Here is a 144,179-nt window from a genome sequence, read left to right as displayed (position 1 = left end):
AAATGAATAATGTATCAAGGAAAGATTGTTAAACATAATATGGAAAAGATCTCATGTATCTTAAAAATGTTCCCAGTTGAATAATGCAAAAGCAAAGAAAAAAAGGCAGATAAAGGTAACAAATATAAATAAGAAAAAAGATTGTTTAACTTTCAGATATTATAACACATATCATATGAAAATTGTTAATTTTACAAATTTGAGGCAAGGTTTTCTAACATCCAAGAGTAACTAAAACAAACAACTCAGAAAATGCAAAATATTCCTTGATTTAAGGTTTTTGAGAAATCTATTTTAAAATTCCTAACAAAAAAGAAAATTACTGTGCAGTTATAAAAATTTTTTTTTGCCTTAATGTTTAATAACATGTGGTATCTGAAGCATATAATTGACAACTGCACAGAAGCAGAAAGTATAAAGCCCTTGGCATTAACTATCTTTGAAGAATCACAAACTGGCTTACAAGTTAAGTTCTCAAAGAAATATGAATACAAATACAAGAAAATGGCTTTTAATTAGATTCCTCAAATTAATTCAAATAAGGAAATTCAACTATCCACAAGAGGTCAAACTCTCATTTTTTTAGAAAGGGGACAGATGACAAACAGTTTGAACATGATAGAGTCACTAAGAGTTAAATATTTGTTATCTGGATTCAGGGTACTTTTTAAAAACTGAGACCCTGCTGTTTTTCAATATCTCTCTGGGTAAAAAACATTTCACATGCACACACCACACACACACACACACACACACACACACCCGAGAGAGAGAGAGAGAGAGAGAGAGAGAGAGAGAGAGAGAGAGAGAGGAGAGAGAAAGAGAGAGAGAGAGAGAGAGAGAGAGAGAAAGAGAGCCCTTGAGTATTTTATAACTTTGTTCCTCTGAGAAGTAGGTTGTGTTAGCATTTGAGTCATATTAGAGTAGGCAAGAATTCAATATTTACATATCAATTGACCTGTGAAAGTCAACAGAGAACAGATAGCCCCTGTCCTTGTAAATTGCTCATCTGTGAATTCCAATGGAAACTGAGTACCCTTATTAAATATTCAAATATCTTCCTGATAGCTTCTGACAGATGGAAAGTTTCTAATTAATATGTATATAGGTTTATATGCCAAACAAGGAGTTTAACACCCCACTGTTTTAAATCGATTCCATTTAAATCTCTACAAACATTTTCCACATTTAATACCGCTCTTCTAAAGATGACTGAAGGGCAGAGCTTCTGAAAGTATCACAATAGTTTTAGGAAAGCAGGCAGGGCTTGCTGTATAAGGTAGCTGTGCTCTAAAGGTGTCACATTGTTCTGGCTTTTGTTGATTGTGTTCTTTTGAGGGCCTTTAGCCATCTGAATGGTTGGGTCCCTGGATGTTCTTGTAGTAGATATTGGTGGTGGTGGTGGTGGTGGGGGGGGGGGGTGATCCTCGATTGTCCTGGTGTGGAAGGCCTCTGATGACTATCCTTGGGCTGCCCGGACAGGTTCCAGGTCTGCAGGTCTGTATGCTTCAGGTGTTGCAGATCTGAGGAAGTTGGGCAGAGAGGTAACTGGAGAATGGAGGTCCCCCTGGGCTAGCAGGCTTCTCAGGATAGTTTGGCTTGGCCCAGAGGACTTAAGGAACATGGAGATGGGTGGGAAAGGGAAGCTAACGTGTATGTTTCAGAATCCACAGGTCTGATGAAGAATAGGTGGTAGAAGAGAGGAGGTCCCCTTGGGAGAGCAGGCTGCTTAGGGCAGCTTGGCTTGGCCTGACTTTCTTTTTTAAAGTCAATTCATGTCTGATGTTCTTTTTGGAACACCTAAAAGACAAAAGAGTGTGCGTTTCTCCAGTAAAGTTTTGCTTCTGTTTTTGTCCTTGAGGCACTAACAACAAGTAGCCATGTTTAAATAAATTACTAAATAAGGATTTTTTTTCAGGTTATGTAGGTGTTATATTAAGCCACAAAATCAAATGAAAACCAATGTAGTTGTGAATGCATTGGAAAGAGAAGGCATAATTTTATGATGCCTTCCTATTGGGTTTTGAGCATGCTTTGTCCTTTCTCTGAAGGTGGATCATTGATGTATCCCCTTCCCTTCTTTGACCAAACACATGTTATTGTCTCTGGTAATCTCCAGCCACAAAGTGAGAAGTATTCTATCACTTTAAATGTAAATCAAATTGTTAAACCATACAAATCGGAATGTCAAAGATTGTAATGTTAGTGTGAGGTAGAATTGGCAAATACCTATTCTCACTTCATATGTGATGGCAGAAATTTAACAATTGCAAGCAGGGTATGCTTTGAGTTATGTTATTGGTACTCTGCTGGAGGAACAAAATAACTGTTTGGCTTTAATTAAAATAGTGAGGAATGATGAAGGGATATTGTCCTATATTACCTATTGATCATTAACCATGGGAACTAACAACTATTTTCAACTTTGATTGTATTCTAGCTCTGAAATATGGTTTCTTTGATAGTTAAGATCTTTCTCCATTAGGTATCTATTTTGCATAATCTGATGCATTATGAGGCTCTAATAATAGTAACTGCTAAAAACCATTGACAACAATAACTTGAGTCACCTTTTTTCCCTTTAAAAATATAATTATACTCATTATATTGTGAGTTCAATGTAAACTGGGATTTGTGGGTTCATAACAAAACAAAACAAAACAGGGAATTCATTCACTCACTGCCTTCTCAGATTATTGTCTCTTAAAGAAGAAGTTAAAAATTTTAAAGTAGAAATAAATAAATATCCCAGATTATCTAGAACTCTAATAGACATGACCTCAGGAGTTGAGACCCTAGGTCTACATATGAGACTGTTGGAGCTGGCTGCATGGGTGGCTAAACTGTTAAAGGCTAGGCTCATCACGGGGTCCCCAATGAAGGAGCTAGAGAAAGGACCCAAGGAGCTGAAGGGGTTTGCAGTCCCCTAGGAAGAACAACAATATGAACTAACTAGTACCCCCAGAGCTCCAAGGGACTAAACCACCAAACAAAGAGTATACATGGTGGTACTCATGGCTCCAGCTGCATATGTAGGAGAGGATGGCCTAGTCAGTCATCAATGGGAGGAGAGGCCCGTGGTCCTGTGAAGGCTCTATGCCTCAGTGTAGGGGAAAAACAGGGCCAGGAAGCAGGAGTGGATGGATTGGTGAGCAGGGGGTGGGGGGTAATGGGGTAGGGAGTAGAGGGTTTTCAGAAGAGAAACCAGGAAAGGGGATAATATTTAAAATAAAAATTAAAAAAAAAATCTAAGCAAAAAAAAAAAAAAAAGGCTAGGCTCATAACCAACCAAACAATAGACAGCTAGAGCCAAAGGCCCCAGGTTTTCAGGTGACTCTGGACACACTGGAGTGAAATCCCTGCCTTGTAGTGACCCCTGGGGGCACTGTAGCCTGAGACCTGGTCATCTCTAGTCTTGGTGGAGCCTGAGTATGAGGCATGTGATGTTTTCTGATCTTACTGAGTCAGATCCATATTCATAGCCAGACCGCATATCCATGTCTAGAGTCAGTGCCAGAGTCCTCTTAAGTTGTCCCAGAAAAATAAAATGGTGAAAGGGATTGATGCTATTATCAAGGACAGCTCTCTACTAGCACTTTACTGGTACTGCTACCACATTGGCTGGGTCCCAGCCATTCCTTCTATTCCATTTTTGTTCCTCTGTGACTACCAACTGACCAGCAGAACTGTTCTGTACCAGGGATCCCACAATCACCAACCTTAGCTGGGACCAGGGACCAGCCACCATACTTTATAGAGACTAAAGAATATCAGAGCTGCCACACCTGACCTAGATGGGCAGATTTTTTGTTAGGTTTACTATTGCTATGGTGAAACAACATGAACAAGAGCAAGGTTGGTGAGGAAGTGGTTTATTTGTCTTATGCTTCCACATCACTATTCATCATCCACAGAAGCTAGGGCCAGAAGTTAAAAAAAAAAAAAGACAGAAATCTGGAGGCTAGAGCTGATCCCAAAGCCATGACAAAGTGTTATTTACTAGCTTGCTCGCACAAGGCTCCCTCAACCTACATTTTTGTAGCATTCAGGACTACCGTCCCAGGTTGGTATCATCCACACAGGGCAAGGCCCTCTCACATCAATCATTAATTATGGAAAATGCCCTACATGGTTTTCTATGACCCTATCTTATGAAGATATTTTCTCAGTTGAGGTTTCCTCCTCTCTGATGACTCAAGCTTGAGCCAAGTTGACATAAAACTAGCCAGTGTTGTCTAAAAAAGCAAACAAAAAAACACAACACCCTCTGAGCAAAGTTGAAATCAGATGTCTACACCAACTTCAAACATTAATTGTAGATTCCTAGATCCCAGTGCAAACACACAAACATGAAAAACCAAGATGATATGTCAGCAATCCTAACACGATAAGCACTGAAAGAAGCAATAGAGCTGAAACAAAAGAACCTTAATGAAGGCCATGAAAACACAAACAGTTGAACGTAATAATGAAAACAAGTCAAGATACAAAAGTAAGTGTTTTGTTTTGAGACAGAAACTAGGTTGCCTCAACAAACCTAAAAGAAGACAGCCACAAGAACAGAATGCCAACTTTAACAACAAAAATAACAGGAAGCAACAATTACCTTTCCTTAATATCTCTTAATATCAATGGACTCAATTCCCCAATAAAAAGACATAGACTAACAGACTGGCTACACAAACAGGACCCAACATTCTGCTGCTTACAGGAAACCCATCTCAGGGAAAAAGACAGACACTACCTCAGAGTGAAAGGCTGGAAAACAATTTTCCAAGCAAATGGTCTGAAGAAACAGGCTGGAATAGCCATTCTAATATCGGATAAAATCGACTTCCAACCCAAAGTTATCAGAAAAGACAAGGAGGGACATTTCATAATCATCAAAGGTAAAATCCTCCAAGAAGAACTCTCAATTCTGAATATCTACGCTCCAAATGCAAGGGCAGCCACATTCATTAAAGACACTTTAGTGAAGCTCAAAGCACACATTGCACCTCACACAATAATAGTGGGAGACTTAAACACACCACTTTCATGAATGGACAGATCGTGGAAACAGAAACTAAACAGGGACACAGTGAAACTAACAGAAGTTATGAAACAAATGGACCTGACAGATATCTACAGAATATTTTATCCTAAAACAAAAGGATATACCTTCTTCTCAGCACCTCACGGGACCTTCTCCAAAATTGACCATATAATTGGTCACAAAATAGGCCTCAAAAGATACAAAAATATTGAAATTGTCCCATGTATCCTATCAGACCACCATGGCCTAAGACTGATCTTCAATAACAACATAAATAATGGAAAGCCAACATTCACGTGGAAACTGAACAACACTCTTCTCAATGATACCTTGGTCAAGGAAGGAATAAAGAAAGAAATTAAAGACTTTTTAGAGTTTAATGAAAATGAAGCCACAACGTACCCAAAACTTTGGGACACAATGAAAGCATTTCTAAGAGGGAAACTCATAGCTCTGAGTACCTCCAAAGAGAAACGGGAGAGAGCACATACTAGCAGCTTGACAACACCTCTAAAAACTCTAGAAAAAAAGGAAGCAAATTCACCCAAGAGGAATAGACGGCAGGAAATAATCAAACTCAGGGGTGAAATTAACCAAGTGGAAACAAGAAGAACTATTCAAAGAATTAACCAAACGAGGAGTTGGTTCTTTGAGAAAATCAACAAGATAGATAAACCCTTAGCTAGACTCACTAAAGGGCAAAGGGACAAAATCCTAATCAACAAAATCAGAACTGAAAAGGGAGACATAACAACAGATCCTGAAGAAATCCAAAACACCATCAGATCCTTCTACAAAAGGCTATACTCAACAAAACTGGAAAACCTGGATGAAATGGACAAATTTCTGGACAGATACCAGGTACCAAAGTTGAATCAGGATCAAGTTGACCTTCTAAACAGTCCCATATCCCCTAAAGAAATAAAAGCAGTTATTAATAGTCTCCCAGGCAAAAAAAGCCCAGGACCAGACGGGTTTAGTGCAGAGTTCTATCAGACCTTCAAAGAAGATCTAATTCCAGTTCTGCACAAACTATTTCACAAGATAGAAGTAGAAGGTACTCTACCCAACTCATTTTATGAAGCCACTATTACTCTGATACCTAAACCACAGAAAGATCCAACAAAGATAGAGAACTTCAGACCATTTTCTCTTATGAATATCGATGCAAAAATCCTCAATAAAATTCTCGCTAACCGAATCCAAGAACACATTAAAGCAATCATCCATCCTGACCAAGTAGGTTTTATTCCAGGGATGCAGGGATGGTTTAATATATGAAAATCCATCAATGTAATCCATTATATAAACAAACTCAAAGACAAAAACCACATGATCATCTCGTTAGATGCAGAAAACACATTTGACAAGATCCAACACCCATTCATGATAAAAGTTTTGGAAAGATCAGGAATTCATGGCCCATACCTAAACATAATAAAATCAATCTACAGCAAACCAGTAGCCAACATCAAAGTAAATGGAGAGAAGCTGGAAGCAATCCCACTAAAATCAGGGACTAGACAAGGCTGCCCACTTTCACCCTACCTTTTCTTTTTTTTTTTTTCTTTTTGGTTCTTAAATAGTTTTTTTTTTTTCCATTTTTTATTAGGTATTTAGCTCATTTATGTTTCCAATGCTATACCAAAAGTCCCCCATATCCACCCACCCCCACTCCCCTGCCCACCCACTCCCCCTTTTTGGCCCTGGTGTTCCCCTGTACTGGGGCATATAAAGTTTGCAAGTCCAATGGGCCTCTCTTTCCAGTGATGGCCAACTAGGCCATCTTTTTGATATATATGCAGCTAGAGTCAAGAGCTCCGGGGTACTGGTTAGTTCATAATGTTGTTCCACCTATAGGGTTGCAGATCCCTTTAGCTCCTTGGCTACTTTCTCTAGCTCCTCCATTGGGAGCCCTATGATCCATCCATTAGCTGACTGTGAGCATCCACTTCTGTGTTTGCTAGGCCCCGGCATAGTCTCACAAGAGACAGCTACATCTGGGTCCTTTCAATAAAATCTTGCTAGTGTATGCAATGGTGTCAGCGTTTGGATGCTGATTATGGGGTGGATCCCTGGATATGGCAGTCTCTACATGGTCCATCCTTTCATCTCAGCTCAAAACTTTGTCTCTGTAACTCCTTCCATGGGTGTTTTGTTCCCAAATCTAAGGAGGGGCATAGTGTCCACACTTCAGTCTTCATTCTTCTTGAGTTTCATGTGTTTAGCAAATTGTATCTTATATCTTGGGTATCCTAGGTTTGGGGCTAATATCCACTTATCAGTTAGTACATATTGTGTGAGTTTCTTTGTGAATGTGTTACCTCACTCAGGATGATGCCCTCCAGGTCCATCCATTTGGCTAGGAATTTCATAAATTCATTCTTTTTAATAGCTGAGTAGTACTCCATTGTGTAGATGTACCACATTTTCTTTATCCATTCCTCTGTTGAGGGACATCTAGGTTCCTTTCAGCTTCTGGCTATTATAAATAAGGGTGCTATGAACATAGTGGAGCATGTGTCCTTCTTACCAGTTGGGGCATCTTCTGGATATATGCCCAGGAGAGGTATTGCTGGATCCTCCGGTAGTACTATGTCCAATTTTCTGAGGAACCGCCAGACTGATTTCCAGAGTGGTTTTACAAGCCTGCAATCCCACCAACAATGGAGGAGTGTTCCTCTTTCTTCACATCCACGCCAGCATCTGCTGTCACCTGAATTTTTGATCTTAGCCATTCTGACTGGTGTGAGGTAGAATCTCAGGGTTGTTTTGATTTGCATTTCCCTGATGATTAAGGATGTTGAACATTTTTTTCAGGTGCTTCTCTGCCTTTCGGTATTCCTCAGGTGAGAATTCTTTGTTCAGTTCTGAGCCCCATTTTTTAATGTCACCCTACCTTTGCAACATAGTACTTGAAGTATTAGCCAGAGCAATTCGACAACAAAAGGAGATCAAGGGGATACAAATTGGAAAAGAGGAACTCAAAATATCACTTTTTGCAGATGATATGATAGTATATATAAGTGACCCTAAAAATTCCACCAGAGAACTCCTAAACCTGATAAACAGCTTCGGTGAAGTAGCTGGATATAAAATTAACTCAAACAAGTCAATGGCCTTTCTCTACACAAAGAATAAACAGGCTGAGAAAGAAATTAGGAAAACAACACCCTTTTCAATAGTCACAAATAATATAAAATATCTCGGCGTGACTCTAACTAAGGAAGTGAAAGATCTGTATGATAAAAACCTCAAGTCTCTGAAGAAAGAAATTAAAGAAGATCTCAGAAGATGGAAAGATCTCCCATGCTCATGGATTGGCAGGATCGGCATTGTAAAAATGGCTATCTTGCCAAAAGCAATCTACAGATTCAATGCAATCCCCATCAAAATTCCAATACAATTCTTCAACGAATTAGAAGGAGCAATTTGCAAATTCATCTGGAATAACAAAAAACCTAGGATAGAAAAAACTCTTCTCAAGGATAAAAGAACCTCTGGTGGAATCACCATGCCTGACCTAAAGCTTTACTACAGAGCAATTGTGATAAAAACTGCATGGTACTGGTATAGAGACAGACAAGTAGACCAGTGGAATAGAATTGAAGACCCAGAAATGAACCCACACACCTATGGTCACTTGATCTTCGACAAGGGAGCTAAAACCATCCAGTGGAAGAAAGACAGCATTTTCAACAATTGGTGCTGGCACAACTGGTTGTTATCGTGTAGAAGAATGCGAATTGATCCATACTTATCTCCTTGTAATAAGGTCAAATCTAAGTGGATCAAGGAACTTCACATAAAACCAGAGACACTGAAACTTATAGAGGAGAAAGTGGGTAAAAGCCTTGAAGATATGGGCACAGTGGAAAAATTCCTGAACAGAACAGCAATGGCTTGTGCTGTAAGATCGAGAATTGACAAATGGGACCTAATGAAACTCCAAAGTTTCTCCAAGGCAAAAGACAGTGTCAATAAGACAAAAAGACCACCAACAGATTGGGAAAGGATCTTTACCTATCCTAAATCAGATAGGGGACTAATATCCAACATATATAAAGAACTCAAGAAGGTGGACTTCAATAAATCAAATAACCCCATTAAAAAATGGGGCTCAGAACTGAACAAAGAATTCTCACCTGAGGAATACCGAATGGCAGAGAAGCACCTGAAAAAATGTTCAACATCCTTAATCATCAGGGAAATGCAAATCAAAACAACCCTGAGATTCCACCTCACACCAGTCAGAATGGCTAAGATCAAAAATTCAGGTGACAGCAGATGCTGGCGAGGATGTGGAGAAAGAGGAACACTCCTCCATTGTTGGTGGGATTGCAGGCTTGTACAACCACTCTGCAAATCAGTCTGGCGGTTCCTCAGAAAACTGGATATAGTACTACCGGAGGATCCAGCAATACCTCTCCTGGGCATATATCCAGAAGATGCCCCAACTGGTAAGAAGGACACATGCTCCACTATATTCATAGCAGCCTTATTTATAATAGCCAGAAGCTGGAAGGAACCCAGATGCCCCTCAACAGAGGAATGGATACAGAAAATGTGGTACATCTACACAATGGAGTACTACTCAGCTATTAAAAAGAATGAATTTATGAAATTCCTAGCCAAATGGATGGACCTGGAGGGCATCATCCTGAGTGAGGTAACACATTCACAAAGGAACTCACACAATATGTACTAAATGATAAGTGGATATTAGCCCAAAACCTAGGATATCCAAGATATAAGATACAATTTCCTAAACACATGAAACTCAAGAAAAATGAAGACTGAAGTGTGGACACTATGCCCCTCCTTAGAAGTGGGAACAAAACACCCTTGGTAGGAGGTACAGAGACAAAGTTTGGAGTTGAGATAAAAAGATGGACCATGTATAGACTGCCATATCCGGGGATCCATCCCATAATCAGCTTCCAAATGCTGACACCATTGCATACACTAACAAGATTATGCTGAAAGGACCCTGATATAGCTGTCTCTTTTCAGAGTATGCCTGGGCCTAGCAAACATAGAAGTGGATGCTCACAGTCGGCTATTGGGTGGATCACATGGCCCCCAATGAAGGAGCTAGAGAAAGTACCCAAGAAGGTAAAGGGATCTGCAACGCTATAGGTGGAACAACAATATGAACTAACCAGTACCCCGGAGTTCTTGACTCTAGCTGCATATGTATCAAAAGATGGCCTAGGCGGCCATCACTGGAAAGAGAGGCCCATTGGACATGCAAACTTTATATGCCCCAGTACAGCGGAACGCCAGGGCCAAAAAAGGGGAGTGGGTGGGTAGGGGAGTGGGGGTGGGTGGCTATGGGGGACTTTTGGTATAGCATTGGAAACGTAAATGAGCTAAATACCTAATAAAAAATGGAAAAAAAAAAAAAAGAAACTAGGTTGCTGTCCTAGTACTTGCTATGTAGACTAAGCTGTCCTCCAATTTTCTGAAATCTGCCTACTTCTGCCTCCTGAGTGCTAGTATTAAAGGTATATACCATCATATCCAGTGAAATTAGAATTTAACAAAATATAATCAACAAAGAAAAGCTAAACCAAAATAAAGCTGGAAATGATAAACTTAGGAACTCAAAAAAAAAAAAAAGATAAGAGGTAAATCTTAATAACAGAATAAAAGACATGGAAGAGAGAATATGAAAGACAAGATAGAAGCTAATACCTCAATCTAAGAAAATGTTAAATTAAAAAAATACAAATACAAAATATTCAGGAAATCTGGGACACTATGACTAAATAGACAAAAATATTGGTATAGAAAATGGGAAATAAATTTAGGTTAAAGGCACAGAAAAAATTTTTTACATAAATGTAGAAGAAAATTTTCCCAAACTAGAGAATGAAATGTTAATCCAGCATTATGGCTACTTTGACTGTAATATAGGCATGCCCTTAGTACACATCTTTAGTCCCAAAGACATCTAAGGAGGACAGACAAAGTGATGAATCAGACAAAGATTTGACAGAATAGGATATGTCATGAGAACAGCACAGGAATGATAGGTTATTTAAGAGAACACAGAGAGAGAGAGTTGAGTTGAAATCAGTTCAGTCAGTTTGGTGCAGGTCAGTTGTGTTCAGGAAATGCAGATCAGTAGAGTTCAGTGGAATCTGATGCAGTTCAGAGTAAAGTGAATTGGAAGTCGATGGAGCTGAGTTTGTTCATGATTTCAACTCAGTTCATGCATAGAAGTCAGTTTTACTGGGACAGTTTTACAATGACAGGTAGCAGAGAGAATAAGCTAGACTCCGGTGAAGACAGAATGAGTCAGAGAATGAGAAGAAGCCAGACGATTAGAACAGATTTCTAGAGTTAGTTTGAAGCCAAGCAGAACTATTCAGTCAGAAGATGGAAGAAGCCAGATTGAATCAGCCAGTTTAGAGAAAAGTTTGAGCCAGAACAGCTGAGTTGAGCCTGCCAGGCAGAGTCAGAAAGACTTAGAAAGGGTGAACTTATTCAGGAGTAAGCCTCTGAGATGACAAATACATCAGGCAAATAAAAGTTACTTTCCTATTGAGGTAAAGAGGCAAAGAGAATACCAAATAACAGGAACATACAAAACAAAACAAAACAAAACCAACAACAACAAAAACAGAAAAAAAAAAACAAACACCTCCTCATGACATCTAGTAATCAAAAAACTAGATGTACATAACGAAGAAAAGATCTTAAAAGCAGACCTATTACAATACCACCTGATTTCAGTGAACACTCAGGAAGCTAAAAGGGTCTTGATGAATGTTCTACAAGCTCTGAGAGACCATAGATGCCAGCTCAGATTACTATACACAACAGTTACCAACAACAATTAATGGAGAAAGAAAATATTACATAATAAAAGTCAATTTAATCAATTTATATCCATCAATACAGCTCTACAAAAGGCACTATAAGGAAAACTGCAGGGTGAAAAGGTTACTAACAAACGAGACAGCATGAAGAAAGTCAATCAAAAGAGGAAGACAACCGGAAATGGGAGCTAAGTCCCTATTTCTGAAGACACCTTGCACTTTTGAAATAGACCCTAGAGGCTTGCAAACTGTATCTGATTTGAAAGCCACTAGCTTTGACAGAGGAAGCTTCCACAGGAGGGAGACAACAGACAGTCATACTCAGTTACGATCAGTATTGAGAGTACATCTTGGCTGCAACCAACAGCTCTCCAATTGGACCTAAGACATGGTCAACAAGAGGAAAATCTATTTCAAGAAACAGTGTTTTAATTAGGGTCCTTGTTGCTATGAAGAGACACTATGTTAGCTCTTAAAAAGAAAAACATTTAATTAGGGACTGGCTTACAGTACAGTGGTTTAGTTCAGTGTCATTTTAGTAGGCGGCATGGCTTCATGCTGGCAGACATCGTGCTTGAGAAGTAGCTGAGAGTTATAGAACACATAGGTATACATCAGAAGGCAGTAAAAGGAGTCACACTGGGCTTGGCTTGAGCACTTGAAACCCCAAGCACCATGCTTCCAGTGACACACTTCTTCCAAGACCACGCCTCCTAATAGTGCCACTTCCTTTGAGCCTATAGGGGTCATTTTCATTTAAAATCACCAAACCTGATGAACTTTCCATGGCTAGTGAAGTCATGGATCTTTGAAAAGAGCCTACAGCCTACTATTACACCAGGGCAGTTCCAAACTGCATGCTAAATATTTTTACCCACGCATAAGTGCAGTCTTTAGATGTCATTGAGTAAAATTCTCTTTATAGAATTTTCTGCTTTATAAAATTTATAGAAAATTCTCTCATTATAGAAAACTGCAACATATCAAACTGTGGAGAAATAATTGTCTAACTGACCTGGCTAACACTAATTGGCGTGTGTAGAAAAACCTGACAGATTTCTGGATTTGCTATAAGAACTCCCTCTTCCAACAAACCCATGTAGACTGTCTATACTTTTAAATGGAATTCTTCAAGTTTTAATTGGATTACCCCAAGGATACCAAAGATCAGACCTAGTAACCCCCTGACACCATTAGTCTAGAATACTAAGTGTTACCATGATTTCTTCAGTACTTTCCAGGAATACTGTAATTAGGGCATTTCACTGAATTCCAGTAAGACATATGCCTCAGAAAAATGCCCTACTTGAACCAATTATGAAATTCTTCATAATGGGCTTAAAGTAAGCTATGCTAGATATTTTTGCATTAATTTTTAATTAAAGGAAGTGATAACCACCATTTCTTGGCATTTTAAATAAACATGATTGCATTTATAATGATTATTCCATATTTGGGTGATAAAATCATCAGCAGAACTATCATAGAGTACAATTGTCTTGCATATAATGTTTTTTATTTACCAGTCCCTAATTATTTTACTTTATTAGGCAACTAAATCTGCACAGCAATCCCAAGGTAGGTATTGTTAGCATCAACCTCTTGATGTTGATAAAAAAAAGTATGACACAAGGCTGAGGTTTAGCTCTGTTAATTAGACCCTAAGTACACCCTCCACATCAACAATGCTTTTCAAAGTAAGTAAAGCAAACATTTAAGACTACTTGCGTAAGTATGAAAGACTCTTTTCTGGGAAGTTTTACTCAGACGTCTTACTGTTTCACACAGAAAAGTCTTTCTGTTCTCATTCTTCAAACTTTATTGAAAAATTAGTGGATATGACTCTAATTTATCTATTTGTTCCTGTTCCTTTCTAATCCATATGTAAATAACAATATAAAACTCCTATGATTATACCACAAACTTAGACATGCATTTTTGTGGACTGTTTTCAGGGCAAAAATGAATGGTGTTCTAAGTTTTCACTTTATAAAACAAAGTCAGTTGTGTAAAGACCACATTCAGAGAGATTGTGTAGACCAATACCATGTTTCTCTCAAGGTAGTCAGACATCACTGCAAGTTTTCATCATTTCTAGATTAGAAAACTATTCTCTGACTAAAATACACCATCTAGTTCTGTTCAAGACAGACCATGGTTCCAAGAGTTACATTAAAACAATGAGACAAGAGAATATGGTGTTTGTCATACATTTACTAACATGATATTTTTCTCTACACATTTCAAACTGTTAAAACATTACCTTGGGTGCAAGAAGAACTACAAGACAACTTACTTTGAATTCACATTTAAGAGCATGAAAATTTTAAGATATGGAAATAAAGCATAAATGAGAGACACTAAGGAGGCACAAATTTAGATAATCCTCTAAGAGTGTGGTGAGGAAGATGGCGTTGGCATGGGTAGCAGGAAACAGCTTGGATTTCAATGCCAGAATGTTAGTGAACATGTGGCACATTAACTCTTAAGGCTAGATTACTCTCATGCTTGTACATTAATTACTGTGAGCTTGGACTTTAGAACTAGGCCAAAATGGAAAAAAATGAAAGTCTCGCCAGGTGGTGGTGGCACATGCCTTTAATCCCAGCATTTGGGAGGCAGAGGCAGGTGGATTTCTGAGTTCGAGGCCATCCTGGTCTACAGAGTGAGTTCCAGGACAGTCAGGGCTATACAGAGAAACCCTGCATTGAAAAACAAAACAAACAAACAAACAAACAAAAAAAACAAAAATGAATCTGTAGAAGTGTTCTATTCTTGGAAAGTTTTTCTCCTAGACATACTCTGTTGCATACCAGTATTATCACTGTGATTCATAAAATTTAGGCAAGGTCTTTTATTATTTTTAGAATGTTTTGTCTATTTTTGAGATTGTGTCCTAATTACAAAATTTCTTTCTTCTCTTTCCTCCATCCAAACCCTTCCATATACCCCTTCACAATCCCCCTCAAATTCATGGCCTCATTTTTCATCAATTGCTATTGCATATACGGTTTTTTGTGTGTGTGTATGTGTTTCTATTCCTATGTATAAGCTGTTGAGTCCATATTACATTATTTGTGTGTATGTTTTCAGGGCTGATTGGCACTGGCACTCCAATTTGTGTGCTCTTCGTAGGAGTGGGCTACCTCTCTAATTCTTAGCATTACTCAGTTGACGGTAGTAGTTTGACCAGGGCTGAGGACACATGGGCTTGTCTCCATGAAGTTTGGCATGCTTTATTGTGTCCTCCTTGTTCATATTTTTGGGTAATCATGTGGGTGAGACTTTAAAGATATAGTTTCTGATATTATTCATAGACAATCTCACAACAACCACCTGATCCTTTGGCTTTTACAGTCTTTCTACCCCTCTTCTTCAATGTTTCCTGAGCTTTAGGAGTAGCAGTAATTTGTAGATATATTCATTGGGACTGGGCTCTACAATTCTGCATTTTAATTGTGGTTTTCTATAGTGGTATCCATCTATTGCAAAAAGAAATTTCCATAATGAGGAATGAAGACTCTACTTATATGTGAGTATACGAACAAATGCTTATAGATGATTATTAGGAACTAAGCTGGTTTAATAAATTAATGGTTATATATTCTTCTTCAGTAACCATTATCTCACTAGTTCTGCTTAGATTGCTAGGTTTACAGTACCAGGCAAAATATTATTCTTGTTTGGAAGGTTTTACGTACAATTATAGAGAAATTGGTTACCATCAAAGTACCATTGTCACTATTGCACACCCATAGAATTATTATGATATGTTGTTTATTGATGTGGTTCATAGGCAAGATATCTGTGTAGGACTGTTAGATGCTTCCCTCCTTTGGAATCTTGCACATCTCCTTCTGGAAGTGTCAAGGTTAGTTTTCAAGGAATGGGTATTTATTTGGATCAGTTCTATCTCAGGGGCCTCTAGGTACTGTTTATAAAGTGAATTATGTGAAGAAATGTTTGCTTCCCCCCCCCTTTCAATTGAAAATTGATTCTTCTTCTATACAGTAATGCTGACTATAGTTTCTTCTTCCTCTGTTCCTCCCAATTCCCCTCACATTTCCTCTCTCCCCAACATCCACTCTCCAGAAATCTCTCTTCAAATAAGAGCAGGCCTCCAAGGGACAAGAATAAAACAAAATCCATTAAGGTAAGGCAAACACCCTAAGAGTGAGGCTGGACAAAGCAACCCAACAGGAGGAAAGAAATCCCAAGAGCAAGCAAATGAGACAAAGATATACTGGCTTCCACAGTTAGAAGTCCCCCCAAACATCAAACTAACAGCTACAACATATTCACAGAGGACCATGTAGGCCCCATGGTTACCACTTCAATCATTGTGAGCCCATATGCACCCTGCTTAGCTGATTCAGTGGGGCCTATTCTCCTGGTGTTTTCCATCCCCTCTAATGCCTACAATCTTTCTGGTCTCTCTTCCATGGGATTTTCCAAGCTCTGAGGGGAGGGTCCTGATAGAGAAATCCAGTTTAGACTCTTTTTCTGAATAAAGCCTTTCTGTGGGTCTCTGCAAACCTTCACATCTACTACCAGAGGAAACCTCTCTAATGACTACTGGACAAGGCATGAATCCACGAATAAAGAAAATATTACTAGGAATCATTTCATTGATTATTACTAATTTCTTCTCTCCCTCCCTCCCCCCCTCCCTCCCTCCCTCCCTCCCTCCCTTCCTCCCTCCCTCCCTCCCTCCCCCTCTCTCATTCACTAGTCATGTTTGCTTCTACCCTAGGTCTCTGGTCTATGCAACCACTGGTTCCTGGCCATCCAAGCAGTGTTGGGCATCAGCTCCCTCTTGTGTAATGCACCTCAAATAAACTCAGACATTACTTGGCGACTCCAACAAGTTCTACCCCATGACTGTCCCAACACATCTTGCAGGCAAGACAATTATAGGTCAAAGGTTTTGGAGCTGAGTTGGTGTCCATGCTTCTCTTTCAGTATCATGCAGAGTAGAGACTTCTGCACCAAAGTGACTAGAACATAGGGGTGAAGGCTCCATGCAGGCACCAGCACAACCTTTCTACATTCAATGAGCAGTGTGGATGTTGTCCTTAGCAATGGATTCACACTGTCAGGTTTTGGAGTTGAGCCTCTGTACTAACCTCAGCCTAGGTTGTTTGGGGATTTCCATGGGACCCCTCAACCAACAGCTTAACTGAATGTACCCAAGTCCTTCCACTAGGAGCCATGCATGGCTACAATACATGGTCAGTTCACACTTCATATGCTCCATTACTAGGAGTCCTCACTAGAATTATCCTCACAGATTTCAGGATATTTCTATTGAACTAGGTTTCCACACTGCTCCCCAAATGCCCTCACTTCTAACCATTTCTCCTTATACTGTCTCCCTCCACCCTACTCTCATAACTGATCTTTCCTGTTCCTATCCTCAGTCCACTCACAAAATCTATTTTACTTACCCTTCCTTGGAGATCCATGTGTTGTACCTAGAACCCTCCAATTTACCTAACCTCTCTGGGTCTATGGACTGTGTCATGGTTATCATTTACTTAAGGGCTAATATCCACTTATAAATGAATGCATACCAATTTGTAAGAGTTTTATAGTTAGAGAAAGGGTGGGACCTTTCTGAATTCATGGCACGCCATCAACTGTAGTGAGAATTTTGATTTCTTTAAAAACCCAGTTATGTTACGTGAACATGTTTTTGTTTTAATCTCAGGTGTGGAACATGGGTTGCTTTAGATTGTAGGCATCAGAGTGGATGGTGGACACCAGGAGAGCAGAGCCCACTGAATAGGTTAAGCATGGGGCATATGGGCTCCCAATGACTGAAGTGGGAGGCATAGGGCTTACATGGCTCTAGACCCGGTCCTCTGTGAATATGTTGTAGCTGTTAGTTTGGTGTTTTGAGGGAACTCCTAACTGTGGGAGACAGTGTGTCTTTGACTCATTCACCTGCTCTTGTGACTACTTTCCTCTGTTCTGTTGCTTGTCCAGCCTCAGTCTTGGGACATTTGCCTTGCCTTATTAGATGTTGTTTTATTCTTGTCCCTTGGAGGCCTGCTCTTTTTTGAAGAGAGATGACTGGAGAGTAGATGTTGAGGAGTAAGGAGGTGTGGGGGGGGGAGCTGCAAGAAATATGGAGACACACAATTTCTCTCTCCTCTCTCTGTCTCTCTGTCTCTCTCTCTCTCTGTCTGTCTCTCTCTCTGCATAATGTCTGTCTGTGGGTCTCTGTATTTTTTTCTATTTGCTTCAGGAAGAAGTCTTCACTCATCTATGAGTAGAATACTTCATCTTTAAGAGTCACTATATTGTTCCATTTTTTGGTTTGTTTGTTTTAGAATATTAGTATTTGGTTTTAGCCTAGGTCCCTGGGCTACTAGTCTAAGTGTCAGGATACTGGTCACAAAACCTGTGTCAGGTATGAGTTCTATCTTGTAGACTGAGCCTCACATCACAACAGATATTGAATGGTTACTCCATCCGTACCACCATTGAATTAGCATATCTTGCAGGTAGGACACCATCGTAGATCCAAAGATTTGTGGCTGGGTCACTGCTTTTGTTCATCTTTTGGTAGTGTGTAGAGTAACTTCCTGTACCAAAGACACTAGAACCTAGGGGTGAAGGCTCTATTTAGCCACCAGGTTCACTCCTCCATGTTCAGAATTGTGTAGGTGTTGCCTTTAGTGATGGAACATGTCAGTTTGTAGAGAACAGGGTGTGGAGAAGACTTGGCAATTGCATGTGTTATTTGGGAATTTCTATGGGATCCCTTGGCAAACAACTAAAAAAGATGGTGTCAAGTGATGTCCAGTAGGGCTTTTGTCTCCTCCATTATTTGGTGATTTCATTTAGAGGACCTTCATATATCAAATATTTTAGGAAGCTTTTACTGTATTAGGTTTTCATATACCTTTCAGATGACCCTTAATTTAAGGTATCTCTCCATGTTTCCTCCCTCATTCCTCTCTCTCTTTCCCATCCCCATTTGATTCTCCTGTTCTAGGCCTATCTATCCTTAGCTATCTATTTTATTTCTTGATCTATCTGTTCTCTCTATTCCTTTACTCTATACTTCATACCTGTAGTTCTATAGATTGTAGGTTGGCTATCACTGACTTAACAGCTAATATCCACATTATAAGACAATATAAACCTCATTTATCTTTCTGGGCCTGAAATATGTCATTCAGAATGATTTTGTCTAATGACATCCATTTGCCCATAAATTTCTTGATTTTGTTTATTTTTAACGGCTGAGTAATATTCCATTGTGTAAATGTATCACATTTTATTTTTCAATTCTTCTGTTCAGGGACATTTAGTTTTGTCCCCCAATTTCTGGTATTATGAATATAGCAGCAACGGACACGGCTCATCAAGTGTCTCTATGGTAAGACAAAGTGTCTTTTGGCTATGTGTCCAAGTGTGGTATAGCTGGACCTTGAGATAAATTGATTATTATCTTGTTGCAAATATTTTCTGTGCCTTTGACCTGTGTTTCTTTTCTTTCCTCTAGTCCTATTATTATTAAATTTGACTTTTTCATAGTATCTCAGATTTCCTGAATGTCTTATGCCAGGATTTTTTCATATTTAACATTTTCTTTGTCCAAGGTATCCAGTTCTTTTATTGTGTCTTGAGTACCTGAGATTCTCTTTTTGATCTCTTCTATTTACTTGATGCGGCTATTCTCTGAGGTTCCTGTTTGATTTCCTAATTTTTTACTTCCATATTTCCCTCATTTTGTTTTTGCTTTATAGATTCTATTTCTACTTTTAGGTCTTGAGCTATTTTCTTCACTTTCTTCCATAGTTAGTGATTTAATAGATTTAAGGGATTTGTTTTCCCTTTAAAGACTGCTATCATATTCATAAAGACAATTTTCCAGTGGGTCTCTGCATCTGTTTCCATTGGCTGCTCTGATGCTTAAAGAGAGAAGATCTTAGTATAACTGTTATGTGAGAGGCTCCACCCATACCCTGCTTTCTTTTCTATCAGAACCAAGTATCAGGTCTTAAGTTGAAAGGGCAACAAAATCCCAGTATGAAGATGATCACAAAATGACCCATTAACTGAGGAGCTACTGGCAACTGCTCAGTGCTGAAAGGGGCAAGTTAATTTTCTTTAAGACTGTCTTATTGGGTAGGATAATCACACTTCAGTGGATGGTTCCAGACCCAGGAATATGGAGGATTATAAGAAAAAAGAAGGAGAAGGAGGAGGAGGAGGAGGGGGAGGAGGAGGAAGAGGAGGAGAAGGAGAAGGAGAAGGAGAAAGAGAAGGAGAAGGAGAAAGAAGGAGAAGGAGAAGGAAGAGGAAGAGGAGGAGAAAGAAGAGAAGGTGGAGGAGGCAAAGATGAAGACAACATGAAGCTGGAAGGGGTGGGAGAGGGATGGAGTTAAAATAGAATTAAGGGCCAACAACTGACAAATGAGACCTGATGAAAGTGAAAAGCCTCTGGACAGCAAAGGCAATAATTGATTGAATTAATCTTTGCAATGTGTCTTAGCTACTGTTCAGAGACAGTATAAAAGAGACATCCAGATAAAAATGCAGATACTTTACTCAAGTCCCGGGCTACCTTGCCAGCGGAGTTGCCTGACACCCGCAAGGGCCCACACAGGATTCCCCATGGAATCCTAAGACCTCTGGTGAGTGGAACACAGCGCCGGCCCCAATCCAATCACGAGGAACCTGAGACTGCAGTACATAGGGAAGCAGACTACCCGGGCCTGACCTGGGGCACAAGCCCCTTCCGCTCCACTCGAGCCCCGGGCTACCTTGCCAGCAGAGTCGCCTGAAACCCGCAAGGGCCCACACAGGATTCCACAAGGGATCCTAAGATCTCTAGTGAGTGGAACACAACTTCTGCCAGGAGTCCGGTTTGAACACCAGATATCTGGGTACCTTCCCTGCAAGAAGAGAGCTTTCCTGCAGAGAATACTCTACCCACTGAAAAAAAGGAGAGTGCTACCCTCCCAGGTCTGCTTATAGAGGCTAACAGAGTCACCTGAAGAACAAGCTCTTAACAGAGACAACTATAAGAGCTAGCTTCAGAGATTACCAGATGGCGAAAGGCAAACATAAGAATCCTACTAACAGAAATCAAGACCACTCACCATCATCAGAATGCAGCACTCCCACCCCACCTAGTCCTGGGCACCCCAACACAACCAAAAATCTAGACTCAGATTTAAAAACATTTCTCATGATGATGATAGAGGACATCAAGAGGGACTTTCATAACTCAATTAAAGAAATACAGGAGAGCACTGCTAAAGAGTTACAGGCCCTTAAAGAAAAGCAGGAAAACACAACCAAACAGTTAGAAGTCCTTAAAGAAAAACAGGAAAACACATCCAAACAGGTAATGGAAATGAACAAAACCATACTAGAACTAAAAAGGGAAGTAGACACAGTAAAGAAAACCCAAAGCGAGGCAACACTGGAGATAGAAACCCTAGGAAAGAGATCTGGAACCATAGATGCGAGCATCAGCAACAGAATACAAGAAATGGAAGAGAGAATCTCAGGTGCAGAAGATTCCATAGAGAACATCGACACAACAGTCAAAGAAAATACAAAATGCAAAAGGATCCTAACTCAAAACATCCAGGAAATCCAGGACACAATGAGAAGACCAAACCTACGGATAATAGGAATTGATGAGAATGAAGATTTTCAACTTAAAGGGCCAGCTAATATCTTCAACAAAATAATAGAAGAAAACTTCCCAAACATAAAGAAAGAGATGCCCATGAACATACAAGAAGCCTACAGAACTCCAAATAGACTGGACCAGAAAAGAAATTCCTCGCGACACATAATAATCAGAACAACAAATGCACTAAATAAAGATAGAATATTAAAAGCAGTAAGGGAGAAAGGTCAAGTAACATATAAAGGAAGGCCTATCAGAATTACACCAGACTTTTCACCAGAGACTATGAAAGCCAGAAGAGCCTGGACAGATGTTATACAGACACTAAGAGAACACAAATGCCAGCCCAGGCTAATATACCCGGTAAACTCTCAATTACCATAGATGGAGAAACCAAAGTATTCCACGACAAAACCAAATTCACACATTATCTTTCCACGAATCCAGCCCTTCAAAGGATAATAACAGAAAAGAAGCAATACAAGGACGGAAATCATGCCCTAGAACAAGCAAGAAAGTAATCCCTCAACAAACCAAAAGGAAGACAGCCACAAGAACAGAATGTCAACTCTAACAACAAAAATAAAAGGAAGCAACAATTACTTTTCCTTAATATCTCTTAATATCAATGGACTCAATTCCCCAATAAAAAGACATAGACTAACAGACTGGCTACACAAACAGGACCCAACATTCTGCTGCTTACAGGAAACCCATCTCAGGGAAAAAGACAGACACTACCTCAGAGTGAAATGCTGGAAAACAATTTTCCAAGCAAATGGTCTGAAGCAACAAGCTGGAGTAGCCATTCTAATATCGGATAAAATCGACTTCCAACCCAAAGTTATCAAAAAAGACAAGGAGGGACACTTCATACTCATCAAAGGTAAAATCCTCCAAGAGGAACACTCAATTCTGACTATCTACACTCCAAATGCAAGGGCAGCCACATTCATTAAAGACACTTTAGTAAAGCTGAAAGCACACATTGCACCTCACACAATAATAGTGGGAGACTTCAACACACCACTTTCATCAATGGACATATCGTGGAAACAGAAACTAAACAGGGACACAGTGAAACTAACAGAAGTTATGAAACAAATGGACCTGACAGATATCTACAGAACATTTTATCCTAAAACAAAAGGATATACCTTCTTTTCAGCACCTCACGGGACCTATTCCAAAATTGACCATATAATTGGTCACAAAACAGGCCTCAACAGATACAAAAATATTGAAATTGTCCCATGTATCCTATCAGACCACCATGGCCTAAGACTGATCTTCAATAACAACATAAATAATGGAAAGCCAACATTCACGTGGAAACTGAATAACACTCTTCTCAATGATACCTTGGTCAAGGAAGGAATAAAGAAAGAACTTAAAGACTTTTTAGAATTTAATGAAAATGACGCCACAACGTACCCAACCTATGGGACACAATGAAAACATTTCTAAGAGGGAAACTCATAGCTCTGAGTGCCTCCAAGAAGAAACGGGAGAGAGCACATACTAGCAGCTTGACAACACATCTAAAAGCTCTAGAGAAAAAGGAAGCAATTTCACCCAAGAGGAGTAGATGGCAGGAAATAATCAAACTCAGGGGTGAAATCAACCAAGTGTAAACAAGAAGAACTATTCAAAGAATTAACCAAACGAGGAGTTGGTTCTTTGAGAAAATCAACAAGATAGATAAACCCTTAGCTAGACTCACTAAAGGGCACAGGGACAAAATCCTAATTAACAAAATCAGAACTGAAAAGGGAGACATAACAACAGATCCTGAAGAAATCCAAAACACCATCAGATCCTTCTACAAAAGGTTATACTCAACAAAACTGGAAAACCTGGATGAAATGGACAAATTTCTGGACAGATACCAGGTACCAAAGTTGAGTCAGGATCAAGTTGACCATCTAAACAGTCCCATATCACCTAAAGAAATAGAAGCAGTTATTAATAGTCTCCCAGCCAAAAAAAGCCCAGGACCAGACAGGCTTTGTGCAGAGTTCTATCAGACCTTCAAAGAAGATCTAACTCCAGTTCTGCACAAACTATTTCACAAAATAGAAGTTGAAGGTACTCTACCCAACTCATTTTATGAAGCCACTATTACTCTGATACCTAAACCACAGAAAGATCCAACAAAGATAGAGAACTTCAGACCAATTTCTCTTATGAATATCGATGCAAAAATCCTCAATAAAATTTTTGCTAACCGAATCCAAGAACACATTAAAGCAATCATCCATCCTGACCAAGTAGGTTTTAATCCAGGAATGCAGGGATGGTTTAATATACGAAAATCCATCAATGTAATCCATTATATAAACAAACTCAAAGACAAAAACCACATGATCATCTCGTTAGATGCAGAAAAAGCATTTGACAAGATTCAACACCCATTCATGATAAAAGTTTTGGAAAGATCAGGAATTCAAGGCCCATATCTAAACATGATAAAAGCAAGCTACTGCAAACCAGTAGCCAACATCAAAGTAAATGGAGAGAAGCTGGAAGCAATCCCACTAAAATCAGGGACTAGACAAGGCTGCCCACTTTCTCCCTACCTTTTCAACATAGTACTTGAAGTATTAGCCAGAGCAATTCGACAACAAAAGGAGATCAAGGGGATACAAATTGGAAAAGAGGAAGTCAAAATATCACTTTTTGCAGATGATATGATAGTATATATAAGTGACCCTAAAAATTCTACCAGAGAACTCATAAACCTGATAAACAGCTTCGGTGAAGTCGTTGGATATAAAATAAACTAAAACAAGTCAATGGCCTTTCTCTATACAAAGAATAAACAGGCTGAGAAACTAATTAGGAAAACAACACCCTTCTCAATAGTCACAAATAATATAAAATATCTTGGCGTGACTCTAACTAAGGAGGTGAAAGATCTGTATGATAAAAACTTCAAATCTCTGAAGAAAGAAATTAAAGAGGATCTCAGAAGATGGAAAGATCTCCCATGCTCATGGATTGGCAGGATCAATATTGTAAAAATGGCTATCTTGCCAAAAGCAATCTACAGATTCAATGCAATCCCCATCAAAATTCCAACTCAAGTCTTCAACGAATTAGAAGGAGCAATTTGCAAATTCATCTGGAATAACAAAAAACCTAGGATTGCAAAAAGTCTTCTCAAGGATAAAATAACCTTTGGTGGAATCACCATGCCTGACCTAAACCTTTACTACAGATAAATTGTGATAAAAACTGCATGGTACTGGTATAGAGACAGACAAGTAGACCAATGGAATAGAATTGAAGACCCAGAAATTAACCCACACACCTATGGTCACTTGATCTTCGACAAGGGAGCTAAAACCATCCAGTGGAAGAAAGACAGCATTTTCAACAATTGGTGCTGGCACAACTGGTTGTTATCATGTAGAAGAATGCGAATCGATCCATACTTATCTCCTTGTACTAAGGTCAAATCTAAGTGGATCAAGGAACTTCACATAAAACCAGAGACACTGAACCTTATAGAGGAGAAAGTGGGGAAAAGCCTTGAAGATATGGGCACAGGGGAAAAATTCCTGAACAGAACAGCAATGGATTGTGCTGTAAGATCGAGAATTGACAAACGGGACCCAATGAAACTCCAAAGTTTCTGCAAGGCAAAAGACACCCTCAATAAGACAAAAAGACCACCAACAGATTGGGAAAGGATCTTTACCTATCCTAAATCAGATAGATGACTAATATCCAACATATATAAAGAACTCAAGAAGGTGGACTTCAGAAAATCAAATAACCCCATTAAAAAATGGGGCTCAGAACTGAACAAAGAATTCTCACCTGAGGAATACCGAATGGCAAAGAAGCACCTGAAAAAATGGTCAACATCCTTAATCATCAGGGAAATACAAATCAAAACAACCCTGAGATTCCACCTCACACCAGTCAGAATGGCTAAGATCAAAAATTCAGGTGACAGCAGATGCTGGCGTGGATGTGGAGAAAGAGGAACACTCCTCCATTGTTGCTGGGATTGCAGGCTTGTACAACCACTCTGCAAATCAGTCTGGCGGTTCCTCAGAAAATTGGACATAGTACTACCGGAGGATCCAGCAATACCTCTCCTGGGCATATATCCAGAAGATGCCCCAACTGGTAAGGACACATGCTCCACTATGTTCATAGTAGCCTTATTTATAATAGCCAGAAGCTGGAAAGAACCCAGATGCCCCTCAACAGAGGAATGGATACAGAAAATGTGGTACATCTACACAATGGAGTACTACTCAGCTATTAAAAAGACTGAATTTATGAAATCTCTAGCCAAATGGATGGACCTGGAGGGCATCATCCTGAGTGAGGTAACACATTCACAAAGAAACTCACACAATATGTACTCGCTGATAAGTGGATATTAGCCCCAAACCTAGGATTCCCAAGATATAAGATACAATTTGCTAAACACATGAAACTCAAGAAGAATGAAGACTGAAGTGTGGACACTATGCCCCTCCTTAGAATTGGGAACAAAACACCTATGGAAGGAGTTACAGAGACAAAGTTTGGAGCTGAGATGAAAGGATGGACCATGTAGAGACTGCCATATCCAGGGATCCACCCCATAATCAGCATCCAAACGCTGACACCATTGCATACACTAGCAAGATTTTATTGAAAGGACCCAGATGTAGCTGTCTCTTGTGAGACTATGCCGGGGCCTAGCAAACACAGAAGTGGATGCTCACAGTCAGCTAATGGATGGATCACAGGGCTCTCAATGGAGGAGCTAGAGAAAGAACCCAAGGAGCTAAAGGTATCTGCAACCCTATAGGTGGAACAACATTATGAACTAACCAGTACCCCGGAGCTCTTGACTCTAGCTGCATATGTATCAAAAGATGGCCTAGTCGGCCATCACTGGAAAGAGAGGCCCATTGGACAAGCAAACTTTATATGCCCCAGAACAGGGGAAAGCCAGGGCCAAAAAGGGGGAGTGGGTTGGTAGGGGAGTGGGGGTGGGTGGGTATGGGGGACTTTTGGTATAGCATTGGAAATGTAAATATGCTAAATACCTAATAAAAAATGGGAAAAAATTTAAAAAAATGCAGATACGTTAAAAATATTATATATGCATATATAATATTTTAATGAACAAAATGGGTCATCATGATCACAGATTAGCACAGTTAAATGTAAGAACATATCAACCCCTCAATCAATATCTAGAAAAATCAACAAAACCAAAATGTGTTTCAGATCAATCAGCAAAAATTTAACCACAAAACTTAAATTGAAATACCCAGGGCCTTCTGAGCCATATTCAAAACCATATTGTTCTCAGTGTGCACTCCATCATCTTCTTGTATCCATGTCCTCTTCCAAACACATTTAGTTTGCTGGTCTGCTGCAGTTGTAGGAGTGAAGTTACACTTGTAACTGTCAGTCTGAGTCCACTGTTACCACATGCCATTTGGGTCTGAGTTGTATGTCTTTCTTCTAACATAATACCTCCATTCTTCTAAGGCAGCAGGGTAATTGAGTTTTCCGTAATCTATGAAATCACAGAGGTGAAATGAGGTCCATGTACAGTGTATTAGTTTCTCTCTCTCTCTCTCTCTCTCTCTCTCTCTCTCTCTCTCTCTCTCTCTCTCTCTCTCTTTCTCGCTCTCTCTCTGTTTCATGATTCATAATGAAAGACAAACTTCTGACTCAGCTGAGAAGACCAATATGCCTTAGCTGAACCTTTTCTCACAGGGAAGCATGAGAAATGAACTCTGGAATACCATCACAAAATGGCATCAAAAGTTTGAACCTACCACTCCTCCTTCCCTTCTAATCATGAGTGCCGGGAGTGCTGTGGCTGAGATGTAAAGTGTTATTTAAACTCTTTGGAACATTGTAAAAATATGCATCATTAATTGTCTTTTATTTAACATATTATTATTTTATTGTGTTTTTGTGTTGTCCGAGATAGACAAGCCTATAGGCTATAGGACACACTCACGTGGGGTGTGTATGTGTGTGTGTGTGTGTGTGTGTGTGTGTGTGTGTGTGTGTGTGTCTGTTCAGAGGACAACTTTCAGGACCTAGTTCAGTTTTTTTCTTCCACTGTGCGATCTGAGGATCAAACATTGATAGTCAGGTTTGCAGCACAAGTGCTTTTACGTGCTTAGCCATCTTACCACCCCACACCCCACAGCCATGTTTTTATAAATACTAAGAGTTTTACTGAAGTTTGGTAATTGCTAACATACTCACAATGTTATATATTAATTACAGAAACAAAAGCCATAAAAGGAGAAGATATCTAATGCCTTATTTGAAAACTAGACCAGAAGCAAATGTCATACAATATTCACATTTGATAATTTTCAGTAAGAGGTATATTAGTGTCAAATTATGATCTCATGCTTTTAAATATATATTATATGTTTTTACATGTGTGTATTTCAAACATATTAAATATATAAAATATGTTATATATTTAAAATACATTATATTTAATATATAAAATTTTATTTAAAAATATAAATATACATTGTTCATATATACATATATTTCATAATGCATTCTTTTGTGTATATCTTCAACATTTTTCCTTTTATTTCTTGTGAAAGCCAATTCATGAGCCTATATTCTTGAGAAGTAATGCTCATGCAATAGAAATACATCTATTTCTAAGCATTACTGGACTTACTGGATTATCTCTCAGTGCTGTGGCATTTGTGGGATATTTAGTTCCATCTTAATTGGCCTATTGTGTCTTTCTAAACCAGTGCAAGTAAAGAATTAAGTCATTGTGGGAGGAAGGCTCTTGTGCCTCATGGAAACTCTATACTGTGATTACAATGCATTTCCATTAAATGCTTTTCCCATTTAGGTTGCCAGGTTGGTGTTCCTTACTGTTATGGGAAAGCAGGCTAATGTACAACAATGAATCATTTATTGTGAGTCCCTATTCTTACTAACCTGAAGCTTCACAAAATATATTTTTAAGAACATTTATTCTGTAGGAATTTATTTAAATTAATACCACATCAAACCTGAAACTCAAGGCTTTCGTAATTAAATACAGTTAGGAGATATTAATAGTTTTATCTCATCCCAGAAAGGATTCAGTAGAACTGTTTCCTAAATTTGTGTTTGCAGCATTTCAGATCGCACAGCTCTTCCTCCCCAAGGAAACCCTTAAGAATCTTGTTCCACGTTTATATCTGATTTCCAAACTTCTCAAACAGTCACGGAGCAGGCTGTCCCTAAAAACCATAGTGGTGGCTCTGGCTGTCAAAGGCTCCTGTGTTATCTCCAATTCCTGGCTCACTCTTTTCGTTTGTAATATAGTAAAAGAACAACTTCTGTGTCTTGCTTGGCTTTCCTCACAGAGCACTGCTAGTGATGTCCCAAAGGTTCCTGCAGCCTGTTACATGATATGAGAGAGGAGAATGATAAGCCTGGAACTTGTAAGTGACAGATTGCAATGAAACTGTGGGAACCAGATCCTATTTCACTGGCATTGATAAATAGTGTCATTAGATGAGAGAAAGAAAAATCCAGATTTATGCTTATATTTATCCTCCTAACAAAGAGCTATTTAATTACTTATATGATAAATGTGGCTAAAGGAAGAAAGATTTGCATTCATACAATAGTGCTAGGTTGCTGAGGACTTGGGACACCCATTAGAGTATTCCCTTGGTTCTCTCTAGTTAGAACACAATGGAATATGCTTTGAGTTAGGATGCCTTTTAAACCTTTGTACTCTTGATATCTTCACCAGATCCTTTTCTGATGTTTAATCTGAGCATTACAGAGTGTCCAGGTGCATAGCTAGCCCATCTATTAGATTCCAGTATCATTTTCCTTTTCTTGAACGAAGACAAAGGTCAAAAACTGTTTCCAGGTAGTGCCAAATTGACAGGAGGATCAACACTGCCACATGATTTGGAACCATGAGCTGGTGAATAACAGAATAACAAGTGCTTAAAAATGACCATTCAGCTGTGGCAGTGTAATGATCTGAAAGCCAGCTTGGCAAGATGGAGGGTATATATTAGTGCTTGTCACAGCGTCCTTGATGTGAGCTGTTGTCTGATAATAGTCTACAGATAAGCACCTACCTCAGCATCTATGATTTTGTAGGTGTTCTTACATGACTTGTTCTGATTTATGGAACAGCACCAACAATGACATAGGTTGACCTTTAAAACACACCTGTGCATGGGACTTATTATCTTGGAATGCTGTCAAATAGCATGTGAAATAGCCAGTGCCAGTCTTCCAAAAGCACACGCTGGCAATCATCCAGCACCCCTCTCCATGATACAGAAGCTTGGTAAGTGACTAGAGAAAGCAAGTACTAAAACCAACCAGCGGAACCCTGCCAAATGGGTGACAAAGATCTTATGTACAAAGAAATGGCGACTGTTTAAAATGACTGTGTATTGGCGATGTTACTAGGAAACAAACAAACAAACAAAAACTGAAACTCATCTAGCTTGTCTGGAGTAGGTTAACATTAGTGGAAATAAAATGTTTGTGCATTACGTTTTTAATATCTGTGTTTCTTGATGTCTAACGAAAAGGCTAGGGTATGAGAAGAGCAGGTCAAAAAAGGCTTAAGAAATACTGGGTGATAATTATGAATAAAGTTGCTTGAACAATCTTTAAGAATATACTTAAACCTAAGCAGTACAGAAATATTAACTCATCTGTCTTCGAAACAAACCCACTACTGTCTAAGTTCATGAGTCTGAGCACACAAAGATTCAGTTTAATCAATTTACGTGTAAACCTGTAAAGCTATGTCCAATCTAGTCATTATTTTTTCATTACATGGAAAAAATTAATCTTTAGAATCAATAAGAAAGTACATGAAATTACTGCTTATGAAAAAGTTTATTGCAATAATGGTAAAGCCCACTGGTGTATTAGGCTTCAAAGCACACATCACTACATTCAGTTAGGGGTCAGGTTGCTGAGATGGGGCTGTGTAGGTCTTAGACTCCAGAGAGTTGTGAGTATGGCCATGTCCAGTCTACCATTCAGGAAGCATCAAACCCTTTGAGTGTGACCACACTCAGTGCACCATTCAAGTAGGAAAACTATTTCTGAAATTCAGCATTGAGATTGATGCTTAATGGTATTTTCTCAATAGGAATGTACCAGGCAGACCCTTCTACAATTCCAATATTCAAAAAACCCCAGTGATTAACAATCCATCTTCAGAAAAAAATCTGAAATGCTGAGTATGATGTTAATATTCCCAACTTGATAAGATCTTAATTCTAGAAGGGACAAGACTCCAGCTATGTCTATGAGGTATTATGTAGATTAAATAAGGTGGGAGGATTCATTTTAAATGGGGATGCTACCATTCCACAGGCTGAACCCTCATTTCTGGAAAAAAGGGGGAAAAACGAGCATAAATATTCTTTTGTCTTTGCTTTATGACTGCAAATGCATTCTAAACAGCTGCCTAATGCTGTAATGCAGTAATTTCTTTACCTTGATAGCTTGTATCCTGTGGACTTGTAAACTATAATAAATCTCTCCTTCCTGAAATTGATTTTGCATTCCATTGTGGCAATGCTGTGCCGGTTTCCTCTGAAATACAAACATTGCAATGCTTAGGGAAGGGAAGATGCTTAAGACAGAGAGTGAACAACTCAAATTGACTTCAGGAAATACCAGAAACTAACCAGATTCCCTAGGAACGTTCTTCCTGAGAGTAAATATTAAAACACACACAAAAATCAAGCTGCAAAGTCAAGTAATACAGAAAATTGGTATTGTTGCTGTGATAAAGCTGACCAAGTTCTTTGGACTTTTGAAATAGCTTTTGAGTTGAATATGGGAGAATTTGGAACTGGAATAAAACGACCTTGAATACTGTACATAGAATTTCATGGCTATTGTAATGAAAGGTTAGAAGACTAGAATATCAAGAGACACACGGACAGTGGATTCCCATCTCCTGAGGTTCCCAAGAAAACAGATTCTATGAGGAGCTGTGCTAGGAGCTATCTATGTGATATTCTGGCCAAGGATCTGGCTGCCTTCTGCCTGTTCCTTGAGCACTTAACTGAAGAAGAATTTAAAGGTAAAAGACTAGTGGTTTGATAATGTCTTGGTAATTGCTTACCATTGTCATCCAAGTCTACAGTAAGAGAACAAATTTGAGCAGAAAGCTAAGAAATACGAGAAGTTTGGAGGAAAGTTTTATGACCACCAGTTTAAAAGAGAGTGCAGAAGACAAAGCATCTGTCTTATTGAAGATTAAAGTATCACTGAAAGCAAAAAGAGAAAGCCTGGGCTCTACACTGGGGGTGGGGGAGGGGGGAGAGAAAGATTCTTTCCCTGAGAGAAAGGCCTCACCTAAGAGCCTAAACTGAAACTAAAATCTGAAAGATTTCCTTGTTCAAAGCAGTCACCTAAGGAAGTATTTTTCAATGTTGGTACGCAGAAGCCAACACAAGGATGGCCCAAGAGATCCAGGCTTTATTAAGTGCTGGCCCTATAACTTTGTAGTGTCACCCACATTATAGATATTCGACTGGCATGAACGATGTAGGATTGAAGGGGTTCTGGAGTCTGAGACTAGGCAGTACATGGCAGAGTTAGCTTGACTGTAAGCAGGCTCTTGAAGGCCACTGTATGAAGCTGTGAAGGTAAATTTTGTAGATGTAAGAAATGCCAAAATTCATGGGATTTTCACTGCAGAAATCTGCATATATGGGTCACAGCCAAATCAATAGAGAGGCTTTGCATACTATAGGTAGCAAAAATAGAGGAATGAGGCCGCTCAGATGTCAGGATCATATATGATTCCACTATAATTCCAGGTACTAGACACAGCACTATAGGAGTAGAAGACTAAGAAAGCTTGTGACAAAGCTAGAAAACTTAGAAAGTAAGGAATTTACCTTACTGAGTTTCAGTTTTGCTTTGGCCCAGTCACCTTTTGAGATGACCCCAGTGAACGGACTCTGGCCACATCGCTCTGTCTGGTCTTGCTCTTCTCACCTATTCCCTCTGCCTTGCTAAAAATCATTAGATTACATTCCTAGCTACTAAGGTCTACTCCTTTTTTTGGCGACCTCTTTGTCCTGAAGCTGATTGATTACAAAGGTCTGACTACCAAAAGTTCGAAGTCCAGCAATCAAAAACCCCATTTAGCTCACCTAATTAACGTAGCCAATCAAATATATTCTATTACATCCCAGTCCATTCTAACACAACCCTACCGTTTTTCTCTTCTTAAAACTTACACCCGTAAGGACAGTTGCTGTTGTTTTTCTGCCTCAGTCAGAAAGTAGACAATGAAAAGAAATGGCAATACATAAAATAAAGCTCTAAACATTGGGGAGCTAGTGGCAGTGGGTGACTGCAAGGCAAAAGTGTCTTCCACACACAGCAGGAGTAGTGATATCCTTTATGAAGTAACAGGACTGTGGCAACATCTGTACATGTTCAAACCAGAAAAATAAAAATCATAAAGTGAAAACGGAAGTAGGTGCAAACTCCTTCCACTGATCAAGAAACTATATGCTGCTGCTGCTGGAAAATAAGTTTTTCTCCAATGGGATGTCACTGAGGATATCAACCATGCTCTGGGCCAGGACACAGGGCTTGAGTTGTTGTTTTGGTCTTTTTTCTTTTGTTTGGATATTTTGTTTTGTTTGTTTTGAGAGAGAGAGAGAGAGAGAGAGAGAGAGAGAGAGAGGATGAGAGAGAGAGAGAACATAAAGTTGGGTAGGGAGGGAGGTGAGGGGGGAGAATATGGGAGAAGTTGGGACAGGGGAAAACATGATTAAAAAATTTTTTTTTCCTGTACAAAAATGAAAAAGAATGCTTTCTCTAAGTGATTTTGGTATTTGTTTTTTCTAAGGTCAAGAAGTCATGGAGTGACTGTTTCTATTTAGGGATATGGGAGATCAACATGACAATGAACATAGCATTAGAGAATATGGACTTCTGGTACTTTTTTTTTTTTTTTAAACCAGAATCTTTTGAATAGGCAGACTTACCATGTGTCTGGAATTACGAGAGGATACATGGCCAATAACTTTAGCCAATTTGGAATCTTATCTCTACTCACTTTCCCCCTTTGGTCGGTGCGGGTGTGTTTGCACTCCATGTTCAGGCAGGCAGGGTCAGTATCTGGGGTGCAGAGGAGAACTTGAATAAGAGGCCATTATGATCTGTGTTTGTGCCTCCAGCAAGTCCCCAAAGCTTAACAGAGAGATGGTCCAGCTGTTGCAGAAGAAAGTCTGGGAGCCAGCCTGTGTCTTTACTCCAAGGTAGGGTGGAGCTTACTCACAGGAAGGTGACCAGTGGCGCTCTGTGGCTCAGGGCAGCAGTCGGGCGGCTGCAGCTGGAGGCGAGCGTCTGGCTCTCCTGCGCCCCGCCTCACCCGGACATCCCCGCCCGCGGCAGGTGGCGGAACCGGCCGGACCTGCTCCACTGGCCGAGCCCCGGAGCTCGGAGCCCCGCGGTGGCCAGCGGCGCCATGGAGGCGGACGCGGACCCTGAGGAGCTGACCCGGCTGCGCTCCGTCTTCGCCACCTACGACACGAACGGCTCCGGGCGCCTGGAGCGTGCGGAGTTCAGCGCGTTGTGCGCGGAGCTGCACGTGGCCGAGGCCGAAGCAGAGGCCGTGTTCAGGGGGCTCGACACGGACCGCGATGGCGCCATCACCTTCCCGGAGTTCGCGCGTGGCTTCCGCGGAGCGCTCGGTCGGGACAGTGCGGAGGCCCAGGGCGCCTGGGAAGTGGCAGAGCCGGAGAGCCCGAGCCCCGCGTGGCGGGACTTCCATGCGCGCCTCGGAGACGAGGCCCAACTCATTCCCAGGTGCGTGGTCAGGCGAACGCGGGAGGCGTGCGCTTCGCAAACGGAAAACCCAATCTGTGAGTCGCCTTTTCTGTTCGACAACTGGCGGTGATTTCTCCGCAAAGAAAAGGGAAGGAGATCTGGAGTTACGGTAGGGAAGGAGTTCAGGGTTTCCTGCAAGCTTGTGGTGGTTGACACCTGTAGCCTCCGGCAGCTGAAGCTGGCACACTCTGGGTGGCTCACAGTGACCTCACCTGTCACCTTTTTCTGCTGTTTCCCTGCCGTACTAAGAAGCTACCCTCAGCAGTTTGCTAGCTTGGCATCCTATAATATAATAGTAGTTGTGTTTGCTAAGGCCGGAAAGAAAGCTATAGCATTGCTGGATTCGCATACTTATTGATGTGCACGACGTCACTCTTTTTATTTTAAGGATAGTTTAGGAAGTACGTTTGTCTGTTTAGGACTGAATGAGAAAGAATACTAGAAATTTAAATTCACAAGCATCAAATGACTTGCTTAGTTGATTAAAAACAGAAATTTGATCTCAGGTCTTCTAAGCTGAAAAAAAATCGCTTTTATTCAGTAAATGAAAGGACACAATCACACCATGACCTTACAGATAAGGAAACATAACTTATTACCTAGTTACTAACAACGAAAGTAGTACAAGGGCGATTTTAGGGTGAGAACGTCACTCTCACCTTCGTTACATTTCCGCTTTTCACTGGAAGTTTTTTCTCCTTTGTGTTTGGAATTTAGCTGCGATTTTATTGAGCTATGGCTGTTCTTAATAGACCTGAGAGACTTCGTTTTAAGTGGGAGTTTGTGGACCTGAGACTTGGTCTCCAAGAAAGGAAAGGCCCTGGGAGGCGTCAGGTTCCTTTGGATTGCTCCACAGCACAAGCTACATCATCATAGCTTCTCCCTCCGGTAAGGGAATTTTGTGCAAGGAGGCTGAGTGACTCATTATGTTGAAAAACTGGGTGTGAGGACAAATCCCTTGCATACACGCGGGGAAAAACAAACAAACCCCTCAATGTCTCAGCCAGGGAAGTAGAAAAAAACTGAACACTGTTGCTGTAGGCTATGCTTTTTCTTCAAGCCATCTTCCCAGTACATGTAGTTATTATTCTTTTTTTTTCCTTTTCTTTATTGGATATTTTCTTTATTTACATTTCAAATGTTTTCCCCTTTCCTTGTCTTCCCTTCTAAAATCAGTATCCCACCCCACCCCCCACCCCCGCCCGCCTCTATGAGGGTGCTCCCCCTCCCCCACTCCTGTCCTCCCGCCCTGGCATTCCCCTACACTAGAGAATCTCACACCTTTAGGCCCAAAGGCCTCTCCTCCCACTGATGTCCAACAAGGCCATCCTCTGCTTCATATGCAGCCCGAGACATGAGTCCCTCTATGTGTACTTTTTGATTGATGGTCCAGTCCTGGGAGCTCTGGGGGTTCTGGCCTGTTGACACTGTTGCTCCCTCAATGGGGCTGCAAACCCCCCCCCCCCCCCAGCTCCTTCAGTCCCTTCTCCATAGTTGATTGCAAGCTTCCTCCTCTGTATTTGTCAGGCTCTGCCAGAGCCTCTTAGGAGATGGCCATATCAGGCTCCTGTCAGCAAGCAGTTCCCAGTATCTACTATAGTGTCTGGGTTTGGTGACTGTATATGGGATAGTTAATATCCACATATTAATGAGTGCATAACATGTGCGTTTTTTTTTTTTTTTTTTTTTTTTTTTTTTTTTGTGACTGAGTTACCTCACTCAGGATGATATTTTCAAGTTCCATCCATTTGTCTGCAAGTTATTACTTTTTAATTAGCGATTTAAAAAACGAAATAGGGAGAGATACTGTGTATGAGTATGACCATTCCCTTTTATCCTTATCAGATTTCAGCAGCAGATGTTTGATACTTAAGCTCTCCAGGTTATGTTGACTTTTCTAGAGTTGGTTGATGAACCAGGACTTAACATATCTAGTGGATAATTATCTTTCCAAATGCTGTCAGAGGTTATTAAACTATCAGTGTCACCTGATAGACCTGTCCTAAGCCCTTCCAATGGGAGGTTAATAAGGATGATGTTTGCCTTCCTGTGTTGGTCTAGTGAAAAAGAACCACACTGAGTTGAGCCTCCTGATTGTTGCCATGGCAGCAATAAACTGTTTTGGTAAGTTGGGTTGCTGCCACTCTACTTCCTCAAACAGTTGTTCTTTTTTCCTTTCTTCTGTGTAAACTTGGTTTTAAAAAAAACAAAAAACAAAAACCCACAACGAAATTTATTTTAGGCAAATTCATTCAGTGAACTTTTTTTTGAATGCCCCAGAAATGCCGAATACTATTGTAAGCATTTATTTTAGATCTCTGGGGAAAATGACAAGGAAGGATGAAGTTCACATCTTTAATAAGCTGATAGTGGGACTGGAGAGATGGCTCAGCGGTAGAGAGCGCTGACTGCTCTTCCAGAGGTCGTGAGTTCAATTCCCAGCAACCACATAGTGGTTCACAACCATCTATAATGGGATCAGATGCTCTCGTCTGGTGTGTCGGAAGACAGTGACAGTGTATGCACATTAAATAAATAAATAAATAAATAAATAAATAAATAAATAAATCTTTTTGTTTGTTTGTTTTGGTTTTTGTTTTTCGAGACAGGGTTTAACTGTATAGCCCTTTAGCCCTGGCTGTCCTGGAGCTCACTTTGTAGACCAGGCTGGCCTCGAACTCAGAAATCCCGAGTGCTGGGATTAAAGGCGTGCACCACCACGCCCGACATATAAATAAATCTTAAGAAAAAAATAGCTCATAGTGTGCCTATTATATTTCTCAGAAATTTCATTAAATACTATTTACAGACAAGTTGGTTAATTTCAGGAAACCACAAATTATGAATTGTAAATGAGAATTTTTTTTTAATGTTTTGAGGATCTTTAAAAAGAAATGTATTTTGTTTTAAATTGTTTGTATCTGTTTTTTGGGTGCAGCTGTCTTCAGAGACTGGTGGTATTGAATCTGCCAGGAGATGGAGTTACAAATAGTTGTAAGCTGCCTGATGTGGGTGCTGGGAACCAAACTCAGTTCTGCTTGAAGAGCAGCCAGTTCTCTTACCTGCTGAGCCATTACTCTAGCCTCACAGTCTTGAATTTTTATCTTTAAGAAAAATGGTACTTGTTTATTTTACTGTGTGAATATATCGGGGTTGTTTTGATATAAAATATTATGTTTTCTTCTGCAGTAATAATGAAACCTCCAGAAAGATGTAGCATTTTAGCTTGTTTCTAGACTGGTATTCTATCTTATTTGGGGCTGTACCATGCCTGTTTTAGGATATATACATACCCAGTTTAAAACAGAAATATACTAGATATAAGAATGTTTCCTTCCCATAGAGGCAAAGCAAGTTAGTGCTGACAGCTTCTGCATTTTAGATCATCCAGAAAAAAATATGAAGTGATTTTTATGTTTAAGCTCTATGGTCCACAATAGTTTTGCGATTTGAGAAGAAACTAAATTGCACCGTTGTTGAGGTAAATATTGTTGGGAGTTTCTACCCTACCTTAAATCTCAAATAAAAAACATAAACCTTTATAATAAACCCTAAAACACTCTATGCTATTTTGCCTGCTTCCCTGTCAATAGACCTGATATCACTTGTCCTGCTCTGCCTAGGGTGTTTTTACTCCAAGAGGTCAGCCCTCATGACCATGTGTTCATGATCCATGCCACCCCATGTCAACTTCTCTGTTCTTACTTCTCCTGGTCCCTGCTTTAGACCCCAAGCTAGGAACTGAAGCCATGCCTGCCTCTTGCCTCTCTTCTGCCTAGCAACATACCGTAGGCCTCTTTATTAACCAATCACGGGTAACTTTGGGGGCAACGTTTATACAACAAAAGCTGGTATAAGTGAGGATTTGCTTGAATTGGACCAATCAGATCTTGTGGTATAGAATCTAGCACTTGAATATAAGTAGCATCAGACCAACCCATACCACACTGTAAAAGAATGTAAATCTTTGTGCTGTAAGTCAATTCATGCTTAAGTTTGTTTTCTCTTAGGAGATTGAGGGACTATTTCCCTTACTCTCTGGAAGTTTGTGACTTGTAACTTTTCATCTGGTAGATATAAAGATAAAATGTGGTATTATAACAGTGGAAATAGAATAGGAGGCAAGGTGAAGCTTCAACACCAGAGGCAAACTGAGGAAGGCAGGGAGGTGTGGAGTTGGGGGGGGGGGGTGTGTGGGTGGGGCAAAAGCTGGTAGCTCCTGGCAATTCAGCTCTCTTTTGCTCTCTGGAGGCCAGAGCTGTTGGATCCTGGCAATTAACTCCCCTTTACTATTCTAGGAAGAGCAATGGCTAGATTGTGGTTTTCAGATATAGAGCAGACATTCAGTGCAGCCTAGAAAACTTCTGGAGCCTGGGTCATTATACTGGTTCAAAGAACTTTTGTTGTGTGAGTTCTTGGTTCTTGAATTTGCAAAGAGCAGTGGATACCAGTTGGTTTTCCTCACTCTTTGGGTAGATTCTACCACTGTTTTAAATGTTCTTGATGACTATTTCCCATACTTAGTAAAGTAGACACTTGAAGAAGATTCTTACTTCCTGTCTCCCAGAAAAAGAAATTGGCCAGAGATCGCTATATAGTAGCAGAGACAGATTCTTCCAGGGGAAAAAGTAAATCAGAGCAGGAAAAAAGACACTCAATAATGACTTATATAGAAAATTACAGCTTTTATTTTAGATACTCCGGGTTTTGAGAGTTGTTACTACATGTCAGCCTTTCCTGTTCAAGCTCTGTTACATGCCTTTTTCTTTCAGTTGATTGATTCTTTGGCAATTTCATACATGCATATAATTCAGTCTAGTTGCATTATTCCCTCTAACCAATCTTTTCCTCCCAATCCCATCAACTTCTCATTCTACCAAGTGCCTATCCCACTTGCAAGTCTCCTTTTTTCTTTTTTTCTTTTTTCTTTATGACCTTGAGTTTAACCACCTTCACTCATGTGAGCACAGGTGTGACGCTGTTTTTCTAGTTGCAGTTCCTACTGCCATGAAAACATTCTAAAGTGCCTTGGAGAGGAAAGACTTTATTTCATCTTAGGCATTTCAGGTCACTGTCCATCACTGAGGGAAGTAGAGGGAGGAGCTCCAGGCAGGAGCCTGAGGCAGGAACTGAAGCAGAAACCATGGAGAAGTGCTGCTGACAGGCTTACTTTACTAGCTTGTTAACTTACTTTTTTATACATCTCAATAACCCAGGGGTGGCACCCTCTACAGTAGCTGGGCCCTCCCACATAAATCACTAGTAAAGAAAATGCCCTATACACAGGCTTTCCTATAGGCCAGTCTATGGAAGCATTTTTAATATACGGTTACTTCTTCTATTTAGCTCTAGATTGTGTTCAGTTGACAAAACAACAACAATAACAACAACAAATAAACCACACCAACCAACCAAACAAGAACTACCAGTACAACTCTCCATTAGAACATGAGTAATTAGTGACTATATCACTGAAGACAATGATTTCTTGTCTCTCCTTGCTACCCAAACCTCTACCATAACCCTAAACTGACATTAGCTCACCTGGTTACTGTGCAGTCCGATGAGGCCCTATACATCTTTGATTGTATGTTAAGTGGCTCAGCACTGTGTAAAAACTATGCAGACTGTCACAAATGCTGTGACCATGAGCGTCACAACCATGTCATGCCCACAGAACAGCCCACCTTCTTATAGTAGAACTCTTACATGGATTTATCTTCTTTTAAGTGTTCTGTACTGAACTTTGGAAGAGGTAATGCTGAGTACTCAAACACTATTTTTCTCAGTACCTGACCAAGCATGAATCTACATTAACAACTGTTCACTTGATAAAGAAGCTTTCTAAATTAAGGCCTAGGATAGCATTAATCTATGAATATAAAGATAAATGTTTTAGGGAAGTTTGACAATCTGTCCACTCAGCAAAATGTATTTGTAACTATGGTGATTTGATTGAACTGTCCCCTGTAATCCTGCCATCTGAATACTTGGTCCTCAGTTGGTGGTGCTTCTGGGCAAGGCTGAGGAGTTGAGACCTTGTTGAGGAAGGTATGTCATTGGAGGCAAGCTTTGAGAATTTGAAGACTTTTGCATTTTGAGTTTGTTCTTGAGGCTAACAGCTTAGGGTTCAAACTGTGAGCTTTCAGCTGGCTTTTCAGTTGCCTTGGTTACCTCCTCTGCTCTGACATTATGTACTCTAGCCCTCTGAAATCACATGCACAAATAAACCCTTCTATCTCATAAAATGTCTTGCTCATGGTGTTCTATTACAGCAATAGAAAAGTAAGAGGAATGAGTCAGGACTTTATCTGGGGAAGGAGGAGGGCGATACTGAGGGAAAGGGAGGAAGATGTTTATATGAGTAACTTTTCTGTTACAGTGATAAAGCACTATGACTTCATAGAAGGAAGTGGGATCTGGACCAGCAGGTCAGTTTTTCAGTGACAAGGTTTTAAGAGGGAGGGTTGGGAAAGAGATAATAAAGAAGACAGGAAAGTTGTGACCAGGCCATGCATAAGATGAAGGCTTATACCAAGCAAGTTTATTAAAATCTTTTATGTAGTTTTCAGGGTGAAAAATGGAAGCAACTCCCAGGAAGCTAATCAAGCAGTGTTCATCAAAGGTTCTTACGTGTATCACGAAATCAAGAACACAATGGCTTTGGAACTGATAATCTCGTTCTCATCTGAAGGAAAATTCAGGTCCCAGGAGCTGAAACCTTAACTTGTTTGAGGTCTTGGCTCCAGCCACATCCACAACCCTGTCAATTCTGCCTCTGTGCAAGGACATTGGTGTAGCGTTCTCTTTGTACTTCATCATGATCTGAGAAAGTCTTCGATTAGCCTAGTTCCAAACAGAAAGGGTTATTTGGTTCCAGAGAATAAGATTCTGCCATGGCTGCAAAGCATGGCAGCAAGCAGCAGACAGTAGCTTAGAGGAAAAGCTGAGGTCTGATGCTTGAACATCTGGAAAGAGTGGGTGGATTTGAAACAGCAAAGTTGTTTCCCCAATGATACTTTCAACAGCAAGACCACACCTCTTAAACCTACTCAAATAGTGCCAGCAATTGGGGACCAAGTATTCAAATAGCTGATCATTTGGGGAACTTTTTATTCAAACCAAAGTGTTATAAACCCCTAGTGTTTATAACCTTCTAAGACATGGGTCTTTGACCATGTGTACAACTCTTTGAACACTTGGTCCCTAGCTGGTAGAGCTGTTTGAGTAGGTTTAGGTCATAAATTCTCTTATTTGAGGTGGGTCTCAGGTCTAATCACAAATCAGATGGTGATTTCCCTGAAGCAGTTGTGCCATTGTTTCACCAGTCAGCATCTCTGAGTAAGTTAGTTGGGATTTTAGAACACAAGGGATAAAACTGGGGAAGACTATTGCTGAGTTTTCTTCCTCAGCGGCCAGAAGAGTGACTTCATATATACATACATATATATAAGTATACACACACACACACACACACACACACATACACATATGTATACATACATATACACACACATATATACATACGTGTATATATATATGTGTGTGTGTGTGTGTGTGTGTGTGTATACATGTATGTGTATATATATGTATATACATGCGACCAAGATGTGTGGTGTCTTCAGCCATAGGATTGCCCAGTTGTGGTTAGCAACCAGAAGCAATAGCCATAACCCAAGGAATTTGAGAGATCCCTGTGGTATCACATCTCTTTGGAGCACTGGCAATTTTACTACTGTAAGGTCACATTCAGATAGTTTGGAGTACCTCTGTTCTTGAATTGGTTTTATTATTTCCTTCATTTATTTTTACAGTGCTTATATAAGTCATTTATTCATATTCTCCTTTATATTCTTGAACTTTTTGCCATTTCCATTTTTAGTTTTTGTTGAAAAATTTTTATGCAATGTATTTTGATTATTTCCTCTTCCTAATTTCTCAAAGATCTCCACCTCCCTTATCTTCTTTCTTTAAAAACAAGGAGAAAAGAAACAAAAAAATAAAGAAAAAAAAACAACAACAAGAAACACAGAGAAACCCACACAATGAAAATCAAACAAAACTCTCATAAGATGAAAAAAGATTGAAAACAAAGCAACATAAAAAGGCTACAAAAATACCAGTGAGTTCATTTTGCCTTGGCCAACTACTCTTGGGCATGGGGCCTTTCCCTGAAGTGTGGCTAATATACCTAGTGAGTCTTCATTGTAAAAATCCTTTGTCAATGGGTGTCAAATTATAGGTAGCTCCTTGGTTAGGGGTTGGATCCTGTGCCCACTTACCCCTTTCAGTGCTGGAATCCTGTCGAAATTGAACCTTTGCCGCCCTTGTGGCGCAGTCTTTGAGTTCATATGGGCATCACTCCTGAGGTGTCCAGAAGACACTGTTCATGTGGCTCCTACTTCTGGCTCTTCCTTCCTTTCTGCCTCCTCTTCTGCATAGATCCCTGGGTCTTCAAAGATTTGATGAAAACATCTCATTTAGAATAGAGTGCTCTAAAGTTAGTGACTCTGCACATTGCCTACTTGTGGGTCTCTGTGTTAATTCTCATGTATTATAAGAAGAATCTTCTCTGGTATGTTTTGATTGATGCATTGATTTATGGGTATAGCAGTATGTCATTAGGAGTTATTTTATTGCTGTGTGCCTTAACAGAGTAATTATAGTAGTAACTTTTCCACTAGGTCCCAGTTAATCTATCTTGTCTCAGGTTCTTGGCCACATTAGCAATGTCAACTATGGGTTTCATATTACTGAGTGGACCTGAAGTCTAATAATAAAAGTGGTTGTGCTATTATTGCATTAGTGTGTCTTGAAGGCAGGTCATTGTAGTAGGTCATAGGGCTTATAGCTGGGTGATACTGAAAATTATTTTTCTCCTCTGGCACTTACAGTATATTCCAGTCCTGTGAATGTTAGTCAGTAGAGGTGACATTTCTAGTTAGGTACCAAATTGATTCTTGTTTTTTGAGCATCTTCATAGTTACTGTCTTGTAATCATTGTAATAGGTATTATCAAGAAGTTGATTTTCTCAGAGAATATTACAACAAAGTTGCCAATTTCTGGAGTTGACATGTTGTCTTGGTTATTCATGTTGTTTGACTTTTTTGTGATGGGGCTTAGGTATATGGACTCTGGTAATGTTTTTTTAGTCTCATATTTGTTGAGTGCTTCTTAGGAAATTTGTTTGTTGTTACTCACAAGTCAGTCAGCTGTGAGTTTGGCTACACTGCTTTATGCTCCTTGTAGGTCACACGCTTCCAGCCACTAGCCCAGGGAACTCTTTGGCATACACAGATTAGCTTACTTTTGAAATTCCTTGGCTCACTCAATGACTGGGCACTCCTAAACCTCCCCTGTTAACCTAGGCCCAATCAGAGAAGTGGCCAGTGGCTACTTGCCCGAATTCTCACGTGGCTTGTTGGCTTTCTCTGCTGCAGCTCCTGTGACCCATCTTTCTTCCCCAAGTCCTGGCAATCCCTCTTTTCTCTCCCCTGTGTCCTAGCCCACACAACTCTAAGGGTCCTGCCCCATCTCCCTTTGTCTAGTCATTGGCCACTGGCATCTTTATTGATCGATCAAAAACCAATTGTGGACAGGGACCTTTAGCATTTGGACATGCAGGTTCCCATTGAAATCAAAGCATTAGAAACAATCTCCAATATGCTCCAACAAAATGGTACTTGCTGTTTAGTCTTGGAGACACTTTGTATTATGGGAATGGAGTATCAGAAGTGGTCTCAGCATGGCTAAGAATAGGGGAAACCTTAGCCTAGTAATGTTGGACTTTCTGATTCTCAGCAAATTTGAGGTTTCAACTGGATGCCAAAATGAGAGTCTCCTTTTCATTCCCATGCCTTAATATTTTTCCATTTTTTCTGAGCTGCTTCTGCCGCAGGACATATCTGCACACTTCTGTAACCAGAATACTCAAACAAACAGTGACACTCTAAATGAAAAGCCACGCCACAAGGAAGTCATGCTAGTTGCTTAACAACCAAATTTCAGTATTCTAAGAACCAGTAGATATTTGAGAAAAAAATGAAAACATAGGATTTTGATATTTTGTTTCCTTAAGGTGAAACTAGATTGAAGGAAGGAAGTGCTGGATTGTGGCTGCTTAGTCGTGTTTTCAAGACCAGAGTGAGTGCACAAGCATCTGAGAGAGCCCAGTGAAGGCAGGTGTCAGCCTCTGTCCACTTGGCAACCATGGCTCAAGAGGTGTCTTCCAGTGTGGCTTTCATCCATAGACTGCTATATACAGCTCTACGTGGCCTGCTTGGAGACAGACTGAAACGAGGCTTGAAGTAAGGCTTACAGAGCATTTGATTGATTCTAAGTGAAAATTTGAGGGTGTTGTGTTAATGTAAAAGGAAAGGGCGTCACCTCTCTCCTGCAAGGTACAGTGATGTGACTTTAGGCTCAAGGTTGCAAATGTTATGCAGGTTGGCATAGTGGCTAAAATGAAAATGGGAGTCTTAGAAAGTGACAGGTGTTGAATAACAGTCAACAGAAATTGAGGTTTCAGTCCAGTTTCTGTAGTTAATGAAACCATGCCCTAAGAAGCTAAATTTGTTCTTGTGTAGTTTAGCTCCAGACAGTGGACAGTGACTTGCACTACTTTACTATTGGAGTTCTTTAGGGAGAAGCAGAACCTGTGTATGAATAAATACACACGTGCATATATTACCTGACTTATTCTGGTTTAGTGAGGAGTCCGGCTGATTTCAAAGAATTAACTTGTTATGGAGGCTGTTCTAAACTGCTTGAAGCTGGATGGAAGGCTGGAGACTGGAAAGGAGACTCTGAGAGTAGTGTGGTTCTGTTTTATCTAAAAGTCAGTACTTGGTGTTAAAGGCCTTAGCTAGTTAGTTCAGGCTTACCTCCAATCACTGGAGAAGAATTTGGTTTATTCAAAACCTCTTGACTAAGAGGTACAGACATAATGTTTACTTGCTGTTACAGTGGCAAGATAGTGAAAATCAGGATAGTTAATATATTTTAAATTATATAATTTTATTGGAATAATATTTTCTAATCTGACAAATTACTTTTATTATAGGGAGTTTTATGATTCCATTTAAAATGTTTTCTAAAAAGAATATCATTTCTGAGATATATAAAGATATCTAGGACAGTGCAGGTGTTTATAGTCCCAGCTCCTCAGGACTAAGGAGGCATCTCAGCCATGTGGACTCTGGCCACCCATCCCCATGTTTGTGTATCATTCTCTTTGGAGGAGTGACTTTTTTTAGTGTGATTCTCTTCTGCTGTGCTGTATTCATAGTATTGCTTTCACTGTTGATAGGTACATGGTCATTATGAATATTATGGTTATGACTATTCTTGTTACTGTGATTATTAAGTTAAAATTTGCGGATATTAGGAGTTGACTGTTCTGTGTGAATATGATTGCTTTGGACTAAGAGAACAGAACATTTCTGTTGAAGTGTGATGCTTGTTGTTTTATTAAGAGATAAATGTTTTTGTTTGTTTTTCTTAGTCTATTGATATCAGAAGGGTTTATTGGGGGAATGTAAACATATTATAATTTAATGAACACATGACTTGTAAATTTAAACAGTATGACAGTATGACAACTGACTGAATCACTGTAGATGTAGACAGCTCTGACTACTCAGTTGCTCAGGGTCAGGATAGCCTTTCCCTGCCCTCCGTGCTTGTTGCTTATAATATCCCAGCTTTCCTGGACACTATGTGAGCTCTGAAGGAGCTGTCTGTATCTTTCTCTTATCTGAATCTAATTATTTTGTGAAAGAGGAACAGGAAAACAGAGTATTTCCATTGTGAACATCAGTAAAGGTTTGACTTTACAGTACATATACCTGCTAGTTCCACTGTTAAACTCATTGACCCACTGAGGATGCAGGAATTGAAGCAAGGAAGGTTATAGCACATAAAGCTATGGTGGTGGATATTCATTTAAGTCTGCCTGAGCTCTGATGCACATGCTACTCTCTGTTAATCCACAATGTCAGAAGACACAGTGGCTCTTCTCAACTTTCAGCAGATCTCTTTCTGTTCTTTCTACTTTACTGTTTTCATTGGCAAACTCCCAAAATGTCAGTGGTTTTGAATAGGAAGCCATTTGCATTTTGAATTGTTCCTTTTGTTTGAGTGAATCTAGTTAATTTTCTCATTTCCAGAAACTCTCATTAAAACTTTTGGGAGAATGAGGCCCAGATAAGTACTTTGGTATTTAAAATATGTTGCTGCAACACATCTGGATTTTTAACTGTCAGAGACTTATTTGGGCATGGGAAATTAGACCATGATTTAATAGTTTCAGAAGATCTTCCTGTGATCATTCGGCAGCAGATCAGAGCCAGGGAAGCCCAGGTCTGCTGGTTGGTGTCTTCATATGCTCCAAGTACTAACTGCGCCCAATCACACCTGCTCTGTACTGACTTAGCATCACAAAAATTTTCAACTATGTATAAGCTTGTGTAGGATAGCACTTAGTCTGATTTTTTTTCCCTCAGAATCTCATGATACCCCTTGAGTTGCATGAGTATGTTAATTTCCAGTGCTTGGATGTTAGGGTTAGAATGCAAGTTTTTTTTTTCCTGTGATATTCCTTAACTAGAATAATAAAAATAAACTTTTATCACTTAGTCCAGTGTAATTTTGTACAAAGATTCAGGATCTGTATAATGTGTCTTTTCAATTACAGTTCAGCTTTCTAGTGTAATGCTAAATAAGTTTGTGGGAACTGTACCGTGAAGGCCAGTTTTCCAGGCAGCTCTTCTGGTTCTTCTGGGTCACTCTGTTCCTCTATTTGGAGCTGTGGTATCACATTTAATTATTCTGTAGGAGTGTCCTAAAACCAGGTGTGTAGACATATGCAGGGGAACCCCAGGACACTACAGATGCAAACACAAGCATATGTCATCTAAGTCAAATGTTTGTTTTATAAAAAATGTGTGACCTTTGAAATATTTTACATGCTCTATTCGATTTTTGTCCTCTAAGGATCTGTAGCTTCTTTCTCAACTTCAATGGTAATACTTGCAACTTAAAATGCTAGTGCACGGCCAGGTGTGGTGGTGCACGCCTTTAATCCCAGCACTCGGGAGGCAGAGGCAGGTGGGTTTCTGAGTTCGAGGCCAGCCTGGTCTACAGAGTGAGTTCCAGAACAGCCAGGGCTATACCGAGAAACCCTGTCTCGAAAAACCAAAACCAAAAACCAAAAACAAATGCTAGTGCACCAGTATCATTTTAACATTTTACATTGTAATTTTTTATTTGTAATAAATCATTAATACTATCTTTCATACAAATCATGTTTTGACTTTTTTTTTAACTTAAAAGGAAGTACAGGCTTAGGTTTTAAATGTCTACGACTCATCTGTAGTTCATTGTTCCTTCTCCCAGGCACTCCTTTGATACCTTGGGCATGCTTTAGATTGCTTTCCTTGTTAATGGCTCTATTAGCACAGAAGTCGCATTTATCTATCGATCCTATCTATCTATCTATCTATCTATCTATCTATCTATCTATCTATCTATCTACTTACTTACTTACTGATCTTGACTAACACATATCACCTGGCCTAATCTTTACCTAATTGTTGCCTAATGTTTGTTAAGCCCATCTATAAAGATCTCTCCATTGGCAAGTGCACATGTGATTGGTGCAGACTAGCCCCTGATAGTTAAGAAAGTAGCATGTTTCTAGTCTTAGAAGCTACCTGACACTTTCTAAGAACCCCTGTGCCTGACACTGAGAGCTCTGTGCAGCAGCTGGTTATTCTCTGCTTTTTTAGCCTTTGACATCAAGAGTGAGTATACTTGGGGAGGCAGATTTTTGATACACTGCTGGAACAAAAGACTATCATGACATCAAGTCATGCCATCAGAACATCTGATGAATTCACAGATACATTCAACTCTTATCCTGAGGGATCAGTTTTTTCTTCTTCTTCTTCTTTTTTTTTTCTGTGATATGAAAACCTAGTTCTGGCCTAGAGAGAAACACTGAGCCAGATGAATTAAGTTGGACTCCCCACCTCTCTTTTGGGGGGATCCTTTTGTGACCATATCATATAGAATCCAGTCGAGGGCCTTACTCATTATATAGCCCAGGATGGCCTTGGCTTTCCAATCCTACATTCACCTCCTGAGTTCTGGGAATATTGGTGTGTGCTACCACATCCAGTTTGTGTGGTGCTAAGAATTGAACCCATGGCTGCTCCTGAGACAAGTCCCTGGTGTATGAAGTAGAGCAAATGAGTATACAGGTCATTCTGATATAATAGTCAATTGTGTAGCATGTACATTTTCTATCAATAACGGATTCTTTTTTATGATTAATCTATGTATACACTTCACTACAAATTATCCCTGGAACTTTGCACTAAGCATGAATCAAAAAAAAAAAAAAAAAAAAACGACCAAAGTGAATTCATATCATTATTTGTTCCCACTTTAAACATTTACAGAAAGTGAAGGACCTGTTGTGACTTCTGCAACTCAGTGTTTCATTGTTGTTCAGTTAGCTGGTAAATATGACTCTACAGAATGACTTCTCTGATAGATTCCCACCACATTGTATGTCTTTAGATTTTGTATCCTGTTACTCTAAATAATACAGGTAAAGTCATAATGGTCCTGCTGTGTGTTGAAATGTCTTGGGACAACGTCAGAGAAGACATTTTTGTTGGTGATTTACTATTATCTAATAATGTGGATCATTCTTGAAACCAGTATTTGTTCTGAGCTTTAATGGGAGGGGTGATGACAGTTTTAGCATGTTATCATATAATGTGACTTACTACCATGGCTTTATTAATAATGTTTAACTTGAACAGGTTTTTTTTTTTAAAGTATCATGATTAGACTCTGAATAGATTGAGTAGTTTAACTAGAATAAAAAGTTACAAAGAATTTAAAGGAACATGGATTTTTTTTTTTTTTTTTTTAGCAATTCCTGATTAATCAACAGAGTTAATACGTAACTCATGTCATACAGTGTTTCAAAGTACAGGTATTTAACATAGATGAGAAGTGGTAGTATATTAGTGGCTAATTATGGTGTCTTTACCACAAAACAGAATTTTAATTCTGCCATTCAGTTTCTGTGCCCTTCGATCCTGTGGGTTGCCCAGGCATTTCCAGCATCAAACACTTCAGTGAGTTTAAACAACAGAAAATTCTCATAACTGTAGAATCTAAAACTCTAGCACCAGGTTACCAGAAGGAGTTGTTTGTCCTAGTGCCTTTTTTTCTGGGTTTAAAGCTGCTATCTTCCCTTATGTCAACACATGGCCTCTTTATATATATCTGTGTCCAAGTCTCCTCTTCCTAGAAGTCCACTACTAAGACTGGGTTAGAATTCACCACATGATCTCATTTTAACTTAATTCCTTCATTAAAGACTCTCAAATATTAGCTAGAGTAGTGGCTCTCAACCTGTGGTTTACGACACCCTCGAGGGTTAAACAACTCTTTCACAAGGTTCCCCTTAGACCATCAGAAAACACACATATTTACATTACAATGCATGACAGTAGCAAAAGTATAGTTATAAAATAGAAACAAAAATAATTTTATGGTTGGGGGTCACTAAAACATGAAGAACTGTATTAAAGGGCTGCAACATTAGGAAGGTTGAGACCCACTGAGCTAGAGCCTGAGGTCCTAGTGGGAGGGTGTCAACTCATGAATTTGGGGGCATTAGGGTTATGATTTACCGTATAACAGACTTTTAGATCTGCCTGATTTGCAAAATAAGTTAATAGAAATACATTCTGTGGTTGTCGTGAACCTTCCAATAGATGACGCATTCAAGTTGTGCAGCAACTGATCTGGGATCTGAGGAGTATGGACTTCCCTACCATAGCTAAAGTCTTTTTGATTGAAGGCTTGCTTCCCGAGACACCATTCATCAGAGACCATGAAGTTTGGCTTCCCTTCTGACACCAGTAGAGAGCCAGGATTGCTGCTATTACCACAATTCTGTGGCTGTGTTAGGACAGTAGTAGAGGGTGGGGACAGTAGCAGAGTGTGGGAACAGTAGCAGAGAACCTTTTTAAATTTTTTTTATTTTTATTTTAAACAAAGAACGCTTATTGTAATTCTTCCTGCTTGCCTTTCTACCTTGCTGTTTTCCTGCCTATTGCAGATAATGGCGGCTTTGTAGACAGGAAGTTGAAATGAATTACCCTGCAGATAAGTTTTATTAGAAGAATTACAGCATCACAGCCTGCAGTGTGAGGACAAGCATTCAGGTCCAGATAAGAATTTTATTGTAAGACACAGCTCTCAGGGATAATAGTGATGGGGTCAAGAAGGGACAGAGCCTTCAATTTTCCTCAGGACTGAAAGACAAGGAGAGTTACAGCACAATGGGATCCAGAAAGGAAAGGCATACCTTCAGATCCAAGGAACAAAAGATTTCTTGCTCTCAAAGGATTTCAAGGGCAAGTTGGGGGGATGGTTAAGCTCCATATCCTGTAACCTAGCCTGCATGTAAAAGTCACAAGACACTGATAAAGTCATAATTCTAGCTTGTCTTGGGTTTAGGAGCAGATGGTCTGCACCTGCCAGAGGGAGGGAGGGAACTCTGAGAACTGCAAGGTTACTGAAACACCTTCTCAGCACTGTCCAGAGAGTCTGTAACCTGACCCGCCTGCCCTTCCGGCCTTCCCTCCTGCCCTTCACCCCCTTCAACCTTCAGTCTTTGCACTTCTTTTTCTTCCTTTTAATTAAACAACAACAATTTGCTATACAATTTAGCTAGAATGGTCTTGATTAGACTCATAATCCTCCTGCATTAGCTTCCCAGGTTTTTCTTCTGACCTCTGTGGACTTCAGACATGTGTGGGATACACAGATAAACATGGGAGTAAACCACTCATGCACATAAAATGATACATCTAAAACAAATACCAAAAACACACGCCTTTAACAGATTCAGGGCAAAGTGGATTAAGAAGATAACATGAGTTTTGTGTTCAGGCTATTTGAGTGATCTGTGGTCATCAAATTGTTATCCGTAGGTACTGTCCATCTCCGTGCAAGCTTGTGAGCGTCTCATTTTCTTGTCCTGCCCAGGAGTGTTTCCAGTATGGTACATGTACATCAAGAGTAATCTCTCCATATCAGGGTCAGGAGACAAAGGATATTTTGCATTGTTCGGGGATTAACTATAAAATCAGTGTCACAGCACCAAATAGAAGAAATAACCAAGTTCTGCCTCTGGTTTTTTCAATAACACAATGTGCATGAAAGGATTTAGTCTTTTGTGAGTACAGGCTATCTCTAGCTTTTTTAACCCTGATGAAAACTGGTAATGTCTCTTTCATGCTGGTGTTGTGATAAGTTATTTCACATCTAAGGAATAAAATATTTTTCAAGTACCTGCTGTGTCTTTTAGTTAGTATATATGTTATTTGCTTAAAAAAAAAATCCCTGTAATTATCATGTGCTGTCAGTCACGGTTCATATCAAATTACAATACTCCTAGTTCTCTAGTGGAGAAAGAAGGAAGGATAGACTGCCTTGTACAGTGTACAGCCCATCTGCTGAGGAATATGTTGGTGCTTATAGTTAATCTAGTGAGTATGACATCACAGAGTATGTGCTTTCGCCGGGGTTACTATTGCTGTGATAGAACACCATGACTAAAGACAACTTGGGGAAGAAAGGGTTTATTTCACTCATCATTCCATATAACAGTTCACCAAAAGCAGGGAGGTCAAGAACTCAAGGCAGGCTGGAATCTGGAGGCAGGAGCAGATGCAGAGGCATTGGGGGGTCTTACTGGTTTACTCCCATGGTTTGTGCAACCTGCTTTCTTGTAGAACCCAGGGCCACCTGCCCAGGGTTAGTTCTAGCCACATCAATCCAAAAACTGCTCTGCAGTCCCATCTAGAACCTCATTCTACTGAGAAATTTTCTCAGCTGAGGTTCCCTTCCCTCCCCAGTGACTGTAGCATGTGTCAAATTGGTATAAGACTAGCCAGCACAATGTGTGCTTCTATAAAGAGTTTGTTACTCAAAAACAAACAAACAAACAAACAAATAAATAAAACAAAACAAAAAAACATGCCCAGTTACATGTAGGGCATTAGCTGCTGATTTCGGTGGCTGGAACACAGCTAGCCTGTATCTTCTATCATGTAATGAAACAGATGACACCATTAGGCTATAAGTTGCTTCAGAATGGAAACTGATTGTAACAAAGCAAAGCAAACAAGACAAACAAACAAACAAAAAATAAATGTAAAACATTATGAGAGGGCTGGAACTTGGAGTTTCATCCCTGACTCTTAGGAAGAGAAAAGGGCTGGAACTGAGTTTGACCTATGGCTATAAGAGTGAGCTAGGCAAACTTCTGGGTTGGTAAATACATCAAAGTGTAAGAAGAATAATTGGAATAGACATGGCATGAAAACTCTGTGGTTACTCATGTTACCTCTGTGTGCCCTTCCCATTTTGCTAGTCTTTATGGTAAGCTGTTAAAAGTGAGTAAATTTTTTTCCTGAGTTCCATGAGCCTCTTTAGGAAACTATCAAACCCTTGGGTATTTCCTGGGACCCTCTGATGTACAGCTGTTTAGTTAGAAAGAGGCCTCATTTGAACTGGTGCCTGGCAAAGGAAGTGGAACAGCAGCATGGAGCAGAGCTCTTAGCCTGCGAGTTTGTGCCAACTTTCAGGAGTTATTAACTGAATGACAATGTTGAACATCTAATTGGTGCCTGGAAAGTAGAAAAATTAATCGGTGTGAGAAAACTCCAAACATTTAGAGTTTGAAACCCTAGAGGAAAAAAAAATATGAATGTTTCCACAGAAGTGAATTCGTCCGAGTTATTTGCACTGACCACAAAATAATAGGTATATTTACTCTTCAAAGTTCAAGGATTAATACATGTCTTGTTAGGGATTGGAGAAACACAGTGTTAATTACTTTACCTTTCTCTGAAGTTCTTTACAACTCAATTTTTAACAAATACAAGAAGACCTTTCATTCTAAGTTGTTTCCACTGGCGTTCCAGGTAGCTATCTCTCAACACGGGAAACACAACAGGCTCTCTGCCTTGTCTGTTCTCTTCATTCTGGGCCAGTCTATGGATTTTTATACCTTTCTTGCTTCTTTTTTAGTTGTCTTTCTCTTCCCTATACATTTTCTGTTGTAGTTTTAAACTGATACCATTTAATTTTCATATTTTGGGCAGGAAAGAACAAGTTAGTACCCTGTACCAGAACATCACCCTTGTGGAGCCAAGGCTACTCCAACCGTATGAACGTGTGATAAGGAACTTTCTCCGTGAGATCAAACTCCAGAGCACAGAGATGGAAAACCTGGCCATTGCAGTGAAGAGGTATCAAACCACTTCCTTCCTAAGGACACTTTAACTTGTTCCGTGACCTGGGTGGCAAAGGGTCGGAATGGCACAATCATATTATGATGCAAGTGGACCTCATGAACTTTAGGAATCTAGAACACTGTAAAGTATTCCATACAGGGTAAGTTTTGTCAGGTAGTAATTGCAAGATTAAACAGCAGTCTGTTGGTAGATGGTTTCCATCCTATGAGGTCAACTCCTCAGAACTGCTGAGTCCATCCTGAAAAATTCAGAATGTTTTTTTTCTATCCAGCTACTTGACAAAAACAGATGCTAGGGGCTTTTCCTGACAACTAGTTCACTGAGGAAGGCAGTGAAGTGGGGATATGGAGTTGGTGATCAGGGCCAATGCTGTTTTACCCTTGGCAATTCTTCTGTTGGTGATTACATAGCCCAAACACTTCTTACTTCTGGCAATTCTTTTGTCTTCTTTAACTCTTTGCTATTCTGTGGCCAAGGGCTGCTGGCTTCTGGTGATTTGATTCTTGCTGACAGCAGCAGGGGATTAAGAAAATAAGGCTTAATTACTTGAACTCTTTCTTTCCTCTGGTTCAAGGGCCCCTCTCTGGACAGAGGAGAGGCTTGGAGTTCATTAACTCTTTGTGAGTCAGAGAGAAAAGAAAAGGAGAAAAGGAAGAAAGGGAGAAGTTAAGCACATACAGACACACACAAACACATAGGTGCTTGCACACACACACACACACACACACACACACACACACACACACACACACACACACTTTGACTGGGCCTGAGCACTTGTTTCATTCTGCAGATGTTCATGCATGCTTACTTACACATGCATATACCTATACATGCAGGCCCAGTCAAAGTGTGTGTGTGTGTGTGTGTGTGTGTGTGTGTGTGTATTTCGTGAATGGGGCAGACCCCCCAAAGCCACACTTTATTTCTTCTCTCTGGTAATTTATACCTTCTAGATAAAAGTTCTTAAAAATTAACTCATGGATAAAATACAGAAGGGTGTTGACAATAGGTAGAAAGCAGTGCTTAGAAACCATTCTTGAGAGTGTTCCTTGTACTTTAGTCTACAACTGTGAAGAATATATAATAGTAATATGACATTAGATCTAATTGTCTAGTGCCTTAAAGTTCTTTCCTTTGTGTAGGTTTGTCACTCAATTGTAGCAGTATTTTCAGATTTTCTGACAGTCTCCTTCAGCCTAATATTTAATTTCTTTTAGTTGTTTAATGTCATTTTACACCCAAGTAGTCACACTGGCAAGCTTAGTTTATTATATAGATGGATTGGGAAATACCATATATGGTATGTCTGTAAAGTGAAACCTGATGTTGATGAGTTTTGAATTTCCCTTCACAGTTTAGTCCAAGTGTACAATGCATTTTTTGAATTTCAGAGCCCAGGACAAGGCGGCCATTCAGCTAAGTGAGCTGGAAGAGGAAATGGATCAGAGGATTCAAGCTGTGGAAAATGAGTCCCGGAAAGATGTGAGTTTGTGGATTGGTCATTCATTCATCTGGCGGATTTTCCGAGAGTATCTTTTCTTGTGGAGCTAAAGGTGCTTTTCTTGGTGCTAACGTGTTGGGACAGCAGGTGTCACTAGTTATTACTCTATGTAAAAAAATCAACGCTCTGGATTTTTGAGCAGGAAATAGATTTTTTTTTTTTTTTTTTTTTTTGTAATCAGAAGTGTTTTGTGCTCATGAGTTAAAGAGGTACAAAGATGTTATCCAAGTAAGTGAAGGATGCTCCACGTGAGGCATGGCATGAGGTTCAAGTGAGTTGGAAAGGAGTCAGCTTTCATGGGAAGGCAGAGGCCTCATTGAAAAGAATGTCATGGAGCAGAGGACAGGCAGGCAGACTGTGAGTTGGCTTTGGTGAGGTGGCAGAAGATCTATTTTTATATTGACCTGTCATGTTTAATGTTGGAGGATCTCTTAAGTTGAAAGCTTTATGCTGTCTTTAGTGGTTTCTCTAGAAAGGCGTGTTTTTCAGTATAAAATATATTTGGGAAGTTGATGTTTGCTGAAGGTAGAAAAAAATAGATATTTCTCTGAGTAAGTAATATTAGGACTTAAATTTTATTTTGATGCTGAGAGGTAATAAGAGTGCAGACCTGAGCACTGGCATCTGACACACTTATGTGTACATCCTGAGTTCACCCTTCCCAAGGCCATGTGGCGATGGTAAAGTAATCTCCTGTCAGTCAAATTTACAGAACAGTCCTGCCACCCACCGGCCTCAAGGAGGGATAATCATCCTAACGTACGTAAAGTACTGAGAAGTGTTATCTGTGATACGCATGACCACGGCTGTTATGATTTTTTTCTCTTCTATCCTCAACTCCTTTCAGATAATTTACCTTCCTTGTCTTTACCATATACTCATATCCCTTTAGGTATCTTTAGTTGTTCTATCTCTTTTAATAAAAATATATTCATTAATTCTTTGAGAATATCATACAGTGTATTTGATTATCTCCATTTGTGATGGATTATCTTCAAATTTTACATTTACACACAGTCCAATTGTGTTTAGGAATAGTAATTTCATTCTTAGCCTTCCTTTAAAACTCTCTACCACTGTTGAATCTGTACTTCTATTCGTGGATCAAACAGTTCTCATAGTCACATATTATAGTATGACCAACTCTTCTTGATCCCAGTGCCTTCAAACCAATTCCTGGCCATGTGGATAATCACATGGCCTCTATTTCTTACAATTTCGTGCTTTACTAATGATAACATCTTCGTATTTTCCTGACTTCATTCTAGGAAAAAAAAAAGTAAACTTATATGATGTATAGCTTCTTTCTTGCATTTTACTTGTGGCCAGTCAGTTTCTATCCACATAAACCCTGAGACTTTAGCATGCCAGTCAAGGACTTGCCTGCCAGCTGAACATTTTGGCACTGGGAAGAACTATGCTTGCCAGCCCTTTCGAGCACCAACCTCACACCTTTAATCATGTTTTCTCTGGATTCACACACAATGGCTCTTTGGAGACTTTCCCTAGCTTCCTCCAGTCACCATGGCATCTTTCGGCCTCCTGGACTCTTCATCCTTTGCTTCACTGCTTGTGAGTCTGATTTTATTTCAACTGTTTCTTTACTTTGGTGATTATCTATCTATATCTATCTATCTATCTATCTATCTATCTATCTATCTATCTATCTATCCATTTATTTATTATGTTTTTACTTTTTTGTGTAGCACTGGCTGTCCTGTAACTCACTCTGTAGTCCAGGCTGGCCTTGAACTCAGAGTGAACTCTGGGTTAAAGGTTTTAGCCATCACTGCCCAGCTGCCTTGGTAATTTTACCTAGACTCTTCTACTTCCCTATATTCTGCAAAATTGAATCTCCAGTTTGCATCAATTTCTGCATCTAGTTCTCTATCCAAGGGAATCTCTTTTTCCCATGACTTCTTTTTTTGTACAAGAAATGCATATTTTTTTACACTGTAACACCTTTAGTAACTTACAATTTGTGTTCAGTAAACTGTACTTATATAAGAATATGGTAAGTGTGTGCATATGTGTGTGTGTGTGCATACATGTGTGTGCTTGGTAAACCTGTACACTTTCAACTAACTTTGTACATGGTACAATATCTGATCATTGTTTTTCCGTGTGTTTGTATCTAATTATTCTAGTACTTTTTGTTGAAAACAATATTTGTCCATTTTGTGCTGCACAATACTTGTGTTCTGCCCAAGCCAGCTAGCTGTGTTTGTGCAAGTTTGCTATACCCTAACTCTGCTCTGAGCCTGGGTCAGTGTTTCCCTCTGTTTAAAGCTGTTGGTTCATTGTGATGAATCTTGAAGTCTAGAGGTTTCAGTCCTTCCTTTCTTTCCTTTACAAAGTTGCTTTGCCAGTTTGTTCGTTTGTTTATTTATTTATTTATTTTCTTTTTTGAGAAAGGGTTTCTCTGTATAACCCTGGCTGTCCTGGAACTCACTTTGTAGACCAGGCTGCCCTCAAACTCAGAAATCCACCTGCCCCTGCCTCCCAAGTGCTGGGATTAAAGGCGTGCACCACCACTGCCCAGCTATTTATTTAATTTTTACAGAATCTACTTATATTGATGTTTAAAAGCAAATCTAAAACAGAATCCTGCAGAGGGTTTGTCTTCCCAGTTATCTGTAGATTAGGATAGTACAGTGACATTATAACAGTACTGAGTACTCTCTCTATATGAACCATTCTCTATATCTTCCTTCTCAGAAGTGCTTGATAGTCTGCAGTGTGTAGATACTACACATGATTTTTCTTAATTGTTCTATTTTGATGACATTAAAAACATTTTGAAATTTGTTTCTGATTTGTTACTAGTAAATCTGTGAAAATATAAAATATTAGTATATTAGTATATGTAATTAGTGTACACATACACACACACACACATATATGTACACACACACACACACACACACACACACACACACACACACACACACATACACATACATACACAAACACACACTGAGTAACTTCTGATGGATTCCAGCAAGGTTTCTTGATTAGTGATAACAATCTATGAGCAATGAAAATTTTGCTTCTTTTGTAGATAATGTTTTCTTGTCTTACTATGATATATTCCCTCTTATGTTGAATTAATTTTGGTAAATTATATTTGTGCATATAATTATAGCTCATTGGAGAGAGCTATAGAGAAAGTAATTTTTATTGTGTTGGGATAACCTGCCAAAGATCAAGTGTAAAAGGATTTGTCAGACCAGAATCATCTGTTTTTTTCTGGGGTCATATTTAAGTACATAGGAGGTAAGTGCTCACTGTCCAGTTAGGTAGAATTTTATAGCAGCATTTATCTCTGCTGGGATTAATCATTTGGTGCAAGGCCTAGGAGTCATAGGAGTTAGGCATTATTTTTCTTTTATAAAAGACATCACAAGTCATCAGGTAAGGACATCATTTAGGACCTGGTTATTGACAGGTGAGAGAGTTTTATTTTTATATTTTGGTCTTTGCTTTTGGTCAATGATATTATTTTTATTCATAAAATAAAAGAGATAGTAGAAAAGCAATTATTAATATTTATTATTGAATACTGTGTTGCTTTTTTCTTAATGTATTTTGGTACTTTTTGAGATTTTTGCATTAAACATCAATATTTTTTATTACTTTTTACAAAAAAGTTTAAAATGAAATGACATCATTTATCCCTTATTTTTTTCTCTGTCAAACTCCTACCATGTCCTCAGCCCTCATTTTCTCTCAAATTCATGGCCTCTTTTTCTTTAATTATTACTGGAACATGCATGTGCATAAATACATGCACAACTATATGCATAAGTACAACATGCTCAGTCTGCTTAGTGTTGCTTGTGTGTATATGATTTCTGGCCTATCCGCTTGCTTTTAAACAGTTAAAGAGTTAGTCCCTGGGAAAGACTTATTCTCTCCTCTCATCATTCCATTGTAATTTTTATTTAGAGGTAGAGACTCATGAAATTTCCCCCTCTTACTTTAGCACCCTTATTGCTGTTAGTTTCTTTTGTCTTTCCAAGAGACATGGTTTTAACAGATCTAGTAGTTTTCTGGCTTTTTCAATATTTCATCTCTCTCCTGCATGATGTTCCCTGTGCCTGACATACATGAGTTGTACTATGCCTACATCCATTGTGACTGGGTACTCTACAATCAACTTTTCTTTGTATTTTGATCAGTTGTGGTTTTCTATACTATATTTTTCTTGAGCTGTTCTTTGGGGGGGGCATTAGCTACACTTTTTAATCATGTAGTAGGATGAGTATGTAGAATGCATTTATGAATCATGCTGGGTTAGTAAAGTGGTAGTAGTAGGTTCTCCCCTAAAGACCATGACCTCACTAGGTAGTTTGGAGAGTTGGATATAAGTCTCCAGTATAGAACATGATTTCCTTTGTGTTGAGTGATGGCCCTTGAGAACAATTAGACAATGGTTCGTTACCATACCAACATGCCTGTGCCACAATTGCACTCTTAGAGATATCATGTTCTCCTGGTCATTGTTGTATAAAGGCACAGGTAAATAGGACTTTTAGGTGCTTCCCTTTCGTGACAGCACTTTCTGGTAATAGAAAAGTTATTCTCCAGCAAAGAGATTTTTGTATTCAAGTCATGTCTGTAAAGTCCACAGTATCTTTCTTCAGCAGTAGGTACTTAAATAATACTTAAATAAGTGCAACAAAATAGCCTATATTGCTTTTGGAGACTCTTTAACTTTCTTGACTTGAAAGAGAGTTTTTTATTCCTAGTGTTGGGGATTTTGTTCATCTATAGCTCTTGTGGAGAGTATTGTCAGCCCAAGTGACATAGTAAAGTTTTAAATTTTATATGCATTATGAATATATGTACATATATAGTCATTATATATGCTGTTTCATAAATAATGATTTCTTGTGTTTCTGAAAGCCTCTTAGTGTTGTTTTTCCCCTTTCTTCCCTACTGTATTGACTTCCTTTTTTCCCTCCAATTAGAAAGACCACTATTTTTTGCATTTTTCTTCTATTTTCTCTTGTATGTCACTTGTTCACTGCTATTTCCCTCTCTAGGGACAACTTCTACTTGTAGGTACATTTTTACTTTCCTCATTTCTGTGATTATTTCAGGCTATATACTCACATCTGAGTATTTGGATCTTGGAACTGTAGATGAGAGAGAGCATATACATTTGTCTTTCCGAATCTTGGTTACCTCACTCAATATAGCCTTTTCTAAGTTCATCCACTGCAGATTTCATGATTTCATTTTTTTTTTTTGCTTTAAATCATATTGAATCATGTATATGAACCACATTTTTCTTATCCATTCCTCAAGTCAGGGACATTCGGGTAATTTACTTTTCCTATGTATTGTGAATAGACCATCAATGCACATAACTGATTAGCTATCTGTGGGGCTGATAAATCGCCAGCATTAGGAATAAAAATATTAGCCATATGCCAAGGATTGATATAGTGATACAGAGTATGTGGAAGAATTTTATCTGTTTGTGAGTTCTCTGTACTGATTTCTATAGGGCCTGAACCAGTTTGCAATCCCAACAACAATGAACGAGGGCTCTCTTTTACTTATATCTTCTCTAGCATTTGTTGTTGTTTGGTTGTTTTGTTTATTTTACCCATTATTTCTGGGGTTTGATGAAATCTCAAAGTTGTTCTGCATTGCATTTTCTGGATCTCTAAGGATGGTGAACATTTTGAAATAATTTCTTAGATAATATCTTTTTGAGAACTCTGTTCATATATATAACACAGTTTCAGAATGTGTCATATTGTTGACTCTTTGTTTTTTTGAGTCTGTACCAATGTGCTGGATGTCTGAAGCAACAAGAGGGTTCTAATTGTCTCCTGAGCTGACTTTTGGTGGTATTGTAGACAGGGGAACCTTTACTTAAGCCATCACCTGACTGTTTTGGGACCTGCAAGTTGATTCAGTAGGCCGTTACCCTTAACTGTGGCATTCAACTAACCTTTGGTTGGTGAAGGTAATTCCAGTGCAAAGATTTTTTTGTTTGTTTGTTTTTTGTTGTTGTTTTTTAAGATAGTTTTATTTTTCATATAGAAGTACTTTGCTTGCATGTGTATCTGTGCACTGTGTGCATTGCTGGTGTCCATAGTAGCCAGAAGAGAGCATCAGATTCCCTAAAACTGGAGATTGAGATTGTTGTGATGATGGGAATCAAACTCGGGTCCTCTTTAGGAACAGCTGATGTTCTCAACTGCTGTGCCATCTTGCCAGCCCAGATACCTCGATTTTTTTGATGTTTTTGTTGACTCTATGGGAATAACCAGGGGAGTTCCAAACTAATGCTAAAAGTCAAACAGCTATAAGATTAGAATAGGAAATACTCTACTGGTCATCAGTAAACACATGTATACTGGGTTGACTATTTGTTATAATTAACAAAGATTTATTTGTATAAAAATAAGATAGGACAAGTATACCAGCTGTGCCTTCCTGAGTCCTGAGACAACACAGTGTATAGCCCATAGATGTGCTATATTTTTTGATAGTAATGGTTAACTGATTTATTGGTATGTTGCTGTCTTAGCACAGAATTATAGTTTTAGACCTGAACTTGAGGGTGATGTGTGAATCTTCATCTTCTACATTTCCACTAGTTTTGTAGGTTTCAAGTCCAGCACTGGTGTATACCAAGACTTCCTGGCATTCTTCTGCTATCTTGTCTCACTGTTCTTGTTTAGGAACATTTTGGTCAGTTTAGCTTGACCAAAAGTGCTTCATGTTGATGTGGGTTTGAAGCACATTTAAGAGCAGAAATTACTCACATGATGTCTTTTATTTTCCTTCTAGGAAAAGCGCAAAGCTGAGGAGGCTCTCACTGACCTCAGGCGTCAGTATGAAACAGAAGTAGGAGACTTACAAGTGACCATTAAAAGGTTAAAAAAGGTGTGTATGTGGCATCTAGATGTTCTAGAAACAGTCTCAGTGTCTCACTGTATCTAAGACATTGAAACTGGAAAACATTTAGAATTATATTAAAGTAGAAGGAATGGCATTTCTTAGTTGGTCCAACTCCTTAGGAGACTCATTTTTTTAAGGCCCATCTGACTTTTAACATGGGGACGATAAGTTGTCTTATCCTTGAACAGTTATCATACTCATTGCTATAGTTTTAATTCACTAAGTGCTTTGAGTGACTCCTCTGTTTCTAGCAGAGAGTTTGTTCTTTACTGAAACATTATCTGCATAGGAATGGTATCCCTGTATTCCCATTTCTACCTGACTTGAAGCTGTGTAGCAGATAATTAATAAATATTAAGTGAAATTAAAAAATGTTCTTTTAAGTAGGAAGATCTATGTCTAGCAATCACCTGATCATTGAGAGATAAGAAAACAATTTGTAGAAATATGAGCAAAAGCATGTTTAAGTACTGGCATTTTCTCTCTTGGTTTGAATGAACAGTTTCTATATGTTCTGTGATTTGTTCACAGATATTTAAAAGCAGCTGTGGAGTTAGGCAGCAGGATAGGGGAGATTTGGATGCCTGAACCTGCCTTGGTGCAGATGTAATTAATAGTGTGCTATCAAATTGACATCTCCACATACAGAAACAACAATGTCAACAACAACAAAATCTCTTACTGTCACAACAAGCTGCTCTGTCTCAGGGTTAAAATTACATCTTACATGTGGTTGTTTCCATAAGTAATATGAATAGCTTAAGTAGACTTCATATACATCAAAGGAACAAGACCATCAAGAGAATGTCTCAGTTCTGAACATCTAGGCCCTAAATGCAAAGGCACCCACATTCATAAAAGAAACTTCTAAATCTCAAAACACACATTGAACCTCACACAATAATAGTGGGAGACTTCAACACCCCACTCTCACCAATGGACTGGTCACTGAAACAGAAACTAAGCAGAGACCCAGTGAGGCTAAAACAGAGTTTTAATAATGAATTATCCTGCCTAACCACAGTAATTGATATTTTACCGAGAGTATACTTTATTAAGATCATTCTCATAATTTGAAAAAGTATGAACTGTTTCTGAGGATCTTATTAAATAGCTATGGTTTACAAATGAGGTCTAAGTTCTAGAGAAGGGAATATGCTCTGTTACAACTTGAAGAGTTGGTAACCAAATAAGTGTGTACTTTTTTTGCCTGCACTAGACACCTTGCCCACCTGATATGTTTGCTGCATAAAACAGTAACAAGATTTATAGGAGAGAATTTTAAGGGCTCTGAAAATTATAAAGTATTATTTACAGGTTATTGCGGCTGTCACTATTTTTTCAATAAATTTTGAGAGTCTTCAGTTAATTCTTTATAATTTTTCTCCTGTGAAGTCATAATGCATTTCTTTTTAAAAAATACATAATAATTACCAATTTTAAATTCAGGTTATACTACACATGCATAATAACAAAAACAACACAGAAATGTAGAAGGACATACAGGTTCATTGACTAAAATGTCTGGAAGTAGATCCACAAAGCCAAAATCGTCTGATTTTCATAAAGGTGTTGATACTGCAGAGCCAGGAGGTTGATATTCACATATAGCAGGCTGTAGTCAGATCTATGTGCTTCTTGCTCTATAGGAGAGGCAACTCCAAAGTGGGTACAAAAAAGAAAGTTTTCTCTGTCTATGGAAGGATACAGCCAAAAGCAATGCCTGGAAAATAGATGGTCTTCACCAGACACAAAACCTAATTAATATGCATCTGTTAGTCATGATTAGCCACATGCTAGTCATATCATATGATACTTTCTGGCAAGATGAAGACAGCTTATAGTTAAAGCCCATGAGCATGACAAAATGTGGTAGGCATTTTGGCTAGTGTAGGAAAAAGCCCCTATTTGAGGTGACCTGCAAACATATCCTCACAGATCTGAATATTTCATCATGGTAGTCAAGTCTTTCAGTTTTTGTTTACAGTGCTAGGGTTTTATCATTTTCTTAGACATACTAAGAAAATCTTGTACTATGGGCAGCTTTCTTCAGACATTGCTTTTGAGACATAGCCTTGATCTATTTGGCTGTAATCTTGGTCAGCTTGATCAGCTTCACTGTGTGAACTCAAGGTTGGCTCCAGACTTAACAGTCTTTCTGCTTCTGCCTTCACCTGACTCATGGGAAAGTTATTTTTGCATTAGATATTCTTGAACTCTAGTATGAATGTATCAACTAGCAAACAGACATCATGTGTCAAGCTTTGTTATTAGTGATTTCAGCTATTGTTGCAAACATTTCTTAAAAGTTCACCATGAAGAAAACAGATGAGTCTGACATTAACACTTTTCTTAAATTTTATTTCTAGTACTCATGTGTCCTCCCAGTACTTGAGAGTTAGGAAGGTCAGGACTTCAATGCTAGCCTTAGCCACAAAGCAAAATTGAGGCAAGACTTTACATTATGAGTCTATATCTATCAAACCAAACCAAAACAACAACAAAAAATTGTAACACTCTAACAGAAAGTAAGAATATTATAAAGAATACAAAGTAAAACAGAAACTGTTAAGCACAGATGTGTTGTAAGATATTTGATCACATTGTGAAGATTGTGTACTAGACAAACCTTGTTGTAGTGTGGCTCAGTCCTAGCACACAACTTTCACGCAAGAGCTTTCTGTTATTGTAAGCAGGTTTTTGTGGTGTGGTTATCCCTAGCACACACCTTAAGTCTTCATTTGGCAAATCAATATTTGGGATTTCGTTTTAAAAAACAACCCACAGGATAAAAAAGAATGTGCATATTCCTTTAGCAAACAAGGAGAGTAAAGATTGCATTATAGTGGAATGGTTTTCAAATCAGCTTTCCCAGAGTTTTAAAGAAAATACATTCAATAATAAAAGCCCCCCTTATGTTCGTATTATTTAAAACAAATGTTTTAATATTACAAATTTTATGTCATTTAATGATTTGTAAATTCATAAAGTATTAAAAATTGAAAATGACTAGAATTCCCACATTCATATTCAAGAATATCTCTAATTTTCACCAAAGCACTTCTTGTTTACTTTTTTAGCTTGAAGAGCAATCAAGACAAATAAGTCAAAAGCAAGATGTGACGGCATTGAAGAAGCAAATCCATGATTTAACAATGGTAAGAATCACACTTCACTGGAAAATTGCATTTCCTCTTAGACATTAGTTACTTTCTATAGGTATGATAAAGCATCATGATCTAAAACAACTTGGGGAGAACAGTTTATTCCATCTTAGACTTCTCAGGTCAGCACCACCAGCAAACATCAGAGCAGGAAGAGAAGCAGAAGCCTATGAGGAACACTGCTTCACAGCGTGTTCCCGGGGCTTTCCTTCTTATACAAACTAGGACCACCTGCCCAGAGATGACACCATCCCCAATGGAAATTTCCATATCAATTATTAATCAAGAAAATGCCCAACAGACTTGTCTATAAGTCTGTCTTATGGAAATGTTTTCTCAGTTGAGAATTCCTCTTCCTAAATGATTCTCACTTGTATCAAGTTGACAAAAATCTTAAGTAACACAGATAGCATGCCTATACTTGTGGCATTTATTGTTTTTGTGTTTCTGGAATAAAGGCTTAAAGAGAAACCGATACAATAATTATAAAAAGTCTTTGAAATATATTTGAGTAACTGTATTATAGAAGATTTTTCCCCTTCAATTATTTACCACTTGCATGGTTTTATTTTATTTTTTTATGTTTATTTACTTAAAGTAATGTACACATAGTGTTGAAAGCCAGCTTATGTGGCTAATACTGCTTTTGTATGTGTGACTTCAAGCCCTGCTTTCGGCTTTTCTCTCTGGTCTTTTAAAAAATCTGTTCCTATGTTTATATTTCCTTTTTCTGTTGCAAACATACATGGCATTTACCTTTGCTAAGTTATTTTATTTGTGTTGATTTTTGATTAATCTCAAAAATTAAAAGTGTTTTGTGTACTCTGGCTCTTGAGTTGGCATTGCATAACTTTCTATCTAGTCAGCATTAATCATCTTCAGAGAGATGTGTCCTAGCCTCACAATCTTATCCATTCTTGATGTTATTGCCTTGTATTTGGCTTTAGATTTGGATCATGATTTTCATGAAGAGTTGTAGCTTTCTTGGATTTTCTGATTGTGTTTTTGGTTTTTTGTTTTAAAACATTGTTTAAATAGGGTTACTGTTGCTGTGATGAAACACTGTGACCAAAAGCAAACTGGAGAGGGTTTACTTCAGCCACAGTTTCATTTAACAGTTCATCAGTAGCAGTGACAGTAGGAACTCAAATAAAGCAGGAACCTGGAGGCAGGAGCTGATGTTGAAGCCATGAGAGAGTGCCACTTAGGATTTGGCACCTCTGGGTTACTCAGCCTGCTTTTTTATAGAGCCCAGGACTTCACCTCAGGGAAAAACTCACATACAATGGGAGAGCCCTCCCATATCAATCTAATTAAGAAAATGTTCTCCAGGCTTGTCTATAGTCACATCCAAAAACTCTAGCTTGGATCAAGTTGATAGAAAACTAGGCAGTATGATGATATTCAACCGTCTTTGTAATGTCACTACTACTATAAAAATTCTTTATTTTCCCTTGAAAATATTAATTGTTGAGATCATGAAATGACAGTTTTTATTGGATTGTTTTAATCTTGCTGCACTTATATATTAACCTAAAATTTCTTTACTTTGAGCCCTTCATTATAATTATATTTCCTTGACTTAATTAATGAACCTCAAAGGTCATTATACTCAGTGTTTATTGATTCTGGGAAAAATGAAGTAGTACGTAGCATAACTGTCACAATCTTATCTTTCACCCTTCTTGAAATTTTTTTGTTCAAAGAACAATTATTGATTCAGCTATTGTGCATTATTAAATGAATACTTAAATTCTTACTATTGTTCATTATTCTTGTATGTGGCATTTGTTACCAAAATATGGTCATTATGCCTCTGATATGTTATTCTAGACAGACAGATTTTATGCTTGAACATGTGCATACATGTGCACACACACACACACACACACACACACACACACACATACACACAGATAAACACACACTTACACACACTTCGTTGAAAGTTTGTCTAAATGACTAGATAAGAAACTCTGTAGAAGAAGTTGGCCATGAACTCAAAGATATCCAGTGGTCTCTGCTACTTCAGTGTTGAGATTAAAGACAAATTCTACCTTGCCCAGCTGATTCTGATTTATTTCCCATGCCCCCTCTCCTTTTAAAAAAGGTATTTATTTTTATTTTATTTTTATGGGTGTTTTGTCCTGATGAATGTTTATACTATAAAAATAAAGTAAAACTGAATAAATCTGGTATGCACAAAGTCTAAAAGATGGCATTGGACCCTCTGGAAGTGGAGTTACAGATGTTTGTGAGTCACCATGTGGGTTCTGGGAGTACAACCCGGGTCGTCTGGATCAGCAACAAGTGTCCTCAACTGTAATCACCTCTCTAGCTTCCTAGTTTCACTTTTCACCTACCTTTGGGTTTTTGACCAAGCTACTTGGCCGTTTCTCTGTGTAAAAGCAGGACCTCCTAAGCATTGAATGTTGCCTTGGTGCCTTTTATTAGTGTAGTCAAATACCAGAGGCAGGCTATCTTTATTTGCCTCACAGTGGGAAGGATTGAAGAGCATGTGGCAGGGCCAACTTAACTTTGTTGCAGATCTGGTGGTAGACAGCTGGAAAAGGGGCCAAAAGGGTAAACAGGAAATAACAAATGACCTCCAGAAGTCACTTCCAAGGACAGCACTCCAACTGACACAAGGAACACAATTTTTGTATACTTTCCATTAACACCAGTGCATTACTATCAGCCCGAATTTATTATCATTTGGGATAGAGGTCAAGAACAAAATGAAGAACAACGTTAAACTTTAATAATGTACAATGTTTGAATATATAATCGGCTTTTTAAGCAGGAAGATGTGAAGAAACGAGGAAAGGTAGATGCTGTTTTTATGGGCTGGTACTACAGAGTGTGTAATAGTAATATTAATGCAAATGGAAGCTGCAAATTAATACAGCAGCTGTTTTTCTTTATCCTAGCCAGTTCACCAATAATGATACAGAGACACCAATATATATATATTTTTTTTCTTTTTTTTTTCTTTCTTTTTTTTTTATTAATTTTTTTTAATTAGGTATTTAGCTCATTTACATTTCCAATGCTATACCAAAAGTCCCCCATACCCACCCACCCCCACTCCCCTACCCGCCCACTCCCCCTTTTTGGCCCTGGCGTTCTCCTGTTCTGGGGCATATAAAGTTTGCGTGTCCAATGGGCCTCTCTTTCCAGTGATGGCCGACTAGGTCATCTTTTGATACATATGCAGCTAGAGTCAAGAGCTCTGGGGTACTGGTTAGTTCATAATGTTGTTCCACCTATAGGGTTGCAGATCCCTTTAGCTCCTTGGGTACTTTCTCTAGCTCCTCCATTGGGAGCCCTGTGATCCATCCATTAGCTGACTGTGAGCATCCACTTCTGTGTTTGCTAGGCCCCGGCATAGTCTCACAAGAGACAGCTACATCTGGGTCCTTTCAATAAAATCTTGCTAGTGTATGCAATGGTGTCAGCGTTTGGATGCTGTTTATGGGGTGGATCCCTGGATATAGAAGTCTCTACATGGTCCATCCTTTCATCTCAGCTCCAAACTTTGTCGCTGTAAATCCTTCCAAGGGTGTTTTGTTCCCACTTCTAAGGAGGGGCATAGTGTCCACACTTCAGTCTTCATTTTTCTTAAGTTTCATGTGTTTAGGAAATTGTATCTTATATCTTGGGTATCCTAGGTTTTGGGCTAATATCCACTTATCAGTGAGTACATATTGTGTGAGTTCCTTTGTGAATGTGTAACCTCACTCAGGATGATGCCCTCCAGGTCCATCCATTTGGCTAGGAATTTCATAAATTCATCTTTTTAATAGCTGAGTAGTACTCCATTGTGTAGATGTACCACATTTTCTGTATCCATTCCTCTGTTGAGGGGCATCTGGGTTCTTTCCAGCTTCTGGCTATTATAAATAAGACTGCTATGAACATAGTGGAGCATGTGTCCTTCTTAACAGTTGGGGCATCTTCTGGATATATGCCCAGGAGAGGTATTGCTGGATCCTCCGGTAGTACTATGTCCAATTTTCTGAGGATCCGCCAGACGGATTTCCAGAGTGGTTGTACAAGCCTGCAATCCCACCAACAATGGAGGAGTGTTCCTCTTTCTCCACATCTGCTGTCACCTGAATTTTTGATCTTAGCCATTCTGACTGGTGTGAGGTGGAATCTCAGGGTTGTTTTGATTTGCATTTCCCTGATGATTAAGGATGTTGAACATTTTTTCAGGTGATTCTCTGCCATTCGGTATTCCTCAGGTGCCCATATCTTCAAGGCTTTTCCCCACTTTCTCCTCTATAAGTTTGAGTGTCTCTGGTTTTATGTGAAGTTCTTTGATCCATTTAGATTTGACCTTAGTACAAGGAGATAAGTATGGATCGATTCGCATTCTTCTACATCATAACAACCAGTTGTGCCATCACCAATTGTTGAAAATGCTGTCTTTCTTCCACTGGATGGTTTTAGCTCCCTTGTCGAAGATCAAGTGACCATAGGTGTGTGGGTTCATTTCTGGGTCTTCAATTCTATTCCATTGGCCTACTTGTCTGTCTCTATACCAGTACCATGCAGTTTTTACCACAATTGCTCTGTAGTAAAGCTTTAGGTCAGGCATGGTGATTCCACCAGAGGTTCTTTTATCCTTGAGAAGAGTTTTTGCTATCCTAGGTTTTTTGTTATTCCAGATGAATTTGCAAATTGCTCCTTCTAATTCGTTGAAGAATTGAGTTGGAATTTTGATGGGGATTGCATTGAATCTGTAGATTGCTTTTGGCAAGATAGCCATTTTTACAATGTTGATCCTGCCAATCCATGAGCATGGGAGATCTTTCCATCTTCTGAGATCTTCTTTAATTTCTTTCTTCAGAGACTTGAAGTTTTTATCATACAGATCTTTTACTTCCTTAGTTAGAGTCACGCCGAGATATTTTATATTATTTGTGACTATTGAGAAGGGTGTTGTTTCCCTAATTTCTTTCTCAGCCTGTTTATTCTTTGTGTAGAGAAAGGCCATTGACTTGTTTGAGTTAATTTTATATCCAGCTACTTCACCGAAGCTGTTTATCAGGTTTAGGAGTTCTCTGGTGGAATTTTTAGGGTCACTTATATATACTATCATATCATCTGCAAAAAGTGATATTTTGACTTCCTCCTTTCCAATTTGTATCCCCTTGATCTTCTTTTGTTGTCGAATTGCTCTGCCTAATACTTCAAGTACTATGTTGAAAAGGTAGGGAGAAAGTGGGCAGCCTTGTCTAGTCCCTGATTTTAGTGGGATTGCTTCCAGCTTCTCTCCATTTACTTTGATGTTGGCTACTGGTTTCCTGTAGATTGCTTTTATCGTGTTTAGGTATGGGCCTTGAATTCCTGATCTTTCCAGAACTTTTATCATGAATGGGTGTTGGATCTTGTCAAATGCTTTTTCTGCATCTAACGAGATGATCATGTGGTTTTTGTCTTTGAGTTTGTTTATATAATGGATTACATTGATGGATTTTCGTATATTAAACCATCCCTGCATCCCTGGAATAAAACCTACTTGGTCAGGATGGATGATTGCTTTAATGTGTTCTTGGATTCGGTTAGCAAGAATTTTATTGAGGATTTTTGTATCAATATTCATAAGAGAAATTGGTCTGAAGTTCTCTATCTTTGTTGGATCTTTCTGTGGTTTAGGTATCAGAGTAATAGTGGCTTCATAAAATGAGTTGGGTAGAGTACCTTCTACTTCTATCTTGTGAAAAAGTTTGTGCAGAACTGGAATTAGATCTTCTTTGAAGGTCTGATAGAACTCTGCACTAAACCCGTCTGGTCCTGGGCTTTTTTTGGCTGGGAGACTATTTATAACTGCTTCTATTTCTTTAGGGGATATGGGAATGTTTAGAAGGTCAACTTGATCCTGATTCAACTTTGGTACCTGGTATCTGTCCAGAAATTTGTCCACTTCGTCCAGGTTTTCCAGTTTTGTTGAGTATAGCCTTTTGTAGAAGGATCTGATGGTGTTTTGTATTTCTTCAGGATCTGTTGTTATGTCTCCCTTTTCAGTTCTGATTTTGTTAATTAGGATTTTGTCCCTGTGCCCTTTAGTGAGTCTAGCTAAGTGTTTATCTATCTTGTTGATTTTCTCAAAGAACCAACTCCTCGTTTGGTTAATTCTTTGAATAGTTCTTCTTGTTTCCACTTGGTTGATTTCACCCCTGAGTTTGATTATTTCCTGCCGTCTACTCCTCTTGGGTGAATTTGCTTCCTTTTTTTCTAGAGCTTTTAGATGTGTTGTCAAGCTGCTAGTATGTGCTCTCTCCCGTTTCTTCTTGGAGGCACTCAGAGCTATGAGTTTCCCTCTTAGAAATGCTTTCATTGTGTCCCAAAGGTTTGGGTACGTTGTGGCTTCATTTTCATTAAACTCTAAAAAGTCTTTAATTTCTTTCTTTATTCCTTCCTTGACCAAGGTATCATTGAGAAGAGTGTTGTTCAGTTTCCACGTGAGTGTTGGCTTTCTGTTATTTTTTTTTGTTATTGAAGATCAGCCTTAGTTCATGGTGATCTGATAGGATACATGGGACAATTTCAATATTTTTGAATCTGTTGAGGCCTGTTTTGTGACCTACTATGTGGTCAATTTTGGAGAAGGTACCATGAGGTGCTGAGAAGAAGGTATATCCTTTTGTTTTAGGATAAAATGTTCTGTAGATATCTGTCAGATCCATTTGTTTCATCACTTCTGTTAGTTTCAGTGTGTCCCTGTTTAGTTTCTGTTTCCATGATCTGTCCATTGGTGAAAGTGGTGTGTTGAAGTCTCCCACTATTATTGTGTGAGGTGCAATGGGTGCTTTGAGCTTTACTAAAGTTTCTTTAATGAATGTGGCTGCCCTTGTATTTGGAGCATAGATATTCAGAATTGAGAGTTCCTCTTGGAGGATTTTACCTTTGATGAGAACGAAGTGCCCTTCCTTGTCTTTTTTAAGGACTTTGGGTTGGAAGTCAATCTTATCAGATATTAGGATGGCTACTCCAGCTTGTTTCTTCATACCATTTGCTTGGAAAATTGTTTTCCAGCCTTTTATTCTGAGGTAGTGTCTATCTTTTTCTCTGAGATGTGTCTCCTGTAAACAGCAAAATGTTGGGTCTTGTTTGTGTAGCCAGTTTGTTAGTCTATGTCTTTTTATTGGGGAGTTGAGACCATTGATGTTAAGAGATATTAAGGAAAAGTAATTATTGCTTCCTGTTATTTTTGTTGTTAAAGTTGGCATTTTGTTCTTGTGGCTGTCTTAGGTTTGTTGAGGGATTACCTTCTTGTTTTTTCTAGGGCATTGTTCCCGTTCTTGTATTGGTTTTTTTCTGTTATTAACCTTTGAAGGGCTGGATTCGTGGAGAGATAATGTGTGAATTTGGTTTTGTCGTGGAATACTTTGGTTTCTCCATCTATGGTAATTGAGAGTTTGGCTGGGTATAGTAGCCTGGGCTGGAATTTGTGTTCTCTTAGTGTCTGTATAACATCTGTCCAGGCTCTTCTGGCTTTCATAATCTCTGGTGAAAAATCTGGTATAATTCTGATAGGCTTGCCTTTGTATGTTACTTGAACTTTTTCCCTTACTGCTTTTAGTATTCTATCTTTATTTAGTGCATTTGTTGTTCTGATTATTATGTGTCGGGAGGAATTTCTTTTCTGGTCCAGTCTATTTGGAGTTCTGTAGGCTTCTTGTATGTTCATGGGTATCTCTTTCTTTAGATTTGGGAAGTTTTCTTCAATAATTTTGTTGAAGATGTTTGCTGGTCCTTTGAGTTGAAAATCTTCATTCTCATCCACTCCTATTATCCGTAGGTTTGGTCTTCTCATTGTGTCCTGGATTTCCTGGATATTTTGAGTTAGGATCTTTTTGCATTTTCCATTTTCTTTGATTGTTGTGCCGATGTTCTCTATGGAATCTTCTGCACCTGAGATTCTCTCTTCCATCTCTTGTATTCTGTTGCTGATGCTGGCATCTATGGTTCCAGATTTCTTTCCTAGGGTTTCTATCTCCAGTGTTGCCTCACTTTGAGTTTTCTTTATTGTGTCTACTTCCTCTTTTAGGTCTAGTGTGTTTTTGTTCATTTCCATCACCTGTTTGTATGTTTTTTTCCTCTTTTTCTGTAAGGACTTCTACCTGTTTGATTGTGTTTTACTGTTTTTCTTTAAGGACTTGTAACTCTTTAGCAGTGTTCTCCTGTATTTCTTTAAGTGATTTATTAAAGTCCTTCTTGATGTCCTCTACCATCATCATGAGATATACTTTTAAATCTAGGTCTAGGTTTTCGGGTGTGTTGGGGTGCCCTGGAATGGGCGAAGTGGGAGTGCTGGGTTCTGATGATGGTGAGTGGTCTTGGTTCCTGTTAGTAGGATTCCTACGTTTACCTTTCGCCATCTGGTAATCTCTGGAGTTAGTAATTATAGTTGACTCTGTTTAGAGATTGTTCTTCTGGTGATTCTGTTACCATCTCTCAGCAGACCTGGGAGACAGATTCTCTCCTCTGAGTTTCAGTGCTCAGAGCACTCTCTGCTGGCAAGCTCTCTTACAGGGAAGGTGCGCAGATATCTTGTTTTTGGATCTCCTCCTGGTCGAAGAAGAAGGCCCAAAACAGGGCCTTTCTCAGAAGCTGTGTTGCTTTGGCAGTTCCCAGAAGCTGTCAGCTTCTGTGGTGCAGACTCTCACCTGTGCAGACTAAATTCCTAAGCTCCAGGGAGTCCTGGAACCAAGATGGCGACCGCTGCTCCTGAGGCTGAGGCTGCCTCCCGAGCCAGGCGGACACCTGTCCTCTGGTCCGGAAGGTGGCCGGCTGTCTGCAGCCTGCAAAGGGTACTGTCTCAGCGGCTCTGTGCTTCCGCCTGTCCCAGAAGCTCTCTGGTTCTCTGGCGCACCCTCTAACCTGTTCAGACTAATTTCCTAAGTTCTGCTGAGTCCTGGAACCAAGATGGCGACCGCTGCTGCTGAGGCTGAGGCCGCCTCCCAAGCCAGGCGGACACCTGTAGTCTGGTCCGGACGGTGGCTGGCTGTCTGCGGCCCGTCAAGGGTGCTGCCTCAGCGGCTCTGTGCTTCCGCCTGTCCCAGAAGCTGTCTGGTTCTCTGGCGGACCCTCTAACCTGTTCAGACTAATTCCCTAGGTCCCGCGGAGTCCTGGAACCCAGATGGCAACCGCTGCTGCTGAGGCTGAGGCCGCCTCCCAAGCCAGGTGGACACCTGTCCTCTGGTCCGGACGGTGGCCGGCTGTCACCAATATATATTTAATTAAGCTTTGCCGAAATACCTGGGCAGTCATTGATCTATATTAATCCTTTAGGCTAATCTGGCTACCTCCCAGCCAAAAAGCCGGAGATACAATCATTTTAGTGTATTCTGGCTCTCTGGACTTCAGATGTGTTTTTCTATGATCTCTCTTCTTGCTCTCCTTGTGGCTCAATCTGTCTTTCATCTCTTTCCCTTTCCTAGCTGATGGAAGTCCCACCCTATTCTTTTTTATGCCCAGCCATTGCATGATCAGCTTTTAATGACAAGGCAGAGAATAAATGGTAAGCATTGTTTACACAAGCTTGAGACAGGAGATTTTTGCAATGCTGTGTCCAGATTGAAATAAGATATGAGGGCAGAAAAATCAACATTTGAATATTACAAGGATAAAGTCTACACAGTGTACAATATTATGCATACACATTGTAGCTGCAAGAAAAGCCTGAGTCTAATGTGCCTCGTGATTTATTTGCTTTAGGAAAATCAAAAACTCAAGAAAGAACTTTTGGAAGCACAGACAAACGTAGCCTTCCTTCAGAGCGAACTAGATGCTTTGAAAAGTGATTATGCTGACCAGAGTCTGAATTCTGAACGGTATGAAACTATCCATAACAGAGGGCCATTCATTAACTTTGGAGAATATATATTGCTTTGTAAAGATGCTACCTTTACTGGCAGATTTCTTCGTGTGTGTATGTGTGTGTGTGTGTTAAAAAATGTTAGCTTTAAGTGGCCTTGGGAGGAAAATACTGTAAACAAACAAGCCTGTGTTAAAAATGCTTTTCAGATAGGAATTGTAGCCTAAAACAACAATGAGAGACATTAACTATTCAGTGCTTTAGTTCTGAGGTATTGGTATTAACAACATATAACTTCATAATCAGACAGATATTTTTACTTGAGAGATACAGTTATATGCATATAGAAAGAATCAATTTGGACTTTGGGGGAAAGAGGTTTTATTTATTTATTTATTTATTCATTTGTTTGTTTTTATTTTCAAACTTTCAGAATTAAGGCATTTTAGTACAACCTTTACTCTATGTGTTCTGTCTGCATCCTTAGCGATAATGATGTGTGAGTTAAGAGTTCAGTATATATGAAATAAAAGAAATATCTGCTACTGCTCTTTAAAAATTTTAAGTTCAGCTAGAAAAGGCAGAACAAAAAGTTAAGCAGTGTACCCTGAAGAAGGCCAGCAGTAATACCATTACCAATACCAGGGCTTGGTTCAGCCTTTGTTCAGGAGACACAGGAGGTGAATACAAGAGAAAAGATCTGCCTGTGTTGGCCAAGCAACAAGAGGATCCAGTGACAGCAAAATCAACTGTAGCAAGTAGCATTGCCACCTATCAGGACCATCCTTGGCACATTATTAGTGTTCATGACTTCATCCACAGAATATCCTCTCCTGTAGGGACCCTTATTATCTCCACTTTACAGATAGGAGAAACAAAAAGTCTTAGAGACTTAGATAAGAGGAAAATAAAAGAAGCAAGCTCACAGAGAAGAACTGGCTTGAAGAAAGTGAAATGATTAGACACTGGTTTGAATAAGAAAGAACCTTTTAAAACACAAAGAGTTGGTAGGCTAGTTTACAGGTATTCTGATAGGGACCAGATTTTGGCTAAGGAACTGAAATTTCTCTATGTAACTGGCTTTAACTCAGTAGCAAATAGACAGTTTTCTATAAATGAAGCCCGAGAGCTCGTGAGGATTGGAAGATAGTGATGAGTTTGCCCACACCCCATGATCACACCTGCTGTCTCTTCTCTTATCACTGAAAGATAACATATAATTTTGCAGGGATCTGGAAATAATCCGAGAATACACAGAAGATCGAAGCAGTCTTGAGAGGCAAATTGAAATCCTCCAGTAAGTTCTTCTATGAAATGTTCACCGCATTTTAGCCAATTTGTGATAATGAAACATGTAACACAAGCTGCCTTGCCCAGTGTTTAGGTCACTAGGTCACTGTGTCTTCTCATTGCAGCACATTTGGCATGGTCACTTCCCTTTCTGACTCATTTACCTCTAACTGAATTACTCCACTGCAGTCTTGTTCTCAAAGTCTGCAAGTTAGAAAAGCATATGTCATGTGTTCATGTTATATCTGTTAGGAAGGTGCCCTTCACCCTCCATGCCCTGCTGCGTATCTGTAGAGCTCCTCAGGTCCACGAGTGAATGTGGCCATAGGATAGTGTTTAGTCATTATTTTCTTACTCTGTTATGCTGGCTATAGCCGGCCCTCTCTCTCTCTCTCCCTCCCTCTCTCTCTCTCTCTCTCTCTCTCTCTATATATATATATATATATATATATATATATACATATATATATATATACCCTTAGGAGTTTTTTTTTTCCTGTTTAAAACACTATTGCCTAAGACATTCTATCCTAAGTTGTCAAATTCACAATAAATTGTAGTACTTTAATCCTCTGAGAGTCTTCTTCAAGAAACCTTGATGTTCCCCAGTTTGTTCTCGTATACAGTTTATTCTTTGGTTTTCAATCTACTAAATGAAATAATGTTGGGCTGGACAAATTTTTCTTCTCCAATATTTAGTAATCATTAAATCTCAACTGTGGGAACTACAGAGGTCATGTGTTATAGAGACTTATGAGTTCATTTACTCCTTAACTCAGTCAATAGCCTTTTTACTTAATACCTTTTATGGTGACGTACCCCTGGAATTGGGGATAGATTAGTGAATATATATATATATATATACATATATATATACATTTGTATACGCATATATATATATATATATATATATATATATATATATATCATAAGTCTAGTAGAGGAGGAAGATAGAACCTGACTACTCATAGAAATAAATACTACATATATATCAATAGATCAATCCACACATATGTATGTATAGCACCAAATTTAGAAGAATACAACAGAAGAAAGTATATTTTCCCCCATAGAGAGTGGTGGAAGGTCAGTAAAGTATCCTGGTGGAAGAGATAACAGAACTAAGATAAAAAGGATGAAGTGGCTACAAACAAGAAACTTAGATACCCTGTGGGAATTGACTCTGAGATCCTCATTTTTTTAGCCAAGGGAAGTGGATTTTAAATAGCCTTCATTATATCCTGCGAGATTCCTAAGTTCATATTTAAATTCTTAATTAGTCTGAGATCAATAGCCAAGTGCAAGCTTGATATAGATATCCTATCAGGGCTTGAAGAGGATGGGTTGTAGGAATAGCAAGCATGCTCTATGGCACACTGCATCTGGGCCTGGGCCTGAGCTATGAAAGCTGGACAATAAAGACCTGCTTGAAACCTGTTGACACAGGAGTTATCAGAGGGAAGAGTGAGTGCCTCAGCCCACCAAATTTATTCTATTTTTTAACCGTATAATTCATGCTTTTTAAAAAATTAGGTATTTTACTTATTTTCATTTCAAATGTTATCCCCCTTCCCATTTTCCCCTCCACAAGCCCTCATCCCCTCTGTCCTCCCCACTGTCTCTTTGAGGGTGCTACCCCACTAGCCCATCCACTCCTGCCTCAGCAGCCTAGCACCCCCCTATACTAGGTCATCAAGCTTCCACAGGACCAAGGGGCTTCCTTCCCAGTGATGCCAGATAAGGCAGCCCTCTGCTACATATCCAGCTGGAGGCATGGGTACTCTTTGGTTGGTGGTTTAGTCCCTGCTTTGAGGGGCGGGGTGGCGTCTGGTTGGTTGATATTGTTGTTCTCCCTATGAGGTTGCAAACCCCTTCAGCATGTACAGTCCTTGCCCTAACTTCCCTAATGGAGTCCTCATGCTTAGTCCAATATTTGGCTGTGTATATCTGCATCTGAATTGGTCTGGCTCTGGCAGAGCCTTTCAGGGGACAGCTATACTTGGCTCCTGTCAGTAAGCACTTCTTGGCATCAGCAATAGTGTGTCTGGGTTTGGTGTTAGCAGATGGGATGGATCCCTAGGTGGGACAGTCTCTGGATGGCCTTTCCTTCAGTTCCTGCTCCAATCTTTGTTCCTGCATTTTCTTTTGACAGGAGGAATTCTGGATTAGTGTTTTGAGTTGAGTGAGTGGCCCCACCCCTCAACTGGGGGTAGGGAGGCATGCCTATCCACTGGATATGGTCTCTAACAAGTTCTGTCTTCCATTTGTTGGGTATTTCAGTTAAAATCCTCCCTCTTGGGGCCTGAGAACCTGTTGGGTCCCTGGCACCTGGGATTTTCTAGTGGCTACACTGAGTACCCATCCCTCACTGATACACACCTACTTTCAAATTCCTGACCCTCTGTACTTTTCCCCATGTCCTCCCATATCTAAACTGCCCCCCCATTTCACTCTCATTCCTCTCTTCCTCCCAGATCCCTCTCTCCTTCTATCTCCCAGAAATAACTCTCTTACCTCTACTGAGTAGTACTGTAGCATCCACACTTTGTTGTGATCTTCTTTCTTCTTGGATTTCATATGGTCTATGAGTAGCATCGTGGGTATTCTGAGCTTCTTTTTGGCTAATATCCACTTTATTAGTGAGTACATACCATGTGTAATCTTTGGTGACCTCACTCAGGATATTTTCAAGTTTCATCCATTTGCCTGCAAATTTCATGAAATCTTTTTTTTTTTTAAATAGCTGAGTAGTTCTCCATTGTGTAGATGTACCACATTTTTTTTTTTTATTCATTTCTCTGTTGAGGGACATCTGGGTTCTTTCCAGCTTCTGGCTATTATAAATAAGGCTGCTTTGAACATAGTGAAGCATGTGTCCTTGTTATATGTTGAAAAATCTTTTGGATATATGCCCAGGAGTAGTATAGCTGGGTCCTCAGGTAGTACTATGTCCACTTCCTCTGTGTGTTGTAGGAGTGGGTGCAGAGCCCAGCACCCAAGGTCTTCTCCAGGTGCAGGTTCAAACCGGAAGGAACCCGTGCTACAAGCTGGGAGGGGGTTCCTGTATCCCTTGTTCCTGGGAGTCCCAGGTTACTCCTGGTGTTGAGCTAGATGTTGTGGCCTGTGATTCTGGGCATGTTAAAGCACCTTGGGGTTTAGCTTCTTCTGGGTGTTTTAGGAGTGGGTGCAAAGTCAGCACCCTAGGTCTGCTCCATCCAGGTGCAGGTTCAAACCAGAACAAAGGCCAAATTTATTCTTAAAATGCTCCCAGATTGTCAGGAAAGCAAACTAATTCATTCATTCATTATAATTTGTATTTGTTTCTGGGGTTTGAAGGGAAAGAGAAAATTACAAGAAATTTGACATATCTGTACATCTGAATGTCACTGCCTTTAAAAAAGAGTGAAAACATTGATCCCCCAGTGCTTCCTGTATATTTGACTACCTATTCCCACACAGAACAGCTAACCGGAAGCTGCATGACAGTAATGATGGCCTCAGGAGTGCACTGGAAAACACTTACAGCAAGCTCAACAGATCCTTGGTATGCAGTGTCCTCTTACAAGATATTCTGTTCTTTCTCTTATTAAAGTGTTTTGTGGCATGAAAACCATGTGATATTTTAGGATAACTTCAAAGTTGATCTTAAAGTTAGACAGTCTTAACATAAAGTAGAAGGATAATGTTTTTTAAATTAAAAAAATGTGGTCTGCCCATTTGTATAAAGAAATGAGATGATGTTAACCAAATTCTTAAATTAAATGTTCTAAGAAATAAGGGAAAGATGCCAAATGTGTGACTTTTTTCTCTAGAGGTTTTAATAATATAGGAGTTGATTAGTTTGCAGAGAATGACAGCAAATAAAAGAAAATGTGAAAAATACCGTGGTCATTAAAATCAGTGTTGCCAATGAGGATGACATAGCTATGATTCTGGCTAGTGATGTTCTCTACAGCATGCACTTGACCCTGGGCTTTGGATTTGAGGTTCTAAACCTTCCTGGCAGAAACAAGTTTGCCCAGATTTCATTTACAATGAAGCTTCTTATTTCATTTTTGTGGCTCAGCTTTGGGAATGAGACTTTAATGTCATATTAGGATGTGGAAATCAATCAGATTTTGCTTCCAGAAGAGACAAATCTGAGGAAGCTGATGTAGTACTGTCATGCCCTGGCATACTCAAAGAGCAAGCAGACTTTTGTGGAGTCTGCCGTAGAGCTATATAACAGAGAGATCTGATGAGAAAGAGAGACCAGGTCTGTTATGCTTCCTGGAACTTTCAAAATGATGTTTTCATGTTCACATTTGTTCATGTGGGGTCATAGTTTTTTTATGTGTATTGAGAGGTAAATTGTGTAGGTATGCATAAGTACATCTGCCTGGATAAATGTCTACATATTAACAACAACTTGTGTATTACAGCGTATAAATAACATATCTCCAGGGAATACAATTTCTAGAAGCAGTCCCAAATTTAATCATCATTCCTCTCAGCCACTGGCCTATGACAGGTATGTAGCACCTGTTTCTTTATTCTCTGAGTTCCAGATCAAAGTCAAAAGCAAGGCAAATTATCTCAGAACTGAACTAAAGTAAAGGAATATATTTAAGTAATAATTAATATTTATTACAATCTTATATTACTGTCCAGAAATGTGGAAAAGGAGAAAACAGTAAGTAAATATATTTAGTAGACAACAGTAATTTTCTCCATAGGCTTTTAAAGATTTTGTGTATGTCAATCCATGCCTTCCCTCGAACCACGTCCTGTGCTGTTGCATTATGAATGGTGTATTGTGCTGAGCTTTTTGTCATGATCTGTCAGTGTTTAAAATTCAAAATAAATAGAAAATGTGGCTATGTTTATGAGTTACTAAGTATTTCAGGAATCATTGAGATGTACCAAATGTTAGAATTTAACTTGCCCTTTAAGGGATCAAATAACAAACAGTTGTGTGTGTGTGTGTGTGTGTGTGTGTGTCTGTGTGTGTGTGTGTGTGTGTGTGTCTGTGTGTCTGTGTTTCTATGTGTATGTGCATGGCTACATATTTCCTGTGTTGCTAGCTACAAGTTAAGTGTATGGTACATCAAAATATAAAAAAAACAAAAAAGGCAAAAAGTGTACTGTGTAAATATATTTAAAATTCCCTGCTCAGAGTTTCTTCCCATCCTTTACCATTTATGTTCCTGGATGAAAAACACACATACAACCTTTATATTTTAATATACCTTAAGCAGCACAATAGTTGAGCAACTGCCTACCTTCCATACTGTTAGACTCTACCTTCCTATCCATAACACATGTTATTACTCACTATGTTTCATCTGGGCTGCTCTTCGCTCCATTTGACAACCAACAAGGCCCTATTTTATTGCTCAGCTAACCCTTGGCAGTTCTCCTTTCTCTTCTCTTGCACATTCTTATATTCCATGGTGGCTTCTTTTTCACAAGCCCATAAAACATCATCTCCATCCATGTCTCTTCTGCCCAGCTATTGGCTCTCAGAATTACCAATCAGAATTAACTTGGGAGCAGGGTCCCAGGGACTGGAAGACTCCAGGTCTTGGGGGGGGGGGGCACACTTAGCATTACAATAGACAGTAAAAAGACAACACCTCAATAGTATACACTGAAGCTACCCATGTGTTTGAAGCTGTTAAACACAGTTTTGTCCTGTTTTGTGTGTTGGGGCAGTACTTTTAGTATAAATAATCGTGTTCTTAGCCATCTTGATATTGCATGATGTTTTGGGCATCAAAGACAGGCTAAAGATATAGTTCTATTCTAGTTCAACTTGATTAACCAGTGAGATTATAGGCCTTACTTACAGGACTAGGAGTGACCCCAAACAACTGTCACTGGAGAATCTCATTCAAGCATGGATGCTGATTTGATTCCCCTACTCATACTGCTTTCCATTCTTTTCTCAGTCCTGTGGGGATTGTCCTTAGATGCAGTCTTGTGACAGCCATAGCAGTGCTTTACCACACCTGGTGCCAGCTTACGGTTTCCCTGCCACTGGATATGTCTCTCACTACAGTCTACCTGTGTAAAAACATGATCCTGATTTTTCTTTGTTGATTCATTAACCTTATAAAATGAACAGTTTTTTTTTTACTTATAAGCAGGTGATTATTAGGTTACTAGAAATGTACAGTTTTAAAATGCAAATTTGGTACTGCTTTTTCTGTAATAATAGTTATGGGCAGTTATGAGCAAGATGTAGAAAGAAGCATACAAAACAAAATTACTTCAACAGTCTCATTAGGATTTATTCTTGAAAGAATGATTCCACCAATGAGGTCTAGTACTGGAATGAGAGTTCCTCTCCAGTATGTTCTAAAGGACAGGGACTTCATTGCATCACCAGGACCTCAAAGACAAGCATATCCTCTCCTGCTCTTCACTCTGAACCCATTACAAACTACCATGGCCTGTGCAAATCTTCCTTCTTTGGAAATAGTTTGATGTGTGAAGTTAACAGGGTGCTCTCTTTTTTTTCTATGCTAATATACAGCTCTGCTTGCTTGCAGAAAATCTCTAGGCTTAGGATATTGACTATTTTCTGTCATAGAAGAAGAGGATAGAGAGTCATGAGACCTTCACCTAAATATTCAGTCATTGATCCCAAACCACTTGTATGTAGTTTTGTACTAATTGAAGTCTTGGGGAAGATCAGAGTAAATATTGATTGGGAAAGACTAATAGAGGTACTCCACCTGCACAGCTGAGAGGAAGCTATCCACATGGGCTTCCACTTCCCAGCTATCCACATGGGCTTCCACTTTCCAGCTATCCACATGGGCTTCCACTTCCCAGTGCAGCTCCTTCTGGCTCACTCATGCTCCTGTGAGTAGCCCTCACACACGCTCTGTAAGTAAGCACAATAAACACATTGGTTTTCTAGGGGGAACTTTTGTGAAATTGAACTTTATTTTATTATCAGGACATTGGATGAGGGTAGGCTTTGCCTAATTACCCTTACTCACCCCAAAGAAAAAATTTCCCAACACCTTGTCTTTAAAAAAAAAAAACCATAAATAACACAAAATAGAAAAGAGTTACAATCTAGAAGTAAACAAACTATTCAGAATGTAGTACAACAGTATTATAGTAAAAATGGTAGTGTTACATTGTATTTGTGTCCAGGCTAGTCATTCTTTGTATCAGGAAATAGATCAGCCAATTTCAAAGAGTATCATTTATAAGATTTCCCATTTGAAGGCATTCGTCATTGTAGATAGCTGAGAAAAATGAACTGATTGCAGTTTGCACACTTCCTTTGCCAATGCTAAGGGAACACCCTGTCCTGTATCTCCTGGCAAATGACAATGTTGTCAGCCTGTCCCTCTGTGCTCCTGTGCATTGTGAACTCCTTGGTAAAGTTGTCTCCTCTTTTATCACAAGGTCATTCCATTCTTCATATGCAGATGAGGATTGTGACTCTTTGGCTCTCTGTGACCCTCTGCAGAAGATGAATTATGAAGTTGACAGCCTGCCTGAAAGCTGTTTTGACAGCGGTCTGTCTACTCTGAGAGACAATGAGTGTGACTCCGAGGTGGACTACAAGCATCAGGGAGAATTTCAGACTTTGCACAGAACAGAGGAGAGCCTTGGGGGCGATGCATCAGACACAGATGTAAGCCAGAAGCCATGATGCTATAAGACTTCCTTTGACTAAAATCTTCCATCATGTTTTCTGGAATTCGGTCTTAACAGCACATAGCCTGTGCTGTTAAGGTCACACACAGGAAGCTTATTCATTAGAACGGATTTTCCCCCTAGCGTACTAGAGAGGAATCTCAAAGGTTTGCCTTGAAGAGGGAGTCTGCTTAGTAACCACACTGGCAGTACACTCAGCGAGCCACATACTGTTACTTTTCTTTGGTTTGTGATGTATAGATGTAAAAGATTTGGTTTTTAATGGTTGATTTTTTTTTGACAGGTTCCAGATATAAGGGATGAAGAAGCGTTTGATTCTGAAAGTGTGGCCTCTGTCTTACACTGGCAGCCCCAGGGCTCTGCTGGTGAGGGCAGCACTCTTAGTTCCTCCAGAAAGCCCATCTCAGCTCTTTCACTTCAGGTAGGTAGCTTCCAACACTCCTCTTTTCTTTATGTTGTGATACTTAAGAGGATAAATGGCCCTGTCATCCCTGGTGTGGCTCTTTCCTTCTAGACAGACATGGTGGATAACACCTCCAAGGTCACATCTCAGAAGGCTTACAAGATTGTGCTGGCTGGCGACGCCGCAGTGGGAAAGTCCAGCTTCCTCATGCGTCTCTGCAAGAATGAGTTTCAGGGGAACACAAGCGCAACTCTAGGTACGGCTCTTACTTACCCTGATAACCATAGAATTGGCATCTCCAGCTTGATTGTCTTTCTTTCAGTATCACATACACAGATTCACAGATCAAAATACCTGTGTATGAACTCATGTATATAGAGCCTGGGTGTGTATGTGTGCATAGAATAATCTTTTATTTTGATTAAGATCTAACTTGAGAAAAACCTGACATGATGTAAATCTCTGTGGACCGTTGAATCAACACAAACCCTGCTTAGATGTAGTAGATGATTTCATCCACCATGCATTTCTCAAGCCTTTTGAGGATAGCCTGCCTGGTATTTTAATGACGAAGGTACACAGTGAAGAACTCTGAATAAATCTGTAGCTTTAAGAAACTTTCACACCAGTCAGAATAAGTTGAACAAAATGAATCTTAAAAATGAAATACAGAAAAAGTGTATATTCCCATAGGTAGCTAGGGAGAACTTTCAGACACTTTGATTTTATGCTAAAAACTTTGTAATAAGCATGGCAAATTGGAGTTTAAGGTCAACATTGAGTCTGTATTTGCGTTTGTCTCTACGTGTCCACAAGAAAATGAGTTGAAGCAGTCATATTTTTCTCTGTTTTTTTCCTTCTTTGTTTTTTTTCACTCTTCTCTTTCTTTTTCTCTGAGCCGTTTTTAAAAATTAGGTATTTTCCTTATTTGCATTTCAAATGCTACCCCAAAAGTCCCCCATACCCTCCCCCCCATACTCCCCTACCAACCCACTCACACTTCTTGGCCTTGGTGTTCCCCTGTACTGAGGCATATAAAATTTGCAAGACCAAGGGGCCTCTCTTCCCAATGATGGCTGTACACAATAGGTTTCGACCATGCTGGCTCACCCACTTATCTCCCAGGTACTCCCATATCCTTGCCTACCCAACTTCATTTCTCTCTCTTTCAAAAACAAAATACACATTAAAAAAGAAAGAAGGATATAAGGAAAGAAAAAAATCAAAACAAAGAAGAAATAAGACAAAAGAAAGAAAGAAAGAAAGAAAGAAAGAAAGAAAGAAAGAAAGAAGAAAGAAAGAGAAAGATAGCAAGCCAAACCAAAAAGCTCCTTCCACGTAAACCATGGAGTTCAATTGTGTTGGTTTACTATACCTGGGCATGGGGCCTGCCCTAGTGTGTGGTTAATATACCCAGTAACATGACATTGTAGAAAAAGGATTTTTCTTCTGCCAATAGGGTATCAATTGCATATATCTTCATTGTTAGGAGTAGGACCCCTTGTCCAATTTTCCTCAGTCCTGGGATCTCATCTTGCTTGTGCAGATCCCATTCATTCTAACATAGTCTGCCATTTCATATGTTCATCAGTCCTGTTGTCTTTGCAAGACACAGACTCCTTTCAGTCATCCATCCAATCTGGCTCTTAGAATTTTTTTTTTGCCACCTCTTCCACATAGATGACTGAGCATTGATCTCTTTAAGGACTGAGTGCTCCAAAATCTTTCACTTGTACCTTGTCCAGTTGTAAGTCTCTGTGTTAATTCTTATGTACTCTAAGAATAATCATCCCTGATGAGTGTAGCATAAACACTTATTTTCTGGTGTAGCAGTGTGTCATTAGGAGTCATTTTATTGCCTTTTTATAGCATGTTAAAATAATAAGAGCTAATAGGCATATAAGGGGAAATGTGGAATATATTGAGAGTGGGCTGGGTTAGCTCACTCAGGATCATCTTTTTATAGCTCTAACTATTTGCCTATGAATTTAATAAATTCACTTTTTATAACAGTTAAGGAATATTCCAGTATATACATTATGTCATTTTTATTATCTATCTCTCGGTTGATAGACATCTGGCCTGTTTCCAATTTCTATTATAATTTCTACTCTTATGATTAGAGCAGTAAAGATCATGGATGAGCAAGTATCTCTGTAGTAGGATGGACAGTGTTTTTGTTATGTGCCTAACAACGTTATAGCTGTATCTTGAGGTAGATCTAGTCCCAGCTTCCTGTGGAACTACTACACTGATTTTTCATAATGGCCATACAAATTTGTACTCCTACAAGAATGAATGAGTGTTCCCCTTTCCCTGTAACCTCACCAATAATAGCTCTGTCATTTATTTTTTTTTTATCTTTATGATTCTGACTGAGTAAGATGAATTCACAAAGTAGTTCTTTTTTTACTATTTCCAGATGACCAAAGATATTAGACATGTCTTTTAAATGTTCTCAGCCATTTTTGTGCTTCATCTTTTTTTCTTCTTTTTTTAAGTTGGATATTTTCTTCATTTACATTTCAAATGCTATCCCAAAAGTCCCCTATACCCTCCCCCCACCCTGCTACCCTACCCACTCACTTCCATTTCTTGGCCCTGGCTTTCCCCTGTACTAGGGCATATAAAGTTTGCTAGACCAAGGGTCCTCTCTTCCCAATGATGGCCAATTAGGCCATCTTCTGCTACATATGCAGCTAGAGACACAAGTTCTGGGGGATACTGATTAATTCATATTGTTGTTCCACCTATAGGGTTGCAGAACTCTTCAGCTCTTGGGTACTTTCTCTAGCTCCTACATCAGGCGCCCTGTGTTCCATCCTATAGATAAGTGCTTCATCTTTTGAGAACTCTTAACTTCATTCTGTATCCTGTATTTTAATTGGGTTACTTTCTTGATGTTCACTTTTTTTTTTACTCTTTATATATTCTAGATTTTAATCCTCTATCAGACATATCACTGGTAAGGATTTTTTATCATTGTGTGGGTTAAAATGATAGTATTCTTGCAGTACAGAAGCTTTTTTATGAGGCCCTGTTTATTAATTGTTGGTCATAATGACTGTTTTATTGACATATTGTTCAGAAAGTCCTTTCCTGTGTCAGTGAGTTCAACCTTATTTCCCACTTACTCGCCTATCTATTTGAGGTATCTGGTCTTGTGTTAATCTCCTTAATTCATTTCTGTCTGCATTTTGAACTGGGTGATAGTTTGGACCTATTATCATTCTTCTACATCAGTGGCTCTCAACTTTCTTAATGCTGCAACTTTTTAACACAGTTGACCATGTTGTGGTGACTGCAATCGTTACATTTATTTTCCTTGTTACTTCTTAAATGTAATGTTGCTTCTGTTATGAATTGTAATGTAAATATCTGGTAAGCAGCATATTTGATGTATGATCCTGTGAAAGGGTCATTTGACTCCCAAAGGAGTCATGGCCAACAGGTTAAGAATATAGATATATATACATATCTATAAATTATATATATGCATATATATATAATGCAAATAAATTAAAAATAAATAAATATTTTAAAATTTAGAAAGTATAAATAAAATAAAAATCTGTATTTCATCAAACTGGAAAAGCATAAAAGAAATGAATGAATATTTTCATATATATAACCTACCATAGTTAAATCAAGATGAAATAAACAATTTAACAAGGCCTGCCTATAGCACTTAGAGAAATAGTAGCAGTAATTATAATCTCCCAAGCACAAACAGTGCAGGGCCATGTGGATTAAGCAAAGAATTCTATCAGATCTTTAAAGAACTAGCACAGATACTGTTCAAATTATTCTGCAAAATAGAAACTGAAGGAGCATTTCCCAATTCTTTTTACCACTATTATCCTGGTACCAAAGCTACATGAGGAACTAATAAAAAATGAAAATGTTAGTATCATTGTTTTCAAATTCAAGTAATAATCAGTAGAAGGGGTTTGAAACACATTATCATTTGCTTTTTTTCATTGGAAGAGTTATTTAGACAATGAGAAATGATGAAACAAATTGGTTGACCTCATCACATTGGGCACATTTGTAAATTTATAATTCTCTGATAAACTCTGACATAATAAAACTGAAAAATCCACCTCATTTTAATTCATAAAGGAACTAAAATTGCTCTGGTTGCTAGAGATCCTGACATACATATGTATGTGTGTGATGTATACAGCCACCTGCATACATATGTATATAAATATATATGTTTCTATGTATCTAGTGGTCACATATGAGCATCCATGTAAATGTACATATATATATGTGTGTATATATATATACATACACATATATATACATATATATACACGCATATATATTTATGTATACATGTATATATGTATATATACATATATATACAATGTTATATGCATGCATATACTTAAAATATACAAAGAGAACACATATAACATATATCTGTACGTGCATACAGATACATAGTGTTGCATGCATACATATGGGTTTTGCTTTATTCATTTTGGAAAAAAGAACTGTGCTTTCTCTATTTTATAGAGCCATCCCTTCATTGAATCAGCCTCGCTTCAGATAGAGCATCTATATTTGCACACATGTGATCTAAGTTATTTGAACCTCAGTCTTTGAAAACCAAGTGTATTTCTTTTTACTTTGGCTTTAGCTTTCCTGTCATCTAAGTCACAAGCTTAGAGAATTACCTGTCTTTCTGTTTCAGGAGTTGATTTCCAAATGAAAACTCTGATTGTGGATGGTGAACAAACAGTTCTTCAGCTCTGGGATACAGCTGGGCAAGAGAGGCAAGTGCTTTTCATAATGTTTTGGAATAAAAAAATACAAAGGCAAGCCTCATAGGGTTGGCTATACTATTATTATTTGCAATATATTACTGTGTGTTAAGATATTGTATTTATAACTATAAGGTGTATATGTAATAATAAGGCTCATCTTCTCAATATCTTCTTTCATATTTATGTGTCATTTGTATGAGAATAGGGCGTTTGAACTTCACTGAGATGATGTTTCATTTGGACATCACACTTCACTGTGGAGAGGAGACAGCATTTCTGAATGCAGGGTCCTTATTTTTGAAGCAGCAAATGATGGTTGAAGAGACTCTGTTAAATATCCTTGATTGAAGGGAGTAATAATACCAGATAAGTGACACACTCTGGTGATTCCACAGCTTAACATTTTTGCCCATAACCAGAAGTATGAAGCAAAAGTTTTAATCTTCTCTTGTTCTCTGTGGGTCAAAATTTATTCAAGTATGCAATGAATGTTTGAGATTCCTGTGTCTGTGCCATGCTCTATTCATAGTACAAAGCTTTAGTGATGAACATAGTGAACTGATTCCTGCTCTTGGTCACTACAGATTTCACCGCATTGCTTTTCCCTTTTTTAGCCATTTGGAGATAGGTTACAGACATGATGCAACTTATACCCAGGTTCCTCTCTATCTGCCCCTTAATAAATGATCTCCTTTCATGTAACAAACAAAACAAACACAAAACCCACTCTAGTTCTCTCAGAACACTATTATCCAGCATCTAGAAGTTCTACCATTTGTATTTTGGGGTATACATATAAACACATGTACACGTGTGCATATGAAGGTCATATTGCTCAATATCGGATTTCTCTTTCAGTCTCTCTCTGCCTCATTTTGAGCAGTTTTGGTGTTCCATCTGTCTGGTAGCTGGTTCCTGGGGTTGAATTTTGTTTTCATTATGCTCTACCATTGTTGTGGCTAAAGTTTGGGGTTGGGAGACATTCTTGGGATTGTCTGGACAAAGGATAGGCTTCTTCAGCGCTCTTAATGAAGTTTATCAGTAGTGTTTATTACTAAGGCTTTATTCATTGGAATAGGTTATAGAAAATAAAATCCAAAGGCATAGTAGAGCAGAAGTGAACAGGAACGATGAGGTGGAGGGATGGCAATGAGACTGTGTTTTGTCTTTTCCAGATTTAGGAGTATCGCCAAGTCTTACTTCCGAAAAGCAGATGGTGTCTTACTGCTATACGATGTTACTTGTGAGAAAAGCTTTCTTAACGTCCGAGAATGGGTGGATATGGTTGAGGTAAGGAGTATAACGAAGAGATAGAAACCTATTCAAGGGAGGCATGAGCTGTCAAGAGATCCAGCTTTGTGCCGGATGATTAGGCGCTAGTGACCTCTGCAGCCTTATCTCCTCCCAGGGACTTTTCCGAAGTTGAAGATACTTCTTCAAGTAGCTTCTGAAAACAGCTTCTGAGCTCTTTGCTAAATAAAATATAGAAACCTTGTATAAACAATTGGAAACACAGGTAGCTAAGAAGGCAACTTTTACAAACATGAAAATAGTAGAATTGGATGCACAGTATGGCAGGAATTTTATAAGCAGCTGAGATGGCACTGGGGTGTTAACAAGGGCTAAGATTGAAAGCTGACCTTGTTTTAGTTGTGATATGGGATTTTCAGACATCACAGATATGTTAGAAATATAAATGGACATTGGGGGACTTCAGTGTTGAGATGACTATGTCTCCACTTAAGTACCTTTCATAACCACAGGGAGAATTTTTAAAAATAGGACGTATACTAAGAAATGTTACTAACAAGCGTATAAACAAAAGGGTCCTAGCTTGAAAATATAAATGAGTAGTAAATACAACTTCCTAAATAAGTACATCACCTGCATTTTAAACATATTAAATTAAGTGGCTAAAGATAAGAGCTGTCTGATCTCAAGTGTGCCTGTGGATTAATAGTCTCTTCTTTGACTACAGAATTAATGGAAGAGGTATTGTGTGACTGGAATAATTCTTGGAGGTGAAACATAAGTATGACCTTTATTCTAACAGAGCATCAGTCACTATAAATTCAGTTGAAGTTACTCTCATTTCTGTAATATTTTACTTGATAAAATTATCTATATATTATATTATTTCTACAACATCTTAAAAAAATAAGACAGAAATAAGCAAATTTTACTTATGGGAACCCTGAGGCATAGAAAATATATGGCAATTGCTTTTGTTCTTAATAGTATTATATAGAGATGGAATGAATGGAACTCAAAACCTTTTGACTCAACATTGTCCATTACTTTGGTAAAGGACAAGAGTGAGTTACAAATGAATAGCAGTTGCCTTGATGAAACTAAAGGAAGCTTAAGGTGTGAGCAAGAGAGCTTCCTGCTATTGAAGAGAACACAGTGGGCTAGAGCACAGAGTACTCTGACAATCATCTTATCATTAATATTTGGGACTTAGTCTCTGTTTTCTGGCTTTGTATATGCTGAAGAACATGCTCAGAAAATCGCAGTTCAAAAGGCCAGGGCAGCCAATGAGGAAAATGTCCTTTCTTTAAGTGAGGCAACGATTTGCTTATTATAAGTGAAATTTTCAGCCATTCATATCACTTTCTCATGGGATCTGAGAAGGATGCGCTCGTAGAGTTTTTATGACAGATAAGGCAGGTGTCACACTGCATTTGGATCTCCATGTAGAAAAAGGATGGCAAAAAAAAGCCTTCCCAGAGGCCTGTTCTAAGGTGAAACATTGAAATTATAACAGTCCCTATTAATTAGGTTAAAAGGGGGGGGGCACCATTACTAGTGGCAGACATGGTAAAGACAGCTGGCTAAAATAAAAATATAGTAAAGAAATGGCAAAACAAGAAGGGACAGGGGTTAAAGGGACAGAAGAGTAAAGAGGATAGAGTCCAGGACTGTGATGAGGCAGCAAGACCAAGTGGCCATTACAGAGTAAGCAGTGTTTAAGTCCGTACTTGAAGGGGCACTACATTCTGTTTCTAAGAAGTTAGAATCTCATTTAGATATAGCTCTTTGGCTAGTGTGACTAATTGTCTTCACTGTGAATTCTGAGGAGATCACCAAAGAAGATAGTTCATGAGCATCTGAACATGTGGAGCAATAAGTGTGGAGGAGGGCCATGTACTCTTTGCTGCCTTTTGCATGAAATACTTGTATATGTCAGAAGTCAAAGATACAAAATCAAGCACAGTCTTTTGTTTGGCCTATGTCTGATCCTGTATGAGGACCATACCAGACTGAGTGAGCCTGCCATTTAAGCATGTCAGTTTAATTCCCATGTGTTTGTGGTAGGACTACTGCTTATCCTAGCTGTGAACCTGAAACTTGTGTTTCTGTTCTGTCATATAATTATATTGTAACATGACAAGATGAAATATGCCCTATGAGGTCTTCACCTCCAGATGTGAGCCTCTGGCTCCTGTAAGGATTCTGTTATCATGTGGAAGTCTGCACATAGTGACTGAGTGTTTTTGGAATCTCTGACTTAAGAGGATTGATAGCTAGGAATATTTTGCTTTGTTGTAAATTAGAGTAGTGTGTGTGAAACCTTGAACCCAGTTTTATTCTAGGATATATGAAGAATTATCTACACTTTGTCCATGGGATAAAACTGTTGATGTGGAGTGACCATTGTTTTAAGGAGACATTGTCACCTACATTCTGTGGACATCCCACCTGAACAGAATTCTGTGGTCATGCCATCGGGTCATCAAGTGATTATTTTGCACTGTGCACTGTTGATTGTACAGCTGATTCTTCTCATATCATTTACCGTTCCTATTATCCAGGAATGGAATATTTCCTATGTGGGGCAATATAGTCACTTTGGACCCAAATCATCAGCTTTACATATTCTTATTTCACCTGGCTGAATTTCATAATTCAGTTATAAATGGGGAAGTAGGGTGATTATGCTTCAAAGCATGTTGAGTTTTAAACATATTCTTGACTTTAAGCAATTTAATGTTTAAATGAGCACTAAGACACATACAATGAAAATAGCTATCAATTTTGTTCTATAACTGAAAATGATTATGAATAGTAAATTTGGCACCTTGAGACAATTGGACAGTGACAGCTACTGGTACCATTGTTATAGCACCCTACCATAATTGGTTCAGTGTTTGATGTATTTCTACTTCTTTTCTTTCCTGGTAGGATGGAACCCACAGAACTATTCCTATCATGTTAGTAGGAAACAAGGCTGATCTTCGTGATGTTGATAATGCAGAGAATCAAAAGTGTATATCAGCATATCTTGGAGAAAAACTGGCCATGGTAAGATTTGGGACTTGTCCAAAATGAGCTCAGTTTTCAGAATGAGGGGCCAAACACTTCAGCCTTTGAAAACCTGTACTTTGATAGGACATTTGACCTTCCTGTCAATAGATTTCTCTCATTCTGCTTAACAGTAATTAGGTACTCACATGAAGATCAGATGACCCCATCACTGTTTTCCTCGTGTTTGGATTTTGTGAAGACCAGACAAAATGTTTCCCACTTTTCTTGATAGATGCTGCTGGCTGTGGGAATCTATCTCTAGTACAGAAATCCTGTTGAAAACGAAGTTATTTTTAGAAGTATGATTGGCTGCAGAGAATTGTCTTCCCAGTGATAGAAGTGTAGCAGTATCTTTGCTGATGGAAAGCAATGTGAAGGCTTAGTTCTTTTCTCTAAGAATTGTCCTTAGTAGGAATTATCTAAAATTGTTTGCACCTCTGGATTTGTACAGAGAATGAGGTACACTCCTACTCTGAATGCTAATGTATGCATTGTTATCCTGTTATTGCTATCATTGTTGAAAGATCTGGGCTGTTGTATCATAGTAGGAAGCTGTGAAATAGAACCAAACAAGGTTGCCTGATGAAAATGTGATTTGATGATGATATGCACTACTTTATCAAAACAAAGAGCCCATAGGGGCAAATAATTAGGAGAAGGTAAAGAATTGTGTATTAGATAATAGTAAATGAAAGCTAAATGTAACAAACATAAAAACTAGTCACAGGAGATCAATACTATGGGAAAAACTTCATTACAGACTCAAACACACACACACATACACACACACACATACCTGAACAAATCAAAGCTCACACTACCCGACTATTCTGTATTGCATTATATTGGAGTCTTCCTTCACTGTGTGTGTGTGTGTGTTGTCTGTGTATAGGTGACAGTCTAGAAACAGTTATCCTGTGTATCTGACTGCTCTGGAGTCAGTTCTCAGCATGTGTAGTTGACTGTGTTGGAGACAGTCATCACATTATGTGTTTACTATAGTGGAGTTACCCTACATTGTATATGTAGTCCAGTGGGTTGGAGACTGTCCTCACCAGGCATAGTTCACTGTGTTGGAGTCAGCCTTTACTTTGTATAATCCAGTGTGTTGGGGATAATTGTCATACAGTGTAGTTCACTTTTTGGAGACAGTTCTACTGTTTATTACACTATGTTGGAGATAGGTCTTACCCATATTTATCTCTTCATGCTATGTTAGAAACAGTCCTGACTAAGTGTTGCTCACTGTACTAGAGATTCTTGTTGGTCTGTGTAGTTCACTGTGTTGGAAACAGTTATCACTGTATTTCACTGTGCTGCAGATAGTTCCTTTAGAATAATGTTGTGCTGAATACAGTTATTACCCTGTGTATGATGCCATGTTCGACAAATTCATCACACTGTGTAGCTCAATGTTAGACCCAGTCCTCACCCCAGTGTATTACACTTTGATGGAGGCAGTCCTTACCTGTAGTAGCTCGACTGTGCTGAGAAATTCCTCTCCCTGTGTTGTATACCATGTTGGAAACAGTCCTCATGCCTATGTAGTTCATTGTTTTGGATAAAACCTTTACTCTTATATATTTCACTGTGCTGAATACAATCTTTAACCCTATGCCTTATACTTTGTTGGTGATAGTTTTCACCTTGAGTCATTCACTGTGTTGCACATTGTGTAGGTGGCTGTTTTAGGAACAGTTCAAACATGTGTACTTCACTGAGTTCAGCCATCCTCTCCTCTCCAGTTCCTTATGTTTGAGAAAGTACTTTTCATCTATGTAGTTCATTGTGTTGGAGAAGCTCTTTATCCTGTGTCATTAGCAGTTTTGGACACAGATCTTACTGTATGTACTTCACTGTACTGGAGGCATTTCTCATCTTGTTTATTGCACTTGTTGGAAACAGCCCTCATCCATGAGACAATCCTCTACCTGCAAATTTTACTCTCAGGAGCAATCTACGAAGTCTATTCCTTTTGTTCTCAATGTGATCTTACATTTTTGGTTCACACACCAGGGGTTTTTCACTTAGTCTTTTTCAGACCTAGGATCTATGCTTGGCCTCTCCTAGCTCCAGTCTGAGTTTTCAACTTGCTCCCTTATGCATCCTCTTACTTCACCCTGTCATTCTCCAGATTTACTTTGCTTCTTCCTGTCACCCCTGTCATACATAACCATCACCAGTGCTGTTTCTACTACATATGCATTTGTGAATTGTATAGATTATCCTGTCAGTTTGCTTAATAAACCTGGTGAACCTTTTTTTATTGCCAGCTTTTCTCTCTAGGTGCTACAGAGTAGTTGCCAAATCTTTCCCTTGAATTTTGTGTTAATATCGAATCTTCATCCAAGGCTGTTTTATCTCTAATTGCCCTTTATTAAAAGAATTTGTCTTGATCTTGATTTACAATACCATACAAAAATAACTGTTGGAATTGCTTCAAGTACAAAATATTGTAAGGTTTTATGACAGGAAGACCTGATAGATACTTTCCAGAATTAGAAACAACTTAACGATTACCAAAGAATCAAACCAAAAATAGTTTAAGTGAGATAAGGGCAAGTTAGCTATCAGAAGGGCAGGCATGAGTGTTCTGAGATCAATGGGGATTTAGGCCACTAGAGCAGAGATTTATGAGCTAAAGAATATGATCTAAGGTAAAACTGGAAGATTATCTCAACTCAAGCAGTGTCCTGTTGCGCTTGAATATTATCTAAGCACCCTCTCAGAAGCAAAGGGGAGGGGGGATAGGGTGAAGAACTCAGGGAGGGAGGACCCAGAAGGGGGCAACATTTGTAAATAAATAAAAATAATTTAATAAGAAAAAAGAGTCATTTAAAGGTTATAAGCAGAGGAGTAACATAAGCAGCTATACCTCGGCAACCACTGGGAGTTGTGTATGGATGGGAACATTTCACTTCAGCAACGTAGGAGCTCTGGTAGGAGAGGCTGAGAGTATGAAGGAGGAAGCCTTAGCCAGTGCACCAAGCAGACACATTCTTTTCCTCCTCATTGAGACCAGATATTACTATGTAGTCAAGGTAATCTTAGTAGTTACAACTGATCTAATACTGCAAACACTCTTTTGATATTTATGTAATTCCTGAGTGGCTACCTTAAACAGTCGTTTTCATCTGTCTCAAATTATTTGAAGGAAATATATGTGCTTGACTATTATAAAGAAACATCCTCAAAATGAAATTTTGTTTTGTTTTTAATATAAAATAGAAATCTCATGATTAGGAACTATTCCTAAAATAACTATGTGTAGACTTTTTATTTGTCATTTGCTTATTTGTTTGTTCATGAGAGGGTCTTATATGTCAGGTTGAATTTGAATGAATATCTGCTTCTACCTTTCTAGTACTGGTATTCTAGGCATGTTCTACTACATGTCAGAGTGATCTTGTGTTGTTTGTTGTTTATGAGTCTTGAAACTCTGAGGCTTACTTTTCTTAGCTGTTACTTTTAGCAATCTTGATAGAAACACACACACGCACACACATACATGCATACATACATAATACACACAGACACATTGACTGTCATTTTTTCAAAATAAGTTATTTTTCTGTGTAGCACTGGCAGTCTTGAAACTCTATCTGAAGACCAGGGTAGCCTTGAAACCCTAGATCAGGCTGCCTTTGCCTCTCAAGTGCTGGTAGTTAAGGTGTATGCCATCATGCTTGGCTTAAAAAATGTTTTTAGTGAAATAACAAGTTTCAGAAAATTTTATCAAAGCCTTCACTGGACTGTGTGTGCTTCTTTTCTACAGACCTATGGGGCATTATTCTGTGAAACAAGTGCCAAAGATGGCTCCAACGTGGTGGAAGCTGTTCTCCATCTTGCACGGTAAAGTTTTGTTGTGTTTAGACATCTCAGTTCAAATCAAATTTTCACTTACTTAGTGGATATGTCAAATTCCTTCATTATAGCACTCAGTTAAAATATCTGCTGCTGAACATAGCTCTGTCAGTCATAAGTGTACTGGCTAGTTTTGTGTCAACTTGACACCGCTGGAGTTACCACAGAGAAAGGAGCTTCAGGTGAGGAAATGCCTCCATGAGATCCAGCTGTAAGGCATTTTCTCAACTAGTGATCAAGGGGGAAAGGCCCCTTGTGGGTGGGACCATCTCTGGGCTGGTAGTCTTGGTTCTATAAGAGAGCAGGCTGAGCAAGCCAGGGGAAGCAAGCCAGTAAGTAACATCCTTCCATGGCCTCTGAATCAGCTCCTGCTCCCTGACCTGTTTGAGTTCCAGTCCCGACTTCCTTTGGTGATGAACAGCAGCATGGAAGTGTAAGCCGAACAAATCCTTTCCTCCCCAACTTGCTTCTTGGTCATGATGTTTGTGCAGGAATAGAAACCCTGACTAAGACAGTAAGGAAAGCAGTTCATGTGTTTATTTTAAAATCTAATAATTTTGCATGTTCATTGTGAACATTGTCTAAATACGTTTCTACCAAACAAATGAGGTGATGAGATATAGTTGCAGTATTTTTAAACTTTCCTCAAAATAGCACCAAGAAAGGTAATAATTGACTAATAGAATCATCTCTTGAAACCAAAATATAAACACAACAGTAATAGCAATGGTTATTAATCTAACTAACTATATATTAGGACATTTCCCTGATCAAATAGAGAAAATCAAAATCTCAAATTGCTTATCATACCAGTTGGAATCACTGTCAGAATTGTTCCCTTTGTAATTATTAGAAGACAGCAGTCATGTGGAGAATATGTAGCATTTTGGCATGTGCATTACAGTAAAAGTCATTAGAAGACTTGTATATGTGCATGTCAGTTCTTCTGATGTTCTTAGACATGACAGTACTATCTTCCTGATTTACTGTTTTTGTTTAGTGTGTGTTCTAGTTAGGTTTTTGTCAGCTTGACATAAGCTGTTGCTATTTGAGAAGAGGAAACCTTAATGGAGACAAGACTCCCATCAGATTGATCTGTGGACAAAACTCTGGGGCATGTCCTTCATTAATAATTGACTTGGTGCCCATATGGGTGCTACCATCTCAGGGCATTTGGTCCTGGGTTATATAAAAGAGCAGGCTGAGCAAGCCATGAAAAGAAAGCCAATAAGCTACATCCCTCCATTGCATCTGGTTTTGTTTCTGCCTCCAGGTTCTGTTCTGAATCCCATGATGAACTGGTGTGTGGAACTATAAGCTAAAATAAATTCTTTTCTTCCCACATTCCATTTGGTAATTGTGTCATAGTAATTAAAACCCCTACTAAATGTATTAAGTGAAATATTCTGGGTCCACACACAGAATCTCTGGTCTACTGTCAGGGGAGGCTGTATTTTATGCTGACAACTAAATTTGGTTATGTTTCCTAGGAGGTACTTGTTCTTAAGGCATGAAAAGGCCATGGAGAGGAGTTAAGGCTTGGTATTATGAGAAGCCAAGTGAGGCTATTGGTGAAGGTGCAGCTTCAGTTGCAGTCAAAACCCAGAGGTTGACAGGGTCCTAGAAGCTCAGTACTATGTAGCAGGGTCAGAGTCCCTGAAGAAAGCCAAGGAGAGTCTGTTGGTGAAAATGTAGCCCAGTTGCTGCAGAGGTGCCAGAACCATGGGAGTGACCATCAAAAGCAGAAGCAGTTTCAACATGTAGCTGGCCTCAGTCTCTGAGCTATGCTGTGTGTCTACCCTCCATGGCCCGGGAGTCCACATTTAGAGACATTGGAATTTTAGAGAGACTGGATATTTTTGAGAAACTTTGAATTTTGAATTATGTGCTAAAGAGGCTTAGTTTTAAAAGTGTCTGAATTTAAAGACTTTAGAATTTTAAAAGTATTTTATATTGTTATACTACTATTCAGATTTTGGGGATAAATAAGAAAAGAACAGATAGGATGTAACAGTATTGTGTTTGTGTTTTAAGTTGACAAGGAGGCTACTGTCCTCCCTAGGCTGTTTTTTGTTTTGTTTTTTTGTTTTGTTTTTGTTTTGTCAACTTGACAAAAGACTCTGTGAAGAGAACAGCACAATCAAAACACTTGGTAAGCAAGCGTGTGGAGCATTGTTTTGATTGGTGATTGAAGTGGGAGGGCACAGCCCACTGTGTGTGGTGCCAATCCTGGACAAGTGGTCCTGGAGTGGATAAGAGAGTAGGTTTAGAAAACCCTAGGAAGCAAGCCAGTAAGCAGTGTTTACCTGTGGCTTCTACTTCAGTTCTTGCCTCCAGGTTCCTCCCCTGGCTTTCTTGTATGGTGGACTATGGTGTGGAATTGTAAGCTAAAATAAACCCTTTCCTTTTCACATTACTTTTGCTCATTATGTTTTATAACAGCAATAGAAACTCTAAGACACTCTGCCCTTTATGGAAACATGACTTCTTGCTGTAATAAAGGAATTATGTATCTATCAAACCCCAAACACTCATAAAATCTAAATAAGGGCAGTAATGTCTATTTACAGACAAACAAGTACATAGTTTTCTTCATGCAGTTCTTTTTCTGGTCATTTTTAACTTATGTAAGAATCATTAGTGTGGAAACTGACCTTCTAGTTTTTCTTGCTATGTTTTAATTAGTGACTGGGGTTTATAGCACCTTTTAAATCATACTCCTACCAACAGAATGCTTGGAGTGTGGTCTTGGAAAAGATTACTAACTTGAATTGAAAAAAAAAAAAAAGAAACTGATAAGAAACAGGCCTTGGGTCTTCCAGAGGTCTGAGGAACATCTGTTTGTGACAAAGAACAGAAGGTGCCTTGGGCTCAGACTAGGTGTCATTGAATAATTTCGGCATTAGCAACAACAATCCAGGGACTCCCACCTCAGCCAATGAAAACACCTGCTTAAAGCAAAACAGCATTGACATTACATATAACCTGGAATAGGGATATTTAAGTACAGTCTCTGAACATGTGGATTCTTGTTTTGTTTTGGCCAGAGCTAATGTTACATGTTGTAGATAGTAGCCATTTCCATACTTTTATCTATTAAGTCAATGAGGACTGTGTGCTTTGACACCACTGGGAGCAGCAACTCTTTTGTCTAAACAAAATACATATAGTGAAGGGGGAAATTCAACAAAACAGTGTTTGCACTTAAGTCTTTGCAGGTAGTAGGCTTTACCTTTTTAAAGTGATAGTCTTTGTGTTGATGTCTGGGTAGAGAAAATGCATCTTCGGGAGCACATTTAGGTAGGAAAGAACCCACAGGTCTTATAGAATTGCTGGGCCAAGGCTTAGTAAGAGTCAGCATTGTCCTTTCACTTAGTTTCAACACTTGTGGGTGTTGTTATGATAATCAAAGCATTTTTAACTTGGGAGCATTTCAGATTAGGATGCTTTTGATTTTTAAAATTAGGGATCCTTATCTAGTAAATGTATGTAACATTCTCAAACATATAAAATGATTCTGCGCACAAGCATTCAAAGAAGAAATACAATCCGTATATAGCAAGAAGCTGCTGCCTACATACTGCAGGGGAATAGCCTCAAAAGCTCAGTTTTAAAAAATGTTTTATCATCATTATCATCATGTACTATGTGTCACGCATGCATACGTGTGTGTGTGTGTGTGTGTGTGTGTGTGTGAGTGTGAACATTGCACATGCCATGCTGTACATGTGTGGAGTTGGCTCTCTCCTTTCACCTTTACCTGGATTCTGGGGATCACACTGAAGATCTCAGGCTTGTGTGGAAGGTGTTTTTTCCTCTGTACCTATCACTGGCTGTATTAGTCAGGGTTCTCTAGAGTCACAGAACTTATGGATAGTTTCTATATAGTAAAGGAATTTATTGATGACTTACAGTCTGCAGCCCAATTCCCAACAATGGTTCAGTAGTAGCTGTGAATGGAAGTCCAAGGATCTAGCAGTTAGTCTCACACAGCAAACAGGTGAAGGAGCAAGAGCAAGATTCCCTTCTTCCAATGTCCTTATATTGTTTCCAGCAGAAGGTGTAGCCCAGATTAAAGGTGTGTTCCACTACAACTTTAATCCCAGAGGAAAGGTGTAGCCCAGATTAAAGGTGTGTTCCACCACACCTTTAATCCCGGATGACCTTGAACTCGGAGATTTAATCTTCTGGAATCTATAGCCACTATGCCTCAAGATCTCCATACCAAGATCCAGATCAGAAACTTCTATCTCCAAGCCTCCAGATAAGGGTTACTGGTGAGCCTTCCAATTCTGGATTGTAGTTCATTCCAAATATAGCCAAGTTGACAACCAGGAATAGCCACTACACTGGCTTTCAACATTTTTTCTTATATGGAACACTGTGTAGTCCTAGAGTTCTGATGTCATCCACACATCCCTGTTTTACGTAGACATCTTTATCTGTAAAATAAAAACGAACACTGGATATGATGGTCTCAAAGTCCCTTCCAGAGTTAGAAGTCTATATGTCTCTCTATAATAGCCTGCATTCTATTAAACAGTGTAGTAACCAGTGCTTAGCTGTCTTATGGGACCATAGTAAATCACATGGATAAAGTATCTGAATCACGTCCAAGCTATAGACTAAAGTTGTTTTTATTTAGTGAAGATAGAAAGCCCATTGCTGTTTGTCAGTTCCTATATGAGCTGCATAGTTTAGACACCACATTTTCTTACTTAGAACAACTAGTCTGCAAGGTGGAAAAATTGTTTATTGGTTAGGAAAATTTGCTGCTCTTTCAGAGGACCTGGATTCAGTTATTGGTATCCATATGGTGTTTAACATCTATTGATAACTCTACTTCTAGGGAATCTGATGGCCTTTTCTGGTCTCCACTGGTACCAGGCATATGGGTGAACAAACATATGCATGCAAAACACTTATTATAGAAATGTCTTTAAAAACAACTGGTGGGAAAATACATTTTGATGGAAAACTCATGTGACAGTCAGGTCATAGCTGTTTTTGTACACTTTTAGGCTATTACAACAGATGACTTTTTATGAGTCACTGTCTTAGTCAGGGTTTTACTGCTGTGAACAGACACCATGACCAAAGCAAGTCTTATAAAAACAACATTTAATTGGGGCTGGCTTACAGGTTCAGAGGTTCAGTCCATTATCATCAAGGTGGGAGCATGGCAGTATCCAGGCAGGCATGGCACAGGCAGAGCTGAGAGTTCTACATCTTCATCCAAAGGCTGCTAGTGGAAGACTGACTTCCAGGCAACTGGGGTGAAAGTCTTAATCCCACACCCACAATGGCACACCTATTCCAACCAGGTCACACCTATTCTATCAAGGCCACACCTCCACAGGGTGCTACTCTCTGGTCCAAGAATATACAAACCATCACATTCCACTCCCTGGCCCTCATAGACTTATTCAAAAACATGAGTCTATAAGTCTATAATGCAAAATGCATTTAGTCCAACTTTCAAAGTCCTCATAGTCTGTAGAAGTCGCAACAATGTTAAAAGTCCAAAGTTCAAGGGCTCTTCTCAGATTCATCCAACTAATTAACTGTAATCCCCAAAGCAAGGCAGGAAACCAGCTGGGCAAACTCCAAACTCTGCATCTCCATGGCTGATGTCTAAGCAGTCTTCAGATCTCCACTCCCTTTTTGTCTTTATTGACTGCGACAAACTGCTTTCTTCTGGGCTGGTTCCACTCCCTGTTAGCAGCTTTCTTCAGCATGTATCCCATGGTTCTGAGTCTCCAAGGCAATTTCAATGTTACAGCTTCTTGCTTCAGTGTCTGGCATTCCACTTGATCTTTTGGGCTCCTCCTAAGGACTGGCATCACTTCTCCAGCTCTGCCCTCTGTAGCACTCTAAGCTCAGGTTGATCCACTCCACTACGGCTGCTGTTCTTGGTGATCATTCCATGGTACTGACATCTCAACTACACTGGGGTTTTCCACTCCAACTAGGCTTCACCAATAGCCTCTCATAGACTCTCTTCATGGTTCCAAGCCTCAAATCCTTTTCGTGACCCCTTCAGTCCTGGGCCATCAACTACAGATGAGGCTATACCTTCTCCAATGGCCTTCCATGACCTCTTACAGTGCCAAGCCTCAGCTGTTCTTCATGACACCTTCATGCCTTCAAAACCAGTACCACCTGGGTGATTCTTATACATTACCAAGTCCAGCTGCAGCACGAGATACAACCTTGGCTATCTCTGGAACACAGCTTCTTTGTGCTCCCAGAAAACACTTCCCAGAAGATTTCACCTCAGTGATGCTGGTCTCTTCATATTCACTGCTAATTTCTTAGATCCAGCTAACCAGCATCAATTGTCCCAGTAGTTCCTTCCATTCTTAACTCTAGAGCCAGAGCCACATGGCTGAAGCTGCCGAGTTCTGCTGCTTACAGGAACTAGAACATGATCCCCTTCTACATTATCACTGGCTTTATGTTTTCTAAATCCTTCACTGCCTAAGCTTGGCTATCCTGGTTCTTGCTCTGTAGATTGACCTTGAATGCAGAGATCAGCATGCCTGTCTCATGGGATTAAAGGTGTGTACTACCATGCCTGGATCTATATTCAGCTGGGTAGGATCTTGCCCCAAGGTCCCATTCCCTTAATCTGTTATTTCAGGATTTTGCTCCATTTCACTTCCTGGTATGCCTTTAATACTCGAACCATATATATTATATTTTACCTTTCTAAGCTTGCTATGCTTGCTTAGAACTTCTTTTTATGAAACTTCTCTTTATGAAACTTAACAAGAGAACAAAGTCTCTGCTGGGCTTTTTTGAAACTTCCTTTGTCAATACAATTAATGCAATTACTCCAAGTCTCTTCACCTTAGCTTCAGGCAGACTTTTCATACAAGGGCAAAAAATAGCCACATTCTCCACCAAAATACCACAAAAACAGTCTTTATGCCACATACTGAAAGTCTTCTCCTTTGAAATCTCTTGGGCCAGGTCAATACAGTTCAAATTACTCCCAGAAACAAATTCCTCCATATTCCTACTAGTATGACCCTTTAAGCTCCATTTAAAGCATTCCACTGAGTTCCAAATCCCAAGTTCAAAAAATCCACATTCTTTCAAATAAAAGCATGGTCAGGCCTATCACAGCAATACCCCACTCCTGGTACCAACTTCTGTCTTAGTCGGGGATTTACTGCTGTGAACAGACACCATGACCAAGGCAAGTCTTATAAAAACAACATTTAATTGGTGCTGGCTTACAGGTTCAGAGGTTCAGTCCATTATCAAGGTGGGGGCATGGCAGTATCCAGGCAGGCATGGCACAGGCAGAGCTGAGAGTTCTACATCTTCATCCAAAGGCTGCTAGTGGAAGACTGACTTCCAGGCAACTGGGGTGAGAGTCTTAAGCCCACACCCACAGTGCCACACCTATTCCAACCAGGTCACACCTATTCCATCAAGGCCACACCTCCACAGGGTGCCACTCCCTGGTCCAAGAATAAACAAACCATCACTGTCACTTACTGGGGTTTTTCATTGCTAAGTTTTATTGCATTATGACCTGGCTTCACTCCCAGTTTTATTTTCAGAGTGTCATTAACATAGCATATACCTGCATTTTTCATAGATTTAAGAAACTGAACACCAGCTTATCTTCAATCAGATAATTTAAAAAAAAAATTTTTACAGTTAGTTCTGTTTTAGTACTTTAAGTCTCAGTCAATTGCTAGCTCTTTTTTTTCTTTTATTGGATATTTTCTTTATTTACATTTTAAATGTTTTCCCCTTTTCTGGTTTCACCTCCAGAACCCCCCATCCCATCCTCCTCCCTCTTCTTCTATGAGGGTGCCCCCCACCCTCCCACTCCTGTCTCCCTGCCCTGGCATTCCCCTGCACTGAGGCATGGAACCTTCACAGGACCAAGGGCCTCTCCCATTAATGCCTGACAAGGCCATCCTCTGCTACATATAAAGCTGGGGCCATGGATCCCTCCGTGTGTACTCTTTGGTTAGTGGTTTAGTTCCTGGGAGCTCTGGGAGGTCTTGTTGGTTGATATTGTTGTTCTTCCTCTATGGGGTTGCAAACCCCTTCAGCTCCTTCAGTCCTTTCTCTAACTCCTCCTTTGGGGCCTCATGCTCAGCCCAATGGTTGGCTGCGAGCATCCACCTCTGTATTGAAGACCAGCTTTGAACTTAACATTATTTAATAACATTAAATATATAACTTGGAGCCATAATACAGAAGTATAGCTAAAGACTAGTCATGCAGGTGGATCTTGACTTGGCGTGGCTTCTAGAGAACTGTTGATTGATGGGCGTTTGTATGTCTGCTGAAACTATCCTTAACTCTCTCCTGCTCTTGAATTGGACTGGGTGTTACAATTTTCTACTTGGAGGCAAATGTTTGTGCTCAGACTTCCTCCATCACCCAATCACTCTACATTCTTTAATCACTGCACATGTGTTCATTTGATTGCCTGATCTTGCTTTTCAGTTGTTTTTCTTGAAGAGCTGGCCTGGACTTTGTGTGGGCTGCACATGCTTTCAACCACTGAGATACACCCTAGCCCTAGAATAATCTTTATAATGAGAACTGCACTTTCTGGTTTGGCTCTTAGTCCCCACCTTGTACTTTCTGTAAAGTATAAAGTCCAGGCTGCTCCCATGTGGCTAACGATCTGCATGGCCTTGCTTTACCTACCTCTCTACTTGAATCCATTTTTTTTTGAAATTTGAATAATAATTTGGAGACACAGCAAACTTTGTATCTAGTAATGTCCAAATTCTTTTAGGCCTTGCTTAGCCTTTGGGAATGCTATTGCTGAATCTTGAATTCCCCTGCTGAAATGACAGGAGATGAATATCACTTCTTTTTTTTTAATTATTAATTTAATATTTTTAGAGAATATCATACTTGAATTCTATATTTACCTTATTTCTATCATTCCATATCCTGGATTCAACTCCTTTTATGTCCTCCTGACACCCTTTCAAATGTATGACTCCCTTAGTTTTTTTTTTTTTTTTTTTTACACATATACTTGTACACAGGGACACACGCAGATACACACACACACACACACACACACACACACACACTCACATACACGCATGCATGCACACATCTCTACTGAGCTACCTTACTGTTGTTTATTTGTAGATAAAGGTATTTAATAGAAGGAAGAGTTTTGGGTCCATTATCATTACAGCAGAAATGTATAGCAGCAGTCAGGCAGGCATGAAGACAGGAGATGGAAACAGAGGTGAGGAAGCCCTTGGATTAGGTAGATATATCTCTTTAGGTATATCTAAAATGATAAATCTTAAACAGGAAGCAGAGAGCAAACATGAAATGGTACCCAGGATTTGAAACCTCAAAGTCTGCTCTGAGTGATATCCTCCAGCAAGGTCAAAGCTCTGTTCAATCCCCAGTCTACCAACTAGAAACCAACTCTTCAAATGCTTGAGAATATGGGGGACATTTAATTAGAACAATCACAGAAATTCTTCCATTGTCAGCTTCCCCTAGAAGCACCTGGGTTCCTTCAAGACATTGTACATGAGTATTAGATATATACTTGTGACCATGCAATTATTTATCTCGGTATCTATCTCTTCCCCGGAGCCTTCAAGCTGACAGCCTATAATTTCAGCACAGATGGGACATAGTTTTATGATAAAATGACCAAGGCTTTGCATTTGGAAACTGTGTCAGTTTTCTATTGGCACTGTAATTAATTTCCACAGGTAAGTAAACAAGCAGCTTCCTTTTGTTGTAATTGTTTTCTCCATTTCCCAGGGAAGTGAAGAAAAGGACAGAGGATGACGACAGCAGATCTATCACCAGTCTGGCTGGGTCTACTTCTAAAAAGTCACTGCAGATGAAGAACTGTTGCAATGGCTAAAGCCCAGTTGTTCTGTGTTCACAAAGTCCTTGCTTCCAGATTACTGACTGTGGGACCCTGGCTCTCCATGAAGCAGTGCATAATATGACACTGGGATCTGAGGAATCACAGCCTGGCCAATTGCACTGTTCTTCCCCGCTCTCAGCAACCTGAAGCTTGCTTTGTTCTATCTCAGTGAGCTATTTGGGATGGCTGGCCCTATAGATCTAAGAGAAAATGTGTTAATGTTTTTAATATGATATGGTAAAATAAAATAACATTTCTCAGATCAAAGCTATTGAGAAACCACTTATAACACTGCTTTATAAGAAAACCTGTAGTTTGTAATTATCCTGTGACAGTGTTTACTTAAAATTTTGGACAAAAGAGTATAATACTTTATTTGTATTATGGAACTCAGTGGTTTAAAACAGAGAATTAGGCAACTGGCAGTGTATTATATATTACAGTTTTAAACCATGGCTGGTGTAAGGTAGCATGAATGGTTTCATTTGGCACCTCAGCTTAGCCTGATAACATGGTGCCTGTTCAGGCCACATTACAATGTTCCCATCTGGAAAACAAGTAAGTTGTTCTCTAGGGCCTTTCAGATTCTGTAGCATCTTAAGAAGGGGGAAGGGTGCAGTGGTCCACAGTCAGGAAGGACCACTGTGAAGTCTGTGGCTTAAATCATTAAGTGAAAATGTTAGTAAAGATGTGTATAATACATACTACTGGGAGAACTATGCCACCAACAGGTATCTCACATAGTGACTGCCAGAGGCTGGGGGAAGAAGGGAGTTGGCACTAATGGTCAACCTTCTTAGGAGGATGGCCACAGTCTCATGGCATCTGCCTGGCAGTAGTCGTGCTAAAAGCCACCAAACTCAGTATTTGAAAAGGATAAGTGTTGAGAATGTGAATTATGTTTCATGGAAAATATAATGGTAACTGAAGTAACAATACTTTGCCAAATGAATATATTGTCGCGATTTCACATTGTCCTGTGGTTTAACATATTATCTGTAGCATAATGCCAGCCCCTCAGCACCTAACTTCAAGCATTAACTTTCTCCTTGATGAACAATGTAAGGTTGTTATTAAGCATAGCTTTGGAATGTGCTGCATCTAAAAGAGGACCAGTCTTTAAAACTTTGAGTCTGTCCTTTAGATAGTGACTAAAGGACACTATCCTTACTAGTGTGACTGCTCCTCACTGGTTTTGTTTTTCTCCTGGAACCTGCAGTGCCTTCTGACCAAAATGTCTTCCAAGAGTCAGAAGCTTCACTATCTGACTCAGGATGGGCCGACAAAAACATGTTTCTAGTGGCCTGAACCAATTAGATTATTCTTAGTAAGAGACTCAGATACCTTGGTTCATATAGATCTAGGCTTTGAATAGCTTACCCAGAACATAAATAATCGCTGTTACTTATGTAAGTTGTATAGTATCTGTTCAAGCATTCTTTTTTTTTAGCTAAAATAGTTGCTTAGGCTAGTGAGGTGTCTCAGGAAGTACAAGTACTTGTTGCACAAGCTTGCCAACTCCAGATTTGTACCTGACCCCACAGTGGAAGGGCAGAACTGTCTCCTGAAAGTGGTTCTCTAACCTTCATATGTGTGTTCTAGTGAACAAATGATATGTCCACACACATAGAATAGTAGATATTTTTTAATAACACTTCCTTTAAACAAACCCTTCTGTGCTTTTGATGTTTGTCATTAAACTTTAAATTGTTTGAGCTTCATTATATTTTTTTAATAAATGGGAACTGACTAGATACATTTATACACAAAAGTTACATACCTTATCCCTATAGAAATACTCTAGGGTCTTAACAAGAAAATTGAATCTTCAGTATCTACATAGGAATTGCTATTTTGTGGTTAATGGTTTCTAGCTTCAGCTGAAAGGTTACTGATTAAAAAGAATACATTGATTGTGAGGAATGGCCAGAGAAATTGGCACACAGGTTGAGGTGGTGGTCATTTTGTAATATATGTCACAGTTAGAAGTTTGCTATTAGTCTCACCTTCAGGTGTGGGTTTCCAAGACAAGGCTGAGTCTTATACATTGATGGATTGCACTCACCGAACAGACTCTGTTAGCATGTGTGCTAGCCTGTTCTCTTTATTTATTTTCCCCAAAGTCCTTTTGTCTTCTATTCTCTGTAACCAAGGGTGTATTATTAATGCAGACGTTCTGCCTGGGGTTTTGCCTCTAGTTGAGGGGCCAGAACAGCTGTGTTTACCAGAAAGTTGTCTAGGTGACATGACTGACAAGCTTAGTGATCTGAATATAAAATATTCAAATTAAAGATTACTATCTCTACATAACAAACTTGTTTAAGGAAAAGCTAAATCAAACTATTTTTATCTGATTTTTTGGGAGACTGTTTTGATTTCTTGAAAAGTGTTCTCAAATTTAAATTATATTTTAAGTAAAGACAAAATAATGTTTTCAGCTTAAGCTTACTTAGATATATTAACACATTTCTCACAAATAATGTATTTTGTATTCATTTTTCCTTAGACAACTTTTAAAAACCCAACGATGCTATATCTTCCTTTTAAATACTCTCTAACACATTGGATAATGTATTAATTATCAAAAATAATGTTGGAGAAGCAGGCATTTTTTTCACTGTTAACTTCTAGGCCTGTTAATTTTTATAATTTATTTTTCTTCTTGCTGCTTTATACAATGTTATATAACATTTAACTATTTAATACTGTGTGATTTGAATAAATAAAACTGTCCTTCCTCCTCTAATGTTAAAATTGAGGTTAAGGGTAAAGGCTTATTTTCATATTTATACAGTGGTTAGACTCAGAATATTGTTTTGTAGGTTTTTGTTGTATATATGTATAAGAAATTCAGTGTGTATATGACAGGTAGGCAACTGGGAACTGAGTTACTCTTATGTATATGATTTTGGTTTATATGGTTTGCATTTTTCACACTTTAAGCTGTATTTCATCCTACTGTTTATATCTTTTCAAACAATTGAAATACCATAAAATATAATTGTATAACAATGAAACTTTTCCAAGGAGCTACAGAATCTGTGCCTTAAAAAATACAATAAAGTGCTCTTCTTTTGGCCCCTGGGCAGTTTCTTGAGCTTTTCTGTGGGTGTTGTGAAGCTGCTGTTCCACAGTGTCTGCAGGAGACAGTGTTCTGTCAGCACTTGTGTTTTCTGGTCATGCCATTCTAGCAGTGGGAGAAAAGGATGAATGAATGTGTGCATTAGGTACCTCAGCACAGGGCAGCAGGGAGTGCATTGAGAAAATTGGAAGATCAATAGTATGACTTTTCTAATAACATTGCTGGATATGCTATAGCCATTCTTAGCTTTTTCCCCCCTTCTTTTTAGCAGTACCCCCAGAACTGTGTCTCTAGTTGCATATGTAGCAGAGGATGGCCTAGGCAGCCATCAATGGGAAGAAAGGCCTTTGGTCTTGCAAAGATCATATGACCCAGAACAGGGGAATGCCAGGGCCAGGGAGCAGGAGTGTGTGGGTTAGGGAGCAGGGTTAGGGGAGGGTATAGGGGACTTTCAGGATAGCATTTGAAATGTAAATGAGGAAAATATCTAATAAAAAATTTAAAAAAGGATTTCATATATTGCACTGTACTTACATTTCGGCTTCATCTCTCTTCTTTTCCCATGTCCTTTCTGCTTCATGAGTGAATTCTTTTACTGTAATTATTTTTACACACACACGCACACACACACACACTCACACTCTCACACTTACACTCCTGTTGAATCTGTGCACTATTGCTTCTCTGTACACACATTTTTAGGGATGAACAGTTGATATTGGCTAACCTTTCAGGATGCTTATTCATTAAAAAACAACATGTCTTAATGGCCACATGGGCTCTGCAGTCAGCTTGCTTGGCCTCATACTCTAGTAGAGTAACTGAGCAATGAACAGGGTATCTAAATGCCAGAGGTTGTTTGTTTTTAATCAGTGAAATAAGCATTACAGCAGACACTTCTCATGAAGTTTTCATGAGAACTAAGTGAATTCATGTCTGTAATGCTTTGGAATTGTTCCTGGTGCATTTATCTCCCTCAGTTTAAAACTTTAAGCGTCATTGCTTATTCTGATTTAGGAGAAGAGGTTCTGCAGCAGCGAATAATTAAACTTGTAAGTTTTCTGGATGGCTTAAGAAATGAAGCATAGAGGAGAATATCTCTTCTGTTGATTGTCTCTCGCATGCATTCTTGTTGTTTCAAATGACTCAAATTTGGGGTATTATGTACTCTAGGATATGATATTAGGAGAAGTTGACAACGAGGAGATAACTAGAGGATAGTGAAGGTTTGAAAATCAGAATAGAATCAAGACTGAAGTCAGATTGTCACTAACCAGTGACTGGTAGAACCAGTAGTGAAGGGATGAAAAAAAATGAGGACACTTTGGCTGAGACCTCAAATCTGTAAGTCAGTAAAAGTTCTGGTACATAATGGGCTTTACTTAGTAGAAAGTAGCCTTTAGAGCACCAGGGTGCCTTGCCAGCACAGTCGCCCGACACCCGCAAGGGCCCACACAGGATTCCCCATTGGACCCTAAGACCTCTGGTGAGTGGAACACAGCGTCTGCCCCAATCCAATCACGAGGAACCTGAGACTGCAGTAAATAGGGAAGCAGTGGACCCGGGCCTGACCTGGGACACAAGTCCCTTCCACTCCACTCAAGCACCAGGGTGCCTTGCCAGCGGAGTCGCCCGACACCTGCAAGGGCCCACACAGGATTCCGCACGGGACCCTAAGACCTCTGATGAGTGGAACATAACTTTTGCCAGGAGGCAGGTTCGAACACCAGATATCTGGGTACCTTCCCTGCAAGAAGAGAGCTTGCCTGCAGAGAATACTCTGCCCACTGAAACTAAGGAGAGAACTAGCCTCCCAGGTGTGCTTATAGAGGCTAACAGAGTCACCTGAGAAACAAGCTCTAACCAGAGACAACTATAACAGCTAGCTTCAGAGATTACCAGATGGCGAAAGGCAAACTTAAGAATCCTACTAACAGAAATCAAGACCACTCACCATCATCAGAACGCAGCACTCCCACCCCACCTAGTCCTGGGCACCCCAACACAACTGAAAATCTAGACCCATATTTAAAAACATTTCTCATGATGATGATATAGGACATCAAGAAGGACTTTCATAACTCAATTGAAGAAATACAGGAGAGCACTGCTAAAGAGTTACAGGCCCTTAAAGAAAAGCAGGAAAACACAACCAAACAGTTAGAAGTCCTTAAAGAAAAAACAGGAAAACACATCCAAACAGGTGATGGAAATGAACAAAACCATACTAGAACTAGAAAGAGAAGTAGACACAATAAAGAAAACCCAAAGCAAGGCAAAGCTGGAGATAGAAACCCTAGGAAAGAGATCTGGAACCATAGATTTGAGCATTAGCAATAGAATACAAAAAATGGAAGAGAGAATCTCAGGTGCAAAAGATTCCATAGAGAACATCGGCACAACAACCAAAGAAAATACAAAATGCAAAAGCATCCTAACTCAAAACATCCAGGAAATCCAGGACACAATGAGAAGACCAAACCTACGGATAATAGGAGTTGATGAGAATGAAGATTTTCAACTTAAAGGGCCAGCAAATATCTTCAACAAAATAATAGAAGAAAACTTCCCAAACATAAAGAAAGAGATGCCCATGATCATGCAAGAAGCCTACAGAACTCCAAATAGACTGGACCAGAAAAGAAATTCCTCCCGACACATAATAATCAAAACAACAAATGCACTAAATAAAGATATAATATTAAAAGCAGTAAGGGAGAAAGGTCAAGTAACATATAAAGACAGGCCTATCAGAATTACACCAGACTTTTCACCAGAGACTATGAAAGCCAGAAGAGCCAGGACAGATGTTAAACAGACACTAAGAGAACACAAATGCCAACTCAGGCTATTATACCCGGCCAAACTCTCAATTACCATAGATGGAGAAACCAAAGTATTCCACGACAAAACCAAATTCACACATTATCTTTCCACGAATCCAGCCCTTCAAAGGATAATAACAGAAAAGAAGCAATACAAGGACGGAAATCATGCCCTAGAACAAGCAAGAAAGTAATTCCTCAACAAACCAAAAAGAAGACAGCCAAAAGAACAGAATGCCAACTCTAACAACAAAAATAAAAGGAAGCAACAATTACTTTTCCTTAATATCTCTTAATATCAATGGACTCAATTCCCCAATAAAAAGACATAGAAAAACAGACTGGCTAAACAAACAGGACCCAACATTCTGCTGCTTACAGCAAACCCATCTTAGGGAAAAAGACAGACACTACCTCAGAGTGAAAGGCTAGAAAACAATTTTCCAAGCAAATGGTCTGAAGAAACAAGCTGGAGTAGCCATTCTAATATCGGATAAAATCTACTTCCAACCCAAAGTTATCAAAAAAGACAAGGAGGGACACTTCATACTCATCAAAGGTAAAATCCTCCAAGAGGAACTCTCAATTCTGAATATCTACACTCCAAATGCAAGGGCAGCCACATTCATTAAAGACACTTTAGTAAAGCTCAAAGCACACATTGCACCTCACACAATAATAGTGGGAGACTTCAACACACCACTTTCATCAATGGACAGATCGTGGAAAAAGAAACTAAACAGGGACACAATGAAACTAACAGAAGTTATGAAACAAATGGACCTGACAGATATCTACAAAACATTTTATCCTAAAACAAAAGGATATACCTTCTTCTCAGCACCTCACAGTACCTTCTCCAAAATGGACCATATAATTGGTCACAAAACAGGCCTCAACAGATACAAAAATATTGAAATTGTCCCATGTATCCTATCAGACCACCATGGCCTAAGGCTGATCTTCAATAACAACATAAATAATGGAAAGCCAACATTCACGTGGAAACTGAACAACACCCTTCTCAATGATACCTTGGTCAAGGAAGGTATAATGAAAGAAATTAAAGACTTTTTAGAGTTTAATAAAAATGAAGCCACAACATACCCAAACCTATGTGACACAATGAAAGCATTTCTAAGAGGGAAACTCAAAGCTCTGAGTGCCTCCAAGAAGAAACAGGAGAGAGCACATACTAGCAGCTTGACAACACATCTCAAAGCTCTAGAAAAAAAGGAAGCAAATTCACCCAAGAGGAGTAGAAGGCAGGAAATAATCAAACTCAGGGGTGAAATCAACCAAGTGGAAACAAGAAGAACTATTCAAAGAATTAACCAAACGAGGAGTTGGTTCTTTGAGAAAATCAAGAAGATAAATAAACCCTTAGCTAGACTCACTAGAGGGCACAGGGATAAAATCCTAATTAACAAAATCAGAAATAAAAAGGGAGACATAACAACAGATCCTGAAGAAATCCAAAATTCCATCAGATCCTTCTACAAAAGGCTATACTCAACAAAACTGGAAAACCTGGACGAAATGGACAAATTTCTGGATTAGATACCAGGTACCAAAGTTAAATCAGGATCAAGTTAACCATCTAAACAGTCCCATATCCCCTAAAGAAATAGAAGCAGTTATTAATAGTCTCCCAGCCAAAAAAAAGCCCAGGACCAGATTGGTTTAGTGCAGAGTTCTATCAGACCTTCAAAGAAGGTCTAATTCCAGTTCTGCACAAATTATTTCAAAAAAATAGAAGTAGAAGGTACTCTACCCAACTCATTTTATGAAGCCACAATTACTCTGATACCTAAACCCCAGAAAGATCCAACAAAGATAGAGAACTTCAGACCAATTTCTCTCATGAATATCGATGCAAAAATACTCAATAAAATTCTGGCTAACCGAATCCAAGAACACATTAAAGCAATCATCCATCCTGACCAAGTAGGTTTTATTTCAGGGATGCAAGGATGGTTTAATATATGAAAATCCATCAATGTAATCCATTATATAAACAAACTCAAAGACAAAAACCACATGATCATCTCGTTAGATGCAGAAAAAGCATTTGACAAGATCCAAAACCCATTCATGATAAAAGTCTTGGAAAGACCAGGAATTCAAGGCCCATACCTAAACATGATAAAAGCAATCTACAGCAAACCAGTAGCCAACATCAAAGTAAATGGAGAGAAGCTGGAAGCAATCCCACTAAAATCAGGGACTAGACAAGGCTGCCCACTTTCTCCCTACCTTTTCAACATAGTACTTGAAGTATTAGCCAGAGCAATTGGACAACAAATGGAGATCAAGGGGATACAAATTGGAAAGGAAGAAGTCAAAATATCACTTTTTGCAGATGATATGATAGTATATATAAGTGACCCTAAAAATTCCACCAGAGAACTCCTAAACCTGATAAACAGCTTCGGTGAAGTAGCTGGATATAAAATTAACTCAAACAAGTCAATGGCCTTTCTCTACACAAAGAATAAATAGGCTGAGAAAGAAATTAGGGAAACAACACCCTTCTCAATAGTCACAAATAATATAAAATATCTCGGCATGACTCTAACTAAGGAAGTGAAAGATCTGTATGATAAGAACTTCAAGTCTCTGAAGAAAGAAATTAAAGAAGATCTCAGAAGATGGAAAGAATGCCCATGCTCATGGATTGACAGGATCAACGTTGTAAAAATGGCTATCTTTCCAAAAGCAATCTACAGATTCAATGTAATCCCCATCAAAATTCCAGCTCAATTCTTCAACGAATTAGAAGGAGCAATCTGCAAATTCATCTGGAATAACAAAAAACCTAGGATAGCAAAAACTCTTCTCAAGGATAAAAGAACCTCTGGTGGAATCACCATGCCTGACCTAAAGCTTTACTACAGATCAATTGTGATAAAAACTGCATGGTACTGGTGTACTGACAGAAAAGTAGACCAATGGAATAGAATTGAAGACCCAGAAATGAACCCGCACACCTATGGTCACTTGATCTTCCACAAGGGAGCTAAAACCATCCAGTGGAAGAAAGACAGCATTTTCAAAAATTGGTGCTGGCACAACTGGTTGTTATGTAGAAGAATGCGAATCGATCCATACTTATCTCCTTGTACTAAGGTCAAATCTAAGTGGATCAAGGAACTTCACATAAAACCAGAGACACTGAAACTTATAGAGGAGAAAGTGGGAAAAGCCTTGAAGATATGGGCACAGGGGAAAAATTCCTGAATAGAACAGCAATGGCTTGTGCTATAAGATCGAGAATTGACAAATGGGACCTCATGAAACTCCAAAGCTTCTGCAAGGCAAAAGACACCATCATTAAGACAAAAAGACCACCAACAGACTGGGAAAGGATCTTTACCTATCCTAAATCAGATAGGGGACTAATATCCAACATATATAAAGCACTCAAAAAGGTGGACTTCAGAAAATCAAATAACCCCATTAAAAATGGGGCTCAGAACTGAACAAAGAATTCTCACCTGAGGAATACCGAATGGCAGAGAAGCACCTGAAAAAATGTTCAACATCTTTAATCATCAGAGAAATGCAAATCAAAACAACCCTGAGATTCCACCTCACACCAGTCAGAATGTCTAAGATCAAAAATTCAGGTGACAACAGATGCTGGCATGGATGTGGAGAAAGAGGAACACTCCTCCATTGTTGGTGGGATTGCAGGCTTGTACAACCACTCTGGAAATCAGTCTGGCAGTTCCTCAGAAAATTGGACATAGTACTACCGGAGGATCCAGCAATACCTCTCCTGGGCATATATCCAGAAGATGTCCCAACCGGTAAGAAGGACACATGCTCCAGTATGTTCATAGCAGCCTTATTTATAATAGCCAGAAGCTGGAAAGAACCCAGATACCCCTCAACAGAGGAATGGATACAGAAAATGTGGTACATCTACACAATGGAGTACTACTCAGCTATTAAAAAGAATGAATTTATGAAATTCCTAGCCAAATGGATGGACCTGGAGGGCATCATCCTGAGTGAGGTAACACATTCACAAAGGAACTCACACAATATGTACTCACTGATAAGTGGATATTAGCCCAAAACCTAGGATACCCAAGATATAAGATACAATTTGCTAAATACATGAAACTCAAGAAGAAAGAAGACTGAAGTGTGGACACTATGCCCCTCCTTAGAAGTGGGAACAAAACACCCATGGAAGGAGTTACAGAGACAAAATTTGGAGCTGAGATGAAAGGATGGACCATGTAGAGACTGCCATATCCAGGGATCCACCCCATAATCAGCTTCCAAACGCTGACACCATTGCATATACTAGCAAGATTTTATCGAAAGGACCCAGATGTAGCTGTCTCTTGTGAGACTATGCCGGGGCCTAGCAAACACAGAAGTGGATGCTCACAGTCAGCTAATGGATGGATCACAGGGCTCCCAATGGAGGAGCTAGAGAAAGTACCCAAGGAGCTAAAGGGATCTGCAACCCTATAGGTGGAAAAACATTTTGAACTAACCAATACCCCGGAGCTCTCGACTCTAGCTACATATGTATCAAAAGATGGCCTAATCCGCCATCACTGGAAAGAGAGGCCCATTAGACACGCAAACTGTATATGCCCCAGTACAGGGAACGCCAGGGGAAAAAAAAAAAGGGAATAAGTGGGTAGGGAAGTGGGGGGGGGGTATGGGGGACTTTTGGGATAGCATTGGAAATGTAATTGAGGAAAATATGTAATAAAAATAAATAAATAATTAATTAAAGAAAAAAAAAGAAAGTAGCCTTTATGTTTATACTACATGAGATAGTCAAAATTCCACAAAGGAATAAATTCTCAGGGAAGTATGCAATTCACAAGCTTTGAAAAAATGATTTTCATTTCACATTTTTATTTTAAGCTATATTTTCCTATCTGAAAAATAAAAAGGGAGTAAAAAATAATTGTGATTTCAGGGTAAACATTTTTCATGGGCAAAATTCTAGGAATACTATTTTTATTTTTCTGCAGAAATTTTCTTTTATGTGTCAGGTTTATTTTTGAATTTGTTTCATAATTTTCTAAAGAGTGATAATGTAAGTAAAAGTCTTTTAACTGTGACTACTCTGACAGTCCATTAGCACATTGAGAGGGAACAAAATGGACAAAAGACCTTTCTGTTTTAAAATATCACATTTGAGCTTCATATTGTAGAAAGGAATCTATATGTCCCTAATGATGAGCCTGTTCTGAGTTACCTTTTAACAAGTGAAGAAGAGTGAAGGACTTAAGGCCATTGTTATCTGTGAAACTTCCGCTACTCAGAGAGAAACAATAATGAGGAAAAGTACAAAGGTTATTGAGGGAAGCCCCATGGATTTGAGAGCAGAATGACTACCCAGCCAGAGGAAAGGATCAGACTCTAAAGTGTCTGGTGGCCTTTCCCTATTGTTGCTTCTCTGAGTAAAGGTGAGATGGAAGACAGGTCTTTAGGATGTTAGTTTTCTGCCTTCTTAAACTGATCATTCTTTGAGTAGAGCAAAAATTAATGACTAAATATCTCTTTCTGCCTACTGGATCCATAGAGAGATATACAAACATATAAACATACGGAGGAGATTTATGACATTGCCTCATGACTTGTTTTAAGTAGTTCAACAATGGCTGTCTACCAACAGAAATTTTCATTATCCAGTCCTTGTTATGTCTGTGAGGTGGATCTCTCAACTAGTCTTCAATTTATGCTGGAATTCCGAGGAAGTAGGATTTAATGCTGGTGAGAGAATGGAGTTTCTAACAAGAGGGAGAAAAAGCAAGCAAAAAGTAGAAATTTCCTCCTCCCATACCCTTAATATAGACCTTTCTGCCACAGGAAGATTGAGACTAAATTAAAGGTGGATCAATTTTCCACCTAAAAAGATTTGGATCAAAGGTGGATTGCTCTTCCTACCTCAAAATATTTGGATTAAAGGTTCAATTTTCCACCTCAAAAGATCCAAATTAAAACTGAGTCTTTCCACTTCAAGTGATTTAATAAAGAAAATATCCTTCACAGGTAAACCTAGCCACTTGGGTTTTAGTTTATTCCAGATGTTAGCCACCACTTGAATATATTTCTAAATGTAACTTACTCAACTTGTATAATGTTAACTGTGTGTATGTTTTCACTGCTATTAGGCATTGGATAATAAATTGCTATGTTATTCCCTAAAGAAAGAAATTTCCTCCTGACCTAAGCATTAATTAGTGCCTGTAGTACTTTGTGTAGTGTTAAGACATTGTGGAGTTCCCTCTGTTCAGTTTTGCATGTCTACTGGTGATGTTCTTGTTCAGCTTACTTTTTAGGCAGTTACATTGGTGAGACTTATGGGTGTAGCTTCTGATATCACTAAGAGACAAAGTCTCACAGCAAACAACCTGATCCTTTCTGGCTCTTTCAATTTTTCCCCACTCCTCTGTAATATTCCCTGAGCCTAAAGTATGGGAGTATTTATAGATGTATCTACTAGGACTGGGCTCTGCAACTCTGCATTTTGATGGTTTGTGCTATTCTGCAGTGGTATCTATCTGTTGCAAAGTGGTGCAGTGTGGGTACATTGGGAATAGTGACAAATACTTAGAATGTAGTTAGGGATTATGCTGGTTTAGTTAATTAATACTTGTAGCCTTTCTAATATCTATGACTTCACTAACACTGAGTAGTTAATTAAGTACCAGTACCAGGCATGGCTTCCTGATTGTGGGACATATATTTCTTAATTACTGTTCTATTGCTGTGAAATGACACTCTCAACCACTAACTACAATTCATATAAAACCATTTATCTGAGACTTGGTTACACAGTCAGAGGTTTAACCCATTGTCATCATGGTGGGAAACATGGTGAAACACAGGCAGACATGATGTGGGGAAGTCACTGAGACTCCTTTTTTTTGTTGATTATTTATTTACATATCAAATGTTATCCTTCTACCCGGTTTCCCCTCTGTAAACCCCCTAATGCATCCCCTTCACCCTGCTTCTATGAGGGTGCTCCCTCAACCCCCAACTCCCAGTATGCACCTACCCTGGGGCATTGAGCCTCTACAAGACCAAGGTCCTTCACTCCCACTGATGTCAGATAATGCCATCCTCTGTTACATATGCAGTTGGAGCCATAGGTGTCTCCATGTGTACTCTTTGGTTGGTGGTTTAGCCCCTGGGAGCTCTGGGGCGGGGGGGTTGTCTGGTTGGTTGATATCGTTGTTCTTTCTGTGAGGTTGCACACCCCTTCAACTCCTTCCATCCTTTCTCTAACTTTTCCATTGGGGTCCACATGCTCAGTCTGATGGTTGGCTTCAAGCATCCACATCTGTATTTGCCAGGCTCTGTCAGAGCCTCTCAGGGGACAGCTATACCAGGCTCCTGTCAGCAAGAACTTCTTGGCATCAGCAATAGTGTCTGGGTTTGGTGTCTGCAGATGGCATGGATTCCTAGGTGAGGCAATCTCTGGATTGCCTTTCCTTCAGTCTCTGCTCTAATCTGTCCCTGCATTTCCATTAGACAGGAGAATTTTTGGGGTAATATTTTTGAGATGGATGCGTGGCCTCATCCCTCAACAGGGGCCGTGCCTATCCTCTGTATATGGTCTCTCTCCCCACTGTTGGGTATTTCAGCTAATGTCATCCCTGTTGGGTACTGGGAACCTCTTGCTTTCCTGGCATCTGGGACTGTCAGGTGGCTACTCTGAGTTCCCCATCCCCTCTGGCTAAACACCTCCATTAGATTTCTGGACCCTTTGTATTTCTCCACCATCTCGTCCCAAACCTGATCCTTCCCCCTTTTGCATCACCCTTCTTTCCCTCCCTGGTTCCTCCCTCCATTTTATCCTATGATTATTTTGTTCCCCTTTCTAAGTAGAACTGAAGCATCCACACTTTAATCTTCCTTCTTCTTGAGCTTCAGATGGTCTGTAAGTTGTATGGTGGGTTTCTGAGCTTTTTTTCTAATATCCATTTATCAGTGAGTACATAACATGTTCATTCTTTTGTGACTGGTTTACCTCACTAAGGATGATATTTTCTAGTTTTATCCATTTTCCTAAGAATTTCATGAAGTCATTGTTTTTAATAGCTGAGTAGTACTCCATTGTGTAAATATACCACATTTTCTGTATCCAGTCCTCTGTTGAAGGATATCTGAGTTGTTTCCAGCTTCTGCCTAGTGTAAATAAGGCTGCTATGAACATAGTGGAGAATGTGTCCTTATTACATGTTGGATCATCTTCTGGATATATGCCCAGGAGTCGGATAGCTGGGTCCTCAGGTAGTACTATGTGCAATTTTCTGAGGAACCACTAGACTGATTTCCTAAGTGGTTGTATCAGCTTGTAATTCCACCAGCAATTGAGGGGCATTCCTCTTTCTTCATAGCCTGGCCACCATCTGCTGTTACCTGTGTTTTTGATCTCAGGGTCATTTTGATTTGCATTTCCCTAATAACTAAGGATGTTGGTCATTTTTCTTCTCAGCCATTTGAGATTCCTCATTGGAGAACTCTTTGTTTATCTTTGTACCAAGTTTTTAATAGAGTTATTTGTTTCTCTGGAGTTTAATTTCTTGAGTTCTTTGTATATATTGGATATTATCCCTGTATTAGATATAGGATTGGTAAAGATCTTTGCCCAATACGTGGGTTGCCTTTTTGTCTTATTGACAGTGTCCTTTGCCTTACAAAAGCTTTTCAATTTTATGAGATCCCATTTGTCTATAGTTGATCTTAGGGCTTGAACCATTGGTGTTCTGTTCAGGAAATTTACCCCTGTGCAAATGTGTTCAAGGCTCTTTCCCACTTTCTCTCCTATTAGATTCATTGTATCTGGTTTATGTGGAGGTTGGAGTTGAGTTTTGTACAAGGAGATGAGGATGGATCAATGCTCTATCCCCAAGAGGGGCTAATTTCCCCATTCTGGGCAGGCGTTATTTATGTATAGTTCTTTGCGTGACAGTGGAATTCTGTGATATTTTCCCCCTTTGTCTTACCATAACTATTGTCATTGCTCAGGTATACAGGCAGACATTTCTAGGATGCTCAATCTTAAAAGACTTTCTGTTTCTCTGGCTCTCACAATCTTTCTCCTCCCTCTTCTATGATATTCCCCGAGTCTCAGATGCAAGAGTTCTAGGCTGGGCTCCATAGAACCTGTGACCAACTGTATTTTTTTTTTTTTTTGTTCATAGAGTTCTTTATCACCTTTGGGGGTTGGACTTCTTAATATCTTTCCATCAACTTTATTTTCTTGTACATTTTCTAGCTTTCTGCCAAAGCCATGATAGGGATAAAGATCTTTTGGGGGAAAGTTTCATGAATGTGATTTTAGTGACAAAATAAATAATATTAAATTTGTCACAGGTATGTTTTTCTAATTACTCAAGAAAGAGATATTTAACTCTTTTGATAAAATCCAGAAAAGAGCATGGTTTCTAGATTCGTGACCTAGCTTCTGCCTGCCCAATGACTGACAACTGAATTAGTGAACATTTATTGAGCGCTAATGTTCCTAAGTTTTAATGGTATAAACAGCACTTGAATCTAAAAACCTGTCACTTTAAGTTTCCTGACATTTCAAAGAAATCAGGAAAAAAATGAGGAAGAAAATAAACAAATCTTTATAATTTATTTAAACTAAAGGGATAAAGATGTCAAAGTGCATTCCTCACATGCCTATGACTGTCATGCAATTTATCAATAATGTAGGGGATAGACCTTGATCTCAACTGTCTTCAGTTTATAAAGCTTAACTTAGAATCTGCTTCTGTTTGAAAGCATTTTCTCCTCACATAGGGTTAGAGATGAGTACAGGATGAACTCTGTCTTCTCTGCCTTCACATTGGGGTTGGATCTCTTCCTTTAGCTCAAACTCCTGCTTGTCTCCACACATGCATGTTAATCATTCACGCAGTATCAGCTTACCTAACCTATCCCAAATCCCTTAAAGACTAAAAAACAGTAAATAGTGTTGCCAGAGTTTCTACAGTCAAAGTCTGGACCTGTCCAGATATAATAAGCTAGTGCTTGGAACCTGTCTTCAATAAGACAATGAAAATAACAAGTAGCAGTGAATATCTGAGAAAGGAAATATATTCCTCATGCCGTTATTGGGAAGAGTAATGAATAAAATAGTCCAGTGATCCATCACCCCCTCCCCAACCTACACATATCCATTTTGGAGACCTGAGATGTTTAGGTTTAAATGGATTATAAGTAGTATGTATAACCATGCAGTCCTATCAAGGCATGGTTCTGTTCATCATTTGACAGAGAAACCCATGGTTGTCTCCAGTGTGCTGTGCAAAGTGGTCTGAGAAGACATCAGTACTGCATTGAAGGCCAGCTTCAACATTACAGAGTAAACCAAGGAGGGCTGAGTGTGCAGTTGGTGGTTAGTCACTCAGAGACTTCTTCTTAGGGAACAAAACTTAATTCTCTGGGGCCAGCAAGAAAGGACACACACACACACACACACACACACACACACACACACACACACACTGGATGAAGCAAGTTCTGACAAACTCCCAACATCTTTATATACATACATACATACATACATACGAAAGGATAAACATATACATATTCACACATCAAGTAGGTGGAGCAGAGCTTCAACAAGCAGGCTCCAATAACTTAATTTTTTCCCTTATGCCTTTTATACCCCCTAAGACAAAGTTTCCTATGTAAGAAAAATATTACCTAGAAGTTATATATTCTCTAAAAAACTATCACCAAAAATTTTCTTCATAAATAGATTAAATAAGAAAATTACAAGATTATTGACTATATTTTTCTATTGAACCTTATATCTAAATAAACATTTTCCATCTATCTTTCTCTATACAAGTGTATCATATCCCCAAAGAAATGATTCCTTTGTCATAGCAAGCCAGTCTATAGTAGTAAGTTCTTTCCTATGCTTAGCTGATGACAATTTGTATTTATGAAGAAACAGACCATTCTTTATCTTATATTTTATTTTTGAAGTCTTGATCAGCTAAAATGGCTGATTATCAGTTTTCTGTTCTTGCACATATAATAGAATTATCTGTTCTTTGTGACCTTCCTTTTTAGGGTGCAGAATGAAACCTGTGGTCATATTCCTAGACACAAGATCCAGGAACTCAGCCCTAACCTTGAACAAATGTTTTCTTTGATCATTAACTTGTTCCTAGCAGATTTTTCCTGCTCCTACCATTATATGCTTAAAGTGTATGAAAGCTCACTGTACAGATTTGCTATCCTATACAACTTTTGCTACTCTATGAGGAAGGGGCATGTTCTATTCTTGATTCTAACTATAACCTCCCTACCAACTATGCTAACTTCCCTAATTTAATTAAATCAAACTGACTTCCTAAAACTACTTATATCAAAACAGGAATTCCATAAAATCATTAATTCATCTAAACAACATTATCTCAAGAACATTTATCTTCATGTTGATCTGCAGAAAACTTTTCCAACAGAGGGAGCTATCTCCCAAGAAGTAACCACACCAGGCTATAGGAAATGAGGATCTCCCCAAGCCCAGGAAATGAGGAATATGGCAATGACAAACATGAGAAGGCACATCAGTAGCCAGAACCAATCCTGGGACAAAGCCTCTAGGGTCATGCTTCTCCAGGGTATGCCCTTTGCAGCCAAGCAAAATGGTAGGACATATGCAGGAAGCACATTTGCCCATTGCAGCTTTTCTTCCATGGCAACTGCCAATACTGTGTGAAGTCTCCCAAAGAGACAAGTTCTAGCACCTGGCTAAACACTTATCCTACTTATAGAATAAGAATCCTGGGCTAAATTCCAAGTTAACAAGGTCCATTTATTCACTAGTTTGATAACAAGGGAAGGGAACAAATGTATCTGAAGAATGTCTACAAGGACAGTTATATTCTCATCACTGTCGCCTTTCATTCCAGAAAGAGCTATGGACTCTAGCAGGATAAGCTATCCTTTAGATGTAATGCCTAACTATAAGAGAGAGTTTAGACCTCAGAGGAAAAATAATCATTGTATATAAACCAACATATTCCTCCTAGCAATTACAACAGGAAGGACTTCTTCAGTACCTTTCAGAAGAAGACCTGAGAAATTGATGCCATATTACCTGGTCATAAGTTACTCCATATTGTACAAAACAATTTTTTAAATCATAACTTGCCCCTAGAGACTCCATTTAACAAGCAACTTTTGACTTCATCTTGAGAATAAAGAATGAAGCTGTACCTTGGTGGATATTAAACAGCAGTATCTGCCCAGGACCCCTCTCCCATAGTGCATAAAGGGATAAATAGCCAACCTCTTATGCTGGCTGGTTGTATGCTAACTTTACACAAGCTAGAGTCATTGGGAAGAAGCAGGGACCTAGACAGAGAAAATGTCCCTGTCAGACTTGCCTTTAGGCAAGCCTGTGGAACATTTCCTTCTTGAAAGAAGACTAATGTAGGAAGGCTCAATCCATTGTTGTTGGTGCCACCCCTAGCCTGGTGGTTATGGGTGCTATAACAAAGCAGGTGAACAAGCCATGGATCATCAAACCAGTAAGTATTTCTCCATGAACCAGTTCCTGCTTCCAGGTTCCTGCCTTGAGTTTCTGCCTTGTCTTCTCTGGATGTTGGATTACAAGAAGTAAAATTAATTAAACGCTTTTTTTCCAGGTTGATTTTAGTCATGATATTTTGTCACAGGATAGAAACTCTGTCTAAGACAAATGTGGTACCAGGTTCATTGGGTATAAACCCTTAAAGTCAGCCTTCTTTCTCCTGCAGGGCTCTGCTTCATTAAAGTTTCATAATCTTTCCCAAACATAAGAATCCTGGGCTAAATTCCAAGTTAACAAGGTCCATTTATTCACTAGTTTGTTAACAAGGGAAGGGAATAAATGTCTCTGAAGAATGTCTACAAGGACAGTTATATTCTCATCACTGTCGCCTTTCATTCCAGAGAGAGCTATGGACTCTAGCAGAATAAGCTATCAATGAGGAAGAAGTACTTAAATATGTGAGCACTGGGGACATTTCTCATTTGACCATCAAACTGTGAATAGGTATAGTCCTTTTCAAGACAGCAAGTAAGGACAGATGATACCTACAATGATATCTGTGATACATTTTTTTAAATGATGATTGCTTTCAGGACAAATGATAAAGTAGGGAGACATTAATACTCTTTCTCACATTTTGTTTGTTGATTGATTTCCTTTTAAGGTTATTTTATTTAAAAATTGATCAATTGTCATATGATATATATTTAATATATTTTTCCCAACAGTTCCTCCCAGGTTTCTCTCACTTCCCTACCCAGGCAACTTTATGTTTTTTTTTTTTCCCTCTGTCTCTGTTTTAGAAGAAATAATGAAATAAAAATAGACAGGCATGCAAAAAAATCCACAAAACCAGACAGTAAAATAAATATTCATGAGGGCTCTGCAGGAAGAGCACCTAGGGGAGCCATCTTGGGTCCCAGATCCCTCAGTGACTAGTCTGCGCAGGTGACAGTGTGGACTACAGAAGCTACACAGCTGCTGGGACAGGCAGAAGCAACACAGATTCTGGGACAGACCACTTTTTGGGCTCCAGACATCCAGGCACCTTCCCCACCAGAGGAGAGGTGTCCACCCTGCCCAGGAGGGCTCTGCCACGGAGCACCTGGGGGAGCCATCTTGGGTCCCGGATCCCTCAGAGATGAGTCAGCACATGTGAGTGTGGACTACAGAAGCTACACAGCTTCTGGGACAGGCAGAAGTGACACAGCTTCTGGAACAGGCCCAATTTCGGGCCTTCATTTTCAGTCTAGAGGAAGGTCCAAACTCCAGGTATCTGTGCACCTTCCCTGCAAGAGGAGAGCTCTCCTGCAGAGAGTACTTTGATCCCTGAAATTCAGGAGAGAGCTACACTCCCAGGTCTGCTAACAGAGGCTAACAGAATCACAGGAGGAACAAGCTCCAACCAGAGACAACTATAACAACTAACTCCAGAGAATATCAGATGGCGAAAGGGAAATTATGAATCATACTAATAGAAACCATCATCATCAGAACCAAGCACTCCCACCTCAGCCAGTCCTGGATACCCCAACACAGCTGAAAAGCTAGACCAGGATTTAAAAGCATATCTCATGATGAGATGGTAGAGGACATCAAGAACGACTTTAATAACTCACTTAAAGAAATACAGGAGAACACTGCTAACGAGGTAGAAGTTCTTAATGAAAAACAGAAAGACACAACCAAACAGGTGATGGAATTGAACAAAACCATACAAGACCTGAAAAGGGAAGTAGACACAATAAGGAAAAACCAAAGTGAGGCAACGCTGGAGATAGAAACCCTAGGAAAGAAATCTATAAACATAGACGTGAGCATCAGCAACAGAATACAAGAGATGGAAGAGACAATCTCAGGTGCAGAAGATTCCATAGAGAACTTCGGCACAACAATCAAAGAAAATACAAAATGCTAAAAGATCCTAACTCAAAACATCCAGGAAATCCAGGACACAATGAGAAGACCAAACCTACGGATAATAGGAGTAGATGAGAATGAGCATGTTCAACTTAAAGGGCCAGCTAATATCTTCAACAAAATAATAGAAGAAAACTTCCCAAACTTAAAGAAAGAGATGCCCATGAACATACAAGAAGCCAACAGAACTCCAAATAGACTGGACCAGAAAAGAAATTCCTTCAGACACATAATAATCAGAACAACAAATGCACTAAATAAAGATAGAATATTAAAAGCAGTAAGGGAGAAAGGTCAAGTAACATATAAAGGAAGGCCTATCAGAATTACACCAGACTTTTCACCAGAGACTATGAAAGCCAGAAGATCCTGAACAGATGTTATACAGACCCTAAGAGAACACAAATGCCAGCCCAGGCTACAATACCCAGCAAAACTCTCAATTACCATAGATGAAAAAAACAAAGTATTCCATGATAAAACCAAATTCACACAATATCTTTCCACGAATCCAGCCCTTCAAAGGATAATAAAGGGAAAACACAAACACAAGGATGGAAAATACCCCCAAGAAAAAGCAAGAAAGTAATCCTTCAACAAATCTAAAATAAGACAGCTGCAAGAACAGAATCCCAAATTTAACAACAAAAATAACAGGAAGAAAGAATTACTTTTCTTTAATTTCTCTTAATATCAATAGACTCAATTCCCCAACAAAAAGACATAGACTAATAGCCTGGCTGAACAAACAGGAACCAACATTTTGTTGCTTACAGGAACAGGGAAAAGGACAGACACTACCTCAGAGTGAAAGGCTGGAAAACAATTTTCCAAGCAAATGGTCTGAAGAAACAAGTTGGAGTAGCCATTCTTATATCGAATAAAGTTGACTTCCAACCCAAAGTTATCAAAAAAGACAAGGAGGGGCACTTCATACTCATCATGGTAAAATATACCAGGATGAACTCTCAATTCTGAATATCTATGCCCCAAATACAAGGACAGCCACATTTGTTAAAGAAACTTTAGTAAAGCACAAACCACATATTGCACCTCACACAATAATAGTGGGAGACTTCAACACCACACTCTCACCAATGGACAGAACCTGGAAACAGAAACTAAAAAGAGACACATGGACACTAACAGAAGTTATGAAACAAATGGATTTAATTGCTATCTACAGAACATTTTATCCTAAAACAAAAGGATATACCTTCTTCTCAGTGCCACGTGGTTCCTCCTCCAAAATTGACCATATAATTGGTCACAAAACAGGACTCAACAGATACAAAAATATTGAAATAATCCCATGCATCCTATCAGATCACCATGGACTAAGACTGATCTTCAATAACAACATAAATAAAAGAAAGCCAACATTCGTGTGGTAACTGAACAATACTCTACTCAATGATTCCTTGGTCAAGGATGAAATAAAGAAAGAAATTAAAGACTTTTTAGAGTTTAATGAAAATGAAGCCACAACATACCCAAACTCATAGGACAGAATGAAATCAGTCCTAAAAGGAAAACTCATTGTCCTGAGTGCCTCCAAAAGAAACTAGACAGAGCATACCCTAGCAGACTGACAGCACACCTAGAAGCTCTAGAACTAAAGGAAGTAAATTCACCCAAGAGGAGTAGACAGCAGGAAATGATTAAACTCAGGGGTGAAATCAACCAAGTGGAAACAAAATGAACTATTCAAAGAATCAACCAAACCAGGAGCTCGTTCTTTGAGAAAATCAACATGATAGATAAACCCTTAGCCAGACTAACTAGAAGGCACAGGGACAGTATCCTAATTAACAAAATCAAAAACGAAAAAGGAAACATAACAATAGAACCTGAGGAAATCCAAAACACCATCAGATCCTATTACAAAAGACTATACTCAACAAAACTAGAAAACCTGAATGAAATGGACAACTTCCTAGACAGATACCAAGTACCAAAGTTAAATCAGCATAAGATTAATGATCTAAACAGTACCATTTCCCCCAAAAGAAGTAGAAGCAGTCATCAATAGTCTCCCAACCAAAAAAAGCCCAGGACCAGATGGGTTTAGTGCAGAGTTCTATCAGACCTTCAAAGAAGACCTAATTCCAACTCTTCTCAAACTGTTCCACAAAATAGAAACAGAAGGTACCCTACCCAATTCATTCTATGAAGCCACAATTACTCTGATACCTAAACCACATGAAGATCCAACAAAGAAAGAGAACTTCAGACCAATTTCCCTTATGAATATCGATGCAAAAATACTCAATAAAATCCTCGCAAACAAAATCCAAGAACACATGAAAACGATCATCCATCATGACTAAGTAGGCTTCATCCCAGGGATGCAGGGATGGTTTAATATACGGAAATCCATCAACATAATCCACTATATAAACAAACTCAAAGACGAAAATCACATGATCTACTCGTTAGATGTTGAGAAAATTGACAAAATCCAATACCCCTTCATGATAAATGTTTAAGAAAGGTCAGGAATTCAAGGCCCATATCTGAACATAATAAAAGCAATCTAGAGCAAACCAGTGGCCAATATCAAACTAAATGGAGAGAAACTTGAACAATCCCACTAAAATCAGAGACTTGACAAGGATGCCCACTTTCTCCCTACCTATTCAACATAGTACTTGAAATTCTAGCCAGAGCAATTTGACAACAAAAGAACATCAAGGGGATATAAATTGGAAGGGAAGAAGTCAAAATATCGCTATTTGTAGATGATATGATAAAATATATATGTGACCCTAAAAATTCCACCAGAGAACTCCTAAACCTGATAAACAGCTTCAGTGCAGTAGCTGGATATAAAATTAACTCAAATAAATCAATGGCCTTTCTCTACGCAAAGGATAAACGTACTGAGAATGAAATTAGGGAAACAACAAACTTCACAATAGTCACAAATAATATAAAACACCTTGGCGTGATTCTAACTAAGGAAGTGAAAGATCTGTATGATAAGAACTTCAAGTTTCTGAAGAAAGAAATTGAAGAAGATCTCAGAAGATGGAAAGATCTCTCATGCTCCTAGATCAGCAGGATTAATATAGTAAAAATGGCTCTCCTGCTGAAAGCAATCTACAGATTGAATACAATCCCCATCAAAATTCCAACTCAAACCTTCACTGAGTTAGAAAGGGCAATTTGCAAATTCATTTGGAAAAATAAAAAGCCTAAGATAACAAAAATTATTCTCAACAATAAAAGAACCTCTGGTGGAATCACCATGCCTGCCAATAAGCTGTACTACAGAGCAATTGTGATAAAAACTTCATGGTACTGGTACGAGGACAGACAAGTAGATCAATGGAATAGAATGGAAGACCCAGAAATGAATCCACACAGCTATGGTCACTTGATCTGTGGATCACTGACCAGGGCTTCTCCATCAAGAGGGCCAGATAATGAAAGAGCTGCTGAGCTGTTGTCTGTGAAGTAGAGAGAGTTGCAGACTCAGGGTCAGGGATCTTATGGAAATGGAGAATAGACAACAGGTATCAAGTACCCACAAAATAAACCTCACCATGAAGTACAACATTCCCTCCCCTCCAACTTATGTCCCCTACTAAAGTGACAAGAATTAAACATGAAAAGAGTTATGTCGGCCTCAGCATTGGCGGGAGCCATCTTGGTTCCGGACCCCACCGCAAGTAGTCTGCACAGGTGGGAGTGTGCACTACAAAAGCTAACAGCTTATGTAACAGGCCAAAGCAACACAGCTTCTGTGAAAGGTCCTGTTTTCAGCCTTCATCTTTGGCCAGGAGGGAGGTCCTAAGGCCAGATTTCTGTGCACCTTCCCTGTAAGAGGAGAGCTTGTCTGCAGAGAGTGCTCTGAACACTGAAACTCAGAGGAGAGAGCTAGTCTCTCAGGTCTGCTAATAGAGGCTAACAGAATCACCAGAGGAACAATCTCTATCTAGAGACAAATATAACAACTAACTCCAGAGATTACCAGATGGCAAAAGGTAAATGTAAGAATCTTACTAATAGAAACCAAGACCACTCTCCATCATCAGAAGCCAGCAGTCCCACTTCGCCCAGTCCAGGGCACCCCAACACCCCAGAAAAGCTAGACCCAGATTTAAAAGCATATCTCATGATGATGTTAGAGGACGTCGAGAAGGACTTTAATAACTCACTTGAAGAAATACAGGAGAACACTGCTAAACAGGTAGAAGACCTTAAAGAGGAAGCACAAAAATCCCTTAAAGAATTGCAAGAAAACACAACCAAACAGGTGATGGAATTGAACAAAACTATCCAAGACCTAAAAAAGGGAAGTAGACACAATAAAGATACACAAAGTGAGGCAACACTGGACATAGAAACCCTAGGAAAGAAATCTGGAACCATAGATTTGACATTAGCAATAGAATACAAAAAATGGAAGAGAGAATCTCAGGTGAAGAAGATTCCATAGAGAACATCGGAACAACAATCAAAGAAAATGCAAAACGCAAAAAGATCCTAGCTCAAAACATCCAGGAAAATCCAGGAAACAATGAGAAGACCAAACCTACGGATAATAGGAGTAGATGAGAAGGAAGATTTTCAACTCAAAGGACCAGCAAATATCTTCAACAAAATTATAGAAGAAAACTTCCCAAACCTAAAGAAAGAGATGCCCATGAACATACAAGAAGCCTACAGAACTCCAAATAGACTGGACCAGAAAAGAAATTCCTCCCAACACATAATAATCAGAACAAAAAAATGCACTAAATAAAGATAGAACATTAAAAGCAGTAAGGGAAAATGGTCCAGTAACATATAAAGGGAAGCCTATCAGAATTACACCAGATTTTTCACCACAGACTATGAAAGCCAGAAGAGCCTGGACAGATGTTATACAGACACTAAGAGAACACAAATGCCAGCCCAGGCTACTATACCCAGGCTACTATACCCAGCCAAACTCTCAATTACCATAGATGAAAAAAACCAAAGTATTCCAAGACAAAACCAAATTCACACATTATCTTTCCACGAATCCAGCCCTTCAAAGGTTAACAACAGAAAAAAAAAAAAAAAAAAAACAATACAAGAATAGAAACCATGTCCTAGAAACAGCAAGAAGGTGATCCCTCAACAAACATAAAAGATGAAAGCCACAAGAACATAATGCCAACTTTAACAACCAAAATAATAGAAAGCAACAATTACTTTTCCTTAATATCAATGGACTCAACTCCCCAATAAAAAGACATAGACTAACAGCCTGGCTACACAAACAAGACCCAACATTTTTGTACTTACAGGAAACACATCTCAGAGAAAAAGGTAGACACTACCTCAGAATGAAAGGCTAGAAAACAATTGTCCCAAGCAGATGGTCTGAAGAAACAAGCTGGTGTAGCCATTCTAATATCTAATTAAGTCGACTTCCAACCAAGAGTCATCAAAAAAGACAGGGAGGGCAACTCATACTCATCAAAGGTAAAATCCTCCAAGAGGAACTCTCAATTCTGAATATCTATGCTCCAAATACAAGGGCAGCCACATTCATTAAAGAAACTTTAGTAAAGCTCAAAGTACACATTGCACCTCATACAATAATAGTGGGAGTCTTCAACACACCACTTTCACCAACGGACAGATCATGGAAACAAACCAAACAGGGACACAGTGAAACTAACAGAAGTTATGAAACAAATGGATCTAACAGATATCTAGAGAACATTTTATCCTTAAACAAAAGGATATACGTTCTTCTCAGCACTTCATGGTACCTTCTCCAAAATTGACCATACAATTGGTCACAAAACAAGCCTTAGCATAAACAAAAATATTGAAATTATCCCATGCATCCTATCAGATCACCATGGACTAAGGCTGATTTTCAATAACAAAATAAATAATAGAAAGCCAGCATTCACTTGGAAAATGAACAACACCCTTCTAAATGATACCTTGGTCAAGGAAGGAAAAAAGAAAGAAATTAAGGACTTTTTGGAGTTTAATGAAAATGAAGCCTCAACATTCCCCAACTTATGGGACACAATGCAAGCATTTGTAAGAGGAAAACTCATAGCTCTGAGTGCCTCCAAAAAGAAACTAGAGAGAGCACACAGTAGCAGCTTGACAACACACCTAAAAGCTCTAGAATAAAAGGAAGCAAACTCACCCAAGAGGAGTAGATGGCCAGAAATAATCAAACTCAGGGCCGAAATCAACCAAGTGGAAACAAGAAGAACTATTCAAAGAATCAACCAAAGGAGGAACTGGTTCTTTGAGAAAATCAACAAGATAGATAAACCCTTAGCCAGACTCACTAGAGGGCACAGAGAAAGAATCCTAATGAAAGAAATCAGAAATGAAAAGGGAGACATAACAACAGATCCTGAAGAAATCCAAAACACCAACAGATCCTACTACAAAAGGCTATACTCAACAAAACTGGAGAACCTGGACGAAAAGGACAAGTTTCTAGACAGATACCAGGTATCAGAGTTAAATCAAGATCAGGTTAACGATCTAAACAGTCCTATATCCCCTAAAGAAATAGAAGCAGTCATTCATAGTCTCCCAACCAAAATAAATAAATAAATAAATAAATAAATAAATAAATAAATAAATAAATAAATAAAAAAAAAGCCTAGGACCAGATGGGTTTAGTGCAGAGTTCTATCAGACCTTCCAAAAAGATCTAATCCCAGTTTGTCACAAACTATTCCACAAAATAGAAACAGAAGGTGCTCTACCCAACTCATTCTATGAAGCCACAATTACTCTGATACCTAAATCACAAAGAGACCCAACAAAGATAGAGAACTTCAGACCAATTTCCCTTATGAATATCAATGCAAAAATCCTCAATAAAGTTCTCGCTAACCGAATGCAAGAACACATCAAAACAATCATCCATCCTGACCAAGTAGGTTTCATCCCAGGGATGCAGGGATGGTTCAATATATGGAAATCCATCAACTAATCCAGTATATAAACAAACACGAAGACAAAAACCACATGATCATCTCGTTAGATGCGGAGAAAGCATTTGACAAAATCCAACACCCATTCATGATAAAAGTCTTGGACAGATCAGGAATTCAAGGCCCATACCTAAACAAGATAAAAGCAATCTACAGCAAACCAGTAGCCAACATCAAAGTAAATGGTGAGAAGCTGGAAGCAATCCCACTAAAATGAGGGACTAGACAAGGCTGGCCACTCTCTTCCTACCTATTCAACATTGTACCTAAAGTCCTAGCTAGAGCAATTCGACAACAAAAGGAGATCAAGGGGATACAAATTGGAAAGGAAGAAGTCAAAATATCACTTTTTCCAGATGATATGGTAGTATATATAAGTGACCCTAAAAATTCCACCGGAGAACTCCTAAGCCTGATAAACAGCTTCAGTGAAGTAGCTGGATATAAAATTAACTCAAACAAGTCAATGGCCTTTCTGTACACAAAGGATAAACAGGCTGAGAAAGAAATTAGGAAAACCACACCCTTTTCAATAGTCACAAATAATATAAAATACCTTGGGGTGCCTCTAAAAAAGTGAAAGATCTGTATGATAAGAACTTCATGTCTCTGAAGAAAGAAATTAAAGAAGATCTCAGAAGATGGAAAGATCTCCCATGCTCATGGATTGGCAGGATCAATATAGTAAAAATGGCTACCTTGCCAAAAGCAATCTACAGATTCAATGCAATCCCCATCAAAATTCCAACTCAAATCTTCAACGAATTAGAAAGGGCAATCAGCAGATTCATCTGGAATAACAAAAAACCTAGGATAGCAAAAACTCTTCTCAAGGATAAAAGAACCTCTGGTGGAATCACCATGCCTGAACTAAAGCTGTACTACAGAGCAATTGTGATAAAAAAAAAACTGCATGGTACTGGTATAGCAACAGACAAGTACACCAATGGAATAGAATTGAAGACCCAGAGATGAACCCACACAGCTATGGTCACTTGTTCTTTGACAGGGGAGCAGAAACCATTTAGCAGAAAAAAAGACAGCATTTTCAACAAATGCTGCTGGCACAACTGGCGGTTATCATGTAGACAAATGAGAATTAATCCATTCCTATCTCCTTGTACTAAGGTCAAATCTAAGTGTATTAAGGAACTCCACATAAAACCAGAGACACTGAAACTTATAGAGGAGAAAGTAAGGAAAAGCCTCGAAGATATGGGTACAGGGGAAGAATTCCTGAATAGAACAGCAATGCCTTGTGCTGTAAGATCGAGAATCGATAAATGGGACTTCATATAGTTGCAAAGTTTCTGCAAGGCAAAAGACACCGTAAATACGACAAAGAGACCACCAACAGATTGGGAAAGGATCTTTACCCATACTAAATCAGATAGGGGACTAATATCCAATATATATAAAGAACTCAAGAAGGTGGACTCCATAAAATCAAATAACCCCATTAAAAAATGGGGCTCAGAGCTGAAGAAAGAATTCTCACCTGAGGAATACCGAATGGCAGAGAAGCACCTGAACAAATATTCCACATCCTTAATCATCAGGGAAATGCAAATCTAAACAACCCTGAGATTCCATCTCACACCAGTCAGAATGGCTAAGATCAAAAATTCAGGTGACAGCAGATGCTGGCGAGGATGTGGAGTAAGAGGAACACTCCTCCATTGTTGGTGGGATTGCAAGCTTGTACAACCACTCTGGAAATCAGCCCATCGGTTCCTCAGAAAATTGTACATAGTACTACAGGAGGATCCCGCAATACCTCTCCTGGGCATCTATCCAGATGTTCCAATCGGTAATAAGGACACATGTTCCACCATGTTCATATTATTTATAATAGCCAGAAGCTGGAAAGAACCAAGATGCCCCTCAACAGAGGAATGGATACAGAAAATGTGGTACATTTATACAATGGAGTACTACTCAGCTATTAAAAAGAATGAATTTATGAAATTCCTAGGCAAATGGATGGACCTGGAGGGCATCATCCTGAGAGAGGTAACCCAACCACAAAGAACTCACACGATATGTACTCACAGATAAGTGGATATTAGCCCAGAATGTTAGAATACCCAAGATATTAGATACAATTTTCAAAACACATGAAACTCAAGAAGAATGATGCCCAAAGTGTAGACACTTTGCCCCTTCTTAGAATTCGGAACAAAACGCCATGGAAGGAGTTACAGAGACAAAGTTTGGAGCTGAGAAAAAAGGATGGACCATCTAGAGACTGCCATATCCAGGGATCCATCCGACAATCAGCCTCCAAATGCTGACACCATTGCATACACTGGCAAGATTTTGCCGAAAGGACCAAGATATAGCTGTCTCTTGTGAGAGTATGCCGGAGCCTAGCAAACACAGAAGTGGATGCTCAGTCAGCTATTGGAAGGAACAAAGGGCCCCCAATGGAGGAGCTAGAGAAAGTACCCAAGGAGCCAAAGGGATCTGCAATCCTATAGGTGGAACAACAATATGAACTAACCAGTTACCCCACCCCCCCTCCTGGAGCTCTTGTCTCTAGCTGCATATGAATCAGAAAATGGCCTAGTTGGCCATCAGTGGAAAGAGAGGTCCATTAGTCATGCAAACTTTATATACCTTAGTACAGGGGAACAAGAGGGCCAAGAAGTGGGAGTGGGTGGGTGGAGGAGTGGGTGGGGGAGTGTGTTTGGGACTTTTGAGATAGCATTGGAAATGTAAATGAAATAAATACCCAATTAAAAAAATGAAAAAAAAAAGCAAAGAGTTGTGTCAAAATAATTTATTTGATTTCACATTTCCTTTACAATAAAATAGAGACATTGAGGATCCATACAGTGCTGGAAGATTCTTAGTGGTTTTCAGAGGAAAAAGAAAAGTCCCCACATGTCTTCACTGAGGACTTGAGCTCTCATCACGAGGTGACCACAGCTGCTGAAAGTTGTTGTCTCCAGGGAGAGAGGCCTGAAATACATGTTGAACTGGCAATGGATAGGTGGCATTCCAGGCATCCCATCTGGGAACCAGTAAGTCCTGACTGGACATGATTAGTAATGGGATCCAGGGAAGCTGACCAGAAGATGCAGCCATGCCATAATCCCAAGGCTGGTATACAGGAGATGGCATCACCATTGGAGTTTGAGGGTTTGAGGAAGGCCTGTGGTAACCAGACCAATTATACTGAACACCTGAGAGGAGAAAAAAGAGAGAAAGAGAAAGCATAAACATGGCACCCTCACTCTCCCTGAGTCACTCTAAGTAATTGCCTGTCCTCTGGGTCAGAGTCAACTATGAACAAGTCCAAATTCCATTGCCTTGAGGTGACACAGGAAGTTAGACATTGGAGGCCAGAATTTGTGCTGTATGCAACAACACAGCCCTGTGGGAATGGGGCTTCACTCCATAGTCTGCTCAGCTCTGTCCTCATGAAGGACAGGCCATCTGATGCCACCACTTACAGAACCCCAAGTGTCTGTGCAGAAGAGACTCACCTGGAACATGGCCTCTCTGACATTTGGGGTCGAAGATCCTTTCCAGATAATCTCTATAAGGAGAAAACAAGGGTACAGTCCTTGATCTCTCTCTACTGAGAGTGGAGTGCAGATCCTTCATGGTCCACATCAGGTCCAAACAGCTTTGGATGTCCTTGAACAGGCCTCGATGATAGAGACGCTGGCAAACAAGACTGCTCTTCTGCTTGATCTTCTGGCCTGGGTGGCCAAATTCCCGTTCAACCACTTGCCACTCCTGCAGGAAGATCTTGATTTCAGGGTCGGTCCATGGGCTAAAGGAAGGGCCTGCAGAGACGGAGGGGCAAGATGAATATATCAGAGGTCACACACACGAACCTGTCACCTTTACTCAGGGATTCTCCCTGAACATTGAACTGACAAAAAAATGGTTACTTTCTGTTATCAAGACATTGGGAACACTTGCAGGAGAGCCCAGGATCCAGAGTCTACCAGGCTCTTAATACCAAGAGGTACACTCACTGGGAATTCATCAGTGTCTTCAGCTTTAGAAAATAAATAGGAGTTCAGATTTAGGTTTTAGCCAAGGGCAGGTTTCAGGCAATATCAACCAACCTAGGAGGACCACACTGTCTCAATTTAAAAATATCAGAGACACCGAGTGAAACCAAGGTCAGTTCATTGAAGTTTCTTTTATGAATTGGGGTTTCCTTCCATGGTGCTGGCCATCCTACAGCTCACTAACACTAAGCCCAACCTATCTAGGACACCACACTGATGTGCTTGCCTCTGGCTCCCCCTCCCAAGTACTGGAACTAAAGGCATGGGATGCCAATGTCACACGTTTCCTAAATATCTTCACTTCTTGGAAAGTTAGGCTGAAAAGCAGACACAAGCAGAACTTTATTGGTTTGTTTCCTTCTAACTATGATATAATCAACTTGACGACAAAGAACAGCCATGACAAGCCCACCTCCTGTCAACTCCTGACTAGGATGTCACCTTAGGTCATGACTCCTTTCCAAAGGAAACAATAGCAATAAGGATACAATCAGAGAAGGGTGATAAAGCCATCCAAGGAGGAATGGCAAATGCATTGCATATTTAACAGTGTCATAGTCATACCTAACGTGATATAATATCCCCCACACAACTCCAAAGGCAAGGGAAAATATCAAAGGACATATGGGAGTTCCAAACCTTCCTACAGGAAATCAGAATTTCATCACCCTTGGACATCATCAGTGATGAGTTCCCCTTAAGCTTTCCACTAGTGTGAGGGATGCGATAACGCCAACGTGCATACCTAGAGAGATGGCACCACCAATGCAGAGGGAAGTTGCATAGGAAGCTGGTGGGTTACCGTGCCCATCAAACCAAGGACCTGAGTGAGGAGAGAAGAAAGAGAAGGCGTTTAAAATGGCACCCTCACTCTCTTTGAGGCGCTATAAGTGGTTGTCTGGACTCTGGGTCAGAGTCAAGTATGAACAAGAACACATTCCATTGCCTTGGAGTGACAGAGGAAGTTTGAAACACAGAGCAGCCCACTATGGGAAATAAAGGCCTATGGGAAATGGACTTGCAGCATTTGTGTGCTCTGCTCTATGCCCAGCTGATGCTTTTCTCTGGGACGTCAAAATCTCCTCTACACAAGAGACTCACCTGGCACATAGCCTCCCTGGGATCTGGGGTGGCCCAAGATCTCGTACAGGATCCATTCATAAGTCGAATACAAGCGGTAAGCCCGGGGCCTCTCGTTACAAAGACGTGTGTGCAGGTCCTTCATCTTCACCATCACATCAAGGCAGCTATTCTTGCTCTTCCTCAGACCCCGATTAGAGAGGCGTCTGCTAAGGGACTTGGCCTTCGCATGCATCTTATTGCCTGGGTCTCCGAGTTCATATTCAACCATTGCCCACTCTTGCAGCAAGATCCAGATTTCATCCTCAGTCCACGGGCTATCACACGGACCTGCAAGGCAAAGAGGGATGCGATGAGGATATCAAAGGTAACACACATGACCATGTCAACTTTGCTTAGGGACTTTCCCTGCACACTGATTGGCCAACGATGGCTTCCTTCATTTTCAAGTGGTTATGAACACAGTCTTACCAGCCCTGTTGCAGCACCTATCCTGCTCTTCACAGCAAGAAGTACACTCACTGGGAAAGCATAGGTGTCTGCAGATTTAGGGATGGTTTGGTCCCAGAATACAATGGGATCCACAGCATTAGTGCTACCAGGGAATGTTGGATCTGTAGAGACTCATAACCACATCCACAACAGGGAGACACTCAGAGCCTTCTGGGACAAGGGCATAAATCAGGGACCACTGAATGCTGGTCTATCCTTACTACAGATTTCCAATTCGGGGCTCTTTCATATACTCGAGGTCAAAGAGCAAGAGAATAGAAGAGCAGGGATTTCACTCTGAATACCTGAGGAACTTTGGCCTTCTTGCCTCAGCCTCCTCCTCCTATTGGCTTCTTTGTCATTTCTCACACTTTGGACTCGGTTATCTTCTCTCTGTGCAGAAAGGAAAAAATTAAATATTAAAACAGGTTGCAAGCTACAGGAATCCCTGTTCCTCAGCTGTGAATGGACTCAGGTAGCAGCCTCCAGTTGCATAAGCTAAAACAATGCACCCTTACTTCCTCATTCACAGATGCTGGTCCATTCTCTTCTAATGGGAGAGTAGGCCTGTGAGGTTAATCCAAAGAGGATCGACAGTGAACAGGGCAGGAGCTATTGAACAAGTGGAGGAAAGAAACTGAAGCACCTCTCCTTTGAGAAGACCACAGCCACTCACTCTCTCCAGTTCACATTCTTACCATTTTCGGCAGGGGAAAAAATTCCCTTTCAAAATCTAATCAACTCCAGCTGTGCTTCAGACACAATAAGATATCAAGAGAAACTGTGTGAAACTACACTTATCCATCCTAAGTCACACAACATGGGTGTCTGACAGGTGGCCATAATGGCATTCACTCCTAAGAGGAATGGGGATTCTCAGAAATTTAACATCATTCTTGGCTCCATAGTTGGTTGTGGGCTAAAACCTAGAAACCCAAGGACAAAATAAATCTAGTTGTTGTACCTCTTCAATTTACAGACATGGGTTCAAATTCAAGGTAGCTAACCATATTTTGTATGTGGCGAGGCACAAATAATCCAGTTATCCTACAGAAAATAGGAGTGAATGTAATTGCCCCCAACTCACCTGCATTTTGTCTCCTGAGCTTCCTTTCCCGAACACAGTGAGGAAACTAGGGTCTAATGTGTCCCGGTGTTCACAAGAGTCTGCAGTGCAAGGAGCTCTGCTTACTTCCCTGGACTACTACAAGTAGGAGATTCCTGTGCAAATGTGGTCCTTTATAAAGCTCTACAGTTTAATTGAATCTGACCCACCCAACCCATGGGTTTAGGGTGGCTCAATTGTTGACCTGGGGCCTTTAATCCTACATCCCATGCTGAGGAAAGAAACAGGCTCGTGAGCAGGATCTCCTAGGCTACATAGCAAGACCCCACCGTCTCTACTGAAAATGACCAAAGAAACTAAGTTACAACTAGGCCAATTAATTTAAGTTCATTTTATGAGACAGAGTTTATTCACCTAGTCCTGGGCATTCTTCAACTCACAAAGCTAAGACCAAACTCTGGTGTGTGATACACCGATCAATCCACTGCCTATAGCTCCCTCTCTCATATGCTGGGATCTAAAGTAAGGCCCAGACATTAACACATTTACTAAATACCTTCTTAGGTGTCCTGGCTTCCTCCTCTGGATGAAGGCATAGGATTCTCGGGTGCTGCACCACCATGTCTGCCTAGATGCTGCCATGATTCCTCTCTTCATGATATGGGGCTGAACTTCAGAACCCCTATGTCATTCCCAGTTAAATGTTGTCTTTCCTAAGAGTTGTTGGACATGGAGTCTCTTTAGAGCAATGGGAACCCAAAGTCAGGCAGAAGTTGGTACCAGCACTGAGATATTGATGTCATAGACCTGAACACGTTTTGATTTAAAGGAAAGTGGGTTTGGGGGACTTTAGATCAGGAAAGCCGTGGAATGTCTTAAGTGAAGCTGGATGGGTCATTCTAGCAGGGACATGGATGACACTGATGCTGAGAGTGAATTGAACTGTGGGTGTAGGGCTCAAGAGGTTGGTTTCAGAGGAGAAGAATGTTAGTATGTGGCCTAGAGACTGTTTTTTCTGCTATTTGGTGGAAAATATGGCTGCTTTTTGCCCTTGTCTGAAGAATTTGTTTGAGGCTAAGGTGAAAAGACTGAGATCATTTGAAATTGCAAAGGGAGTCTATAAAAAGTCTTTAAAAGAATAGACTTTGTTCTTTGGTTTACAGTGATCAGGAGCTTAAGTACAAACATAACAATCATAAAACTAAAACAACAACAAAAAAAATCTATGGTTCAAAGGCAAGCAGATCTTTGAGTTCATGATGAGCCTGTCTCATTCCAAGCTCTAGGTGAAAAAAAGGTTAAGTACAGGCGTGGTGGGACACACCTTTAATCCCAAGACTCAGGAGACAGAGGCCTGTGTATCGCTGAATTTAAGGTAGTCTACAGACTAAGTTCCAGGAGAGCCAAGCATAGGCAATGAATGAAACCACTGAACACAGAAAGCTGGTAAAGATGGAATAGAACATGGGGTGCCATGACCCAGTACACCAAGCAGTAGAACCCTGCAGCTTTGGCCCATTACAATTTAGGCATCAAGTATATTGCAACCTATTATTAAAATGGGTTCAACCTCGACTCTAGCCTGCCATCCCACAAATGTACTTGAAGAGAAATGTTATTAGATTATGGGTGAAGTGGACTTGTCCATCAATACTTTTTAGGAGGCAAGCTCAATCTTTGGCAGCAGTTAAGTCCCATAGCAAACCGCAAATAGGATACAGTTGTTGCAGACCAGTCCTCTAGGCAGGCAGATACCACATTCGAACCGGCACCTTCGGTCCCTTCTCTACTCAGACACACAAGGCACAAACCAGAAGCTACAATCCGGTCAGGAGGAAACTGACAGATATGACAACTGGCCTGAGGAGAGCCCACAAAGCAGACATCTGATGCAGGAATCTAGGTAGGATTTCTTGGATGAGGGTTTCTCAGTGGTAGCTAGCTTTACCACCTGTAATAACTCAATGTCCCTAGGTAATGCAAGCCAATACTTGTGTATACTTAGGGAAGAATAGTGACTCAGAGAAAACCAAACCACCGCTCAGGGCTCATTCCCCCTAATGTTTGTAGAGTCATTTTATACGCCAACATCACAGGTCCTTTCACATGTTTGCTATATCAAATATCCTTTCACCTGTTTCTGCTTCAGCAAAACATCCTTTACCCGTGTCTTCCTCAGGGAGACATCCTTTCACCTCTGTGCCTCAAGAAAACATCCTTTCAAATAATTAACTTTGCAAAAAACTAGGAGTTTCCACTTCAATGTGATTCTAGCTCTCAAATCAGGAATAGAGGAGGTTAGTGGGACAATTGATGCTGGTTGAATAATGCATAGAAATTAGAGGGTATTATAAAGGGACCACCATCACTGAGGAGAAATCTTCTGGGAAGTGTGATCTGAGAGTACTAAGAAGCTGTGTTCCAGAGATTGCCAAGATTGTACCTCATACTGTAGCTGGACGTGGTAATCGGTGAGATTCATCCAGGTGGTACTGATTTTTAAGTTATGAAGGGGTAGTGGAGAGCAGCTGAGCCTTGGCTCTCAGAGTTATCAGGGAAGGCCCTTTGTGTTGTTGTTGTTTTCTTAATGTTTTGTAGTTTGTTTATTTATTTATTTTTTGTTTTTTGTTCTTTGTCCTTTGTTTTGGTTTTTTTCGTTTTTTTAGTTTTGGTTTTGGGATTTGAGCGTTTTTTTTTTTTTTTTTTTTTTTTTTTCCTGGAGACAGGGTTTCTCTGTGTAGCCCTGGCTGCCCTGGAACTCACTTTGTAGACCAGGCTGGCCTCGAACTCAGAAATCCACCTGCCTCTGCCTCCCAAGTGCTGGGATT

At 39.3% G+C, this 144,179-nt stretch overlaps 2 protein-coding genes and 1 long non-coding RNA gene across 9 annotated transcripts; 1 reads left to right on the top strand and 2 right to left on the bottom strand.

The window, feature by feature from the left end:
* Positions 1-26,632: 26,632 nt before the first annotated feature.
* Gm11240 (predicted gene 11240) lies at positions 26,633-33,767 on the bottom strand. Of its 2 annotated transcripts, none has more exons than NR_046041.1 (3): positions 33,535-33,767; positions 31,013-31,111; positions 26,633-27,059 (listed from the first exon to the last, which is right to left on the bottom strand). It is a non-coding gene; the product is annotated as a predicted gene 11240 (long non-coding RNA). The 2 variants fall into 2 exon arrangements; NR_046042.1 differs by having other exon boundaries at positions 33,606-33,767.
* Positions 33,768-33,774: 7 nt separating this feature from the next.
* On the top strand, positions 33,775-110,434 carry Rasef (RAS and EF hand domain containing). Of its 5 annotated transcripts, NM_001017427.1 has the most exons (18): positions 34,409-34,487; positions 44,458-44,686; positions 53,579-53,725; positions 55,126-55,216; positions 62,049-62,144; positions 65,240-65,317; positions 75,053-75,168; positions 76,381-76,449; positions 79,902-79,986; positions 80,864-80,952; positions 83,850-84,081; positions 84,388-84,525; positions 84,619-84,763; positions 89,210-89,291; positions 90,458-90,572; positions 93,468-93,587; positions 97,366-97,442; positions 107,238-110,432. In NM_001017427.1, exons 2-18 carry the CDS (start codon positions 44,589-44,591, stop codon positions 107,341-107,343), a joined length of 1,884 nt encoding a protein of 627 aa, NP_001017427.1. In that variant the 5' UTR covers positions 34,409-34,487; positions 44,458-44,588; the 3' UTR covers positions 107,344-110,432. The 5 variants fall into 5 exon arrangements, with proteins under 5 accessions (XP_006537989.1, NP_001017427.1, XP_017175690.1 ...); XM_006537926.4 differs by lacking the exons at positions 34,409-34,487; positions 44,458-44,686 and adding an exon at positions 33,775-34,357 and having other exon boundaries at positions 107,238-110,434; XM_017320201.2 differs by lacking the exon at positions 34,409-34,487 and having other exon boundaries at positions 44,438-44,686; positions 107,238-110,434.
* Positions 110,435-137,451: 27,017 nt separating this feature from the next.
* Positions 137,452-143,860, bottom strand: Gm428 (predicted gene 428). 2 transcript variants are annotated; one of them, NM_001081644.1, is made up of 6 exons: positions 141,373-141,497; positions 140,591-140,678; positions 139,815-140,123; positions 139,459-139,536; positions 138,174-138,479; positions 137,452-137,870 (listed from the first exon to the last, which is right to left on the bottom strand). In NM_001081644.1, the coding sequence occupies exons 1-6, from the start codon at positions 141,376-141,378 to the stop codon at positions 137,575-137,577; spliced, it is 1,083 nt and encodes a 360-aa protein (NP_001075113.1). In that variant the 5' UTR covers positions 141,379-141,497; the 3' UTR covers positions 137,452-137,574. The 2 variants fall into 2 exon arrangements, with proteins under 2 accessions (NP_001075113.1, XP_011248342.1); XM_011250040.1 differs by lacking the exon at positions 141,373-141,497 and adding an exon at positions 143,795-143,860 and having other exon boundaries at positions 137,522-137,870.
* Between the last annotated feature and the right edge of the window lie 319 nt (positions 143,861-144,179).

This window comes from Mus musculus, chromosome 4 (assembly GCF_000001635.26).
Source record: "Mus musculus strain C57BL/6J chromosome 4, GRCm38.p6 C57BL/6J".
In the NCBI taxonomy this organism is placed as follows: domain Eukaryota; kingdom Metazoa; phylum Chordata; class Mammalia; order Rodentia; family Muridae; genus Mus; species Mus musculus.
This window is presented reverse-complemented; position numbering and strand designations above follow the sequence as displayed.

What these genes read in the sequence shown, in the direction of transcription:
- Rasef (XM_006537926.4), top strand. Translation starts at nt 34,017, where the DNA reads ATGGAGGCGGACGCGGACCCTGAGGAGCTGACCCGGCTGCGCTCCGTC. An exon ending in CTGGCCATTGCAGTGAAGAG is followed by an intron (nt 53,726 to 55,125) that starts GTATCAAACCAC and finishes TTTGAATTTCAG; the next exon opens with AGCCCAGGACAAGGCGGCCA. An exon ending in CAGAGTCTGAATTCTGAACG is followed by an intron (nt 75,169 to 76,380) that starts GTATGAAACTAT and finishes ATAATTTTGCAG; the next exon opens with GGATCTGGAAATAATCCGAG.
- Gm428 (XM_011250040.1), bottom strand. Translation starts at nt 143,833, where the DNA reads ATGAATCTCACCGATTACCACGTCCAGCTACAGTATGAG. An exon ending in ACGTCCAGCTACAGTATGAG is followed by an intron (nt 140,679 to 143,794) that starts GTACAATCTTGG and finishes CTTTCTGCACAG; the next exon opens with AGAGAAGATAACCGAGTCCA. An exon ending in CCAGGGAGGCTATGTGCCAG is followed by an intron (nt 139,537 to 139,814) that starts GTGAGTCTCTTG and finishes CTCCTCACTCAG; the next exon opens with GTCCTTGGTTTGATGGGCAC.